The sequence below is a fragment of the Puccinia triticina genome, chromosome 2A, assembly GCF_026914185.1.
Source record: "Puccinia triticina chromosome 2A, complete sequence".
Lineage (NCBI taxonomy): Eukaryota > Fungi > Basidiomycota > Pucciniomycetes > Pucciniales > Pucciniaceae > Puccinia > Puccinia triticina.
Window position 1 is genome coordinate 3,374,970 of NC_070559.1, and position 121,896 is coordinate 3,496,865.

General features: G+C 47.9%; 19 protein-coding genes across 19 annotated transcripts; 8 read left to right on the plus strand and 11 right to left on the minus strand.

Annotated features, from left to right (window-relative positions):
- Positions 1–1,629: 1,629 nt before the first annotated feature.
- PtA15_2A332 (uncharacterized protein) lies at positions 1,630–4,880 on the minus strand (the record flags this gene model as incomplete). The annotated part of the gene is made up of 3 exons (XM_053166343.1): positions 1,630–1,723; positions 2,969–3,072; positions 4,488–4,880. 3 exons carry the CDS (start codon positions 4,878–4,880, stop codon positions 1,630–1,632), a joined length of 591 nt encoding a protein of 196 aa, XP_053017574.1.
- A 14,372-nt stretch (positions 4,881–19,252) lies between these two features.
- On the minus strand, positions 19,253–21,508 carry PtA15_2A333 (uncharacterized protein; the record flags this gene model as incomplete). Its single annotated transcript, XM_053166344.1, has 4 exons — positions 19,253–19,986; positions 20,055–20,243; positions 20,312–20,448; positions 20,511–21,508. 4 exons carry the CDS (start codon positions 21,506–21,508, stop codon positions 19,253–19,255), a joined length of 2,058 nt encoding a protein of 685 aa, XP_053017575.1.
- A 19,971-nt stretch (positions 21,509–41,479) lies between these two features.
- On the minus strand, positions 41,480–42,763 carry PtA15_2A334 (uncharacterized protein; the record flags this gene model as incomplete). The annotated part of the gene is made up of 3 exons (XM_053166345.1): positions 41,480–41,643; positions 41,765–41,960; positions 42,065–42,763. The coding sequence occupies 3 exons, from the start codon at positions 42,761–42,763 to the stop codon at positions 41,480–41,482; spliced, it is 1,059 nt and encodes a 352-aa protein (XP_053017576.1).
- Positions 42,764–43,665: 902 nt separating this feature from the next.
- PtA15_2A335 (uncharacterized protein) lies at positions 43,666–44,567 on the minus strand (the record flags this gene model as incomplete). The annotated part of the gene is made up of 2 exons (XM_053166346.1): positions 43,666–44,077; positions 44,173–44,567. 2 exons carry the CDS (start codon positions 44,565–44,567, stop codon positions 43,666–43,668), a joined length of 807 nt encoding a protein of 268 aa, XP_053017577.1.
- A 462-nt stretch (positions 44,568–45,029) lies between these two features.
- On the minus strand, positions 45,030–47,724 carry PtA15_2A336 (uncharacterized protein; the record flags this gene model as incomplete). Its single annotated transcript, XM_053166347.1, has 9 exons — positions 45,030–45,444; positions 45,524–45,729; positions 45,808–46,051; positions 46,155–46,274; positions 46,366–46,528; positions 46,609–46,661; positions 46,728–46,882; positions 46,946–47,106; positions 47,178–47,724. 9 exons carry the CDS (start codon positions 47,722–47,724, stop codon positions 45,030–45,032), a joined length of 2,064 nt encoding a protein of 687 aa, XP_053017578.1.
- Positions 47,725–48,352: 628 nt separating this feature from the next.
- On the minus strand, positions 48,353–49,480 carry PtA15_2A337 (uncharacterized protein; the record flags this gene model as incomplete). The annotated part of the gene is made up of 4 exons (XM_053166348.1): positions 48,353–48,489; positions 48,559–48,811; positions 48,886–49,032; positions 49,133–49,480. 4 exons carry the CDS (start codon positions 49,478–49,480, stop codon positions 48,353–48,355), a joined length of 885 nt encoding a protein of 294 aa, XP_053017579.1.
- Positions 49,481–56,141: 6,661 nt separating this feature from the next.
- Positions 56,142–59,189, plus strand: PtA15_2A338 (uncharacterized protein; the record flags this gene model as incomplete). The annotated part of the gene is made up of 2 exons (XM_053166349.1): positions 56,142–56,207; positions 58,938–59,189. The coding sequence occupies 2 exons, from the start codon at positions 56,142–56,144 to the stop codon at positions 59,187–59,189; spliced, it is 318 nt and encodes a 105-aa protein (XP_053017580.1).
- A 535-nt stretch (positions 59,190–59,724) lies between these two features.
- On the plus strand, positions 59,725–60,257 carry PtA15_2A339 (uncharacterized protein; the record flags this gene model as incomplete). Its single annotated transcript, XM_053166350.1, has 2 exons — positions 59,725–60,068; positions 60,155–60,257. 2 exons carry the CDS (start codon positions 59,725–59,727, stop codon positions 60,255–60,257), a joined length of 447 nt encoding a protein of 148 aa, XP_053017581.1.
- Positions 60,258–68,545: 8,288 nt separating this feature from the next.
- PtA15_2A340 (uncharacterized protein) lies at positions 68,546–69,207 on the plus strand (the record flags this gene model as incomplete). Its single annotated transcript, XM_053166352.1, has 2 exons — positions 68,546–69,169; positions 69,205–69,207. The coding sequence occupies 2 exons, from the start codon at positions 68,546–68,548 to the stop codon at positions 69,205–69,207; spliced, it is 627 nt and encodes a 208-aa protein (XP_053017582.1).
- Positions 69,208–76,395: 7,188 nt separating this feature from the next.
- Positions 76,396–79,023, minus strand: PtA15_2A341 (uncharacterized protein; the record flags this gene model as incomplete). Its single annotated transcript, XM_053166353.1, has 1 exon — positions 76,396–79,023. One exon carries the CDS (start codon positions 79,021–79,023, stop codon positions 76,396–76,398), a length of 2,628 nt encoding a protein of 875 aa, XP_053017583.1.
- Positions 79,024–81,956: 2,933 nt separating this feature from the next.
- On the minus strand, positions 81,957–82,649 carry PtA15_2A342 (uncharacterized protein; the record flags this gene model as incomplete). The annotated part of the gene is made up of 4 exons (XM_053166354.1): positions 81,957–82,024; positions 82,105–82,181; positions 82,292–82,433; positions 82,541–82,649. 4 exons carry the CDS (start codon positions 82,647–82,649, stop codon positions 81,957–81,959), a joined length of 396 nt encoding a protein of 131 aa, XP_053017584.1.
- A 7,388-nt stretch (positions 82,650–90,037) lies between these two features.
- PtA15_2A343 (uncharacterized protein) lies at positions 90,038–90,697 on the plus strand (the record flags this gene model as incomplete). Its single annotated transcript, XM_053166355.1, has 1 exon — positions 90,038–90,697. The coding sequence occupies one exon, from the start codon at positions 90,038–90,040 to the stop codon at positions 90,695–90,697; it is 660 nt and encodes a 219-aa protein (XP_053017585.1).
- Positions 90,698–91,322: 625 nt separating this feature from the next.
- On the minus strand, positions 91,323–93,133 carry PtA15_2A344 (uncharacterized protein; the record flags this gene model as incomplete). The annotated part of the gene is made up of 5 exons (XM_053166356.1): positions 91,323–91,456; positions 91,544–91,780; positions 91,852–92,180; positions 92,253–92,666; positions 92,736–93,133. 5 exons carry the CDS (start codon positions 93,131–93,133, stop codon positions 91,323–91,325), a joined length of 1,512 nt encoding a protein of 503 aa, XP_053017586.1.
- Positions 93,134–93,600: 467 nt separating this feature from the next.
- Positions 93,601–97,586, plus strand: PtA15_2A345 (uncharacterized protein; the record flags this gene model as incomplete). The annotated part of the gene is made up of 18 exons (XM_053166357.1): positions 93,601–93,729; positions 93,813–93,841; positions 93,925–94,015; positions 94,077–94,108; positions 94,171–94,411; positions 94,487–94,657; positions 94,733–94,757; positions 94,824–94,943; positions 95,020–95,120; positions 95,395–95,614; positions 95,716–95,795; positions 95,896–95,918; positions 95,989–96,139; positions 96,212–96,341; positions 96,409–96,462; positions 96,539–96,720; positions 96,793–96,844; positions 96,910–97,586. The coding sequence occupies 18 exons, from the start codon at positions 93,601–93,603 to the stop codon at positions 97,584–97,586; spliced, it is 2,508 nt and encodes an 835-aa protein (XP_053017587.1).
- Positions 97,587–98,352: 766 nt separating this feature from the next.
- Positions 98,353–99,348, plus strand: PtA15_2A346 (uncharacterized protein; the record flags this gene model as incomplete). The annotated part of the gene is made up of 3 exons (XM_053166358.1): positions 98,353–98,531; positions 98,645–98,725; positions 98,859–99,348. 3 exons carry the CDS (start codon positions 98,353–98,355, stop codon positions 99,346–99,348), a joined length of 750 nt encoding a protein of 249 aa, XP_053017588.1.
- Positions 99,349–99,899: 551 nt separating this feature from the next.
- Positions 99,900–102,396, minus strand: PtA15_2A347 (uncharacterized protein; the record flags this gene model as incomplete). Its single annotated transcript, XM_053166359.1, has 3 exons — positions 99,900–100,847; positions 100,921–102,122; positions 102,204–102,396. 3 exons carry the CDS (start codon positions 102,394–102,396, stop codon positions 99,900–99,902), a joined length of 2,343 nt encoding a protein of 780 aa, XP_053017589.1.
- Positions 102,397–102,696: 300 nt separating this feature from the next.
- On the minus strand, positions 102,697–103,811 carry PtA15_2A348 (uncharacterized protein; the record flags this gene model as incomplete). The annotated part of the gene is made up of 3 exons (XM_053166360.1): positions 102,697–103,070; positions 103,138–103,317; positions 103,379–103,811. 3 exons carry the CDS (start codon positions 103,809–103,811, stop codon positions 102,697–102,699), a joined length of 987 nt encoding a protein of 328 aa, XP_053017590.1.
- Positions 103,812–104,023: 212 nt separating this feature from the next.
- PtA15_2A349 (uncharacterized protein) lies at positions 104,024–104,894 on the plus strand (the record flags this gene model as incomplete). The annotated part of the gene is made up of 3 exons (XM_053166361.1): positions 104,024–104,206; positions 104,273–104,443; positions 104,526–104,894. The coding sequence occupies 3 exons, from the start codon at positions 104,024–104,026 to the stop codon at positions 104,892–104,894; spliced, it is 723 nt and encodes a 240-aa protein (XP_053017591.1).
- Positions 104,895–110,730: 5,836 nt separating this feature from the next.
- Positions 110,731–113,010, plus strand: PtA15_2A350 (uncharacterized protein; the record flags this gene model as incomplete). Its single annotated transcript, XM_053166363.1, has 6 exons — positions 110,731–110,734; positions 110,805–110,969; positions 111,058–111,206; positions 111,293–112,462; positions 112,553–112,790; positions 112,892–113,010. 6 exons carry the CDS (start codon positions 110,731–110,733, stop codon positions 113,008–113,010), a joined length of 1,845 nt encoding a protein of 614 aa, XP_053017592.1.
- Positions 113,011–121,896: the final 8,886 nt, after the last annotated feature.

Genomic DNA, 121,896 nt, shown 5'->3' on the forward strand with positions numbered 1-121,896 from the left:
TAGAAGCTCATCCCACCAAAGTCAATTAATTGGTATTGCCAACATGGTGGAAAATACACACAAAAAATTACAGATAAAACTAAAACATATCTAATATTCAAAAATTAAACAAGAAAAAAAACTGCAATTTTTTTTCTCAAAGAAAAAAATAGAGGTTGAGGAACAATAGTAAGAGATCTAAACCAAACAACAATGCACAAAAAACTATAAAAGATGTGATTCTTATATGTGGCATAGACAATGTGTGGAGTGAGTTCAGCATGCCTGATATCCAGGCCCTAGAGATGGTTGATTTGAATCCAGGCACCCGCGGCATTCTTTTGCCATTTCTGGACATCCACATCCAATGGCGGGTACCCAAGGGTTTGGGCGGGTGTCCACACGGGTATCAGCAGATAACTGCACCTCAAAACAGGCTCAAGACAAAAAATAACAATTTTATTACTATAGATAATGACTGTGGTGACAGCATATCACTTCACTGTCACAGCAATTCTCCTCCTCCCTATGCGGGCCCATCTGCTTCTCAATCTTGGTCACTACACCCTGGAAGCAAAAATTCAAAGGATCTCCAAATTGACTCTGGAGATCCTTTGAAGTTCCCGCCTGCAAGGCGGGTGTGTCTTGGACGGGTCAAACCAGCCTTTCAAAGGGACTCCAAAGTGGGATTCCAGAGTCCTTCAAATCCATTTTGGAGTTTCTCCAAGGTGGATATACACTTTGAGTTTTGTCAGAAGTGCACTTTGGAGAGAATACAAAACATAGTCAGAAAATCTCCCAAGTAACCTTGAATAACAATCAAAGTCTAATGACTTCAAATGTTATTTGATTGAGGATTTGCACTCCATTTGAATATTATTCAAGTGGGACCTTCTGGGCCCACTTGTTTTATCAAATGATCCTCATCCCGGCTCGCCCCCGTGCATTGGGGACCCATCCAGACCAGCTCATTTTACCAATTGTTACTTGGATTGGTACATATATATTTTTTGCATTCAATCTATTTAATCAATAATAATAAAAAACACTTTACAAAGTATTTTGGGGAAGCTTTATAATAAATGAATCATGTATCTGGTACTGTAGACTAGGGAGAGAGGAGGGGAGAGAAGACAGAAAGGATGTGAGAGATCAAGATGGAGGGAGCTGATAATGATTGACTCTTTGGATCTTGGGCCCAGGCCTCAATCAAGCTTATTTGGAACAGCAGCTATCAAGCCAAGCTTCACTGCAAGAAAAACTCTAGAAACTGCTTGCAGTTGAGATGAAGCAAGCTTGAATCAAGCCTCAGCTCAAGCTGGAGTCAAGCAACACTGCAACCGATGCGATGCGATGCATGTATCGGCCAATACAGCGCATCGCATCGGCTTGGCGATGCACGGCATCTACACAATCGTGTATCGCATCGGCCAGCCGATGCGATAGCAATGCATTGCATCGGTTGGGCCGATACATTCATCTCAAAAAGTATGCATCGCATCGGTTAGCCGATGCGATGCCGATGCAGTATCTGGGGCATCGGGGGGGCTTTTTTTTTTAACTCCGAGTTGCAGGTAAACGGACAGGGAGACGGGTTCAGGTCAAGAAATGGAGAAAAAAGTTAAATACAACTTTGTATAGGGGAAGGGACTACTTGTATTTTCCCTTTCCGGCGTTCTCAGTAGTCGCTTTGGCTGGTCTGCGTTTTTTGGCCTGCTCTTCTTCCGCAGCAAGGTTGACTACCCTCTGAGCTGAAGCAAAATCGCCGTCCGCTTCATGTCCTTGTTGTAACCACTGGTGTGAACTTACACCTCGCTCGATTGTCCTTGCAGCTAAACTGCCTCGGTCGCGTCCACAAACGTCAGCGGCTGCCGAGAAGCATCGTTCCACCGTTGCTGAGGTGGCTGAGCACGCGAGGTAGTCTTTGGCCATTGAGGCCAAGACTGGGAACTCGAGTTGATGTTCCTGATAGGTACAACGGATGTAGTTTGATCAGTAAGGGTTCTGGAGCAGGATGTTAAGATTCAAGAGAAAAACCGTACCTTCCACCACTTGAGACATTGCTCTCCTTGATCAGCTGGGAGTTTAAACTTGCCCAAAAGGTAAGTAGCCAACTCGTTGTCCGGGGGTGTCTCGACAGCCCCTGGGAAAAAATCGATGTTCCGTCCTGGTCGACGATGTTTGTCAGGTTGGGTACTGGCTTCAACCGGAGGGCTTGAAGCTGTATTTGAGCCCAATGCAGCTTCAACTGACGCCTTTCGTTCGTTGTAGTGATGTTGGAGCATCCTATGCGCGCGGGTTTCGGAAGAGGGAAACCAAATGTGGAAGATTGATAACCGATAGGCGGGGTTCAACATTGTGGCTAGGATGACTGCATCACAGTCCAAGGCTTCATTGAGATAGGTGGCCGTTTTTAATAGCATGGTGCGGATCATGCGTTCAAGTTCGGGTTCGGTGACCGATTTGAGCTGTTCTCGGAGGAAATCCTTGATACCTTTGTATTCATATATCATGAGGCCGGCCGAGGAGTGATCCCCCTCCATCTTTTTCGTTACAAAGTAGAATTCCTAAAAAAGACTGATGTAATAAATGAAAAAATAAATAAAAACAGCCATTGGGATGGACTTGAGGAAAATGAAAACTCACACCAAGTATATCATTCAATCTTTTGACTATATCCCAGTCGTCACGACTTATCTGCACCTTGTTAAAGAAATCCTTGCCGCCATGGCGCTCGATTCGGTCTTTCTCATTGTTGATCAATTGATTGATGATTGTTTGGCCCTGGTAAGCGCGGTCCCTGCTCTGCCACTTGACGTTCCAACGAATGCCATGGCCGGCAATGAGAGAGGGGCCAATATAATCAAGCTTCTTTGACCAAACGCTGAACTCTGATCGCTTCGCGGCTGAGGAAGTGATTCGGTGAATTACAAAATCGACGTTGCTCAAGACTGATGAGACTGTTGATGGTGTCTCCTCTGCCTCTGACTCTAAGTTGGCAGATCCATCATCTTCAGTGTCACTTCCACCAGCGGATTCATAGGAGAAGTTGTCGGGCAGTTCGTTGGGGAGTTCTGCTAGATCCTGGTCGTTCTTATCAGGCACCAATCCAGGAGCGTCAGTGGGATCCGCCACCTCGCAGGCCTCGGCTATCGTCCCCAGTTTGGGGACAAATCCAAGAGCGCCTCGTTTGTTCTCAGTCAAGCCATCGGTTCCCACGTCGATGGCTTTGAGGCCGGCAGTGAGGATCAAGGCAATCTTGTGGCAAAAACATCGGATGTGATTGTTGGTGAGGTCCATGTTGGTATTGGTTTCCTGCAGAACAATGTGATCTACCTCGGCAGTCATGGTTCGGTTATTTGAGCCAGAGTCGGTGGTTTGCGCTATAATGTAATTATAAATAGAACAAAAAAAAAAAGGCAAAATGAGCATCCTTTTGAAATCAAGAAGAAGAAAATGAAACTTATCTTTTGCTGAAGCAATGACTTGATGACAATATTTGAAAAGGGTAAAGCAAGGTATTTGCCCTTGTGTGTCCAAGATATATACTTAAGAGACAAGTGAGATACCCGGTAGACCCAATCCTCATTGATATAAGTCACTGCGATCCCGAGGAACGCTTGCCGGTTGCCTTTGGTTATCCACGCGTCGTGGATCAGGGTCATTTTTGATGGTACAGACTAATCCAAGATGTAAAAGGATGTCAGAAATGATCGAATAAATCAGGAATACAAATGAAGTCAGCTTACCTGTAGGGTGGCCAACACCTTGGCCTTCAAGTTTAAGTACAGCCGATGCGCCTCCTCCGCAGCCCAAGTACGAGAGTAGAGTGTGATGCCTTTGCGAGCATAGTCAAATGCGATTCCCAGAAGTCGATCTTCGATTCGCATCCAAGGGAGGGAAGAACGGATGAGCCACATGACCACAATCTGGTTCAAGGTACGGTTGTCAAACGAAGTGTTTTTTAAGAATTTGGCCATGACACTGGAATCCGTATCCTTCTCCCGATTGGCGGCTGCTTGTTCTTTTGGAGTGATTGGCAGGTTTGCGCCAGAATTGATCGCACGTTTTCTTGCAGGGCAGGCCGCTCAAGTCAAGTTTCCATCTCGGTGCAGCTTCAAGTTGTGTCGAGTATTTTCCGCCTTCTTATAGACCTTTGCGCACCATTTGCAGGTGTAGAGGTTCTTGGGCCCATCGGGCTACCAACAAAAAACGTAGACATTAAACTTCTCTAACGTAGGATAAGTATTTTAATGACGATAGAAATTAAAGTGCGATGACTTACTTTTCCATCTTCATGTTTTGGAGACTCAAAGTAATCATTCACGTCGTCGAAGCCATCCACGGCCACGCCTTGAGATTTTTTGCTGAGTTTCTTGACCTTTGAATTATCGTTGTCTGAGTCCTGGGTCATGTCCATAATGGAGATGTCGGCATCGGGCTCGGAGGAGTCGACATCCACTATCTGTTTTTTTTTTTTTTGATTTTTGCTTCGTTTGTTTGGAAACAACTTGAGATGATGAGTGCGAAGGGGCTGATTTTTTTGGAGGTCTGCGGGACTGAGAGGGGGTTTTGGACTGGGTGGCTGGGGCCTCTTCATCCTTGTCATTCTCGTCATTGTCAGACTCGGAAGTATCGTCTCGAGTTCGTTTGGCTAGTGATTGTCGACTGTCATTATCCGGCCGGATGTAATTTCCATGAGCCTTGACTGGTGTGATGATTCGGTTGCTTTGACGGGATGGTGGACGGGACGGCCGTGGAGAGGCCGATGCGCGAGATTGTGCCATTCCTGGCAGTGGAAGCCTGGGGGGTGGGGGTGCCGAGGATGGAGGACTGATATCCACACCAATATCTCCAGTAGCGGAGATAGAAATGGCAGCCTGCGGCACAGTTTTGGCCATGAAAAAGGTTTACACCCATCTAAACCCTATTCAGACATGTCTGACCGATACCAGCCAATGTATCGGTGTGTGCATCGGAATCAAACGTGCATCGCATCGGACCAGCCGATGCACCAGCCCTAAAAGATGTGCATCGCATCGGCCATACTTTTCAAAAAGCCTGCATCGCATCGGTGGGCCAAAGCAATACCGATGCAGTGTATATGCGATGCAAATCGATGCGATACAGCCCGATGCACGATACTTGCATCACATCGGTTGCAGCGTTGAGTCAAGCACCCAAATTCTGTGCTGGTGCACCTTGAGTGTATACCTTGTTCAGCATCCCAATGCTGAACATTCTGTAGTGATCATGCAGTAGGCTAAGGCAAATGTTCAAACTTGAAAATGAGCATCCCCCTGAGCACCCTTTTATTTTATTAAACACTCCATGTGCCATTGAATCCAGCTAGAATAACATAAAAAGGGTGTGTACACATGAAAGGGATATGTACATAAGAAATGAATATGTAAGCATGAAAGGGGAATGTGAGAAGGTATATTAACACATAAAAGGGATATTTACAAATTATGAAAGGGATATGTATACATGAAAGGGGTTTGTATGTATGAAAGGAGTATGTGCAGTAAGGGGTATTTGCACATGAAAGGGATATGTAAACATCAAAGGGGTATGTAAACCTGAATGATGAAAGGGGTATTGAAAGGGATGTAAAAAACTCAAAGGGGACATGTAAACATGAAATTTTCATGAACGCATGATGAAAGGGGTATGTACACATTGTGAAAGTGATACATGCACATGAAAGGGATACACGCACATGAAAGGGGTATGTGCACATAAAGGGGTATGGACACATTATGAAAGGGGTGAATGCATAAAAAGGGATATGTGCACATGAAAGGGGTATGTGCACATGAAAGGGGGTTTTGCACAGGTATCAACTCAGTATTTTGGTGCCTGTACTCAGTTTTTTGGAGCTTAGACTCACTCTTGCATAAATTATGAAATTTTCATGTAATCAACCAGTGCTTGATTCTTGCATGAGGCACAGCTTGCCTTGAGCTTGTGCATCTCAACTGCAAGCAGTTTCTAAAGTTTTTCTTGCAGTGCTGCAAAACCAGAATATTCTCTGTGTATCTATGTACATATTGCTCAGACTATTGGTAGGGCAAGGGTTGGGAGCTTCTTGCCTGATTAGCAGATTCAGATGAGTCTGGTAGTGGGGTTGCACACGCCACCCATGCTCCTCTACCAAACTGGGTACAAGGAACTTGCGTCAAGTTTGGCGTGAAGCGTCTCCAAAGGAGAGGCTTAGGACTAAAGTCAGATTCTTGGCCTGAGGCTGACGAGGGATTTTGAAGAAAATGAGCAATTTTGTACTTAAATTTATTTTATGATTAGCTCTACAGCTTTACTCCAAATCCCAGCTGACCATGTTTCAGCCCTTGATCTCAGCTATCTTCTACATATTTTTTCAAGTATTCTCAACAAAAGTTGGCTGCTCAGCAGCCATTCTTGCCAGGGCTGTTTCTGAGCAATGTGATGGACCCATTGGACCACTCGCTGGTCAAGATTGGACAGGTTCTCACGATTTTGGCTCACCAGACCTCCCAAGGCAGTTTTTTTACATCACAATTACTTCCAAGGGATGAGGATACAACTTTGATGGTATACATGGTAACATGCACAACAATGAGCTGATTCTAATGGTACTGGAGGCTGTGAAGAAATCTGAGGGGTATGTGGTGATATGTGGGTTAGAAGGATTTTTTGGCCATTTGGCTGGGCAGCCTCAGACCAAATGTTGGACATTAGGCACAAGTCCCTCCCGCAAGCGGGGGGGGGGGGGGGGGGGGGGGGGGGGGTGCTTGCGCCCCGCAAGCACAGGGAGGGACTTGTGCTAAGTTTGGTTGTCACAGGGGTAGCTGTTCTTGGTCATGTAGAAAAACTCCTTGACACTCGTAGCAAACTTCTCTTTGTGTGTTGGTTGGGTGATGGATACAAAGACCCGACCTTTGTCAGGGTTCCCAAGAAGATGCAGGTACAGCAAGCCAGCTAATTGAGCACTGCTTCATGAATTGGAAATCCGCAGGAAAGGACGTGCTACCAACGCTGAAACAAGTACGATACATGGAGCGTATCTGGTAAACATTTTTCATTGAAGATACAGACCTACAAGTCCTATTTTTTGTTTTTAGCCCTGATTATGTATAGGATGGCTGAAAACAAAGTATAGGACATGTAGGTCTCCATATTCAATGAAAAACAATTACCAGATATGCTCCATGTATTGTACTTGTTTCAGCGTTGGTGCTACCCATGCCGCTACATTTTGTGACAAAACTAAAGTGCAAAACTCGCCATATATATGATAATTTTACGGAAGCTGAATTCACAAAAAAGTGCAGATCCATCCATGGCATTGTAAAAACACAATAAATAGCTTGTGCAAGCAAAACAGATTTGTGCTGGTGACATTTCAAGTAGGGGATCAAGGCAACATTGGCAAGAAGGGAATGGGAATTCAACAGGGTGACATCAAAAGGAAAGAGAGATCCCCTGGGAAGGAAGTGGGAATAAGAAAAACAAGAAAAAAAACAATGGCCACACAGGTTCACTTCAACCACTACCAGATATCCTGAGTGGGATATCCAGTAAGAAATCCAGGATACCCTGTGTCCCAAGGCACACTCCGTAAGAGGAGTATGCCAGAGCACACTTTGTAATAGGAGTATGCCAAAGCAAACTATGTAATAGGAGTATGCCAAAGCACACTCTGTAATAGGAGTATGCCAAAGCACACCCCGTTATACGAGTGTGCCAAAGCACACCCCATTGTAGCAGTGTGCCAAAGTACATCCCGTTATAGGAGTGTGCCAAAGAACACACCGTTATAGGAGTGTGCCAAAGCACACACCGTTATAGGAGTGTGCCAAAGCACACACCGTTATAGGAGTGTGCCAAAGAACACACCGTTATAGGAGTGTTCCAAAGCACACACTGTTATAGGAGTGTGCCAAAGCCAACACCGTTATAGGTGTTGAGCTATAGAGCTGTTGTTATTTCTGTTTCATCTCTAGTTGTGTGCTACATACATGTCACTTTCATTTCTCACATTTCACTACAGTTTCACATTGTCATCTAGTTTACTGGAGGCAGCAGACGTGGAAGGATTTCCCTTTCCTCATCCTTCCACACCATCATCCACTCACCCGCATCGTGTCTGCTGTCTTCAGGTTAGTCATTCTCTTTTCTTTCTTCTCATGTTGTTTTCTTTTCTTCTCATCTTCTGATTTATGCAAATCATAATCCTTCCACACCATTATCCACTCACCCGCATCGTGTCTGCTGTCTTCAGCTCCTGTCTCGCCTATCAGGTTATGAGCACCATTTAGCGCAAAACTACCAGCAGCATCGCCAAGCACGTTAAAGACCGGCGTATCGAGTGGCTCTCATCAGTGGACTACTTAAGGATCAACCTTTCTTTCTCTCCTTCTTCTCAAGAACAATGTCGACCGACACCAAGGAGGATCTACCAACTCACACCAGCGTCAGCCTTCACTCTCAATCATCCGTCTCCACCGCAAAGATCTCAACGGCTAGGCTCCCAATACTCAAAGGCCCCGGATCGGACTCGAACTTCCTGAACTGGAAGAAAGTCGTCCTTCGAGTTCTGAAGTCAGCAAAGGTCAATCACGTCCTGACTCCCCTTGCCGCGAATCTTCGACCAGCAACCTGGGCCGAGGACAACGACCTTGTCTGTGCTGTCTTAGTTCAGATAGTCGACGAGTCCAATCTCCGTCACCTGACCGACAAAGATACCGCTGCCGAAATCTGGCAGGATCTAGCTCGTGCTCACCAGGACTCTTCGACCGGCGGTCGAGTCTACTGGATTTGCAAACTTGTCAACGCCCGGATGGACAGAAATGACATTCATACACACATAGAATCGTTGGCGAATTCGTACGAACGACTCAATTCTCTCATCACGCCGGAAAAACCTCTCACCGCAGAAGACGTACACAACGCCGCTCTGCTCAGTTCGATCCCACCAGACTGGCTTCATTGCGTTTCCGCACTTATGAATCAGGAAGGAGTAAAAACGGCAACGATCGTCTCCGCTCTGAAAAATGAAGCTGTCTGTCGCAAGTCTCAAGGCAACATAATCGCCGTCTCATCCACCAAGGCAAACTCGTCGAAGGCTGCTGTCTCCTCAAACCCTCCCAAAGGCACCCGCAACGATTCCACCAAGAAACCCCGTCGGTGTCCCCTTTGCAACAGTGATTCACACGATTTGAACTCCTGTAACAACACAAGGAAGCTCATCGCCGATCACAAAGCAGCTCAGAAGGCACGTTGGGAAGCTTCTCAACAAGAAAAACCCGCCTTGTCCTCCAAGCCGGCGGCCTGAGCAGGTAGAACCTCAGCCGCCACGTTGGGACAATCATCCCACAAATACGACGAAGACAACAACTCAGACTACTCCGGGTCTGAAGTAGACGTGGTAGCCGGAAACGCGGTGGTCTCGCTTTCCATCTCTTCAGACTTGCCGCGAGGAGGGGACGCCAACATCGACTCGGGCTGTTTGATGTCCATGACACCGGATGTCGATGCGATAAGCTCCGCGAAATCCGATCGAACTCCTGTCCGACTGGCCGATCATTCCGTCGTTGAAGCCTCCCACAAGGGTATCCAAAATCTCCCTCTCGCTGGCGGAAAGACAGTCAAAACGCTCGTGGTCCCAGCACTCCATGAACCCCTTCTTTTGGTGGCCGCTATGTGCGATGAAGACTTAACAATTGTCTTTACGAAGAGCTCATGTGATTTCTTCGCCACCCCATCAACTCAAATCACCGGCGACCTCGTGGGGCGAGGCTACAGAAGAGGAAACCTCTATTATCTACCCTCCGAGCCTGTGAGCTTGTTTTCCTCTACTCCTGTATTCCCCCCTCCAACCAACAACTCTCTTTTGGGTCTCCACTACCGCTACTCACACATTGGGCTGAAACCCCTAAAAACTCTCCTTAAACTCAACGGCATAACCCCCACAGTTATGAACAAGGTCAAAGTTCAACGATGTCGAGTCTGCATCCAGTTGAAAATGCCTTGCAACGCCTTCAAGTCTCGAGCCTCCTACCGCTCATCTTCGCCGGGCCAACTGATCCACTCGGATGTCGGATCCTATGAGGTCGTGTCGCGGGAAGGTTATAAGTACTTTATCACCTTCATCAACGATTGTTCAAAATATCTTCATGTTTTCCCTATGAAATGCAAAAGCGATTCTTTCGCGTGTTTCAAACTTTTTCGAGCCTCCTTTGAAAAATCCGGTTCCTATAAGATCCTCTCTCTCCGTACGGATAACGGCGGAGAGTATATTTCGAAGGAATTTGAATCCTACCTGGCATCCTCGGGGATAAAGCATGATCCAGGACCACCTCACTCTCCGGAACTCAACGGTGTGGCGGAACGAACCAACAGAACAATCAACAATCTGGTTCAAGTTGCACTTCTTCAGGCAAATCTTCCTAAGTCGTTCTGGACGGACGCTCTCCGGCATTTTCTCTTCCCATTCAATTCCTTTCCATGTCACACCCCAATGGGCTTTAAATCTCCCATCTCAATCTTACAACAACACCCGACTGACCTAAATCTGATTCACCCCTTTGGGTGCTTAGTGTGGTACAAGACCCCCGAGGCCAACCGCAAGAAGTTAGACCACAAAGGACGGGCCTCGATACTTCTCTCGTATCTATTGGACGGAAACGGATACCGCCTCTGGGATCTGCAAAAACGTTTGGTGGTAAAATCCCGTGACGTGATCTTTGAGGACTTCACCTTTCCCTATGGGGCTGAACTTTGGTCTCCTCCAAAACCAATCCACGTCGAGATACCCTGGCCGGAATCCTCCCCAATTGCATCAACCCCCCCCCCCCTCAATGTCCCCTCAAATGACAAAGCCCCGCTAACACCGTGTCTCCCCCCTCCTCCTATTCCCCCTACTCCTCTCCCAGCTCCCCAGCGTCCATCTACACCGGATCTCTCTATGCTCAACGTCCCACTAGCCCCCCGCTTTGATCGACGACTCACGGCATCTATCCACGCACCGGGCAACGCACCTCGAGATCCAGTGAACATCTCCTCCGACACAGACTCCTCCCGTAACACCCCCGCCCAATCTCCATCGGCACTGTCACCGTCTCATGTGTCTCTGGAGGACATTTCCATAATCTCTCTGCCGCCGCTACGGGCCCCATCCCCATCTCCTTCCCCTTCTGTCTCCCCTCCTCTCCCTCCATCTCCAGCTCCCCCGGCTTCCCCTCCTATGATAAATTTGCCTCCTCCGCCGCCTCGTCCACGATCTTCCGAGCCGCAAAATTCGCCTCCCAGGCGCCGCTCAGGGCGTGAAAGGAGACCACCTGACCGCTACGGCCACTGGTCGAAGAACGCCACTGCGGAAACGGACGTGGATACTCCGAAAACCTGGAGCCAGCTTCTCAAGTCTCCCAACAAACACCGCTGGCTCAAGGCAGCAGATGACGAGTTTGCTTCGTTACTAGGAATGCAAACGTGGAAGCTGGTCCCGCGACCGCAAAAGAGGCGCATCATAAAGTCTAAGTGGGTTTTTAAAGTCAAACGCCGACCTGACCATTCCATTCAAAAGCTTAAAGCCCGCCTCATAGCTATGGGCTACTCCCAAGTCCAAGGTCTCGATTATGATGAAGTTTTCTCTCCAACTCTCCGTCTGGAGACACTTCGACTGATCTTCTCCCTACTGGCAAGTCGTGGGTGGAAAGGAAGGCAAGTCGACTTCAAGACCGCCTTCCTCAACGGTCATCTGGATAAACCTATCTACATGGAACAGCCGCCCGGATTCGAGGATCCTCAACACCCGGACTGGGTATGTGAAGTCAGTAGGTCTCTCTACGGCCTGAAACAATCGCTGCGGCAGTGGAACATTGAACTGCACAAAGCTCTCGTTAACCTTGGTCTTACCAATTCCAAGTATGACCCTACGTTGTACTTCAAAATATCGTCAGGGAAGCTCGTTGGCGCTTTGACAACACATGTGGATGATCTAGCCATAGTCGGAGAACCAGTGTTTGTTGACTCCCTCATTTCTTCCATTGGCAAACAATTCAAAATCGGCGCCGATGAAGAGCTAAACCACTTCCTATCACTCAAAATCACGCTATGGCGCTTCTACCTGTGCGCGGTAGACAGCGGGCTGAGGGGATGGTGCAGAAAAAGCTGCCCTCGTGGTTGATCCGGATGTGAGTCGTAGAATCAGAAAGATAGCGCTGGGAGGTAGGGATTTTGAGAGGACGAGGGGAATGGAATACCCCTCGGCGGTTTGAGGTTTGTTAGGAAAAAAAGAAAGGGGGTGAGGGAGTTCTTCTTGTGAACGTATGCGGGAAAGGATTTGGAAGTATGCGCCGAAGTGCGTCGGCAAAAGAAACTCAGACAGGTGCGATAAACTCAAGAGTATCAGGATCTCAAACTCAGACAGAAAAATAAGCTCCAGAATTGTGATGATACTTTTTCTTGGATCAGAAAGAGGTACCATGCCGACCCCTCCTCTAAGTTCGGCTGAACTTAAGCTCAGGGTCGGCGACAGTCCTTGCGACAGGCTGCGCGACAGGCCCTCGTGCCCGCCGCGCGCGCTACAACCTAGGAAAAAGAGAAACGGAGACCACAACAATAGAAGGGAACCCCACCACACACAAAATACAGAAAAACCGACAACCAACAAACAAAAGCTAAAACCAAAAAGAAAAAAAAACCAACCCGCCTCCTGCACTCCCATCCAACGCGCGCAAAAATGAGAAACAAAAAGAGAAAAGAGAACAAAGAAGAAAAAGAAACAAAAAAAAAAACAAAGGAACAAAAGAGAATAAGACCGGAAAAACTGAAGACTGGAAAAGAAAATTGAGGAGAGAAACAGAAAAGACAAAAGGGATAGAAGGGGGGGACCAAGAGAGCCGGACGGAGTCTGGATCCTGAAACGCCGGGGCTTGATGAGACCGTGCCTCTGAGTTAATCTTTCGACTGTTGTGGGTCTCCACCGAATTGTCCACCACAACGCGCGACTTAGCCACCCACTCCCTATTCCTAAATCAATCTCACTACATTTCCAACCTCTGTGACCGGTTCCTTGATTCAAAACACGTCTCGGCTCCCACCCCCACCGATTCGAATTTCAAGAATGTTTCCCACCGGCGCCCAGGCAATCCAAAGTCTCCTGGCCCCTTTCCTCAACTCATAGGGGCGCTTCTCTGGGTATCACAATGCACGCGCCCAGATATTGCGTTCGCGGTCAACAGGCTCTCACAAAATCTGCGCGACCCCTCGGAGGCTCACTGGCATGCAGCTGTAAGGGTTCTTAATTACCTAGTATCCACCAAAGAACTCAAGTTGCGCCTGGGCGGTGACCTTTCATGCTTGGGCTTCTCCGACTCCGACTGGGCCAAAGACCGCGACGACCGCCGTTCAACCTCAGCATACACCTATCGGATTGGTGATGGCGCGATCTCGTGGAAATCCAGAAAACAAGCAACCGTTTCTCTCTCTAGTACGGAAGCCGAATATAAAGCTTTGTCTGACTCCTGCAAAGAAGCTTTATGGCTCCGGCACCTTTTAACCGAACTTCATCTTCGCCCGGATACTGCGATTCCCATCCATGTTGACAACGAAGGGGCGGAGGCTCTAGCTAAAAATCCCGAACACCACGCGCGGACGAAACACATCCACGCCCGGTACCACTTCATTAGGGAGTGCGTACAAGACAAAGACGTCAAACTCCTACATGTCTCAACTAAGGATATGTTAGCTGACATGCTCACGAAACCGCTTCCCCGTGTGGCTCTGGAAAAACATCGACTCATGTTTGGCATAATTCCCTAGTTCCTGTTCCAATAATCACTTTTCTTTCCTTCCCTCCCTTCCCCCATCCATCTTCTTTCCCATTTTTCTTTCCCACCATTCCTTTCCTTCCTCTTAATGCTCCTCTATCTCACTCTATTTTTTTTCCTTTCTTTTATTTTCCTTTTTTTTTTTTTTCTTCTTCTGTTTCATGTCTGCAGCAAGGGGGGGTGTTGAGCTATAGAGCTGTTGTTATTTCTGTTTCATCTCTAGTTGTGTGCTACATACATGTCACTTTCATTTCTCACATTTCACTACAGTTTCACATTGTCATCTAGTGTACTGGAGGCAGCAGACGTGGAAGGATTTCCCTTTCCTCATCCTTCCACACCATCATCCACTCACCCGCATCGTGTCTGCTGTTTTCAGGTTAGTCATTCTCTTTTCTTTCTTCTCATGTTGTTTTCTTTTCTTCTCATCTTCTGATTTATGCAAATCATAATCCTTCCACACCATCATCCACTCACCCGCATCGTGTCTGCTGTCTTCAGCTCCTGTCTCGCCTATCAATAGGAGTGTGCCAAAGCACACACCGTTATAGGAGTGTGCCAAAGCACACTCCCTTATAGGAGTGTCCCAAAGCACACTCCCTTATAGGAGTGTGCCAAAGCACACTCCCTTATAGGAGTGTGCCAAAGCACACTCCCTTATAGGAGTGTGCCAAAGCACACTCCCTTATAGGAGTGTGCCAAAGCACACTCCCTTATAGGAGTGTGCCAAAGCACACTCCGTCATAGGAGTGTGCCAAAGCACACTCCGTCATAGGAGTGTGCCAAAGCACACTCCGTCATAGGAGTGTGCCAAAGCACACTCCGTCATAGGAGTGTGCCAAAGCACACTCTGTCATAGGAGTGTGCCAAAGCACACTCCGTCATAGGAGTGTGCCAAAGCACACTCCGTCATAGGAGTGTGCCAAAGCACACTCTGTCATAGGAGTGTGCCAAAGCACACTCCGTCATAGGAGTGTGCCAAAGCACACTCCGTCATAGGAGTGTGCCAAAGCACACTCCGTCATAGGAGTGTGCCAAAGCACACCCGTCATAGGAGTGTGACAAAGCACAATCCATTCCTAGGAGTGTGACACTCCGTTCCTAGGAGTGTGACACTCCGTTCCTAGGAGTGTGACACTCCGTTCCTAGGAGTGTGACACTCCGTTCCTAGGAGTGTGACACTCCGTTCCTAGGAGTGTGACACTCCGTTCCTAGGAGTGTGACACTCCGTTCCTAGGAGTGTGACACTCCGTTCCTAGGAGTGTGACACTCCTGTGACACTCCCTTCCTAGGAGTGTGACACTCTGTTCCTAGGAGTGTGACACTCTGTTCCTAGGAGTGTGACACTCTGTTCCTAGGAGTGTGACACTCCCTTCCTAGGAGTGTGACACTCCCTTCCTAGGAGTGTGACACTCCCTTCCTAGGAGTGTGACACTCCCTTCCTAGGAGTGTGACAATGCGTTCCTAGGAGTGTGCCAAAGCTCCCTCCGTAATAGGAGTATGCCAAAGCACACTCCATAATAGGTCCACTGTTGGCCTCCAGACAAAATTGTAGGAAGACTTCAACTTACCCTGGAACTCACGGTCCCAGCGGGCTTGGCCAATCAGGGCTGTGATCTGACAGGGAGGGATGTGAGCCTGAGTCTCTATAGTGACTACAGGACACAAGAAAGAAGGGGGGAAATAGTTGGATTTCTTTGGATAAAGAAAATACAACCATGAGAGAGATAGAGAAAGAGAAAAGACAAACAGGACAGGATCAGGATAAGGAGATATACTAGGTTATTCTAGTGGGAATGCACGTCCACTGGCAATGCTACTCTTCAGAAGAGTGCTGCTAAGCTTTGCTAGAAAGTGCTACAGCCTCCTCTCACTAAAGAAATGTGGAGGGTCTCTGGATTAGATAAGTTTAATCCAGCCACAATTTTTTAGCTTCCTTCTGGATAGTCAAGGTTCTTGAAGGGAAACCTGAGGGACAGCCCTGTAACCTAGATTTGAGGCAAAGGCCAGCAGATAAGAAGGGACAGCCCTGTGATCAAGAATGAGGCAAAGGCCAGCAGATATGGAGGGACAGCCCTGTGATCAAAAGAAGGAAAAGGCCAGCAGAAAAGAGCAGATCAAGCAAGACACAGAGTTGTACCTCTGAGATAAAAAAGGTTCAGTGAAAGAGGTTACTTACTGTCAATATCCTAGGCGCCTGTGACGGTAGGTATACTGGGAGTGTTGTAAACTCTTTGGTGGTGATCCTGGGGTTATCTGGGGTGTGTTTTCTGGTGTGCTGAAGTCTCTAGATTTGCCTCAGGCAAGGGGGATCTTGACTACGAAAATTTTCACAGTTTGCTTATGTAATTTACATATGTACATGTGGTTTGGCGCGCCTGGTAGCGCTGACACGTCACAACTGCGCATGCGCGCCACAACTCAATAACTCAAGGAAGGAGTATAGTTACAAGGAATTGATAAGTTGTAACTAGGGTTAAAATTGCATGAGGAAACAGAATATGAAGTCAAAACAAGGTTATCTCTTAAGATGAAAAAGATATAAAGTAATTCATGTGTAACAAAGGTAGAACAGGCAGCTTTTAGGTCAGCTGTGATGACTCTAAGGCTGACAAGGGAGGAGTATATCAGCAAGGAACGGGTGGGATTAAGAAGTGTTTGGAGTCTGTTTCCAATTGAAGTTTGACAAAAAAACACAGCTTTTGCGTACTGCGGCCCACTGCACTGCACTGCAAAAATAACTTGGTCAACTGCTTGTGCAGGATACTCAAGCCAAGCTGCCATTGTAACTCCACATGAATGAAGAAGTGCCTTTGTTGGAACAGTCACTGTGCAAGGTGCACAGTGACTGTGCATTGAAGCTTGGGTTGAGTCAAACCTTGAGTAAGGCTGGTGTAACACCACAAGCTTCCTCAGAGTTGCCGCATGTCAACTGCTCACAGTTGACACAGTTTTTTTTGCAGTGCTCTACATTGCAAAATATTGGGACCAGCAAATTCAATGGGTCAGCTTTGAATGGTTTTCAAAAAATCATCTGAATGGAATGTCCTTGGGTGGAAAACCCAGAGGATGACCATTGAATATCCTCTCAATGCCCTTTGAAAGACATTCGGCGGAGCTGGTCTCTCCACCAAATAGAGATGGCACTTTTGCACCCGGGTACCCGCACGGGTGCGGGTACCCGCTGGTCTGTTTGGCGAATTCCCAACATCCGCATCCACACTCGTTGGCGGGTACCTGCCTGCCTGGGCGGGTACCCGTGCGGATATCCGCGGGTACCCGCCCCTGCCTCGGCGACCGGAAGCGATCCCTTCCGGTCAAAGAGGCCATATGGCTAATTTGGCGACCAGAAGGAAACCCTTCTGGTTGCAATATGACCTCTGCAACCAGGAGAATTTCCTTCTGGTCGCAGAGGTTGTGTAACTTCTGTTGCCAAGGTTGTATAACCTCTTGGACCAGAAGGACTTCCTTCTGGTCGCCAAGGTTGTATAACCTCTCGGACCAGAAGGACTTCCTTCTGGTCGCCGAGGTTGTATAACCTGTTGGACCAGGAGGATTTTCTCTTGCTCGCCAAGGCTGTATAACCTCCGCGACCAGGAGGATTTCCTTCTGGTTGCCAAGATACAGCCCCGGCCACCGGAAGGAATCCTCCCTGGTCAAAGAGGTTGTATGACCTCGGCGACTGGGAGGAGCTTTCTGGCTGCCAAGGTTGTACAACCTTGGCAACTGGAAGGGATCCGGCGGGTGTCTGCGGGTGTGCATTTAATTACCCGGGTACCCAACGGCTTTTTCCCGGAATCTCAGATACCCGCACCCGCACCTGCATCCGTTGGCGGGTACCCGCCAGCGGATAGCAGGTACCCGCAACGGGTGCAAAGTTGCCATCTCTATCACCAAAGGCCTTTCAAAGGGAATTCAGAGTTGAACTCTGAGGATTTGATCCTGCCAAACCGGCTTGTCCAGCAGAGTTTTGCCAGAAAGAGTCATACATCTGAGATACTTTTGAAGCTTTTCCCAAATATTTGGGCTCTAGATCACTTCTGGGAGGCCCACAGATCTTGACAGGAAGTCATCCACTTCAAAGGTCACCCAAAGGAAAACCTTAAAAGTCCGTCCGGTTTGTACGCTCTGCAGGGAGAGGCTGGAGGATATGTGTTGGAGGAACAGCGGATGGGCCCACAGCAAGCCAGGGCGCAGGACCAGCGGCAACCCAGGTGTCAGAGATTGTGTGTTGCACAGCTGAGGCTCACAAAGTCCCTAGGATGAGCACCTGGGTATCCACTGGATGTTCCCAAGACCTCAGAAATTTGCATCTGCTGGCATTGGCGGGTACCTGTCAGCGGATACCTGCAGCCAGCGGGTTCAAAGCTACCATCTCTAACCTAATCCCTAGCCAGCTTCTCAGAATCTTTGTTACTGTTCAAACCAAGGGCAGAGAATTAGAGAGCACCAACAAGAAAGGCAAAAAATGAAGATTGTTGAAAGCATTGTCGACGATTTTTAGTGGACCAAATCGTCCAAATTGGTGGTGATTTGGACCAGTGTCTGATAAGACGGGTGGACACCCCATCCCCCGAGAAATCATCAACACTGGATTCAAATTTTTGTCGTCCCTTTTACATCCCGTGCTGGGCACTCCATTTTCCCTCCTTGGTTAGAACAGCACCAATCGTTCCAAGAACTTAGCAAGAAATTCAACCATTTCCCACACTTTCCACGATTTTCATTTTTCCATGTCCCATTGTCCGACCCCTTCCGTCACCCACATTCCCACCCCTCACATGTCGCAGCCAAGCCCAGTGCGCAGGCCGTCAGCGCGAAAAATGAGTGCCACAAACGGTAGACAAAAAGTGTCCACCTCTCATCGCACAAGAAAAAAAATAGCGCGGTCTCGAAAAAACCGCAGATCTTCCGCTGACAGGTCGGAGAGGACAAGAGTGAGTCGACCACGGCTCATCGGTGCAACCAGAGACACAGACGCCCAGCTGTCTCCACCCACCGCCTCCACCCGCCCACACGGCCCGTCCCGGGCGTCCAGGACAGCCGAGTCTCCTGCGGGCCGGGTCCCGGAAGCTGGGGAGTTGTTGCACGAGTGGGGGGGGCACGAGGAAGGGCCGGACGGGGGCAGATACGACACGGATAAGACACGGATACGACACGGATAGACACGGGGATAGACAGGCGATAAACATTTGATAGACATTTGATAGACAGGCAATAGATGATAGACAGGCGATAGATGATGGATATTCGAGAGATGATGGATAGACAGCTGGTGGACTTCCCCCTCCAGGCCGACGCGGCCGACCTCACCAACGAGAAAGAGCAGACCCTATACACACAAACACACACACATATATATGGAAAAGAGACGAAAGCGGGGCGCCGCGGGAGTCGTCGGCCGCACGTCCCAGAGCCGCGAGAAGGAGAGAGCACAGAAGCGCGGATGGGAGGGGCAGCTAAGCAAGCGCCTGCTGAGCGTCCGGAGGGGCGCCAGCCTCGGTCCGAGCCCTCACCGACAGCCGTCCGCCGGGGTGAGGCGGGTTGTCGGGGAGGACGGCGGAGGGGTCGATGATGACGGCGCCGGTAGACGAGGGCGCGTTGTCGGAGGCGGCGACGGAGGGCGCGGGGCTGCCGGTATTGGTCCTGTCTCTCGCATCCCCACACATCAGTAAGCTCCAGAGCGAGAGAGGGGGGAGAGAGACGCACGAGATGGGCGGGCCGGGGGGCCGGCTTGGGGGCGGCTCTTTGGGCACCGGGTCTTCGGCTTCGGCTCCGAGATGGGTGGGGGAGGAGGAGGAGGGCAGGAGGGCGGTGGGGAGCAGCGGGAGGGGCGCGGGCAGGGCGGCCTTGGCCGGCTTGCGGGCCGGGCCGGTGCCGACGACGGCGACGGTGGAGGCGGGCGGGCGCGGCCTGGCGGGCAGGTCTGGCCCTTCGCCGTCCGAGGAGCCGCCGTGGTCGTCCGAGCGGGGACGGTCGACCGACGAGCCCACCGAGCCGCTCAGCGGCTGCGGGCGCCCCGCCGGAGCAGCCCCCGTCGGGACAGCCCCCGCCGGAGCAGCGCCCGGCGGAGACGACAGGTGGGCGCGGTACGTCGCCGCCATCTCGGCGGACATGACCATCGTGTGGGCCCGGTCGATGGCCGGCGGAGGGGCGGGGAGGACGACGGTGTGGTCGGGGTTGTCGGCCGCGGCTGCAACAAAGCCAGAGAGAGCGTCAGCATCCCCCCGAAACCAAGAGAGAGAGAGAGAGGGGACGGACAGTCGTCTGGGGGCGACGAGGCCACCTCGTCTGTCTCCACGTCCGCCTCCAGGTCCGCAAACGTCCGGCACAGCGGACAGCTGAAGCCCGGGTGATGCATCTGGAGCAGCGGGCGGATGCATTTGTAGTGGTAGGTGTGCGAGCAGGGCGCGATGAAGAGGGCCTGGCAGACGTTGACGCCGAAGAGACCTGTGTGGGCCCCCTTTGGTCAGCTTTCCTTGTGTGTGTGGGTGTGGAAGGGAGAAGGGAAGACGGACAGATGCAGCAGTCAGAGACCGGCTTCGGAAGGCCCTCGGCGCCCGCCTTGGTGCTCACGTCCTTGGCCGGCTGCCCGGAGGCCGGGGCGGAGGAGCCTTTGGCGCCGAGAGTGCGCAGCTGAGCCAATGCCTGCTGACTGTAGAGCCGAGGATGATCAGCAGGGTAGTGAAGAAGGGGGAGGGAGGTGGGGGGACGTACTTGAAGACGTTTGCCGAGCGCTGCCAGCCGCGGTTAAGCTCGACGCGCATCTTGACGCAGCGGTAGATCTCCTCGGTGCCGCCCTGGTAGTCGACGCCGAGCTGGAGGACGTCGCCGTCTCTGAGCGGGAACGCCCTGGACTCGGAGCCGGGGGGGGAGAGGCGGATGTGGTTGAGGAAGGTGCCGGAGGAGCTCTTGGTGTCTTTGATGAAGAAGGCGCCGGCGGGGTCGGCGAAGATGTCGGCGTGGCCGCGGGAGACCACCTTGGACTTGAAGGCGATCCGGGTATCGGTGGAGGCCGGGGCAAGCGGGCTGCCCCGGTCGGTGAACCGGCCGAGCTTGAGGACCAGCGAGGGCGTCAGCTTGCGCTCGATGGGCTCGAAGTGCAGCGAGCGGGTGGCGTCGAGATGGGGGACGAGGCGGAGCGAGAAGGCTTGTTCGGCCGGTGGTTCGGCCGGTGGATGCATGTGCTCGGCCGTCTGGCTGGGCTGCTGGCTGGGTGGTGCGTGGATGGCTGGTGCTGCTGCTGCTGCTGCTGGGGCCGGTGTTTCTGGGGCGGTGTTAGGCTGGGTGGTCCTGAGCCTGTCGGTGGCCGATCGGAGTACCCTGGGGATCGGCGGGGGCTGGCTGTTCGATCGGCTCGGGGGCTCTCCTGGGGCGTCTTGGGGGTGGGTGGATGAGCTGGCGGAGGGGGAGAGGATGGCGCTGAGCAGGGTGTTTTCTTTCTTCCTGGACTGGATCCTTCGCAGGCCAGGGAAGTATGGTTTTGGGATTGCTGCGGAGGAGGATCGTGGTGGATGCTGTTGTTCTTGTTGTTCTTGTTGACCGGATCGTTCTTGTTGACCGGATCGTTCTTGTTGGCCTGTTCGTTCTTGTTGACCTGTTCGTTCTTGTTGACCGCTTCGATCGGTTCGTTCTGTTCGTTCGGTTCGTGCTTGTTGGGTTCGTGGGTGTGGCTGGGGTGATGTGGGTGGGCTTGGTCCGAGTGAGAACTGCATCAAGTTCTCGAGTGGGCTGGGGTGTGTGGTTGTGGCCGTGGCAGTGGCAGTGGGTTGCTGGGTGTTGATGTTGAGTGGCTGTTTCTTGCGTGTTCGGCTGATGAGGTTGTTGAAGGAGAGGGTGAATCGTGAGTTGTTGGTGTTGTTGTAGGGGTTGTTGTTGTTGTTGTTGTTGTTGTTGTTGTTGTTGTTTTGGGTTTGGGGTTGGTTGTTTTGTTGGTTCTGGTTGGATTCGCTTGAGGATGCTGATGAGTCTGCGCTGACCAGTGCGAGTGTCGATCGGTTGTGGAAGAGCGAGGAGAGGGTCATCTTCACCCAGCACAGCAGCGTGCTCCTGCTCGGCTATAAAATAGTGTCTGAGCGGACACCCAGGGCGGGGAAGAAGGGGGAGAAGGCCTTTAAGCCATCCCCACTCTCCCACACACGACAAACAGCCACCCCACACTCTATTTACAGTACAAATCAACACATACAGCCCAACACGCCACCTCGCCGGAGGAGCAGAATACACCAGAAACACCCCCTCGAAGCCAGGAACACCAAAGAACGGATCCGGGCTCACGTGTCTCGTCGGATACGACAGAGACCACGAGTCACTGGGCAAGCCAATCATTGGGGAAGCTTGGACGAACTCCCATTCCGCCATGCCCACTGATTACAGTCCACCCATTTACACTGTGCAGTGCATCCTACCCTACTGTTGATTTCATCCATTCCCCAAAATACATTGTCTTGCTGTTGACAGTTCACAAAGAGAGCTTGCTGGAAATCTTTACCAAACTTTCATAATCCTTCACAATCCAAATGTTGTATGTTTCCCGCAGAATACAGTCAACAGCTGCACTACAAGAGAAACTCCAGAAACTGCCAGCAGTGGACGTGTGGCATACTCCCATGTAACTGCCATTGTAACCCCACACAATTATGTACATCATGCTCTTCCATGCATTCAACCTTGGCTGGAATAACCTTTGAGAAAGGCTCAAGGATTAGAGATGGTACTTTGCACCTGGTTACTCAAGGCGGGTACCTGCCCAAAATTTCCAGAAATTCAGACACCCACACCCAGCACCTGCTGGCGGGTACCTGCCACGCCAGAAAGGCACCCGCCAACTGGTACCCAGTGCCATCCCTACCCTGTAGAGACAGCACTTTGCAACCAGGTTATATACCTGCCTGGAATTTCACTGATATTGGACACCTGCACCTGCACCCGTTTCTGGGTACCTTCTTTTGAAAACAGGTATAGAGATGGCAACTTTGCACCCTTCGCGGGTACCTGCTATCCGCTGGCGGGTAACCCCCAACGGATGCGGGTCTCTGAGATTCCGTGAAAAAGCCGACGGGTCCCCGGGTAATTAAATGCACACCCGCAGACACCCGCCCACTTCTTTGACCGGCAGGCCGGATCCCTTCCGGCTGCCAAGGTTGTACAGCCTTGGCAGCCAGAAAACTCCTCCCTGTCGCCGAGGCTATATAACCTCTTCAACCAGGGGGGATTCCTTCTGGTTGCCGGGGCTTTATCTTGGCGACCAGAAGGAAATCCTCCTGGTTGCAGAGGTTATACAGCCTTGGCGAGCAAGAGAAAATCCTCCTGGTCCGAGAGGTTATATAGCCTTGGTGACCAGAAGGAAAGCCTTCTGGTTGCAGATTTTATACATCCTCGGAGACCAAGAGGGAATTCTCCTGGTCACAGAGGCTATACAACATTGGTGACCAGAATTAAATTCCTGGTTGCAGAGGCTACACAACCTCTGCAACCAGACGGCAATATCCTGGTCACAGAGGCTATAAAACCTCTACAACCAGGCGGCAATAGTGAATCACCAACATCCCTTTAGCCAGTGTTACAAGAGATGGCGGAGGGGTTGGAGGATTGATGCATGTTAGATTTGGAGCAAGCAGTTGAGGGTGTCAATAGTGATGAGTATGTTGGGGCCTAAATGGAGAGTGTGCCAAAGCACACTCTGTTATAGGAGTCTGCCAAAGCACACTCTGTTATAGGAGTGAACCAAAGCACACTCTGTTATAGGAGTGTGCCAAAGCACACTCCGTTTTGGCACACTCCGCTATAGGAGTGTGCTTTGGCACACTCCATTATAGGAGTGTGCTTTGGCACACTCCGTTATGGGAGTGTGCCAAAGCACACTCCATTATAGGAGTGTGCTTTGGCACACTCCGTTATGGGAGTGTGCCAAAGCACACTCCGTTATAGGAGTGTGCCAAAGCACACTCTGTTATAGGAGTGTGCCAAAGCACACTTGATTATAGGAGTGTGCCAAAGCACACTCTGTTATAGGAGTGTGCCAAAGCAAACTCTGTTATAGGAGTGTGCCAAAGCACACTCCGTTATAGGAATGTGCCGAAGCACACTCTGTAATAGGAGTGTGCTTTGGCACACTCCGTTATAGGAGTGTGCTTTGGCACACTCCGTTATAGGAGTGTGCTTTGGCACACTCCGTTATAGGAGTGTGCTTTGGCACACTCCGTTATAGGAGTGTGCTTTGGCACACTCCGTTATAGGAGTGTGCTTTGGCACACTCCGTTATAGGAGTGTGCTTTGGCACACTCCGTTATAGGAGTGTGCTTTGGCACACTCCGTTATAGGAGTGTGCTTTGGCACACTCCGTTATAGGAGTGTGCTTTGGCACACTCCGTTATAGGAGTGTGCTTTGGCACACTCCGTTATAGGAGTGTGCTTTGGCACACTCCGTTATAGGAGTGTGCTTTGGCACACTCCGTTATAGGAGTGTGCTTTGGCACACTCCGTTATAGGAGTGTGCTTTGGCACACTCCGTTATAGGAGTGTGCTTTGGCACACTCCGTTATAGGAGTGTGCTTTGGCACACTCCGTTATAGGAGTGTGCTTTGGCACACTCCGTTATAGGAGTGTGCTTTGGCACACTCCGTTATAGGAGTGTGCTTTGGCACACTCCGTTATAGGAGTGTGCTTTGGCACACTCCGTTATAGGAGTGTGCTTTGGCACACTCCGTTATAGGAGTGTGCTTTGGCACACTCCGTTATAGGAGTGTGCTTTGGCACACTCCGTTATAGGAGTGTGCTTTGGCACACTCCGTTATAGGAGTGTGCTTTGGCACACTCCGTTATGGGAGTGTGCTTTGGCACACTCCGTTATAGGAGTGTGCTTTGGCACACTCCGTTATAGGAGTGTGCTTTGGCACACTCCGTTATAGGAGTGTGCTTTGGCACACTCCGTTATAGGAGTGTGCTTTGGCACACTCCGTTATAGGAGTGTGCTTTGGCACACTCCGTTATAGGAGTGTGCTTTGGCACACTCCGTTGCAGGAGTGTGCTTTGGCCCACTCTGTTATAGGAGTGTGCTTTGGCACACTCCGTTGTAGGAGTGTGCTTTGGCACACTCCGTTGTAGGAGTGTGCTTTGGCACACTCCGTTGTAGGAGTGTGCTTTGGCACACTCCGTTGTAGGAGTGTGCTTTGGCACACTCCGTTGTAGGAGTGTGCTTTGGCACACTCCGTTGTAGGAGTGTGCTTTGGCACACTCCGTTATAGGAGTGTGCTTTGGCACACTCCGTTATAGGAGTGTGCTTTGGCACACTCCGTTATAGGAGTGTGCTTTGGCACACTCCGTTATAGGAGTGTGCTTTGGCACACTCCGTTATAGGAGTTTGCTTTGGCACACTCCGTTATAGGAGTGTGCTTTGGCACACTCCGTTATAGGAGTTTGCTTTGGCACACTCCGTTATAGGAGTGTGCTTTGGCACACTCCGTTATAGGAGTTTGCTTTGGCACACTCCGTTATAGGAGTGTGCTTTGGCACACTCCGTTATAGGAGTTTGCTTTGGCACACTCCGTTATAGGAGTGTGCTTTGGCACACTCCGTTATAGGAGTGTGCTTTGGCACACTCCGTTATGGGAGTGGCCAAAGCACACTCCGTTATAGGAATGTGCCAAAGCACACTCCGTTATAGGAGTGTGCCAAAGCACACTCCGTTACGGAGTGTGCTTTGGCACACTCCTATAACAGAGTGTGCTTTGGTTCACTCCGTTACAGGAGTGTGCCAAAGCACACTCCGTTACAGGAGTGTGCCAAAGCACACTCCGTTATAGGAGTGTGCCAAAGCACACTCCGTTATAGGAGTGTGCCAAAGCACACTCCGTTATAGGAGTGTGCCAAAGCACACTCCGTTATAGGAGTGTGCCAAAGCACACTCCGTTATAGGAGTGTGCCAAAGCACACTCCGTTATAGGAGTGTGCCAAAGCACACTCCGTTATAGGAGTGTGCCAAAGCACACTCCGTTATAGGAGTGTGCCAAAGCACACTCCGTTACGGAGTGTGCTTTGGCACACTCCTATAACAGAGTGTGCTTTGGTTCACTCCTATAACAGAGTGTGCTTTGGCAGACTCCTATAACAGAGTGTGCTTTGGCACACTCTCCATTTAGGCCCCAACATACTCATCACTATTGACACCCTCAACTGCTTGCTCCAAATCTAACATGCATCAATCCTCCAACCCCTCCGCCATCTCTTGTAACACTGGCTAAAGGGATGTTGGTGATTCACCTAATCCCATCTTGCTGAGAGGACTTCATCAAGACACAACAGAGGAAGACATAGCTGAAGTGATCCAGAAAATTGAATCAGTCCTGCGAAATTCTCTGAAGAAAGTAATTCCAATCAGAGACAAGAAGACCAAAAACAGTTGGGGATTTGCATTCCTGTCTTTTAAACCCAAGGAGGTATTCATTTTACTTTGAATGAAAACACAGTGTGGCATTACTGTTTCACTTATTTGCTTTTCTTGCCTTCTATCTGCCAGTCGGCCCCGGCATTCTTTCTGCTCTTTCTGACCAGAAGGCCTCCCCTGAAGGGGTCAGGATGCGGAAGCAAAACATCAGAATCACTGGATCCAATAAAAACTCTTTCAATGCTGGGCGGAACAGTTGGGCGATCCAAATATCAGCTAACCAAAGTGCTTTCTATTGGGACAAAGATGGTTATGCTTTGGCCTATGACGTACCTGAGAAAACGTCAGAAAAACAACAATGTGAATGTTATGACCATGTATGTCTCACTTGACCCCAAAATATACTGAATTTGGTTGCTGACATCTTGATACAAATACCAAAGACGCATGGCCACAGGCCTGATTGGTGTACGTGCTGTCCTCAAATTGAAGTTGTTGAAGCAGCTACTTCATTGATTCCTCAAAGTATGTCTTATCCTGCCATGTTGGGATTGGCAATATTTTCAATCCAAAAGGAAAAAAAAAAAAGAAAAATTACAAAGTATTTCAAATGGAAAGCTGACATTTTTCCCTCTGGCTCCTCATAATAAACCACCCACCATTGAAATTAGAACGGAAGGAGGCAGAAGTAAATGTTGACAAGCCAAAACCTCCTGAATCACTGCTCCTTTTTGACATGCGCCTGCAACAGTGTTTTTTATGTAAGAGGCAGTTTGATAATCTCAACAAGCTCCGTGCTCATGTTGATAAATTCAACTTACATCATGTGAGTAGCACTAGTATTTCATTTTACAGAAAACACCAAGACTAATGTTGATTTACTTTTCAATTTGATGTATACAAGGATAATCTGAAGGCTGCTGATAAGGTCAAAGCTGCCCTTCAAAGACACATTGCCTTGATGCAACTTTGCAAATCCCCAAACCCATCAGAAACTTTAGCCCGGCTCCCAAGAAGCATCTCCGTTCTCAAAAATGTTGAAACGACTCAGCCCCCCAAGAATAAAATCTGCCTAAGGACGGATGCCAGCACAAGCCAAAGCCACCAATTGGTCCGACACCTTCCAGATTTTATCCAAGAATATGTTGCACGGGTCCAAGATTTCAACTCTGATGGTCACTGCGGGTTCAGGGCTGCGGCTTACTGCTTGGGAGATAAAAACATAGGATTCTCTCAGATACAAGAAGATCTTGTCCATGAAATACAAAAACAGAAGACATTTTACATCAAGATAGGCCACTTTTACGATTCTGACAATGTAAATCAATGTCTAGCTAGAATAGATACCCCTGAAGTGGGTATGGTGAAGGAGAATAACTGGATGTCTATGCCCTTCACTGGCACACTTCTTGCCAACACCTACAACCGTCCTGTATTTTACTTCTCTACACAAGGTTCTTCTAGCTTCTTGCCACATTTTTCTCCTCCAAACAATTCTCCACCAATATTTATTGGTTTTATTCCAGATCAGCAACACTTTGTGGCTCTTGATCTAAAAGATCCCATGAACTTCCCCTTCCCACGCTCCACAGATATAAGGGGTTGGAAAAAAAATGCAGATCCTAAAGCTTACGGTTGAGTAGAAAAATATAATACTTGTATTCAAAAAGATCCAGAAAATAATTGTAAAGACTAGTATGTTGTGATTTTACTTTTCCTTTCAATATCTGCCTAAAGTTTTCCCTCTCTCCTGCTCCAGTTTGGTGTCTCTTAAACTTAGCTAGTGTTTGGTTTGAATCAAAACCGGTATGAATAATAGCTCATTGGTGAACACTACATACCTTATCATTACTTTTACTACATGTGTGACCCATACTTAATGCAATTTTTCTTGAGGCATTCCAGAATTGAGTCCTGGGTACTGCCAATGCTGGGCCAGCTACACCAACATTAATGCTAGCTTAGCGTGGTGTTAGCCTTCTCAAGCTGCGCTATGGCAGCGCTAGGGTTAGCAGCCTGATTTGCCCACTAACACTAGTAAGATAGAAATAAGCACAAGTTGTCCTCATGCAGCTGCAGGGATGAAACTGGGCAGAAATAACAACCCAGTTTTTTCCTAAAGTCAAGCAAACATGGGAAAAAAAACTGGAATGTTGTTTTGGCCCAGTTTCTCCATCCATATAGTGTAGCAGGAAAACCTTTCTGCTATGCTTTGGGGGGAGCAAAAATCCATGACTCCCCATCCTGCTACACTAACCATTAGCGTAGGAGGGGACACCAACACTAAAAAAAGTGTTAGCATGGGAGAAACATTTATGCCACAGCTTGGTTTCAGTGGTGTAAAGGCCCAATAACACTACAGGAAAACATGGCCCCTGGTCGCACTGCTATGCTAAGTTTAAGTGGCCCACCATTGGGGTTGCAATGGGTAGATGTTGTAGTGAGCAAGCACTTTATGGTTGTTGCACCTATGGGGGGGGGGGGGGGGGTGCAGCCCAAAAAGCACACCGGTGTTGCACCTATGGGGGGGTGTGCAGCCCAAAAGGCACACTGGTGTTGCACCTATGGGGGGGGGGGTGCAGCCCAAAAGGCTGATGAATTTAATGCCTCCAGTTTAGATTACTAACTTTTCACCAAATTCAACACCTTCAAAGCCATCACTGGCTGTATGACGTCAATTGGTGAACAAGCCCCCATCTTTGACCTCTGATTTCTCTTCTATCTCAACTCAAGCCCCAGCCCTGATCATTAGATCATATCCTCCTGGTGGACCAAATTTGTGGCAGTGGAGCTCAAGAAATTCATCAGATTACAAGCTTCTTTGTCAAGGTCGGTGGCACTCTCCAATGATTGAGGCCTAAATCAGTCAACATAAGAAATTTTCTAACTGAAAACATAAGAAATCTTCAGGCCCAGAAACACATTCAGCTGAGACAAGAGTAAAAAAAATGAAAACAGACCAACATTAAAATTTCATTGCATACTCAACGGTCAGCAATACACATGTCCAAGTCCTTGTTTTCATGATGATCATTGCCTTCATTGTTGTCATTGTCATTGTCTTGATGTGCACCCTTGCAAGTATCTGAGTCTGGTTTGCTCATGTAGATGGTCACATTGCCTTCCTCATCAGAAGCATCTGATAACTCACTTCCTTCAAGCATTGTCTGTCATCCAGATCCATCCATATCAGCATTTTTTTCATCAAAATAATTGTATTCCTTCAATGTATTGGGTGAATTATACTGGTTTCCGGGATATAAGTTGACCAAAAGGTCAGGCTGGTTGTTGAGTGAATGGGCACTCATAAGTGCATACCAGCCTGTGAGAAGAGCAGACTGCATGCAGCTCCAAATGTCACCTGACGCAATGGTGAAAGGCTTTGGCTACGCGTAGCGCAGCGCGGTGCTTTTTGGCCCGGCTTCGCTGCGCTATTTTGTAGCTCATATTGGCTGCCCTTGCGCCTTGTTGGCACGAGTGTATAGCTTTTCAAATTTTTAGCGGCTATTCTTAGCCATATTATAGCGCAAAAGCACTGCGCTAAGCTATAAAAAGCGCGCTACACTATTTTGTAGCACTTATTTTGTGGGTGGGGGAGAAAGTAGCTTTTTTTTATCTATTTTTGGTGCTAAGTGGAAAAATAAAAGAAAAAAAAGACTTTTTTTTTCTTTGACATTTTTTATTTGAAGAAAGAGTAGAGAGCATCAGTAGTAATGAAATGAAATTATAACTTTTTTAACTTAGCAGCTGCGTTATTGTTCTTCTTTTGTGCAACATTGGATTTTGGGTTCTCATGAGCCGCATCAATGATCTTCTGACAGTTTAAAAAATCCCCTTCCATCCTAACCTCGCCACGCAGCCACATATTCCGCCAGCCGCCGGAGATGGTGGGTGTGGATGAGCGGCTGTGGGTGAGCAAGGGGTATGTATATATAGGGCCTGTACCATGGGCCTCAATTTTGAAAAATTTCAACTTTTTTTGTTCTGAACACCAAAATTGAAAACTAGCAGAGGGTTCCAATGTTTCAATTATTCACATTTGGGCTCAAGCCTATATTTCAGCCAGGCTCAGTTTTTGTCCCAAGAAATTTTGAAGCAAATAAATTTGGAAAATTTCAATTTTCAAGCCCTATGATACAGGCCCATAATCTGAATGTCCATCATCCATACATACAAGGAAGGCCACATGTAGCCCCTGCCTCTGGGAGAAACCTCTACCGCAGTGGGGCTGCTGCGGGCCTATGCCTTTGTAGCGTAAAAGCGCATGTAGCACTCAGATAGCGCAAATAAAGCGCGTTGGCACTGCGCTGCACTATATTGTAGCCAAAGCGCGGCTTTTTGCGCTGTGCTTGCGCTTTTTCCCCTGGAGAAAAAGCACCAGTGAGGTAAATTTAGCTGTAGCACAGCGTTTTATGGCTGCGCTACAGCTTTTTGGGAGGGGCATGTAGTGGGTACTGGCTGCGCTGCGCTAAAAGGGGAGCTTTAGGCTGACATCAAGTGATGGCTTATTTGGCCTGGTAGTATATACTCTGCATTCACTTGAAAGATATTGATGTGTACAAAGGGAGGATGGAGTCTGAACTAGTATAAAGAATGATCAAGGAGAAATATTTGATTGCACATTTCTAGCATTGTTAAGAAAACTTGAGAACTTTTCTTCCCAGAGCAAAGTATAACTTTTGGGATTTATTTTGCACAGGATACAAGGTTGAGTCCAGGTATTGGGATATCTGGTGGTTCCTTCATCTCAATTGTGACAAAATGTTTCAGGTGCGGTATTAAGGCAAAGCATATAGGGTCATTGTTGTTGGGGGTAGAGAAATGAGGGAAGAAGTGATAAGATTGAATAGTTGAGAAGAAGAAGACTGGGGTTTCAAATGCATTGGCTGTTAAATAGCTCCTATCACGGAGTGTGCTTTGGCAGAGTGTACTTTGGCACACTCCTATAACAGAGTGTGCTTTGGCACACTCCTATTATGGAGTGTGCTTTGGCACACTTCTATTACGGAGTGTGCTTTGGCACACTCCTATTATGGAGTGTGCTTTGGCACACTTCTATTACGGAGTATGCACTCCTATTACGGAGTGTGCTTTGGCACACTCCTATTACGGAGTATGCACTCCTATTACGGAGTGTGCTTTGGCACACTCCTATTACGGAGTGTGCTTTGGCACACTCCTATTACGGAGTATGCACTCCTATTACGGAGTGTGCTTTGGCACACTCCTATTACAGAGTGTGCTTTGGCACACTCCTATTACAGAGTGTGCTTTGGCACACTCCTATTACAGAGTGTGCTTTGGCACACTCCTATTACAGAGTGTGCTTTGGCACACTCCTATTACAGAGTGTGCTTTGGCACACTCCTATTACAGAGTGTGCTTTGGCACACTCCTATTACAGAGTGTGCTTTGGCACACTCCTATTACAGAGTGTGCTTTGGCACACTCCTATTACAGAGTGTGCTTTGGCACACTCCTATTACAGAGTGTGCTTTGGCACACTCCTATTACAGAGTGTGCTTTGGCACACTCCTATTACAGAGTGTGCTTTGGCACAATCCTATTACAGATTGTTCTTTGGCACACTCCTATTACAGAGTGTGCTTTGGCACAATCCTATTACAGATTGTTCTTTGGCACAATCCTATTACAGATTGTGCTTCGGCACAATCCTATTACGGATTGTTCCTTGTCACAATCCTATTACGGATTGCTCTTTGGCCTGGCCAGCCAATTGGCCAATCCAATTGTTCTGCTGCCTGTAGGCGGTTGGCCAGCCAATTTCCTGACTGACTGTTCTGCCACCTGTAGGCGGCTAGAAAGCCCCTCACCTAATCCAACTGTTCGTCTGGATAGCCCGTTGCCTAATCCGACTGTTCTGCAGCCTAAATACATCTCCTGTCTTCCAGTCTGGGAAAATTCAGGACTCCAGCCCTGAAACCCCCGTACAGACCCTAGAAATATCAACAAGAAGCAATTCAATATCCTTGCCTTTGCACACTCAAATTTAGAGAATCTGCCGTTGGACCAGCAGCAAGTACCCAGCACCCGCCCCGCACCCCCGCGCGGGTGCCGGGTGCGGGTACAGGTGCCTGTTTTTTGGGTAAAACGGGTGCGGCACCCGGGCATCTGCCCAGGTACCGCCCCAGCTCCCCCAGATGCGGCGGAGTTTGGGTCGTCCAGAAAAAGAGGCTACAGCATAGCCTTGTTGTCTGGGAGGAATCCCTTCCAGGAGACGGGGCTGTTGTAGCCTTGTCGTCCGGGAGACAAGGCTGTTGTAGCCTTGTCGTCCGGGAGACAAGGCTGTTGTAGCCTTGCCGTCCGGGAGAAAAGGCTGTTGTAGCCTTGTCGTCCGGGAGACAAGGCTGTTGTAGCCTTGTCGTCTGGGAGGAATCCCTTCTGGGAGACGAGGCTGTTGTAGCCTTGTTGTCCGGGAGGAATCCCTTCTGGGAGACAAGGCTGTTGTAGCCTTGTCGTCCGGGAGGGATCCCTTCAGTGAGACAAGGCTGTTGTTGCCTCGTCGTCTGGATCCCTTGCGGAGGACAAGGCTACAACAGCCTCGTCTCCCGCAAGGGATCCCTTGCGGACGAGGAGGCTGTATCTTGTCGTCCGCAAGGGATCACTTGCGGACAACAAGTTGTAGCCTTGTTGTCTGCAAGTGAACCCTTGCGGACAACAAGATACAGCCTCGTCGTCCGCAAGTGAACACTTGCGGACGACAAGATACAGCCTCTCCGTCTGCAAGGGATCACTTGCAAGCGACAAGGCCGTTGTAGCCTTGTCGTCCGCGGATCCCTTGCGAGCGACAAGGCCGTTGTAGCCTTGTTGTCCGCGGATCCCTTGCGGATGACAATACTAAAACAGCCTCGTCTCCCGGAAGGGATCCTTTCCGGCGGCACCCGCCGGTACACCCGCGGCACCCGCCGGCAGGTGCCGGGTACGGGTGCGGGTGCCTATTTTTCAGGTAAAACGGGTGCGGCACCCGGGTCCAACAGCAGCTTCTCTACTCAAATTTCAAGCCACTGGGCCCCTGCCAGTAATTAGGATACTTAGAAGGACGTGATTGTCCTGGCCACTGACAGCTCTGTTTATGAAGCTTAGGGCAAAAAACCCGTCAAAATAAGGGTTTTGGGCCCTAGCACTATAACTGTGCTGATGTAAACACTGGTAATTTAAATTACCCAACTTGTTACGTGGCAAAAATGGCCACTACAAGGTCTCAAACACTCTGTAACAGAGGAGGATTGATTATGTAATTAATAATATATAATTATTGTAGAGACTGTAAAATGAAGATGTGTCTGGTGAGAGTCAAACTCACGACCTCAGCTATGCTGAGACACATACTAGAGTGCTGCCTTTACCAACTAGGCTACAGACGCTTGTGGCTGCCAGCTGGGTGGTTGGTTGGTAGTGCTCATGGGTCGATCCGACAGCCCTCCATACTGTGGTGATACATCATGGTAGCAGACTAACAGACAACTCAACAATTATTAATTACAGGGAATTAATTTAGCGTAAAAAGTAGGTGGTAAGCGCTTAAACTAACCACGGCAAAGCTGACGCAAAGTATTGCTTTGTTGATCACAGAAGCAAAACCAGCCAGAACCTTATTGGTCATAGAACACAGACAAGCTCAAGCTCAGCCCAGAACCCTGTATGTCCCAAGAGAAAGAAAAAAGCATACTTAACCTTAAAGCTGACTTTATCGTGTTCATTCATAGAACTCTTGCGGAATGAATTGGACTCAGAACACAGACAGACCTGCTATCAAGACTATTGTTGGAAGTCTTAGCTACTAGTAAGCACAGAAAGCAGACCATAGAGCACAAGCATAAAGAACAGACAACTGATGATTGGTAAATAATTTCTAAACAAACAGACCAAGAACAAGCAGACCCGTACAGACAGGATAAGGCAAAGTTACTAAGGTAACTTGGCTTACGCCCGTGAGTAGGAGAATACCAGAAAAGCAGAAATAATAAGAAAAGAGACTGGCACCGGGCATACGGCCGTCTAGAGTGTAGGATTACCAGAGGAGCATCTCATGACAGACAAAGGCGGAGCAAGCGCAAAACCCATCCCTTCCACTTCTAACCAGACACAGCACCGGGCATAACCTGCCCTGCTTTTAGTTGCTTGCCCACAAAAACTTCTCCACTCAGCTCTTTTCTATTTTACAGATAAAATTGTAAATACAAATCTAATGAAGTAATAAACCTTTCAGTTGCTTCAATTCTTTTAGAAATAACAATAAAGACAGACTTTAGGTCAGCTACACTGACTCTAAGGCTGACACGGGATTTGAGGCACTAGGATCCAGCGTGGATTTTCAACTATTCAAAATGTGGTACTTATTTCAGTCAAGTTGAACAACTGATATCCTTGATATTTCCATCAGATACAAATTATTTTGGCTATCTTCAGTGCCATAATAGCAATATTGCATCCTTGAACACTATAGAGTGTGATATTAATTTAGTTGTTCTGAAGATTTACAAATTTTTCCAATCTAACAAGGGTATCAGTTTTTAACCTTACCTGACATTAAAGAAATTAAGCATCACGTGTCAGCCTTAGAGTCAGCACAGCTGACCTAAAGTCTGCCTTTTCTACTTTTTACATATGAATTACTTCATATCTTTTTCACCTTCAGAGATATCCTTGTTTTGACTTCATATTCTGTTTCCTCATGCAATTTTAACCTTAGTTACAACTTACCAGTTCTTTGTAACTATACTCCTTCCCTGAGCTCTTGAGTTGTGGTGCGCATGCACAGTTGTGACGTGTCAGCGCTACCAGGCACGCCAAACCACATGTACATATGTAATTACATAAGCAAACTGTGAAAATCTTCGAAGTCAGGATCCCCCTTGCCTGAGTAGGATACATAGACTTCAGCAGACCAGAACCACACCCCAGATAACCCAGGATCACCACCAAAGAGAACACCACACTCCCAGTATACCTACCGTCACAGGCACCTAGGATATTGACAGTAAGTAAACTCTTTCACTGAACCTTGCTTATCCAGAGTGAAACTCTGTTGCTCTTGATTGTTTCTTCATTTCTTCAACTCTTTCAATCATAAAAGATCAAAAGGTTATCTCTGGTTAAGACCTATAAAACCAGAGCAGAGTAGTAACCCTACTTCTGAATCCCACCAACGTTTCCTTGTTGTGAGTGGAGGCTTTTGCACTCTTTTTGGCCTGGCACAGCTGGCATCCAACTTTTCCAGGTTGAGAATAGCCCAGATCAATTCATAAAGACTTAAAGTCTAGGCCTGATCTTCTCTTTTCTCTCCCTTTCTCTTCCTCTCTCTCAGTTTTTATTTCTTTATCCCAAGAAATCCAAACCATTCCCCCCTCCTTTTCTTGTGTCCTGCTGTCACATAAGAGACACAGGCTCACATCACGTTTCTAATGGTCTGTTTTGTACTTAATGATTTATGTAATGTAACACTTACAGTTATAATGTGTCCAAACAAGGCATTATTAGTGAAGTTTATGGTAGGGTTTTTACTGTTGAGCTTGTAGAAGAATAACATTGGTCTTAGTAGCAACAAGAAAATTGGACAAGGTAGGAGCACTATTGAACAGGTTTCTGAACTCTAGAGCTGAAGCAAATTTGGAGTGGTGTACTAATGTCAGATCAATACTTTGGGGAAAAAAGAAGGAAGAGGAAACTTACTCTTTGAATGTTGAAGAAACGACCTTTTTCCCATCCTTTTATGGGAAGGTTGGATCTGTAAGATCAACTGATCCCTTTGCCTAGAGATTCCTTGGTTTAGGGGACTGATCTCTTTACAGGGTTTTGCAAGTATGGCTCTTAGGGCTCTCTCTTTTCACCTGCCACTTCACTTGCACTTGCACTTGCACTAGTTGGGCTGGGAAATTTTTGCTTTCTGAAGCAAAGCACAGCACTTCACCCTTGATACTCATGTGTAATAGTATTGAATGATTTATAAAAACAATCAAACAAAATTTGCACCCTGACATTGAACTGACTTTGGACCAGTTGAATGATAAAATTACCACACTTTCTCCCCTGGTGTAAATGGCTCCCCAGCAAAAAAATCACAGGGAAGGGAATGAAGGTAGTTAAAAGGTGGATGGGTTGGACTGGCAAGGGCTCGGAGTTTCTGTGAATTAAAAAAAGGGGGTTTGTCGTGGAGAATCAATCCTGTGTGTGTCTTTTGTGTCTAGACCTTGTCGCGATCAGTGGCTCTCAACGACCAACCAACACTGGGGGACTAACATCAGTTTCTTCCATTGCCAGTGCCTAGAGATCAATTCCCATTATCATCAGGTTTCCAGCTCTTGATCGGCCCATGAAAAGATATGCCATCCAACTCACATGTTTTCGACACAAATAGAAACACCACCCCGGATCAAGGTCGATCTAAACTCCAGTTGGGCTGAATTCCGTCGCCAAAAAAGGAGAGACTTGTGTGCACAAACCGATAGGTGGGATCCCTCTTATCCGTATTTCAGGGAGTGTGGACATGCCCCCCATGCGACTGGAAGTTTCTTGGAATGGTCCAGCATCGCCATGTTATGGTCGCACTCAGGCATCATGAGCAACCAATTCCAATTTATCTTGGATGAGCTCCGAAAGTTTTTCTTGATTTGTTGAATCAGGGTGGTTTCAAGTCCACTGGCCAAAGTCTGTATATATGATATCACGTCTGTGTGGATGGAGGCTGGAGCGGAATAATTGGCCAGTTTTGTAGGATGAGCATCATCGACCTTGTTCAGAATACGGATGGACATTGCTTTAACTTGTATGCCCACAACGGAAAGTCTGTCTGTGGACATTCTTGATCATTGCTCTGACAACCTCTTCGAAATTTCAACCTGAGGCTTCACCGGATAAAAAGTGCTACACCGAGATTCTGTTTTTTATACTTACAGGCTGTAGGCAACTACTGCTTATCTCACAGCTTCTTTTCCAACTCGCTGAGAATAGTAAGACCAACACGAAAGTACTGGAAGCATACTACCACGGGTGCAGAGGTTGGAGTTGATGTGCATAAAAGGAGGATGGGTCATGGCAATTTCCCTCTTGACCAGATTCATCTACAACATAGAACCAAAATAATACTTTTATTGATCTCCTAAAGGTATCCGTACAACGTACAATATCAGCATGATTTGTATCCGACAAACTTTGTTTGGAATCATGTTTCTCCATTTTAAACTGATCACCACAAATAACAATGGGATATTTTCAGCTACCAATCATGACATTGACTCAGATATATTTGGAAACCTCGGAGAAATAACCGACTGCAATTTGCCATTGCATTCACAAATACAAATCTCCGACGAAAACGTTTTTGATAACATGGACAGCCCTGTGCCGAGTGGTGGGCTCTTCGTTAATTGTTGACATGGAAGTTATGGGAGTTGATTGATGGGTATTACTTCATTTTCTAGAATCCTTTCACAGCTGTTTATCCGAGTTTTCCAGTTATTTCAATAGCCCCAGATCAGAGACAACCTCCCTCTTGAGCGCCAGCGGTGTGGTTGGTGAGAAGGGTCAGTTCAAACTCTGCTTATCAAATTATAGGGGAAATTGTTTTCCGTACCCTCATGATCCCATTCTATTTCAAATGTGTATAGTTCCTCTGGGTGCAAAAAATGCCTATCAAACCTCAAATCCCTTTCGCAAAGAAGATGAATTACACAAAGGGTTGGGAGTGGATCAACAAGCCATGCATCAACTCCTCCCTATAGTCAAATCTCAAACCAAGCCAACTGCCCGAAGTAAGAGAGATAATTTCCAAAAATAATCAATCATCCTGGAGATGTTTTGCTGTAAAAATATGAGCTGCTTACAAACTGATCAGATTGGTTTGGCTCACAATCATCTAGAAAAACGCTTCAGGAAGTGGAAATTATGTGACAATGCTATGAAAGCTCGTCAAAAAATGAACAGAATATGGCTACCTACAAACAATGATATACTTGAGAGTGCCATCCACACAAAAAACACAACCAGAAAACAAAAAAAGTAACAAATCTTTGCAAGTCAAAGCTGGGCCAATTTTCAGAGAACTGCAAAAGGCCAAAGAAGACTTTGACCTCCAATTTCAAGCTGTGATAGCCCAAAAATCACTTCAGTCCCAGAATACCAAGGATAAAGAAGCAGCTGAAGTTCTCCAAAAGAATATTGAAAGTAAAAGAGAAGAACTAGAGAAAGTATATCAGGTCCGAACAAACCAAGGAGACCAAGCTGAATTAGTGCTTTTCTTGCAGCAAAATGATCCAGAACTTGAAGCACCAGGAAAAAAAAATAGTCACTTTATGGCAAGTGACATGATGCAGCTTTGGTTTCTGCTCCAGAGCTACTCCAGCGCTGCTCCAAGTCTGCTCCACCAGCACTTGTAGAGCTTGCAGGACTGCACCAGAGCACTCAATGTGGCACAGTCAGCTGATCCAAATTTTTTCCCAGGAACAGCTGATGCTCATCATAAGCTGAGCAGTAGGCATTGACTGAGCCTGGGCCAAAGCTGAGCATTGGCTGAGCCTGGGCCACAGCTGAGCATTGGATATTCCAAGCCTGAAACAAATTCAAGTGTCAGCTGGACCAAGAATATTCCAAATCTGAGCATCAGCTTAGCCAACAATGGTCCAAAGCTGAGCATCATCTTGGAAAAGGCTTGTGCAGAGCTTAGGATCAGCTGGGACAATACTGTTCCAACGATTAACACCAGCTGGGCCAAAATATTTCAAAAGCTGAGCATCAGCTGAGCCAAGGCTGGTCCACAGCTGAGCATCAGCTGAGCCAAGGCTGGTCCACAGCTGAGCATCAGCTGAGCTAAGGCTGGTCCACAGCTGAGCATCAGCTGAGCCAAGGCTGGTCCACAGCTGAGCATCAGCTGAGCCAAGGCTGGTCCACAGCTGAGCATCAGCTGAGCCAAGGCTGGTCCACAGCTGAGCATCAGCTGAGCCAAGGCTGGTCCACAGCTGAGCATCAGCTGAGCCAAGGCTGGTCCACAGCTGAGCATCAGCTGAGCCAAGGCTGGTCCACAGCTGAGCATCAGCTGAGCCAAGGCTGGTCCACAGCTAAGCATCAGCTGAGCCAAGGCTGGTCCACAGCTGAGCATCAGCTGAGCCAAGGCTGGTCCACAGCTGAGCATCAGCTGAGCCAAGGCTGGTCCACAGCTGAGCATTGTCTTAGCCAAGGTTGGTCCACAGCTGAGCATCAGCTGAGCCAAGGCTGGTCCACAGATGAGCATAAGCTGTTACAGGAGTGGTCAGACTCAGAATCTGAGCATTGGCTGGGCCAAGATTTATCCAAAGCTGAAAATCAGCTGAGCCAATACTGGTCCAAAGCTGAGCATTGGCTGGGCCAATGATAGTCCTAATCTGAGTCTAAGCTGAGCCATGACTGGAATAAAGCTGAAAATAAGCTGGGCCAGGGCTGGTTCTGATCTGGGCAACAAAGCTGAGCATGAGCTGGGCACCAAAGCTGAGCATAAGCTGGGAGCTAAAGCTGATTATCAGCTGACCAGAAATGGGGATCAGTGGTGCCCAGCAAAAACTGAGGATCTCCTGTGGAAATTCTTAAACTGGTTAGATGGTGGGTAGATGGTGGGTAGATGATGGGTAGATGGTGGGTAGATGGTGGGTAGCCCGCTGGAGCTGGCATGATGTCACTTGTCATCAAGTGACTATTTTTTTTTCCTGGTGAAGATAAATATATTGCTATTTATTTTCCTGCTTTAAGTCCCCAACTCAAGTTACCAGTTGATCAGAGGGAAATGACTCAAAATGCATATTTTAAGTTGCCCTTGCCATCTGAACAAAAGGTGGCAAAAAGTAAGGCAACCCGGGTGGTGAACAGAACCAAAATGATTGGAAAGTATTTAGATCATCTTGACCACTATTTGTCTCATGTTGAGCAGGATGCACAGATACAGGGCAAGATTGGAGATGAAGATCACCAAAATCTGCTTCAATGGTTTGAAAACTTGCTATTTAAGGACACTGAAGATCATCCACCTCTCCTGGGTTGGGCTGAAATGCCCATTCCAATAAATAAAGGAAACCACAAGAAATTTAATCCAGCTCAGATCTTGATGTATAAAGCTCTCACACAGAGAGGTTTTTTAACCATCTCCGAAGCTGTTCATGTTGCAATTAAGTTGCGCAAGATTTGGTTAAAATTAAAAATACCAACATACACTGAAAAAAACTCTTTCATGGAAGAACTAGCATCAATTATAATTCACACATCTTAAAATCGTTTTTCAACTTCAAAGTGGAAAGCCCTATGGTTTCTAATCAGATACTATAAAAAAGATGTAGCAGAGGCAAAATTCTTTGTCCTGGAAACCAGGCACCAAGGAGACTTTACCTCTTCACTCTCACTGATTTCAGGTGAAGGACATTGATGTGAATCAGTTAATTCCAAATCATATTAATAATGGGGATATTCAAGATGTTTCTTGAAAGATGATTGGATTTAAATGCAGATTTCTATACTTCTTTCAAACAGAAATTAGGTCCTGATGATTGTCTTTAAATTAAATTCCAATTGGCTCATCATGTAAACATTTCCTGCAAGGCAAAGGAGAGCGGATATAAATTGGAGAAGAGGCAAAACTCAGTAGTGAGATTTAGACCTTGCCACAGAGGTGGGAATAACTAACTTGACAAAAGCATGACCCGTCAAGTTTTTTTATTACCTTTTTAAGGAAATGAGAGCTAAAAGCTATGGGTTGCATCAACGGAGAATGAGAGTTCAAAAAGGATATCTTTGGAGCGCAGAAAATGGACAAGCCTGAAAGTTCAAAAGTGTGGGTTAGAGAAACCAATTATAATGATATATCAAATAATATGTGTAAAAACTCTGCAATTTATTATTGAAAACAAAACCAGAGCTGTACAGTATTGTGTGAGAAGATATGAAAGTGCAATTTAAGAATAACAGCACAGAGACTCAGAGCATCTCTACTGCAATCCCTATATAATTCGAATAGGGCCCCAAAAAAAGATGTAGGGCCCGCGCAGATTCTCTTTCTCCACCGCGCAGGCCGTATTGACCAGTGAAAGTTGGCCAATTGGGGTTGTGGTGTGCGTGAGCATTACAAAGTCTGACTCCAATTAACCTGATTTCCACATGGAAAATGTGCAGATTGTAGAAGTTTTCGCGATTCAGGTGGTATATATTTCTATCATGTCCCAAGTTACAGCTCACATGAATAGATTGATAGATTTGTGAGACAAGAAATAGTACAGCAAGTAAGAAGATAAATTATAATGAAGGGGGTTACTAAGCTGATCTAATTCTATATTAACCCAAAGCTTCGAATGATCGAGCGCTGTGAGCTGTTGACATAGTTGATGAATTCAAATGTGTTGCCAGTGTGGGTGGCCAAGGCTTCAGAAGCGTCGAGAAGCTTGTCAATTTCGCCGGAGGAGGGTTGCAGATTGGTTCCAATAGACATCAATTCTGAGATAAAAGGATGCATGTAAGCGACTCAGAATTTGTTTGACTTGCTCTGAAGATGGTCAAGGGATGAAGGCTCAGAAGGCAAAGAAAACGAGCGTTTCCCCAAGGGAAATTGACGAACCTATGGCGCTGTAAACCCCTGCTAGTCTAATCCGGCGGAGCATCCATTCTCTGGACTTTGAGTAATCCTGCAGACCGGCTAAAGCGTCCGTGGCAACGTTGAGCGCATGAGATCCGTACGGTAAGATGTGTGGCAGTTCGACGGGCAACCGAACCCCAAAGAATGGGTCCTTGGGTGTCACAGCAAGCACTAGTGCCTGTGTTCCAGTGGAAGATAATGATTTTAGCTTCCTGGGGCGTAAGTATTGGAGAGGGGAGGCCGAGACTAAGAAAAAGGTGGTGGTGGATGAAAACGGCTGACCTTGAGCAAGTATTCTTTAGGAATCGTGCGATTGTAGGCCAGTCGGACCTCGAACGCACGTCTCACGCCACCAAGCCGATCTCTTTTGAAGACCAAGTTTTCGCTGGTGACCGTTGCTTTCATTTGTGAATTTCCTTCTTCGATCCAGCGTTCCGCCAAGGCTTTCGACGGGCCGATCGGCTCGCTGCCATGGCTCGTGCGATCGATCACAGTCGAAGTAGTGGTGCTTGGGAACAGTCCGGATAGCGTCCAATGACTGATAGCGAGCCTCTGGAGCTCCGGCTGACTGTCCACCCCAGCCAAGATCGCTGCAGATGAGAAGCCATGGGTGGGAACAAAAGGGAGGGCGGCCGTAAGCAGTTGGTCAGGAAGAAGACCCTCGTCGGTATCCTCTAGCCTTGATGGATTTGCGCGAGTGGAGGCCTTGCTCAAACTACGCCTGAAAACGACTGGGACATCCTGGGAACAAGCCGAGGCGAACGGAGGACCGGGAGACAGGAGAGCAGGCGAGGGTCGGGCCTTACGAGAAACGATTCTGATAGTTCGACAACTGCTCAACATCCTCCTCTGCTGAATTTGGGTTGGGTTGCCGGTGGTGTGTGCTCCTGAACCTCTCTTGCATTGATGACTCAAAGATCCGGGACGGTGGTTCGGATAACCAACATCGGTAGTCGGATCTTTCTCCTGAACAAATATCATCCAACAGGTAACCACCAGGCACCACCAGGCTCAAGAAGTCTAATTGATTCTAATTTTCCTCGGTGGCATATGCAATCTGGTTATAACTCGTCAAGATCCTCTTATTGCACTCTAGGCCAATGACAATGAGGTATGCTCTGTGTTTTTACAACCCTGTCAAAGTCTCATAAGAAAGTTTAAACAACCAGAAATGATATGAAAGACTGAACCAGAGCCTTGAGAAGGTCACAGCCAAGCAGCCACGGACAAAATTTTGTCTACATGGAAGATAAGGATCAAGTAAATGTGTTCACTTCCTGCTTGGGATTTGCGCTGTTTCTACTGGCAAGATGCAACAGGCGTAGCAGGCGCGGCCAAGGAAAGGGCGCCGAGTCTGCATGAAAAGCGGCCACTTCAGTGGGAGTACTACACCTAAGGTCATTCAGCCCTACCGAGCCAGCTCGAATGACATCCCACTACCAATACAGCTCCGGCGAACTAGGATAGCTGCGTATGCACGGATTGACGTGAAGATTGACGCGCTAACAAGTAGGAGCTCTGCTTTTCAAGGCCGCAACCATGGGACTCGTTTCCCGATTCTCCAGCGATACATCATGGACATTTTTCACCCACCCTCCCTCTTCTTCCCCAATTCCTCACCTTTCCAAGATGAAGCACCGTATTTCGGCCGTCCATTTTCTTTGCGAACGATCTGAGATGAGTCCATCACGTAAAAAGAACGGGGGTATATGCAGCGATGGCGCAAATAAGCGAAGCGGAGCTTTTTAGGGGAAAAACATAAAGTACAGTGATATGGTCTACACAGTCGTCGTCGGGATGGATGTAGATCATGCGATTGTATTCCATCTGATCGCGACTGTTTCGTGCGCGATGTCGACCAAGGCCCGGGCGCAGATGGAGTGTTACTGTTGCTGGGCGAAGCGTTCTTCCTTCATTTCGCGGTAGCGTTTGACGGCTTTATCGCGCTCGATTTCCAAGCAGCGTTTCTGGGCGGAAGAGATAGGCAGAGGGGTGCGGTTGGTAGCGAGGTTCTTCTTCATCGATTTGGTGAGCGAAAGCGTCGGCGGCTCCATGGCCACATCGGTGATGGGGAACTTGGACGGCCGAGGCGCGAAGTCTTTCACCGCTCTCGTCGTCACTCTCGGGCCCTCTCGCGCGACCGTCTCGGCATCCCCTTCAGCTTCTTTCTCTCCTTGAGCTGGCTTGGAGGTCGAAGAAGCGGGTCCGGCGGAATCAGCTTTCTTGAGCGCCATTTTGTTTTTTGCTGATTTCATTAGGGCGGTTACTTTCGGCCGCAAAGCGGCTTCGACTCGTCTGAACATGCACGAATATACATTTTTTTTTGTCAGCAGAAAGCCTCTTTCGAAAACCCTCACATGAGCATGGCGGACCATCGAATAAAGACGTACCGATTGAAGCTGCCGAGTCCTTCGCCAGGAAGAATTTTAAGCTCGTCTTGTGCTTTGGACAGCTGTGTTGTAGATTTGTTGCGTCGTTTAGATGTCGACGCTGTGTCGTTCGTTCCTCCCGTGGATTGCGGCTTTGAGCGTTGATTTGGAGTAGAGGAGGGATCACTATCTTGGGATTTCCTGATTTTGTATTCGGCTCGAATTTTTTCGGCGTTGAGAATCCTGAACATGTTTTTGGGAATGTCCTCACCGATCTGATATGTTTTTACTCGGCTAGAATCGTGCTTCTCTTTTCTCTTCTTCTTCTTGTTGACATTTTGATTGGGCGGCAAGTCGAATCCTTTCCGTTGACTTTCGGCTTTCCTAATGCTAGCCTTGGCTCGCTTGTGTGGCATCGTCTTGGTTTTGTGTGGTCGTTTGAAGTGTCTTAGTCCCTAAAGACTTTTTTCTTTTTGGCCCCCGATTGGCCCCCCCGTCCCGACTATTCGAGTGTGACACTCACCCACCGGGCGGGGGATGGTTAATCGGGCGGCCCGGCACCATCAAGAAAAGGGATTTGTGCCATTTTTTGAACAAGCCTTCAATCTGTAAACTGGTCTGGCTTCCCAGAGGCTGTCTCTCCCGGTTCATGTTTTAAAGCCTAATTGGCGCAAGCAGAGCCCGCAGGTGGCCCACAGGAAAGCGCGCCCAGCCCACCACCAGTTACACCTTCATGACGACCAGCTTTCCATCGCGCACAATCAGGATTTAGATCAAGAAAACAAAGACTTATTAAGTGTCTGTGATGGGCGTAATCTGCAGCGGGTATATTAAAAGAAGTACAAGCACTGATAACCCAAGAAACAAGCAAAAAAGAATTATTCGAGTTCGAGTTGAAACCAGAACTGAGTGTCGGTCATTAGTTTATCGAGCTCTTTGGCCAAGTCATCGCCCATCAAGAAGGTGCCATCGAGACGATATTCGCCCACACAGCCGTGTTCGAGCTCGTTGGGCCCGAGTTGGCAGCCCTTCGCCTGGAGCGTAGTCCCGATCTGGTAGGTCTGGTCGAGCAGCCCGAGACTGTCGGTGGCCAGATGATCTGCTCTAAATTTTTGCAACATCAGAATCTCGTAGATACTGAAGATGGACTTCTCGATGACTTCGATGTATTCGCAGCTGAACTTGAACTTGATGTTATGCAGCCTGACGAACAGCTCCAGATAGCGCTCCAAGTTCACGCATCCTGGGATGATCAAGCTGACCCACAAGAGATAGCCGGTGACCAGGCCAAGGCTTGGAGAAAGCGGCAGATCCGAGAATCGAAATTGCGTGTCAGCAACCCAGCGGCGGTAGATGGCAGGGGGGCGCTCACGTTGCTTTGTGGTACTCGATGTTAAGGGGTAAGTTGTCTGGACAGAATTCTGCATCGTATTCCTCGTTTGCATCGAGCTCGTCTTTCAGGTCAAGCACCGCTTGCAAGATATTCTCGGCGTGTTGGCAGCCCTGGAGAGCCCATTGGTAACGGCGTTGGTTAGTGATAATCATCCTTCCATCCTGGCATGGCCATATTGCAGCATGCTGGGGAATAATTCAGACATTGGATTAGCACTTGCAAAAAGCACTACATGTATGATTGATGACCCCAGACTATCTGACCATGACATATAGTTCGACATACTGTCGAGCGTTCTGCAGAAACCTGCGTGGGCCCATCGACTTGGTGGTGAAGAGTTCTGGACAACGTTGCCTCCAATCCGTGGCCCAGCACTCCAATTGGTGCATGACAAGGGGTACTTCCGGCAAGACATTGCCCTCTTTCCTCCCACTCAACGACCCCGGATAATTGCGACTGTCCAGTTTGTTTTGGGCGAACGCTAAGACCAATACTAGGTTTACATGGCTAAGGGTCGTCGAACAAAATCGGGGAAAAACCCAATAAACGTGTAATTTATTAAGCTCAGCTCAACGATTCAAGATCCCCCGCAAAGAAACAGGAGGCTTACGCATTAATCAAAGGATCGCAAGATTGTCGAAATTTCGATGTCTCCAAGGTTGTTGCGTGGTTGCGGATCATTTGAGAGGGTGAGCCAATCAAGTAAAGCTTCCTGCTGAAGATACACAAACTGTTGATCGACAGTGTGTCTACTTGATCAAACCAACAGTTCATATGACACACTGTTTATGACTGATCAAAAGTTTTAAAAAAAAGCTCACAAGTGGCTATAGACGACTACAAGCAACCAGGTCCGGCCCATTTCTACCAGCTCAGCTTCGTTGGCCTCGCCGCGCAGAACGGGGTCAGTGAGCTTGACAAAAACCTTGTGTAGCTTTATCGTCAAGCAAAGAGACACAAAGTGGGAGCAAACACAGTGAAGGCCTATTTGGAGGGAAAATCAAATGAGCAACGTGTGGATATGGATCATTTGAACTCGGCACCACTCCCGCCTTGCTGCTTACCATGATAGATGGCCAGTACCATGATGCCCTTGAGATCCTGAATATTATAGTCTCTATTGAGGGAAACACTGTTTGATAAAAAAAAGCAAGTGGGAACACAAGAAGAAAATATATCTCACTTTTCTGGAAATACTGTTGCTCGGCTCATATTCAACGCATTGTCGTAGCAGTCAGAGAGCATTTTCGATTTGGTCGACTTTGGATCGGATGCACTAATGATTGCACGAAGCAGAAGATCCGATTTCTTTTGGAGAGTTGCTGGGCTGGTTCTCTCCTACGATATCCAGTCGATGACCTCTTAGCTTCAAGCCAAGCGCATGGAAGTTGTGAACTCAACTTCGGGAGACCAAGTTAACCGGTTCGAGTAGCGCTTGAAGAACGCTTGGTAATCCGGCATGACCAAGTCCGGGTCCAGTGGCGGGATCTGCATGGCTGCTGCGCTGCCTGGGATCGAGACGGTGGAAAATGAGTGGGCCGCGGTTTGTCGGGTTGACTCGTCTGAACAACCCCAAACGAGTTGAATCAGCAGCTATGTAGATGAGTTGTTGAGAGCTGTAGAGGTGGCCCACCAGGGCTGGGATGGTCTGCGTCCTGAGAGTTCACTGAGCCGGCAGAGGGCGGCTCGAGATCTTGCTTGTTTTCCTTCGCAGGGTTCATGGCAGGATTGAGGATAAATGAGATCCGATGGGCGGAGTCGCCCCTCCGAGGCCAATCCATTATTTGAGCGGATGAGAGGTTCAGGCCGACGGGGGCCGTTGCCTTTGCGACATTGGGGTCGCGGTCGGGAGCAAGCTTGTGGAGCGGATTGCCCTTGACGGCTTCAGGAAGCTTCGGCCGAATCTTGGGCGTAATCGGAGGTATTTCACAGCGAATTCTTTTGTTGAACTGGGGGGCCATCAAGGTGGTCACAGAAGCTGATGATGGATGCTCTTGGTCTGCATCGAAGAAGGTCGCTTGGGTCAACATCTGTAGTTGGGGCTCCAGGCGGTCAAGCGATCGTTCGAGTTCTCGTGCTTGAGAGCAGTTCAGGTCCACGCGCTCTCTGAGCCGCTCGCCACGGATGTCCAGCTCATCCAAAGTCGCCGTCGTACTCGGGCGGGTATCTTGCTGTTGCATGGCGCCAAGTTCCCGCTTGCGATGGCGGGAGTTCGAGATGCTGTCTTGCGCCAGTGGTAACTCGAGATGTGGTCAAACCCCCCGGATTGGCCCCGGAGGAGCCGTGAGTGATCACGTCAATCTACCGCCTTCGATTCAGATCAGTGTTTTAAGCTGGACTAGGCTGGACTGCGTTGGAGGTACAGAGCCCGAGCAACAACACCAAGCAGGAAACATGCTTGCGAGCACATGTCGGCCTCCGGGAGGCAAGAAGTTGTCAGGATGGGTTTCGTGAGTTGGTTGGTCCACTCCAGAGGGTTGGAAATTGTTTTTCATAAAACGAAGACGAAACGGTGAAGGATGGGAACGATGGAAATTTAAGTGCACTGCATATCTGAACAACACGGGCAACACAGAGGGAAACAGACACGCGATGTCGAAGAGAAACTGAGACGAAAACAAGATCGGATGGGCGGTTGGTGTTCACCATGTGGAACACATCTATCTATTTACCCATCGTGAAGGAAAAAGAGATCTATATGTAAACGATGACCTAGTAACAATGCATATGTGTGTTTTACAAGTGGAGATGGGCGGGGAGTCGAAACGGGACGAAGGGCGGTGGGCCGGGATGTGCAGACAGACGGCCTTAGTTCTCGGTGCGGGTGCGGGAGGGGGCGGCGAAGGTGCAGAGGACGGGCCGGGTCCAGCGGCGTTTGCGGACGAACGAGGTGTGCGTGGGCCGGCACGAGAAAGCAGACCACGTGTGATCGGCGTACGTCCAGCCTGGGTGTTCGGAGTCAGATACGGAGGCGTCTCAGAGGAGCGAGTGTGGGAAGGAAGAGGGGGACGTACCGTCGGGATCGACGGGCCAAGGGTGGTCGGAGGACGGGTCGCTCGGGCCACCAGGCGCAGGGAAGGACGGACGGGGGCCGCGGACGACGGCCCAGTGCGGTGCGTCCCAGGCCCACGACGGATGGCTGGCACCGGCGGAGACGGATGGAGAGGGGAGCGTGAACGCCGCCGGCCCGGACACTTCGCCGCCCTGCCCGTCCGTCCATCGCCCTCCGACCAGCTTCGTGTCTTCCGCCGTGATCTCCCCCGTCCACTACACCACGCCCAGAAAAACAACCACAGGATCAGCGGGTGTCGGGGCGGCTTGCGGGGCTTCGCCGGACTCACGCCGACCTCCTCTTTCCACCGTTGGTGCTCGACTATCGTTATCTCTATCCGGATGATCATCCCCTTCTCGGCCCCCTCACTCCGTCTGTCGGATTCATGCTCGTCGGTCGGGCGCCTGGACTGCAGACTCGTCTTCCCTCCATCTCTCTGCAATAGAAAAGCGATCAAGAAAAGGAAACAGTCTGATCAACCTAGTAATTTCCTTTCCTTTCACAAAAAAAAAAGGGAACGAAGGTTAGGAACGGACCTTTGAGGTGAGGAGATATGCGAGGAGCGTTCTGAGCCAGCCGAGGGGAGGGGCGAGCCAGACGAGCAGGAGAAGAGGGCGGGCGGCGGGCGGGAGGGCGTGGAGAGCGAGGGCGAGTGCGAGGACGAGCAGGCCGGCTGAGCGGGGGAAGGCGGCGCGGAAGGGGCGGACGGCGGCGAGCACGGCGCGGGCGTGGCGGTGGAAGCCGAGGACGAGCGGGAGCAGGTGGCTGTGGGGCGGCGGGTGGCGGGCGAGCCGGGCAAGCAGGACGGCGTAGAGCAGGACGAAGGCCGCCGGGTGCACCAGCAGCACCACGAGCAGGCTGGACCCCAGCAGACTCTCGAGCATCGCGTTCCCCGCTGGTTTCGATCCAACCTCGACCTCCCCCTTCAACACCCCTCATCCAAACCTGCACAAACACTCCCAAAAAAACACCCCACACATGCACTGCTTCCCTGTTCCTCACCCCGAACCGTGTCCTGCCCCGGGCCCGCGTGCAGCGGCTGCCTCGGGCCGGCCCACGGGCGGCCCGAGCCCGCCTGAGTTAGTCACCGGTCTCCGCAGGGCTCCGGGCCCGATGCCACGCCGAACCCCCCCCTTGTTGTGAGATGGCAGGGATGTGTCGTGGCTGCTGAACGAGCCGCCCCACCAGCTACGACCTTGCGATCTTTTCGTCCCTTCTCCCAACAACGTCGTCGCGAATCATCCGGCGGGCTTCGGCCCGAACTCAACACAAGTCCCTCCCTCACGCCTACGCTCGGGGGGGCCTGAAGGGCCCGCCTCCCGGAGGGAGGGACTTGCACCTAAAGTCGGCTTACAAGGGGGAGAGCTACCAGCCAAATGGCTGGGAGGTGATCTCATTCCCATATATTCTGCACAAGCTCTTGGATAAACATCTGGCCCTTGGCACCATTAGAAGCGCAAGGCTTTGCGCATACTTCACATCACTTGAAAACTCTGAATAGCTCCATCCCCTCACAAGAATCATCCTGTAAAGAAAATACATTCGTAAACAATCCAACCTTTTCAGGACCAGATATCCCAGCAGATATGCCTGGTGCAAGTACATACGTACCTTGCACCTGAATAACAATTCAGAAAACAGAGACTATCAATTTAACAATGACCTATCTGGCCCCATGAGTCACTGAACCGTGAGAGGGTGTGTGAACCAATGATCCAAACGGTTTGCCAGCTGTCAATCTCTACCAGGCAAAATGCTGAGACATGGCTGACTAGCAATCATAGGCCACTGTTTATTTCAAGCCAAACCACCCCCAAAAAATATGAAACAATGCCTGAGAAGCAAGGCTACAAGTCGTTCTCCTCAGAACTTCATGAAAGGCAGTTGTTTTTGTTTAACAAGATGTTTATTCCAAAAAAGAAGAAATTCATGTAAATTTCTCAAAGTGCTCAGGCCATGCAGCCAACTTCTGGTGTAAGCCTCTCCTTATACAGAGAGTCCCTTTGGGACCCCTGTTCAAGAGGCTTTGTTAAGCTTGGCTTTGGCCCAGCCTGCGCTTTTGGCGCTGGCTCAGAGGTCAGTTTTGTGGGATTTCAGCAACCACAGCCTTGTCCTTCTCCCGCATCAACCAGCCCAGTCAAGCTTGCAGTACCTGTCCAAAGGGAGCAGGGCTACCCGTCTTCCATCTCTGACCCTTCTCCTGCCCCGTCTCCTTTTTCTCCTTGTGCAGGCTCAGTGGGCCCTTTTGTTTGGCAGCTTGGCCGAAGCATGGAGGCCAAGGAGGGCCGGAGCCAGCGGCCGGTTTGGCAGGTGGTGGCGCTGGTAAAGCAGGCTTCCGTGCCGTGTTCTCCTCTTCTTTAATCCTGGGAGGTCTTGCCAAGCCAGGAAAAGAACAAGCTTAGCAAAGCCTCCCAGTGAGCGCCCCACAGGGTCTCTGTCTCACAGAGAGGCTTACCTGCAAAAACCTGTATTTGGCCTGAGAGCTCCAGGAATCTCAGCCTGTATCTTTTCTTCTGTTTTCCTGCTTTCAAGACAATTTTTGAATGGTTTGGGAAGCCCACCGGGATGAGGGAAGTTCTTGTCAGTGCACTTCTCCTCATAGTTTGTTGGCCTTCTAGCAACAGTGAAACGGTACGGTACATGTATTGGTATTTATTTTGAGTCCACTACAATGTATTGGTGTTGGATCAAGTCACCAAACCAATACAATCCATGGTATTGTATTGCCAATACATTCTGATACAATACAATACAAGTGTATTGCTGGGAGGGGCCATTGGATTGAGTGCCAATTGCCCAGAAAAGGTGTTGTTTTTTAGATACAATACCACTGTATCAAAAAAATACTATGTGTAGTATTGGCCAATACCAATCCTGTATTGCATTGTTTCACCGTTGCTTCTGGCTCCAGATTGAAGACCTGATTCTGTGGTGTGAAGCTCTCCAAAGCAGAGGAAAGGGAAGCATACAGAGAGATATGGCATTCAATCAAGCCATATCTATTTCTATTCAAACATGCCACTCCATTCATGCTTACAGGAGAAGGTTAGTCAAAACAGGACCCTGGAAACCCCCTATAAATCTGAGTAATGTAAAAACCCAAATTTTGGCTAAATTCATACATTGGGGGGCACCGGGGGATTGGCCTTTTTGGGGCTAATTCATACATTTACATGCGTATAATTGAGGCCAAATCCCCCCCAGGGAACCCCAAAACCCAGACATAAATACGGATTCTGCGGGGAGTAGCAGATGCAACTAAATTTTAGCAGAAATTTCATTCGTTTCTGCCATGTTTGACTCCTAAGTGCTTTGGTTTCCAGGCCCATTCATGCCAAATTCATGCCTACCATTTTGTAAAAAAAAATGCATTTACCCCTGTTGAAACATTGGAATTTTGGTTAAATACAGAAAGTGCTTTTGTGGAAATATTGAGCTTTGGCCCGGCCTGTTAAAGTTGCTAAACGGCGCGGGTTGGCGCAGGCTGCTTGTTGGGCGCCCATGGGCTTTGCCTTGCTCATCTGGTGCGGCCAGAAGCTCAGATGATAAGTGTGCCATCCCGGAATCCAAGACCCGGTCACAGGACCTGTGAGAAAATCTCCCTTTTCTGCATTTACTGAGTTGAACAAGGTTAAAAAAATCCATAGGGAACCCTGTGAAAATCTAATCTTCATGAACTATGTTCCCTTCACCTTGGCAACTTGGTGTACAGACAGCAGCCAATCCAACGCACCGGGTGCCAAATTAGACCTCTACCTTGAGGAGAGGAATGTTGGCATAACCAGTGATGAAAAATTTGATCTCCTCAGCTGGTGGAAGATCAATGCCTCCCGCTTTCCAATCCTTTCAAAGCTCGCCAAGGTAATCTTGATGGCCCCGGCAACCTCTGTGGCATCAGAATTGGCCTTTTCCACTGGGGGGTGTGTCTTGGACAACTACCAAAGCCGCCTGAGCAATGAGACCACCAAAGCACTCTTATGCACTCAAGACTGGATTAAGAAGTAGCCTCTTTTCTTCTTTCTTGACTGCTTTATTTTACATTCTTTTCTATAAATTTTTGATTGTAGCTGCCCTAGTTGCATAGTACATGTCTTCAAATTGCAAAAATACATGTCTCCTCCTCCAAAACTACATTTTTTGAGGGTCCTTCTACCTGGCCCGTGGGCCCCCAGGGGGCTGCCCGCGGGCTGCCTGCCATGGCCCGCTGGCCATTTGGCCCAAAGGGGCGCCGCTGGACAGCCCGTGTCGGTCTCATTGCGGACATGGGTTAGGGCCGGACAGCAAAATCTGAGGTTTTGGCCCGGCCTGGCCTGTCCAATTAAGTCGCGGGCTGAGGCGGGCTCGCCCGTGGGCAGCCTGAACCCGCCCAATTGTCAACCCTAATGCTTGTTTCCAAATCAAAAAGAGGAGAAGTAGGCCATTCAATGGTGCAGGGGGCTAGAACCATTTCCTGTGGGAAGTGGGGGTTTTGGGAGCATAAAGTTGGCCACCTGCAAAAAACTGAAACTGTGTGTGGGGCTCAGCCTCTCACAACAGAAAGCAGGGATTGCATGCAAGTCCCTCTCTGACAGGATGTTGTGCCATGCCCCCAGGAAAGCAAGGTACTTGTAATAAGTTTGGGACAAGAAATTGTCAAGGGTATCTGCAATTCTTGATTTTCCTGTACATAGCCAATGTTTTTATTACGACTGTGTGGAAGAGATCTCCTTGGCCTGCAAGCTTAGGGTTTCTTGGCTGGGAAAATTTTACCCTCACATTTGCCCCACCAATGGTGAAACAGATGTGATACAATGTGATATTGCACGTTTATTGGTATCACATTGTTGTGGCAATGCACCATATTGCTAATCCGCTGTATCACATGGCATTGGCATTGCATTTCTTGATCAATGCAGCGGGTGAGAAAACCTCACCTCACATTGTAGAGAAAATGCAATGCAATGCAACCAATATATGCACAGATAGACCAATAAATATTGGTATTGCATCTATTGGCATCACATTGGTCAAACCAATGCACATCCAACAAAAAGCCTGTATTGCAAAGCTCAAGCAATGCGCTTTGAACAATGCATATTGCATTGGCCTTCCAAGACAATGCAATTTGATGCACAGTATTGGGCGGTATTGTTGATGCAATATGGCCTGATATCAATGCATGCATCATATCTGTTTCACCATTGGCCCCAAATTCTTGAAGGAAACCCCGCATAGCTTAACTAAGTCTCTCAAATCAAGGGTCTGGGGGACCCTGTGTGGAGGCATCTCTGCAGGAGAGGGTTGTGATTAATGTCTGCAGGCTTGCAGACAAAGGAATGATTTTCAATCCCAAACACACTGGTTAAAAATCAACAGCTAAAACCTGCTACCTGCACCAGCACCCATCACTTACTGCTGCACGCAGCCACTTAAAAGTCTAACAATCATCAATGCCTTTTGGGACTTCACAGGGTGTACATCACATATCACTAGCCCCCTGCACCATATATTACAGCTATCTCAGTAGGGATTTATCGCAATAAGATTTCAATTCTTTATAATACATCCAATGTACCATCCTTCTCACCTCACAGTGCACACCTTGCCTTTTGAAATCCAGATAACATTTTCACTTTGATTTTTTGCCTCACTGGCCTTGGCCTCACTACCTCCCTCCTGTCAATTTCCACATTCCAGCCTCTTTCCAGAACTTTCCATCCCCATAGCACTTACAGCCCTCATCTTTTTCTCCCTTCCCAATCCAGCATAACAACCCCCTTTTGGAATTGTCCACACATGTAATAACCATGGAGATCCCATCTTGGTTACCCCTTGTCCCTTTTGGTTTCAGCCATTCCCTTTTCAGCCTCTCATATGATATTTAATCTCTTTATTCTGATGTTTCATTGTCTCTCCACACTCCAGCCTCTTTCCAGAACTTTCCATCCCCATAGCATTTTCAGCCTTTCCAAATTATTACTCCAATTTTAATAACTACACTTTGTATTGGTATTGGATTGGCAAGATCCAACTCAAAAATATATTGAGAAAAAATTCCAATCCATTTTATATGCCATATGATACTTGGATTAGACGTTTTGCAGCATTGGTAGCAACGGTGGGCCGCTACGCTAAACTATCCGTAGCGTGCGCTATCCGCTAGTTTAGCGTTGCGTAGTTCCTGACACATTGCCGTTAGTTGTAGCGCCCGCTACGGGACGCTACGCTATGCTAACGGGCGCTAACAGCGCTATCAGCTTTTTTAGCGGTTGAATAGCACTGCTAGCGCTGATAGCGGCGATAGAGGCCCTGTAGTTTCAAGGGGTGCCTGTTAGCGGTAGCGGGCAATCACTGCCCGCTAACGGAAAACCCTGTCATTTGTAGTTTAGATCCGCTACGCTGCGCTGAACTACGGACTAAATGTAGCGTAGCGGCCCACCGTTGTTGGTAGGAGGCACACCCGTGACCCTTCAGGGGCAAAGCCACCTTTGCCTCTATTTTTTTAAAGATAAATCTTGAAATTTATCCAACTAGAGGCCAAGGCAGCTTTGCCGCTGCAAATTCAGGGTTAGGCCTCTACAAACTAATTACACAGCTCACCGTTATCCCTCTTTGCATTGGTAAATTCAACACCAGTTTCCTAAGGGTGTTCAAAGTTGACTTTCATGAAATCAAATTTAAGCTGAAAAAATAGGTTCCAACCAAAAACTTAAAACAGAGCAAAGTTCTAGAATGTTACATAAAAAAATTTCACTCAAAAGTGTCATTATTTTATGATTTTGTGATTCAAAAGTTTTATAATTTCAACTCTCACTGATTTGTATGATCAAATGTTTATAAAACAACTTGGGTATTCAGAATCCTTCCCTTCCAACCATTCTTTTTGTGATAATCATCAGTAAAGTGTTGTTGAGTTTACCAATGTGAAATGAGCTGTTAGCGTTATGATAGCTGATGCACAATTTCATCCTCCAAACAAAATCTAAATTTACACTTTGAGTGGTAGATCACTAAAGCAGACCAGCATCAACAAACATAAAGAGATGCATTTTTCACAAACACATGTGGGTAGTCATCAACACAAGTTATATGCAAAATTAGGTAGTCAAAACATGATATTATACATGGTATATTTGCTGGTCAAACTTGCCACATATACACAGGGAGGTTCCTCCTTCAACAATTCTGAACAAGCAGCATGTGAAATAAATTCAACACATTATCTGTGCAAAAAGACCTACCAATGACAAAAACTATCAAAATTATTGAATATATGGACTTCATACTTTGCAATATCATCATGCTGGAAAGAGCAAAAAAGGGGTATTCCAATGGATTTTGCATTGAGATTTCCACAAAAATAACTGTAAGGGATCAATTAAGTTCCTAATAGAAACACAGGCTGTGAAGGAGCCAACAAGATTAAGAATGCAAAATGGCTAGGAAAGCAAAGATACAAACAGTAATGATGGGCTCACTGCTGGTGCTATGGAGGATGTAGCATCCCATGCCATAATTTTCCTTATATTTGCGGACAGAGAAGTACTGGATGCCAAAAAACAACGCATGCTGGTCACTGATGATTACAGACACCAGCAGCCTGGGGGTGGCGATGTGGCTCACAGGCACCCGGTGAGCCAGCCAAGGTGCTACAAGCACAACAAGATGTTTGGAGAAATAGGGAGCAGTTGGGTAGCATCAAGAACAAGAACAAAAAGTTGATTGACAGGTGTCTGCGGTCAGCAGCAGTGCGGTGGAGGAGGAACAAGAATGGGGATGCAGTTATATTTGGGGTCAGGTGTTTTTGACAAGCTTGGAGAAGAAGGGGTAGCTGTTAGTGGCTGCGAAGAGGGACAACTCCCAGAGCTTGTTCTTGTTGATCTTTATGCGCGCCTGCTCTGCCAGCATCGCGTATCTGTCCCTCAGAGAACCTTCCGACGCCAACGACGTCTGCAACCCCGCTCTTGTCCCTCCCCCACGACTACTGCTATTGGCGCTGCTGGTGAACGTAGAAAACTGGTCGTTAGGGTCCCAATCAAGATTGCTGCCCTGGATCTTGCAAATTCTTTTGGTTGGCAAGGGCACGAACAAAAGGTGTGTGTTGGTTTGCAAGGGCTCCCCGGCGGCGCCTACGGATTCAGGGACCGGAGATGGTGAATGCGAGCGAGGAGAGCTGGCGCGACTGGTGGATCTGATCCTGCTGGTGGCCGCATGAGTGCCCGCTCGGGATTGTAGCTGAAGGCCTGTCTGTGGAGCTTCAGGTTGGGATGGAGTGAGTGCGTTCAAGATTTCCTGCAAAGGTTGGAGAAGGGTAGTGAAGCAGTAAAAATTGAGAAGCATTGACAGGGGAAAGGAATGTGAGGCAAAGGAATGGCAGATGTGATGTACAAGTCTGATTCAGGTTGCGCCACGGTGGGTTGTTAGTGCACGGCAATGATAGGGTGGGGTGGCGGTGGGTTGCAGATAGCAAAGGTGGATATGTACAATTTCATGGCTAGGGTAACGGTGAATTTGATTCAGAGAGAGTCAAGAGAAGGGCTGCAGTGAGTCTAGCAACTCTGAGAAGGAAAAACTGCTTAAAAGAGAGGCGGCATCCAAGTTTATCAATAACCCAGGGCAATTGAAGACCCTGCACTTCCAGCTATCCATCACCCTCAACCTCTGCTGTTGTACATGCGCAGTCTGAGGGGCAAAGAGTGGACCCCCCACGGGTCCGTAGCCTTAGCTGCTGGCCGGGGGCCTTCATGTCCATCCCTTTTGACCCACCCGCTAGACGCGGGCTGGGGGGCAAGCCTGAGTACACAGCTCTGCTGTTGTTGGGGTGCTAGGTTGAGATTTATTTTTTGAATGATTATTGTATGGATATTTGTGCAGCCATTTTTTTTGAAGTTTTAAATAAGGGCAAACCCTTGAATTTTTTTTCTCTGTTGTTATTTTATAGGGGGAACCATTGATCTTGATTTTTACAATTCAGATAAAAATGTGTCTTTATTAATTAAACTTGGATGCAGTTGGAATAAAATGATTCACATCAACAAAATGAGAGTGTAGTGGCAAAGCCTCTTTGAAATCTAGTTTCCAAAATGAGAGGTTGATTCAAAAAATCTTTGTTCTATTAATTGACTGAAAAACATTAATTCTTTTACTTCTAAAAAATTATTTTAATTTGTGTTCATTAGAATTGATTCCAGTTCTTTCATCACAGAGGGTGGTGTAATGTATGTTGGAAATTTGGATGTTAACCTTATTTTTCGCAACTCAATTGCAACATAAACAGCTTCAGGAATGCTGAAAAAACCTTGCTGTGTGACAGCTTTATAGATCAGCATCTGAGCTGGATTGAATTTCTTGTGGTTTCCTTTTTTTAGTTTATAAGGGAGCTCAGCCCAACCCATGAGAGGTGGATGATCTTGAGTGTCCTTAAACAATAATATAAGAAACCATTCAAGAAGATTTTGGTGATCATCAACTCCCAATTTTCCCTCTAGTTGTGCATCCGGTCTGACATGAGAAAAGTAGTGGTCAAGATAGTCTAAATACTTGCCAATCATTTTAGTCCTGTTCACCACGCGATTTGCTTTATCTTTGGCTACTTTTTGTTCAGATGGTAATGGAATCTTTAGATAGGAGTTGTGATTTAACTCCTTCCCATCATATGGTAACTTGAGTCTGTGACTTAAAGTTGGGCGATAAATAGCAATATATCCAAGTTTATTAAACCCTCTGAATCACAAAACAAAACTTCAAGGGTTTCCCCTACAAATCTTCAAAAATCACAAAAACAAAATCAAGGGTTTCCCCTTTACAACCTCCAGGAAAAAAAAATGAAGGGTTTTCCCCCTACAAATCCCAAAATCAACAAAAAAACCACAATATTACAACAACCAAAAACAGAGCAATAATCTGCACCCAGCCACCTAACATCAGCAAGCTGATTCACCATGGCCCACCATCCATCCCTGTCTAGCAGGGTTAAAAAATGGTGAGAGGATGACCCCCAGCGCGCCGCATTGAAGGCATTATGCAAAGGGGGGCCACCGAGTAGAGCCCCTCAAACTGTGCAAGTGCAACAGCGGAGGGGGTTGAGGGAGAACCGCACGCTGGAAGTACAGCGGCAGAGGACGCCCTGGGAGGGGCACACACAAGCAGGAGAGATCCCTATTTTATAGATAATCGGGCACGACTGCCCTCACAATCCACCAGTGCGCTCAACTACAACATTCATCATACCTTGACAACTACGCCACCGCCACACCGCCGTACCTCTGACCTCCGCGGCGCCTTGGCAATAATGCCACCGCCACGCTCCTGCCGCCATCCCTTGAATTTCTGACCGGTTACACTCTTGGTTGTTCGCATCAGTCAAACATATCAATAGAGTTCTTTGTGAGCTACATCGTTGCCATTGGCCACGCTTTATTTTCAGACCCCGACCGGCTAGCGAAAGGCAGGAAGGACAAAGAGCGTGCTCGTGGACATCCGGGGCCTCGGCCGACGTCCCTGGTTTTCTGTCCCCTGGATGCTGTTGGTTTCCGCGGTCCCAAGGCGAGGGACGCTGTGAAGCAACTCATCATCTCCGAGCCCTCGTCATCGTTCCATCGCTCGTCCATCTAACTCAACCCCCGCAAACCTCGATCTGGATCCTGAAGAAAAACGTTGAATTGAGCGTCAGGAAAAGCAGGCGAAATCACGCGCGAAACTTTTTGGTGAACCGGTCTCAGCTCACAAAAAACCCGCACCTTCCCGCCCTTCCGCCAATGCCCCTCAGCGCAACCAATCTGCCTCTAAGGGTAAAGCAGAGGGAACCCTTCTTGCAACAGCTCCAACAGAGCATCAGGAACTCCTACAGCCATCCCCGCTCGTCAACGGATAGAGCAAACCTTCAACCCAAGTGAAAAAAAAGCCTTTGAGTCTAACAAATAGGGACCGACGGACCATTGAAGAAATTGAACAAGATATGAAACGGAAGAAAGTCGAAGCAAGGACTCAGGGCACCAGAGATTCGCAATCATCCTAAATTGATTCATACTTTACCAAAAAACGAATTCCCATACCCTTCAAATCCGCTGCGAGCAGTTCAACACTGAGGGTCGCTGACAAGAATCCCCGAGCTGGATCTGAAGTCGTCTTGGCTGGCAAGAAGAAGGCAATGAACGGCTTGCCTACTCCGTCGTCCAAACGTACTCAACTATCAATAAGTCTTCCTAAGGATACCAAACCAAACGGCCCACGAACTGTTCCTAAAGCAAGAGCAGGCTCACACAGCAGCAGTCGTAGACAGGACGCAACTGTCTCAGATGATGAAGATGATTATTCTGATGAAACCGATGGCATTTCTGATCATGGCGCAGTTGTGGCCCCCTCGGTAAGGGATGAGATTTGGAAGATCATGGGTAAAGATCGGAGGCAGTATACCGCGAAACCGATCTTCAGCGATGAAGAAGATGATATGGAGGCTGATGTGGATGATGTCCTTGAAGAAGAAGGCCGAGCGTCAGTAATCTTTATTTTCAGCTTTCTCATCTTGTCTTAATCGCAATGAAATTGACACTGTCTATATTTATTTTTCTCACCCACAGAGCTCGATTGGCAAAACTTGAGGATCAGCGAGAGGAGGAACGTCTGAGACAACACGAGCTGGAAAAGAAAAAGCGGCTCATGCAATGTCGTCTTTCGAAGTAAACTACTTTCTATTTCTTAGCTGTTAGTTTTTTTTTCTTCAATTTGTCCCTCAAGATTGTGTTTAGTGTCGTCTTCTTCATCGTTCATAGAATTTCTTGCCTTCCTCATTCTTTCTACTGTACATCTGTTCATACATTTTTTCGTTAATCTTTGTTCGCATCAACCGGCACACATGTATGTATGATCACCCCCGCCCCTCCCTCTAAATCTGTAGACAAGTGAAAGTGTCACTGTTCTTAATGTCCTTCAAATATTTCTTGCTTGGGATCAGTTAAGCATTTGTGATTCTGCTGGAATGAGCAAGGGCTGCTGCTTAGGATGTGAAAATGACTGTGGTAAATCAATGGTGGGTAGTTACTTTACTTTACAATATCTGAGTTTTTTTTGTCAATTAGCTACTCACTGTTACTTTTGGGGTCATTATTGTTAGCAGTAACACACAAATAGTGCCATCATGTGTAATGTAATAGGGAGGCTCACATTATAATTTTTAAAAAAAACTTTGGAGCCCATTTTAGGGCCTTTATGAACAACTTTTTGAAAAGTGCTAAGCTATCCACCAGAAGACGTCCTGCTGGGTTACACTTCCGCTCACTAGAACCTATAGCATGTAGCTCTGAGGTGGGTGTTTCTCATGCTGAATACAATCATCATTCCAAACCACAACAATATTCCCTGTTCAGTCTACCAGGGACCCTGCTTATGTCTAATCTCCAACCACATTATCTTCTTGCTTATGTCGCCCCTCATTTGCTTACCTCTTTTCCCCTTTGTGATTTTGTATTTTTATCCTTAGGGGGCCATGCTCAACCATAATCCACAAGAGGAAAAATTAGATAGATCTTTCTTTTTTCTTGTATTCAAGAAGATAACATGTCATTGGTCTGTAAGTGCAAGTGTATCATTAATAATAATCTTATGTGACAAAGACAAGAGTGAGAGAAAGAGAGAGAAAAAGGGGGATTTTGTAAATGTGGAGACAAAGACTAAGAGCATCTTCAATGACAAGCAAACTTCACAGAGTCCCTTGCGGCTATAGGTCATTCCTCCCCCAGCAAGAAACAGAGAGCAATGGAAAAACTGCCAGCCAAGGCTTTGTGTTGTTGGCATGGCAAGCATTGAGGGTTCTGAGGTGGTTTGGTGGGGCTTGCAAAGAATTTGTTCCAATTGTGAGCTAGCAGAGGTTGAGTGGCTTTAGGCCCTGCAGCGGCGAAGCCGCCTTGGCCTCTAGTTTATCTTCAAGTTCTGGATCATTTTGCTGTAAATAAAGCCCTAATTCAGCTTTGTTTCCTTGGTAAGTTCGGACCTTATATATTTTCTCTAATTCTTCTCTTTTATTTTCAATCTTCTCTTGGAGATCTGCGGCTGCTTCTCTGTCCTTGGAATTTTGAGAGGACATCAAATTTTGGGCCATCACAGCTTGAAAATGGAGGTCAGAGTCTTCTTTGGCTTTCAGTATTTCCCTGAAATTTGGCCCAGTTATTGATTCCAATTTCTTTTTGTTTTTTTGTTGCCCAGTTTGATTTTTTGTGTGTATGGAACCCTCAAGCTTATCATTTTTTTTAGGCAGCTGCATTTTTTCCAATTTTTGACCCTCTTTTTTAGATTTGGAAATTAATTTCCACTTCCTAAAGCGTGCTTCTAGATTATTGTGAGCCAAACAAGTTTTATCAGTTTGTAAGCAGTTTTTTTTTACACCAAACATCTCCAAGATGATTGATTAGTTTTGAAGATAATCTCTCTTACGTCGGGCAGTAGGCTTGGTTTTAGATTTTACTGTAGGAAGTGATTGATGTAAGGATTGTTGATTCTCCCCCAACCATGCGTGAAAATTAAATTTGTCTTCTTTGAGTAATGGATTGGGGTTTTGATGGACATTGTACACATCTTGAAGATCTGTATACATGTTTGAAACCAAATGGGTTCATCAGGGTATGCCCATTCACCATTAGCAAAAAATATTTCCTGAAAGGTGATAACCAGAATTTGAACTGACTGTTTTCTACATCTACACTTCCTGTGCTCAAGCTGGATGTTGGCTCCAATCCAAAACTGTTAATCAGATAGTTGTAAAAATTGGGAAAACTGTTGTGGAAGGATTCTAAAAAATGGAGAACACATCAAAAATCTCCCATAAATCCCATGACAAAAGGGAATGAAGAGCCCACCACTTGGCACAGGGTTGTATAAATCAAAGTCCATATTATAAAAATTGTTTTCTTCTGATATTTTCATTGGTGAATGTGATGGTGAATTGCAGTTGGTGATTTCTCCAAGGCTTCCAAATATCTCTGAATCCATGTCGTGATTGATAGTTGGAAACATTCCATCATTAGTTGTGTTGACCATTCTAGAATGGAAAAGAGAAAATCCCAACAAGATTCTTTGAATGAAAATCATGTGAATGGATTCCTTCAGGAGATTAAAAGTATTATCTTGTTTCTGATCTATGCTGTTGATTAATTTGGTCAGGGGTGAAAATTCCATGTCCCATTGTCCTTTTATGTTCCTCAATTGAAACCACATTTTGTGCTCCCTACTTGTGTGTTGCTCATACTATTCTCACCGAGTTAGAAAGGGGGCTGTAAGATAAGCTGTAGTTGCATAAATATTAGGTGTAGGTATAAAAAATCAAATCTTGCTGCAGCACTTTTGAAGTGTCAGATAGAATCTCGCTCCAGCACTTTTGATTAAGTGTCAGATTGAGAGATTGTTGGAGCAATGATCAAGAATGTATACAGATTTTCTGGTGGACTTGGCCTAAAGGTTGAAGCAATAAAAATCCATGTTCTGAACATGGTTGGTGAAGTGCATCCAACAAAATTGCCCATTATTAAACTCTGAACACACAGAAGTGATACCTAATTGGTATGCTTGCTTTGGCAAGTGGAATTAAAACCACTCCTTTTCAAAAATCATGAAAATATATTGGAGCTGTGATTGAAAAAGTGGCACTTCACCATTTTATTCCAACATTTCATCAACTTCTAGTACCAGACCAATGATTTTTCTTAGATGGAATTCCATCCCAAAACATTAACCCATTTTTCCTCAAGTTTAACATGACTGTCATGAGCTGGGTGGGCTGGCTATCCATGTTTGTAGCCTATAATTACTGAGAGCTGCATTTTCACCATCCAGCTTCACAGCAGGATTCAGTTTTTGCTCATTTTTCTTTTCAGCTTGGCTGTGGGTTAGAGCATTCAAAATAGGGTTCCACTCCAAACCCAGTCATTTCAAAGCTACCCACCGGATATTAGGAATCAGGATTGTATGGGTTTCAGGACGCCGCAGCTCCAATCCAAGCTCCAACTAGGTTCCAGTACATAATATAGCAGGGAGAATCAAAAGATTGAGACTTGCTAAGGGTTATAAATAAGTGTGAAGGAAGTTGAGAAAAAAAAAAACAAGCAGGCATTTTGTGTTGGTGTGATTTCCAGAAAGCCAATCTTTCTCCTCACATTCTGCTTCCAAGTAGGAGTTTATCTCCTTGTCAGGAAAGTTCAGTCTACACTTCTTTTGCTTGAATAGAAATGATCAGAGGTTGTTTGGGTTGGCTTGCAAGTCTCTCTCTTCTTCACAATTCAATTCCTTTTTGTGATTGACTGTCAAACTTTCTGCTTTGCCTCTGACCAGCTGGAAAATTTGTTCCTCTGATTTCCAAATCAGCAAACAAGCAACTTGGCAAGTTGGCTGGCCTCAACATTCATGAAAATTTGAAATGCCCAGTTGGTACTGTTCTCACCTCAATTACCCTACCTGTCCCAACTCAATCCAAGTCTCCTTGGGTTGGGTCTTGGGAAAGCCTTGAGCCAAGCCCAAGGCTTCAGATCAGAACCCTAATTCAAATTTGCAGTTTCAATTTCAAGGTTAGGGTGAATTAACCCAAACAAGCCTGATTGGGCATCCAGATTGGTGCCAGGCACCATTGGGTTGGCAAACAATAAGTTTTATTTCAGGTTAGCAATCACTAAACTTAACAGCTGCTAACCAGAAATCAAACCTCTGGTGGTCCAATAGCCCTCTTGGATTTATGAATGTGGAAAAATGTGTTTTTTGCTTACAGGTTAGCCTGGAATTCCAACCTGGGTTTGCTAACCTAAGATCTAACCCAACCAATTTGAATGGTCTTAGGCTTTGGCATCTACAAAAAAAATTCTTTTGTTTTTATGAGAGCAACAGTGGGCTGATAAACTAACTGTATTTTCAGTGTAGTGTATTGTTAGTTTTTTTCACTGCACTACACAAATAATACTGTTATACTTGATTTTCTGTCAATAACCATGCATCTTTTTGATATTATTCTTTTTGGCTGTGATTGCATTTTTAGTTGTGAGCCCTTGTCTCTAAAGTGAAAAAAGGACACAAGGAAAATGGGCGGGCAATTTAGGGTTGGGCTTCTGGGATAAGAAATACAAACTGAAGTAGAGGGAAAAAGAGAGAGAGAAAAAGAGAGAGAGAAAGAGAGAGAGAGAAAGAGAGAGAGAGAGAGAGAGAGAGAGAAAGAGAGAGAGAAAAAGAGAGAGAGAGAAAGAGAGAGAGAGAAAGAGAGAGAGAGAAAGAGAGAGAGAGAAAGAGAGAGAGAAAGAGAGAGAGAGAAAGATATGATCTGGAGGTGTTCTATCTACTCAACAAGTGAGGATCCTCAAAGTAAACTTGAACAACCTGGAAAAAAATTAAGGAAAGATTCGCCAGACCAAACAGGGCAAGAACCTCTGCGTGCACCTAGGAAACGGTGTGGGGGCACAAAATAGTAAACTGATATGCTCTAATTTTTAGACTAAGCCTAGGTTTAACAGAGGAAGCTTTGATCTTGGTTAGGTTTGGGAAAAGAGAAGGGAAAAGAATCAATCAAGAGACACAAATTTTCACTCTGAGATAAGCAAGGTTCATTGAAAGAATATACTTACTGTCAATATACTAGGTGCCTGTGACCAACAGTGGGCTGATACTAGCTTTTTTCACAGCACTACACAAATAGGGACAGGCTAAATTCACACCAAAGATTTACTTCATGCACACCAAAAATGGAGTGAACAGTAGTTCACTCCAAAATTTTTGGTGTGCACATGTGTCCACTCCAAAATTTTTGGAGTGGATGATGGTATACTCCAAAAATCCCCAAAAATTGGAGTTCCCAACCATGCACTCCAAAATTTTTGGAGTGAACACTGGGGCACTCCAAAACCAGCACTCCTCCCATCATGAATGGCCGGTCTGGACTCTGCACCGCCCACAGTGTGAGAACTCCTTTGAGACAGGTGGCATACCTGCAAGGGGGAAATACCAATTAAAATATTTCAAAGATGTAAGAAGCTATTACAACTGTTACAGGTGGTTTGAAAGACCTGTCCCTCTATGATACTACACAAGAGCTTTCACAACAAATTTATTTATTGTTGTGGCAAACTAAGGATAGAGAAAACTATGTGCAGCAGTCTCTTATGAGACCTAGATCAAACTTGAATTCAGCGGAAAGGGGATTTTGTATGGGAAATGGAGTTGGAGTGGTTTACAGAAGCCTTGAGTCAGATAATGGAAATGAGTCTTAACGTAAGATATGTTTTATATGGTTTTATACGTTTGTGATATGAAAGTGGAGATAAACTGATACAAAACTTCTGAGAGAACTGATGTTATATATGAACTATTCAAAGTGTCTTTGCCCTCTTCCTTAACCTTCAGTTGAGAGCAAAATTGGTTAAGATCACTTTGACTTGTTAAGAGCACAAGTGGGTGATGCTTGCTACTTGACTACTTAGAACTACTCTGAGGCATGGAAGATGTTGATGGGCAACTTGATTGAGATCACACTACTGGATTTTATGTGGATGTGACTTGTAACTCTGAGTGAGATGTGTGTTCTGGTTAGGATTGCCTGAGTGGCATGCTGAAACTGAGGAGGGGAAACATCCTCCTTTTATAGTAAAATGTGAGGGATTTTTGCTGGTGGGGATCCTTGTGAGGTATTTTTGCTGGTGTGACCACCATACAGGTGCCCATGTGGTGATGGTACCCACGTGGTTGTGGTGGTGGTGCCCATATGGTGTCCAGGTGGTTGTGGTGGTGGTGTCCATGTGGTGTCCATGGAGCCTACACAATTATGGAGGTGTCCACAGATAGAACCATGCCGTGGTGCATGGGTGGAGCCAAACAAAAACCCTGGAGGTGTCCACAGGTGGAACCATGCCTTGGTACATGGGCAGGGCCCAAACCACGCCACCTTTATACTATAAATATGTACTTGAGTCTAATTCTATACTACGTACTATCAAAATATCTCTACAGTATGTAATTCTACTTATGAAAACAGTATAATCCTGGTAACTTTTGACTGTGTACAGCTAGCCTAGTGGTTCCAGTGAGTGACTAGGGGTTAAATGACCTGTAGAATTCAATTATGAAATAATACATCTAGAAATATTTCTCCTTCTCAATAGTAAACTGTGACTTTATGTGATTTGATACTTGAAACACATTTGGCACACCACAACGGAGGGCAGTACATATCCCTCTTGATTACCGGCACAGACCGGTCATCAAGAGGGCTGTGTCTGTCCTCTTGATGAACGGGACGTACCGGCCATCAAGAGGACACACCCCTCTCAATGACCGGCACAGACCGGCCATCAAGAGGACACACCCCTCTCAATGACCGGCACAGACGGGCCATTGAGAGGAAACACCCCTCTCAATGACTGGGAGAGACCGGCCATCAAGAGGACACACCCCTCTCAATGACCGGGAGAGACCGGCCATCAAGAGGACACACCCCTCTCAATGACCGGGACAGACCAGCCATTGAGTGAGAGGACACAACCCCTCTCAATGACCGGAACCAACCGGTCATCAAGAGGACACACCCCTCTTGATGACCGCGACCAGCTGGTCATCAAGAGGACACACCCCTCTTGATGACCGGGACGGACCTGCCATTGAGAGGACCACCCCTCTTGATGACTGGGATGGACTGGCCATTGAGCAAGAGGAAACAAACCCTCTTGCAATGACCGGGACTGACTGGTCATTGAGAGGACAGACACAGCCCTCTCAATGACTGGTAAAGACCAGGGACACACCAACCAACCGGTCATCAATAGGACACACCCCTCTTGATGACCGCGACCAGCTGGTCATCAAGAGGACACACCCCTCTTGATGACCGGGACGGACCTGCCATTGAGAGGACCACCCCTCTTGATGACTGGGACGGACTGGCCATTGAGCAAGAGGAAACAAACCCTCTCGCAATGACCGGGACTGACTGGTCATTGAGAGGACAGACACAGCCCTCTCAATGACTGGTAAAGACCAGGGACACACCCCTCTTGATTCCTGGGACCAACTGGCCATCAAGATAGGTGTGTCCTCTTGATGACCGGGACCAACCGGCCATTGAGAGGGGTGTGTCCACTTGATGGCCGGTCTTTCCCGGTCATTGAGAGGGTTGTGTCTGTCCTCTCAATGAACGGTCTGTGCCTGTCATTGAGAGGGATATGTACTGCCCTCCGTGGGCGGCGCAGAGTACAGACCAGCCATTAATGATGGGAGGATTGCTTTTTTTGGAGTGCCCCGGTGTTCACTCCAAAAATTTTGGAGTGCATGGTTGGGAACTCCAATTTTTGGGGATTTTTGTAGTATACCATTATCCACTCCAAAAATTTTGGAGTGGACACATGTGCACACCACAAATTTTGGAGTGAACTACTGTTCACTCCATTTTTGGTGTGCATGAAGTAAATCTTTGGTGTGCATTTAGCCTGCCCCACACAAATAATATCATTATCCTTGATTTTCTGTCAATAACAATACACCTTTTGATATTATTCTTTTTGGGTCAGCCTAAATGCACTCCACATATTTACTTCATGCACTCCAAATATGAGTGCCTAGAATTTGCACTCACAACAAAACTGGCGTGGGGTCCAGTGCACTCCAAAAGACTATGAGTGATGACATCACCACTCCAAAAAAGGAGGAGTGCGCAACCAGACACTCCAAAGGCCCCCAAAAACAATGAGTGCACAATTAATTCACTCCCTTAGTTTTGAGTGCAAAAACACCGCACTCCCTTTTAGATTTATTGTCCCCCTGAAAAGGGAGTGCATTACTGTGAACTCCAGTTATATATGGAGTTCACAGTTCTGCACTCCCTTTTTGGTGCATTTAGATTGACTCACAAGTCCACGTGTCCCACTCAGCAAGACTCACACTCCTCCCTCAAGACAACCAGAAACATCTTACCCCACCAAGCAGTCTTGACGATCTCGACAAACCCCAAAGTCAACATGTCTAACCAACAAGTTAACCCAACCAAACAAACAACATTGAACGGCGGTACTCAAACAACATCAAATGGCGGTACTCAAACAACATTGAACGGCAGTACTCAGACAACATCGAACGGCGGTACTCAAACAACATCAAACGGCGGTACTCCATCGACCACAAGCGCGATAGCTAAAAACTCTGGAATTGGCACTCCAATGACCGACGGAATGACCGCCGGCGTGACTGTTACTCCAGAGGTTTGGGCACAAATGCAAAGCCTCCTTGCTTTGTTTCCAATTCAACAAGTCCAACCAAACACAATCAACAGTTGTCCGGAAGCTCTTTCAATAGGATCTGCAGCTCCAACCAATCTTGTGATGGCTTCCAATTCCACATTTTTGATACCATCTTTGGACCATTCTTTGTCAAACTCTGGCTTGGACCACGGTGGCTCTAAAGACAAAGAAGTCAAATCAGATTCCAACTGCGGCAAACAACTCTCCACCGATTCCGAAGCCAATCAAGCAGCCAAGGAAACCGTCTCTGATTCCAAAGCTAATCAAGCAGCCAAGGAAACCATCTACGAAGCTAATCATTTCGGCGCCTGTCCTGACACTGAAGTCCTCAAACCTGTTACTCAAGTCCTTAACAAAACGCTTGATTTTTTGAAAAAAAGTGACTTTGATAAGTATGATTTCAAAGCTGGAGGTAATATCTTACTTGTTTTAGACTGCTTTTCTCTGCCGATCTGATATTTTACTAATTTTTTTGCTATGTAGGGCCATTGGACCCTCCCCCGTCCGCTTGCTTTGCCTCAATGGATGATGTTGTTTGCTTCTGTCAATCGTGGGCGAAAATGCACGGATATGCTGTTTCCAAGTCGAACTCTCACCCCGGCAAAAACGTTTACATCAAATGCAACCGTTCAGGTCATTTTTGTGGCTCGATAATAAACAAATCCGGCCGGAAAACATCCTCAACCAAGATCAACTGCCCTTTTCACCTTAAAGCCTCAATCCCAACCAGCAAAAAAATCACCAACAAAGTATGGACTCTGGAAGTCTTGAATGGAACCCACAACCATGGCCCATCCAATGTACCTGCCAGTCACTCTGCTCACAAACGGCTTATACCAGAGCAGGTAGAGGAGATCAGAAAGCTTTCACAAGCAAATCTGAAGCCCGCCCAGATCTTATTACAACTTTGTACTTCTGACAACAAAACATTTGCAACTAACAAAACTATTAGTAACGCTCTCCAGAAGATTTGTCAAGAAGAACTCAACGGTAGGGACCCAATACAAGCCTTATTGGCCGTCCTGAGGGAATTGAACTGGGCCTACGACGTAAAGGTGAACTTGAGTGGTGCGGTTGTCAATCTTTTCTTTGCTCATCCGGGGGCAATTCACCTTGCAAGCATAAACCATCATGTTGCTCTCTTGGATTCAACGTACAAGACAAACCGCTACAACCTTCCGCTCCTACACGTAATTGGTCAAACAGCGACAAACCGATCCTTTTTGATTGCATTCTGCTTTCTGACTTTTGAGGACAATGATAACTATCTCTGGGCTGTGAATACCCTGAAAAAGCTCGTCTGGCGACCTCAACGCATACCAAAGGTCTTTATTACTGATTGGGACTCTGCCTTACGGAAAGCTTTGGCCGCCGTCTTCCCGGAATCACAAGCAAACCTGTGCACATGGCACATCAACAATAATATTACCTCAAACTGCAAGAAGTATTTTCCTGCGAACCCCAAGAGTGCTGCTAAAAAATCAGATGAACCCGCTCAAATCCCAAACAATCAGACCAAAAGTCCTGAAGATTGATCTAGTCAAAAATCTCGGGATAAGAAGCCCAAAGCTCCCTGGGATGTCTTCATGCAACTTTGGCAGCAAGTCACCAGCGCAAAAACAGAAGATCTATACAACAAGCACTTTGATACTTTGAAATCCTTCCTCGCGACTTGGCCTGTGGTGCTCCATTACCTTGAAAAAAATATCATCCCACTTAAACATCTCTTTGTCGTTGCCTGGGCATGTCAGTATCCGCACCTTTGAAATCTCAACACCTCAAGAGTGGAATCTGGCCATGCTTACGTTAAAAACTTCATAAAAAACTCGACTGGCGACTTGCTCACTGTCTTCCATTCCCTGTCCCACGCATTTGACACCCAACTCAACCATGTTCACAAAGCAATTGGACGAGATACTGTCAAGACTCTTGTCAATGTCCCCAAACCGTTTGTTCCTCTCCTTGACAAGATATCTATGTTTGCATTGAATGAATGTGTGGACCAATACAAGAGGCTTGCCGATCTCGATCCAACCAAGCCGTGCTCTCAAACTCTTACCGTCGGAATTGGTATTCCGTGTGCCCACAAGCTATTTGATATACTCGAAAACGGTGATGTGTTGTCTCCGTCGGATTTTCACTCCCAGTGGAGTCTCAAATATAACCCAGAGATAACTGTAGGAGATCGTTTTTTCAACATTATATAGTTTTTTACAGTTGCTAATATTATGAAGTGGTCCTCTTTCAAAACAACAACAGCATACCGATGACACTGAGATTGATTTGGATGAAGAATTAAAGAAGATAAGTCTTGTACTCTCTCAAGAAGATCCCAGCACCCTCGCAAGGATTCTTGAGCAATTTGATCAAATTATTGCCGGAACTCACATAGCGGTTCCAATTCAAGCTCCCTGCGTGAAAAAACAAACAAAAGGGAGGCCATCATTGAAGAAAGCGCGATCAACATTGACTAAAAGAAATCCTTTGACCTTTGAACTAGTCGAAGCAAAGTTAAAAAAGCAGCAATCGGCGGCCAGAAAGCGCGCCTTGAAGGCTCTGGAGCGAAAGTCCAAGCAAATTAAAAAAGGTACCAACAGTTATAAAGCCGCCTCCAAATCAGAAGCGGCCTCCAAATCAGAGGAATCTGCCAATGAAGTAAGCAATAAAGAGAGTGAAGAAGAAAGTGGAGAAGAAAGCAACGAAGTTTCTGACCAAGAAAGTGGAGAGGAAGGCAAAAACCGTGCTTCTGAGAATGAACGCAGCGGATTGGCTAATGAATCCGGGCAAGATGGTGGAGTTACTTCGTCTCCCAAAGTGATTTTTTTTCCTCTGCTTTGCCTTTTTATGCAATAATTGCCTGACAATGTACTGATTTTCGCGTTTTTTTAGCCTTATTATGCTTCTCAGATCCCGTCACATCTTCAACAGTATGTCAAATCAATTTTTGATCCTTCAGCCGACGGCAATTGTGGATTTAGATTCATTGCCAAAGCGCTTGGGTACAATCACGACGATGGTTGGTTCCGCGTCAGGAATGATATCTTGGACGAGGTCAAAACAAACAAGACACTTTACTCTAAGCTACAGGGCGGCGAGACGGAGATGGAGAGGATCATTGCGGGCCTCAAGGTGGAAAGCTTGGAAGCCGAGATCGACCGCAGTCAATGGCTCGACAAACTTTTGCATGGACAGATGCTTGCAAATGCATATGTCCGACCGATAATCTTTCTTTCTTTAGAGTCCTGCAGCACCTATCTTCCGCTGCGACTTGGTCCTGTCTCTGGAGCTTCGGAGCCCATCTACCTGCTTCACGTAAATGGCAATCATTGGGTCCTCCCTAATGTCAAGGGGGAAGATGGGGTACAACCAATTCCCCCTATCATGGAGGCCACGAGAAATACTACTAAGAAAGCAAAGATCTGGTACAATTTCATCCAGAAGGGCCTGGATCTCTTTGTGGCCGGGCAACTTGAAATGTAGTTTTTTTCTATTGTTTCTTGATTTTCAAATCTTATTGCTTGGTTTCCTTCCCTTTTTTCTTTCTTTCAGATGCTTGTGTCCGGATGATGACTGGTCCCATTTGAAACTTATCCTCCCCAGCCAATATGGCTTGCTTCACTTGCAATTGCACCAGTTTCAGTTTCTTGGAGTGCACTCCAAGGTTCCTTCTAAATATTGGAGTGCACTGAAATGCACTCCATCTAGCATAGTGCTAGCTGGAATGCACTCCAATTCACCTTTGTGGGAAATTGGAGTGCATGCCCCAGCACTCCAATGTTATTGGAGTGCTTTGACCCTCACTCCAAAATAAATGGCTTTTTGGAGTGGCCATGCCGGTACTCCAATAAATATGGAGTGCCAAGGCAGGCACTCCTACATTTGGGAGCGCGATAACCCAGTACTCCAGAATTTTTGGAGTACCATGTCAAATTAGCCAAAAACATGGAGTGCATGAAGTAAAAAAGTGGAGTGCATTTAGGCCAACCCTTCTTTTTGGCTGCTATTGTATTGTTAGTTTAGCTGAAAGATGTCAGGTTAACAATAACCAATCCTATTTTTATAATTGTTATCTGTTTTTATTCCTGATAAAAAATATGATAACTGTTAGTTTATCTCAGAAATTACTGATAAAATTACTGTCAGTATATTGATATTTCTGGTGATAAAGTTGGTTTTGAGTTGCAAAAGATTAAATCTAGGACATAAGGTTTTGAGAGTCATTTTCTAGAGGCCAAAAAACATGAAATAACAGATACTGTAGTGTAGGAAATTGTTATCCTAAACCTGATACACTACCTTTTGGTGAACTCTTGGTTATCCAAAAAAATACACTACCTGTTAGTGTATCTTGAGTGTATCCTGGATAAAAATACACAACATCTTCAATGAGATAATTTGGATACACTAACCATTATTGTATTGGGCTATAATTGGGGATAAAAAATACCTCATTTGTCTTGCCAAATAACCATGGATACACTAACAGATATTGGCCTATAGCATAGCTTAGTGGCCCATTGTTGCTGTGACAGTAGGTGTACTGGGAGTGTGATATCCTGGGTTATCTGCAAGTGTGGTTCTGGTTGTCTGAATTCTGTGTATCCTCCAGCTGCATGGGGGATCCTGACTTTGAAAATTTTCAAGGTTAGCTGATGTAATCACACATGTACATGTGGTTGGAGCGCTCTGTTGCGCCTAAAAGGTGCTGCTGCGCATGCGCGTCACAAACAATTAACTCTATGAAGGAGTTGAGCTATTGGAAAGTGGAAAGTGGACACTAGGGTTGAACTTGCATGAGAAAACAGAATCTGGAGTCAAAACAAGGTTAAACCTTAAACATAATAAGATATCAGAGAGTTGAGGTAGAAATCATGATAAAGGCAGACTTTAGGTCAGCTGCACTGACTCTAAGACTGACATTCCCTACCAACAAAATTGGTTTGATTTCACAAATTAAACCAAAAACTTCTGGGTTATTTCACTCAGATTGGGTTCAAGATTAATTTGGATAAGTAGCTATTTCTAGATCAAAATCAATCAGGGGATCTGAAGTACCATCCTGCTGCATAGCATTCATCCAGTGGGTGTTTCCTTATTTAATCTCACTCAGCTTAATATTCTTTTTCAGGGATCCATTGATTTCATATCCTGTTTTACATGTTGAATCATAATGAGGATTGATTTAAACATTGATTTTCATGTTTCTTTCCTCAGGAAAGTCTCTGTAGAGGTTACTAACTTGCTTGAACAACTGGCAGTTGGAATTTTTCTTTATCAATTGGTTGCACAGGAATAGTTTTTTTCTCTTCAGAATTGTCAACAGGATTATCAGCAATGTCATTCATAGTGGTTTTTCTTTCTAAGGATGATTTAGTTGAAATTGTCTCTCCTGTCTTTCTCATTTTTTGTTTCTTATTTCAAATGAAGCAAGGGATTGTCATCAGCAGGAAATGAGATGAGGATCAAAGTGTAATAGCGTTGGGGGTGGATATTTGAGAGACAACGGTGATGGGATACCATCAGCAGTGGTTGGTTTGTTGAGGATCAGATAATGATATGGGATCAGGATCAGGGATAAAGGATCAGGATAATGCTGGGGATACTGCCAGCTGATCAGAAAAGGGTTGATGAAATTTCTCTTGGATCAGAGCAAGTCCCATGCCGTCCCATCCTCCCAAGTTCAAACTTGAACTTGGACTCTGGGGAGTGACATGTCATCACATCCCTAACTACAAAACAACATCACAAGGAGAGAAAAGAAAACACAACACAACAACAACCAACAGAAGAGAAGAAATAAAACAAACAAGTTGAAAGAAACCCACATGACTCATGTGTTAGGACCAAGAAAGGAAAAGAGACTGGAGGGATGAGGATAAAAATGAGAAGGAATAGTAAATGAACAAATAAATAACAAACTGATGAAAAGATGTATGAATCAAATCAATGAGTATCTTGATGAAATTGGAAAGGATCTTGATGTCTTTGATCTTGAGGATACTTCAAGTTGAGGATCTTGAGGCTGAAAGTTCTTGCTGGTGAGGGGGCTGATCTTGCTGACTTGAAGATTTTGATGATCTTGAGGCCCTGTACCCATCTGGCCACCACAACGCTAAAGAAAAGCATAAGCCAAATGGTACTTTCTGCTGCCCTATGAAATTGGGCTCAATATGCAAGTCAGGGCCAGCTTTGCTATCAGCCATAGCAAGCTTGCTACCAGGGGGACTTGTGTCAAGTTAGGCTCAACAGTGTTCAGACTTAACCAAGTCCCCTGCTGCTGCGGGTGTGTGTCTTGCAGAGCAAGACTCCGACAGACGGCTTGTGCAAGCATGCCAAGGCTAACTTAACTAAGTCTCACCCTCCTACAGGTGGAGTGGTAAAACACTGGTCGCATTGCGCCGACCAGAGGGAGGGACTTACGCACTAAACGGACTTACAGGCTGACAGCATTTGGTTTTTTGGTGGGGACTTTTTTAAAACTGCTCTCACCCATCCATTTCCTGTCCAATTTCATTATTGTTTGGATTTCCATGATGACCAAAGTCTTCTTTATCCATGTACTATACCCACCTATCCCCAACCTGTCTTCTTGATGTGCAATGTCCCTTGTAACATCATGAGTTTTGAATTCTGTACAGTGTGAACTTTGTAATATAGGATGAAGCAAACCACAGATAGTCACAAGAAATAGATCTGAGGGATTCTGAAGGCCTCAAAAAATTCAGAAAAATTTGGAGAGATTCTCCTTGATCTTGGGAATCTTTTGTTCCCCCAAACCTTTGCTGCCCAATGGGAAAGGGTGAAGCCAGAAACATTTGAAAAACAACATGATTCTGATTCTGTCAGCCCAAACTTGGACATTGGGTGTAAGTCCCTCCTTCGGAGGGTCCCTGCGGGACAGCGTCCCCCCTCAAATAGAGGGACTTTGTTAAGTTGGATGCCAAGGCCAATCCAGCGGGCACCAAATGGCCCACATAGATCAAAAAGAGGATGACCATTTTATTCTCACCGCTCCTGGGACCCGTACACCTATCCACATGCGGTTATTCAACTAGTGGAGCTCTGACCATCCCAAGAGGCCCAAGAAAATCAATATTGATATTGGCCATCGACATATCCGAAGCAAGTGAACACAAAACAAGGTAAACAACACCGCCCAATCAGGCAGACAATTACCTCTCTCTAGTGGGATCGGGTATTTTCACCACCACCCAGCGACAAGAAAAACAGCCAAGGTTTTTTCTTTCTTGGTGCGTGGAATGAAGTAGTGGTATTTTTGGGTGAAGAAAGAGCGGACAAAAAAGGGCCGAATGGAAGGGATACATATGCATATATTTTTGGAGCATGTTGTTTTGGATGATGATGATGATGATGATGATGACGATGAAAGCGCGGCAAGAAAGCGTCGGCCGGGTTCCGGGAATGATAGTGGTGTGATGGCTGGATAGGAGAGAGCTCGAAGAGAAACGGGGTATCCGAACAAGAGGACCAAAAAGCGAAGCTGAGAGCAGAGGAGTTATGAAGAGAGCGCAATTCCGGGGGAAGGAAAGTGAAGTTCCTGTTGAGAGTGCTCAAGCGGCGTCCGTTGGCCCAGAAGGACTGACCCTAAGCCTGACATTGACGGCGTTAGCATGGCCATCGAGGCCCTCGACGGTAGCAAGGGTGACGACAGTCGGGCCGATGTTCCTCAATCCTTGCTCGGAAAGAGTCTGGGCGGTGATGTGTTTCATGAAGCTGAGAGTAGACACGCCGGAGTATTGCTTTGCGAAGCCCACCGTCGGCAACGAGCTACAAACCCTCAACTCGATTAGTTTAATGTGAGGGAAAGGGAAGGAGGGAGTGGGAAGGGAAAAGACTGACTGGTTGGTGCCTGAGGCATAGTCGCCACAGCTCTCGGGCGAGAACGGGCCCACGAAAACGCTCCCCGCATTCCGGACCAACGGGACGACGTCGGCGGGATTGGTGACGTGGAGGATGAGGTGTTCGGGGGCGTACTGGTTGCTGATGTCGAGGGCTTTCGGGAGAGTGGGGACTTTGAGGATGAAGCTCTTCCTGATAGACTGTCTGATGATCTCGAGCCGGGACAGGGTCTGTGCTTGGAGCACGATCTGCTGCTCGATCTCGGCCAGGAGGGGGGCAGGGAGGCCGACAGCTAAGAGGACGACCTGGGAGTCCGGGCCGTGTTCGGCCTGTGAGAGGAGGTCGGCGGCGACGAAGCTGGGGACACAGGAGGAGTCAGCTATGACGAGGACCTCGGAGGGCCCGGCGGGCATGTCGATTGCCGTGGCCGCCTGGAGGTCTCCCGCGACCATCATCTTCGCCGCGGTGACGAACTGGTTGCCCGGGCCGAAGATCTTGTCCACCTTGGCCACCGTCGGGGTCCCATAGGCCATCGCCGCGATCCCATGCGCCCCGCCCGCCTTCACGATCTCTGACACCCCGCACTTCGTAGCTATGTGCACGATCTCCGCGCTGATCGTCCCATCGGCTCTTGCCGGCGTCGCCAGACTTATCCACGGGCACCCGGCCACCTGGGCGGGGACCGCAAGCATCAAGGCTGTCGAGGGAAGGATCGCCGTCCCGCCGGGCACATATAAGCCTACCCGGTCGATCGGCCGTGCGAACCGGGAACACAGCACGCCGGGCATCGTCTCCACCACCATCGGCTCTTTCTCCTTCTCCAACTGCTTCGCATGGAACATGAAGATGTTCTCGTACGCCACGTCGATCGCCTGCTTAGTTTCCGCAGACAGCTCGCCACTGCGGTCCGCAAACGGCGCCCGGAGGGTCAGCTCCGAGGCGCATGCAAACCCGCACCGGTCGTACTTCGAGACCGCGTCCAAAAGCCCAGCATCCCCCCGCGTCTTCACCATCTCCACGATCGGCCTCACTAGTCCGGTCATCGTGCGCCCATCGGTCATCGGACGTTTGAGCAAAGCGGCCCGGTCGGCCTCTGGGACGTCCGCCAGATCGATTACTTGACAGCAAAGCTCGCCGGGCTGCCCGGCTGGTGGGGCCTGCGGAGGGGGAGGAGAAGGGGCCCCGGCGATCTTGGCGGCCCAGTGGGGCTTGGCATCCCCCTTTCTGCGAGAGACCTTGAGTGCGCGTCGGTCGAGAGTGGCCTCAATGTCCCGGAGCGAGACGCCTTTGGCGACGCAACGAGCGAGGGCGAAGTATACCAGGTCGGCCATCTCGTCCGCCACGTCTTGGGCACTCTCGGCATGGCAAAGCTCGTCGGCCTCTTCCATAATCTTAGCCTTGAGCAGCTTCTCGTCGTTGAACAGACGGTGGGTGTAGCTCCCCTGAGGGGCGTTTTGGCGACGTTGGAGGAGCGTGGACTGGAGCTGGGAAAGGCCTCCGAGCGGGCCGAAGCAGGAGATTTCAGCGGTGTGACAGAACCCGGTCCCGGGGCTCTGGACGACCGTGACCTCCAAGGCGTCGCCATCGCAGTCCGTCCGGATCCGCACACATTGTTGGGTGGCGCCGCTGGTCGCGCCTTTCACCCACAGCTCGTTGCGTGAGCGACTGAAGTAGGTTGCCTGCCCCGTCCGCACCATCACCTCGATCGACTCGCGCGAGGAGTACACTTGGCCGAGCAGAGTGGAGCTAGGGGCGAGGCTGACGACGGAAGTGGCGAACAGGCCGTCGGCCCGGTCGGTCTTGAGCCCGTCTAGAAACAGTCCGACCAGAGCGTGTGGGCCGAGCTTGATGAGGTCGGCGGCGCGGATGAGGGGCACCTGGTTGTGCATGGCGACTATTTCGGATAAGTTGACTGTGTCCGGCTGAGGAGGGCCTAAGAGGAAGACCGGATGGTCTCTTGTTTTCTGGGTGTGCTCGATCGGCGGGAAGGCTTCGAGCATGCATGGCGTGGATGGAAGAGGGTCGGAGGCGGCGAGACGGGGCACGATGCGGGAGACGGGGACGCCCATGCTGATGAGCTGGGCCTGCCGATGCGTGAACACCTTGCCTGCGCCCCGGTCGAGCAGCCCGACCAGCTGTTCCTCAGCCTGGCCGTCGGCAAGGTCGTCGAAGATGTAGGTCTCCACATGGCTCGGCAGCAGCGGCGTGATCTTCTCAGATATGGATGCGGCGACCAGGACGGGCACGATCGTCGCTAGTTGGCGGAGAGTGTCTTCGTCCGGAAGCGGCGCGGGTACGTCGAGGAAGGGCAGGAAGGGGATGTGTGCGAAGATCGCCATCGTGGTCTCGCCGGTCTTTTTGGTCAACAGCTGATGTGTGAAGGCTTGCGGATTTCCGCCCTTTTTTTTCCTCCCATATTTTTTTTGTTCCCCCCGAAAGCCTTTTTCCCCCGGCACAAAAGCCCTGGACACCCCGATCCGGGCCTTTTCACTCACAAAGTAACAACGATTTCAACATGGAAAACGGTATGTATTTTTATTCTTTTTACCTTATTACCTTTGATCTGTTCCATTCACTATTTTTTTTCCTTTAAAGTATTCCTGTCTTATAGAGCAAAGTGGATCGCTAGACAAAATTGATGAGTGGTTGTTTGGCCTCAAAAGTCCAAAACCTCCGTCCCCAGCCGCTGATCCCTCCAGCACTTGAAAATACCCTTGAGTAACAATTTTCAGAAAGGCATCAAGGCAATTGCATGAACCAAATTTGAAGTATCAACCAGAAAGTGATGAAGAGGTGAGATATTGCTCAATTATCAACTCTACATTCCCAAACCAAAGGCTGCAACATCTGGTCAAACAACAAAAAACCAAAAGGTCTCAGCCAAGGATCCCAAGGAGAAGTTTATGAAAGTTATTCCTCAAAATAATACTTCTCTTGGCAGGAATCCAACAACAATCTTGCAGCTTTCAAACAATGTACTATTCATACAATTAATACTCACATTGCACAACAAAAAACAGTTTGGATTGCATCAATGAAGGAGAAATTACTTGGTACACAATTGTTCTGCATGGTGGGAAATTCCAACAGAAGAACAAGACATCCTTGGATGGCACCAAAGTCCTAGCCAAATTTTTTGAGGTAGCCATTAATACCATGAAGTTTAAGGACAAAATTACCATATCATTGGTTCAAAATGATCCAAAGGTGGCTGCTGAGTACTTTAAACATGATCCAACTTAAATCTCTTCACATACTAATTGTAAAATTTATGATTGTTTGTTTCATTATCAGAGAAACAAAGCTTTAAGACAACTATTCCAGCATGATTGGGGTAACAAACAATCATGGGATCCCAAGCCTTTGGCAGGTACAGCTCATGCTCAAGATATTTTGAAAATCATGCTCCAGAGCAAGGCAACCCATGTTCCATGCAATCAATCAACTGTTCATAGTGCATGATGTTGAGGGACCCCTGTCTGTGCTAGGTGGTAGCAGTCATGTGGGTTTGCTGTTTAGGCTGCCCTCAGGGTGAAGTTCCTGAAAGGTGAGTGTGGTTGAGATTGAAGATAGCTGTTGTGGGGTTGGATGGTTTTGAGAAGTTTGCCAGGGTGTTGGATCCTTGGTGGTTGTTGTTTTGTTTTGGTGATTAGGAAGGTTATAGGGGGATGTGAATCCTTGATAAGGACACGGATTGGAAAAGATCTTGCAAGGGGATCTGGATGCTCTGAACTCTGAAACTCTGATCAATAAGATTTGAAAATGGGCTGTACTCTGGGGATCAGAATGCCATGCCTCTCACTTGCTCCAAGTTTGGCAAACTTGGACTCTGGGAAATGACCTGTCACATAGATTTCATCACATCCTCCTGCGCGCACACACACAACAGAGACAGAGAAGAACAAGACCAAACAGCAACACCAGAAGAAAAGAAAAATGAGAAAGCACCTGGCCAAGAGATGAGAGAGAAGAACAGGACACAAAGAGATGGTAAGATCACAGAGCAGAAACACAAGCCATAACAACAAAAGAAAACTAGAAGAGAGAAAGACAGAAATAAGAGAATAGGAGAAACAAGGGAGAAAAAGCAGCAACAAGCCCACAGCAGGTGCTGTGTTAGGACCAATAAAGATGAAAGACATGAGTAAGAAGGGAGGGGAAGGGGAAGGAGTTTGGAAGAGATGAGTTGAAGATGAAGGGGGATGGGAGAGGATGAATTCTTGAGGTCTTGAGGATGAAATCTTGAGGATCTTGAGAGGTGAGTGTTGATCTTGAATCTTGCTGAAAATACTGCTGATCTTGCTGACAGCGGCGGTGATGCTCCTGACTAGCTGAATACCAAAAGGGCCACCACAACAGGGTGGGTGAGGACACTTGCCTTGCCCTTGTCTGCATAGGATGGCCAATTGACAGCTATCTCTGCGCTGAGGCCGTGGCACTGGGCCAGATGCCAACTTGCCTAAAATTTATCAGTTCCCCATCCACCCCAGGGCCACATCCCCTCTGAAGAGTTGAGTCTGCTTTATGCTGCCACAGTGGCCTGATAATCCTGGAATACAAGCTCAAATTCAGCCCAGCCCGCTTGCCTGACAATCTCCATGCCCAGGTCTCTAAAAGGATCTCCAAGTGCTGTGTGCACAATGGTGGGCCTTACATCAAGCTGGGCCAGTCCATTGCCATCTTCCCACCTGTGTACAAACATGCATTTGAGACCATTTTTGAAGCCGCTAAGCCAATGCCCTTCAACCATGTCCTCCAGGTCTGCAACCAGGAGTTGCCCTTCCCCAAGGGTATCAACCATTATTTTGAGCAGTTTTACAAGGAGCTAGTTGCCTGCGGCTCCATTGCTCTACACTCAAAGGCTCCTCCAAGCTTGTTGATGTCAGGCTCTAACACCCCAACATTCCCATCCAGATTGAGCAGTCAGTCCCACCCCACTTAACCCCAAAACATGTACCAGAAATTCTTTCCCCTGCTTGCAGACTTCATTGCCCATTGTGAGCACCCATTGGCTGCTTGTTTTGAGTCTGTGCTGATATGTGTCCGCTTGCTCCTCTCTGGATGTCTCCAACCAGATCCGCAAAGAGACTTCCTTCACCCACAAGGCTTCCCGTAGATGTCACTGGAAATATTTGAGTTCAAATAAAAATGCAAGGAAATATTTACAAAGGGGCTTCGAAAATGTTTTTCCCAAAGTTCCTTATAATATTTCCAAAAACCAGTCGATTATTTTCGGACCGCATCGGAAAACATTCAGTGCACCGGTGGTGTATTACTGTCGCCTCATTCCAGGGCCACTGGACCTTCCCCCTCCAGATGGACCACCACGTCCCCGCCGAGCTAAATACAAGACAAAAGACGAGGGAGACAGTTGAGTACGCCACATATTTGGAGCGATCTAATCGCGGAAACACGCGAACCTTGGGCCCGCTGGATTGTAGCCCGTCCTCGTGCCGTTCCGATCCCGCGTCCTTTGACCCCCGTACCTCGTTTGAACCTACAGCACCGCCAGAAAAACAAAAGTCGAGTTGAATGAGACCTGTCCCATGACAAAGCTTGACGGAAGGACAGCTCGATTACGAAAAAAAAAAAGTTAACGACGCTTACATAGGAGCATTCTGCAACATATCCGGAACCACGTAAAGACGAATCATTGGGCCGCGAATGTAAACTTGATCGAGCTGGGTGACTCTTCCGTCTCGATGAGTGACCGTAATGTCCTTCAAGGAGATGTTCAAATTGTCTTCGGCTACACAATAACAAGAAAACCGGCATCAGCATTCAAGGCTCCGACCTCTAGTGTGTACTCGGGTAATCGAGTCTGTCAAGTATTGGAAGGCATCGACTGTGGAATACCATCGTGAAGTTTCCCTCGATAGACCTGTCCTGTCTTGAGTTCGACTGTGATGACGTGCCCGAGCGCTTCGTGGAGTAGTTTTGTTGGTACGCCGATATTCGAAGTCATGGTCCTAGTGGCGGTGGTGTCGTGTTGGGGTGCAGTGGCTGGAGTCTGGCACGGGTGCGCCAGACCGATCGATGACAGGCCGCTGACATCTCCCCCAGCCGCAGGGTTAGGTTTCTAATCCTCGTGCCTTTTACATACATGGTCACCGGCTCACACGGGGGCCCCGGACCGGGGGAAGGAGCCATCGCCCCCGTCACTTGTTGTAACCCAGTGAGGTTACATTGAGATTTCTCACCTAGACCCTCTTTTGCTTATGTAATTTCATGTACATAAATAGTTCCCTCATTTTATATACATGAAATTATTCATCCTACCGCGAACCACATTCTGGGTTCCTTTAGGTTATGAGCCCTCAAAATCTCGTCTAGGAAATACTAACCTTTTTTCATCTTCAAACCTTTCGACTATCATCGTTCTCTCTATATATCCTTTTTTTCTCTCCAATCTCTACTTTTGTCTCTGTCTCTCTCCGCGGAATTCGCTCGATCGTCATCAAAAAAATCACAGTTTCCCTACTATCTTATCCAAACTCTCTGAACTCTGAAGTCCTCTGTTCTCATTTCTCCAAATAAGCTACATAAGGACTCGCTATCCGAGTGTATATCTTGACTCAGGACGCTGAGCTCAAGGGCTGAAAAGAGTTTTCACAAATATTGACATGTGGCCAACGCTTTGCTGGATTTTTTCTTGTCTTCATCGCCCGACATCATCAATCTTCTTTCCCCCCTAATCTCACTCCAATACTCAGTCGATCCAAATCTTCCTCACTTTCACCAAATCATTTCCGAAGTACACTTTTTTCTTTTTCCCTCCCCATTCACTTCCGTTTCTTGCTCAACTCATAATAATCATAGTATTAAGTAATAATAAAAAAATATCAAAAAAAAAAAAACCTTCTTGTCTCCCCTCTCCAAATTTTCCTTCCACCAATAACCCTCCAACCTTTCCTTTTTTTCTTACCTTTTTTCTTTTCCTCCCAACCACCTTTCCCTCCCCTGCTCGTCTTCGATCGCCATGAACCGCAACAATGTGGCTGCGGACGACCCAGATGCTGTGGATGCTGAGGACCTCCCTGCCCCTCCCCCAAGACTTCCTGCACAAGTGAATATCGCTGACAACAGGAGTGCGGCTGGCATCATATCAGCCATCACAGGCCAAATCAGAGATGAAGACCGACTTCTTGCTGACGGCAGCAACTTCGGTGCATGGGGTGATTTCATTGAAGAGAGATTGCGGGATGCGATCAATGATCCGGACTACCTGATGTATGCGTCCACAGGTCCCCTCCACGAACGGATTGCGCGGTCTATTCTACTGTCATCTGTCAACCGCTCTCTCCGCCGCTCTCTCAGCCGCTTCCCAACTGCGTACGGGATGTTTGAAGAAATCCGGCTCCGCTTCAATGTGATCAGCCGCGGTGGACAAATAGCGGCATTTCAACGCCTGCTGCGCTTCAACATTCGGGACCATCCTACGACTGGCACAATCAGCAATGCTATTAACGACGAGCTGGATGAATTGTGTCGAATGAACATCAGCTTGACGCGGGACCAGATTGTGGGATTGATACTTCAAAATGGACTTGGGTCGGATCCGGAGCTGATGGACGAGGTGGACCGGCGCGTGGAGCAGTCAATGACCAGATCAAGGAGCAAGACCGTGGACAATTTTGACACCATTGTCCGTACAATCGGACAGGTACGGTCAAACATGCGTAACCAGGCCGAAGCACGAGGTGCGGATCAGGCAGTGGGGCAAGCGCCTCCCTTGGCGATGAGGATGGAGGCGACGGCACCGGCGACTCGTGGAGGACCTGTCGCTGTGATCCCGGATGCTCAAATGAATGGGGACAACATGCCGAATGCAGCCGATTTTCAGGCCATGCAAGCAGGAGTGTGTTTCCTGTTCTGATCCCCAGACCATCAATTACGCCACTGTCCGCTCCGGCAACATGGACAACAACCGCACGGCTTCAACAGAAGTCCTCCAGTTCCCCGCCCCTACAACAGGTATCCTGTCGGACAACAATCCGGCTTTCAACCGTTCTATCCAATTGTGGCACTGGCAGGATTGGTTGGGACATACCCGTCTGTAACGCCTCCGGCTAGGCCCTACCAGCATGTCCCAGCTCAGCTACCTGTTCCCCGGCAAGGGGGGATTGATCGCCAACGAGGTGACTCTTACCAACCCCAGTACCGACTTCAGAGAGTCGATCAACCTCAACAAAGCCAGGGTTTGGGTGGCCGTCCGTCTCCCGCAAGTGCACGAATGGCGGATGTGGAGGCTCCCATCACCGACTCCAGCGGAGGGGCCAGCATTGTGGAGTTGGGGGATCTAGCGGATGATCTGGCGGATCTGCATTTCGGCCAAATAGATGTGGAAATGGCGGATGGAGCCCTGATAGTTGATTCTGGTGCGTCCCACCACCTTTGTGGTGACCGCAATTTCTTTTTTAACTTCCGCTCATTCCCGGTTCCTATTCCCCTTAAAGTAGCGACGGAGGGCAATGCTGCCTATATCACAGGCCAGGGCGACCTCCAGTTTAATGGTGCTGACAACCAGAGAGTCACTATCCATGGCGTGCTATATTGTAAGCTGGCAAGAACAACGTTGATCTCTCTAGCTGCAATCAGGAAGGCTAACTGTTACTTCACGTATGACGTAGAACGTGACATGTATGACATTTTCGGCAATGACAGAAGGCATCTTTTCTCCTGCCCTTTCGTGAAGCATCAGAACAAATGGGTGTTCCCCCGTCCCATTCCAAACCCAGCCGCAATTCCTAATCCTCCTCCTGTTATTCCCTTAAAGACCAGACCTCCTTTTTCTTTTTGTCCTATCTCTACCCTGGATCGTCTGCAAATGAAACCACCGTTTATGATTCCCGTTGATATCCCTGAAACAGTGAGCTTTGATGGCAAAGAGCTGACAGCCAATAAGAGAACTTTGGTCTATTGACACCGCGTTTTCGGCCATGCGAGCCTGAGAACAATAAGGCACATGTGTAAATTAGGCCAGGTTGCTGGACTGCCGCGTAACCTTCCCACAGGAAGTATCAAATGCGCAACTTGCGCGATCAGCAAAAGCTTACTGACTAATCGGCTGGGGAGTACTGACAGAGTTATCGACAGGCTATCTATCATTTCTTGTGACATTATAGGCCCTTTCCAGGTACCTACATTCAACGGCGGGTCTTTCGTCCTCACGGTGCGGGATCTTGGCACAGGCTACTCAGAGGCGAAGATCATGAAGACAAAAGATCAGTCGTGCGGTTTGCTGATCACCACCATCAAACGGTGGGAAGTGGTCACGGGCGACAAGGTGAAAGTGATCCGCAGCAACAACGGAGGGGAGTTCAATAGTAAAGTTTTTTTTAGATTTCTTGTCTGATAGGGGCATATCTGCTGAACAAGCACTTCCATACCACCATTATCAGAATGGGGCGATTGAGAGATACAATAGGACCTTAAACAATATGGGACGAACATTGCTGATTGACAGCAAATTGGATAAATCCTTTTGGGGATTTAGCTATATCTGGGCCAGCGATACACTGAACAGGATCCCTAACAAGTCAAGTGGGTCACGGTCGCCTTGGGAGGCTTTCTTCAGTAGGAAACCAGGTTTCAACACGACCAGGATCTTTGGTGAAACAGGCTTCATTCATATCCCTGCGGAACAGCGGAAGAAATTGGATGATAGGGCGCTCAAAGGCCGGGTGGTGGCGAATTGTGATGACAGCAAGGGTTGGATTTTCTGGGTACCAGCAACAAATAAGCTGGTGGCCTCGGTGGTGGTGAAGTGGCGCGACGCAAGACCGCCGGAGTATAAAGTGCTGATTGATCTCATTACCAAACCAATGAAGACCCCTTTAACAGTGACTCCTCCGTGTAACACTCCTGTGCCGTCGCCGAGAGAGAAAAGCAAACTGAGTTTCATTATGAACAGGCTGACCCTGGGGGACTTCAGCGCCAATATACAAGTACAGGAACAGGAACTCGTGGTCGACAAACTCCTACAAGAGTGTTCTTTTTTTGCAGCCACGGTTCCTAGGATGTACAAGCAAGCGACAAAGTCACCGGCATGGGATAAATGGAAAGACACCATCAAGGAAGAGCTGGGAAATCTGATGCGGATGAAGGTTTGGTCGGCGCTCCCTTGCCCAGCTAATCGGAAACCACTGGACAGCCAATGGGTGTTCGCAGAGAAGACAAACGACCAGTCTGAAGTGGTGCGCTGGAAGGCGCGTTACATGGCGAAGGGTTTTACTCAGATAGAGGGATACGATTTCAACAAAACCTTTGCACCAACGGCGACTTTTGTCTCAATGCGGCTACTCTTCACGCTAGCCGCGAAGTTCAACTGGCCAGTCCGCTCTTTTGATTTCGTGGCAGCATACCTGAACTCGCCAATCAACGAGGAAGTGTGGGTAAAAGCTCCAGAGGGCCTGGACCTTCCGCCTGGGTATGCTATGAAGCTGCATAAAGCTTTATATGGCACGAAGCAGGCTGCGCGCTGCTGGTGGCTCCACTTGAAGGGTATACTGACAGGGTTGGGTTATAAGGCCAGCCAATATGATAATAGTCTATATACTTTGCAGCATACAGCGGAAACGGGTATAATTTGGATTCATGTCAACGATGGGATCATCACGGGCTCTTCGGACGCCCTGCTACGTCGTTTGGAAGTGGGATTGAAAGGTGTTTTAGAAATCAAGTGGACTGATGGCATCAAGTCCATCGTTGGACTGCAGGTACAAAGGTCTGGTAAGGGTTTTCATCTGCGCCAGCCAAAGCTGATAGACCAGATTCTACGTGATCATTGGGACAATGCTCTGGTGACAAGAATGCCTCTACCCCCTTCTCTGGAGCTGACGAATGACCCCAACGGATCTGAGCAAGACTCGACACTTTACCGCTCTATCTTAGGAGCTTTCAGCTTCCTGGCAGTAGGTACGAGACCTGACATCGCCTTTGCGGTCAACCTTCTAGCGCGCTTTTTGGCGAAACCTGGCGTGAACCACTGGAAGGGGGTGAAACACCTGGTGGGTTATTTAGCAGGTTCCTGGGACCTCCAACTGGACCTTGTCCCGGACAACGGCTTGAAAGCTTTGAAATGTTTCTGCAATGCGTCGTGGGGAGGTGAGCTCAGACGGTCGACTTACGGTATTCTCATCAGCTTCTATGGCTGCCCTGTTCTTTGGGCATCAAGGCGCTTCGCGACAATTGCCGCGGCAACGTGCCAAGCAGAGTATATGGCTTTGGGAATTGGGACCAGGCACGTGCTGTGGGTGAAACACCTGCTTACTGACATTCTGAAGAAGGACTTCACGGGACATCTATTCTGCAACAATGAGGCCGCTATCCGGGTGAGCACTGATGATTACGCAAACAAGCGCGTGCGTCACGTAGACCGCGAGTTCTATCTCACTAACCAAGCGCTCTTTGAGAAAAAGACCCAATTGGCTTGGGTGCCAACGGAGGATCAGTTAGCTGACGTCTTCACCAAGGCATTAGGGAAGGAGCCTTTTGAGAGATTCCGGGGGAGAATTATGTCCGGAGTCTAGGTGAGGGGGGAGTGTTGTAACCCAGTGAGGTTACATTGAGATTTCTCACCTAGACCCTCTTTTGCTTATGTAATTTCATGTACATAAATAGTTCCCTCATTTTATATACATGAAATTATTCATCCTACCGCGAACCACATTCTGGGTTCCTTTATCACTGATGTCACATCCCGACATCGATTGCACAAAATGGAGGACTTCCCGTCAATCTGGGAACTCAGATTTTTCCAGATTTTGCGGGGAAATCTGGGCTCGATCATCCCAAATCCTAGATCTGCCTAGATTTCCCTGCAAAATCTGGGAAAATCTGGGTTTCCAGATCGGCAGGAAGTCCTCCAATCATCAGAAAGTCTCTCCAGATCGAATCATTCTTCATCACCTGGCTTCCGTGCAAGTAAAGCTGTGCCCGGCTCAAGGCAAGTAAACATTGGAAGCTAATGCTTACTACATGGTTCCCCGCAGTCGCATCATCCGATTGATATCAGCCCGCAACACTCTTCCATTGTTGGAAAGATTTTTTTGCTTCACATTGAATCCCACTCTTTGTCACCAGGCTCCTGTTCGGTTGAGTGTACATATCTTCAGCCCCGTTTGGCAGGGCCCAGCGTCATATGTGGGAATAAACCGCAGCGTAATAATCCAAATAAGCTTTACTAAACCTTATTTGTATTATTACTGGGCTTACGCAATTATAGAGGGCCGTTTGGGACGGCCATCGTAATATAGCGACAGCAGTCCTGTCCGTTTGGTGCGCCACTCAAAAACAAGTCCGGCCTGCGCTTCTCTCCTCCTCAAATCCGATGCCACGATGCCCCCACCGGGCTCCGCAACCCTCGACAACATCCGCCTCTTGCCTCGCTTCCAAGACGAACGCCAGCAGAAAATCATCAAGCTGGTCATCTTGATGGTGATTGTAGCCTCGCTTCGTTTGGGTCAGGAAGCGGAGGCGGGATTGAAGCCTCGGTTGATTGGGGGGGAGGTTTCGAGGATGGAGGTCTCTTGCGTTGGGGTGGCATTGAGTCGCACGGATTTGAGGCTGAAGGGAGCGATTATGACCGCAAATTTTGGGGTCAGGGTGAAATATCCCAAATGGCGGGGGGAATAATGGAGCGTGAACTCCTGTCGTCAACTTTATGACGCTCGGTGGGCTGCCAAACAGGGACAGGGGATAGCGTAATATCCCCTGTCCCCCCGCAAATAATCTGCAAGGTTTTTTATTACGCTCCCACATTTTTGTGGACAGCCAAACGGAGCCTTCTATCCAAGTCAAGTATGATAACCGGAAAGCTTATCATGACTGTTAATTTGCTCAGCAGTTGCATTATCCGACTTCTATCAAGCTACACAGCATGAACAAATTTTCCCAAATCAACACGCAGAGCTTGATCCGACCGACATCGTATGCGGGGTTTGAAAGATTCGTCGAGCAGCCCACTTCATTCCTGTAGAACTGTGTATCCTAAAAATAGAATGAGATGAAAAACTCCCCCAAGGGAAAACTATATTTCGAGAGAGAGAGCGAGTATTTATATGGTTTGTAAATACATAGTTTGGTTGATGAGAAACTAAAAACATAACAAGCTATGTATATAGAAAATATGTAAACAAAGTGACATGAGAAAATGTAAAAATATAAAGATAGAAATAAACACATATTTTGATATAACAATTCCTAGTCCCCTTCTTGAACAGCGTCTTGCAGGCAAAAAAAGTCTCCATCACGTCGATTGAAACCGTCTCGCATCACGTCATCCGTGCGGGTTCAAATCCCGATTTTTTGGGTACAATCGACAAACAAGCGTTGCTTGCTGACCAAGAACCGATGTCGACCAATCTGACTTCGGACCCGCTCATTAGCTGCTACGACTTGGTTGCAGTGACTGAAGAGGACACCAATGTGACAATCGGACTTCAGCTGGCCGATAAACCGTTCAAGTTTCATAGACTGGCCGAGTTATCGGGTCATCGTCTGATCTGTGACCGCGATCTGTGGGGGCCGCTGCGACGGCGCCAAACTGACCAATTCACGCATCTTTCGGTGGGCTCCAAAACGCCCTCCCCCGTCTACATGATTACGATATGCGGCTTCAAATGGACCGAGGCGCCCGAACGGATCCCCGCCTGCCTTGAAAGCAGCTGGCTCTTGTGGACGTCGCAGTGTTGGGCGGCTGGCTTGACTGCTGGCAAGGACGCGGAAGGCGGGGAGCGGCACCCGATACCAATCGGCGGCCCGACGGTCTCCTGCTGCTCGATCTCGCTCCCCGCCTTTCGGAGCGTGCCGGGCAACGAGGTCTCCAGCGACTTGGAAAAATTCCTCTGGATCCTGGCCAACACCGGCCCGAAGGCCGCTTTGCAACCGCTGCCCGACTGGATCCAAACTGACTCGACGGCCAAGCAGTGCGTCGATCTCCTCCTGGACGAGAACATCGCTGTCGTGGACGAAAAAGTCGGCCTTCACAAACCTTTATCTCCACATGCATAGAGGCCATCTCTTCCTGAGTTTTATTATTTGTATCAAAAAGGGCTTTCCTCTTGCGGTTCTTCATTCCCCATAAAATTTTCTGATAACCCCTTCTCACCGCTCATGCCCTCTCAGCTTATATTTTTGTCGTTCTTAGCTACAGTACCTACCACATTCTCCAAAGAATTACCATCCGGAATAACATTAACAGATTGCATTTTCTCACAGCAATCCATGTATTCCTTGAGCTGGTCTTTGACGGCTAGTTAATTTTTGCGCCCAATCCTAGTTCAGAACCTTTATCTGAACACACTCTATGTCGTCGTCTCATCCAAACAATCGTGTTTCACAAACAACTCAAAACTGACACCAAACAATTAAAACAAGTCGCCAGGAGTTTGTATGATAAAGTATTTATGTATGTAGATGAAATTACGGCGAGCCTCACTGAGTCACACCAGGGGACTGGTGTGAAGTTACGCGAGACATCACGCAAGTCGCTCCGAGTTGCCAGTGCAGCACCTTCAGTCTGATTTAAATATCCATCTTTTCTTCGAGACACACCACTCAAAAAATGAAATAATATCCATCTCCGCGAAAAGCAACAGCAAATAGATTAGCAGTACAACATCCAGAAAGACACAAGTCAAGAAATGTTCATAAGTTGGTTAAAACAGCCACTTTCGGGAGTTGAGAAGTGCAGATAAGGTTGGAGGGGAGACAGTTTGAGTCCACAACGAAAACAAAAATGAGTCTGACATTTAGTACATATCATATGGTCTGTAGTATATCGCCAAAAAAAAGGATGGTGTCTGTCAATTTGATGGGGAAAGGTAGAGACATAATCAGGACAGGAAAAGACTCAACTGCACCCCTCGATTTTCTCGACAGGAATGAAACAAGTGACGCAAGCGGTTGTATGGCTGGCCTTCCATTCTTGGTTGGCACGCTCCTCGAGATGCTCGTCGACGAGCTTCTGTAGCTTGGCCTGTCCTCCGACCCGCCGCTCGATTTCGAGCCGCTTGGCTGGCGAGCTTTCGCCGAGATATTCCTCGATGATCCGGGCCAGATAGGGGACCGAGCATTTGTTCGTCGGTCCATGCCCTTCAACCCAACGATTAATCATCATCCCCCCGAAGATATGTGAGAAGAGGGGGAAATGAACGAGGACTGACAAGTTTTCTTGCAGACGAAACAGAACGAGTAGCCGCACCGATGGCAGACCCGAAGATGTTCAGACCGAGTGCCGTCGAAGGCCAGGTCGGGCGAGACCAAAGCTTGGCACTCTTCCATGGGACAGAGCCCGAGGGCGGGGTCTGCTTCGATGGCGAGTTTCTGGACCAGCAGCTCGTATCTCGTCCGAAGATCCCGGCCGACGACGTTCTCCAGTTCCTCAGCCCCGATCCTTGTGCCCTTGCATCCCTCCTTACAGCATACCACTTTCCGCACCTCGCCTTCTTTGATCAGCAGGCTGAAGAACGCTTGGAGACACGCTCGGCAGAAGCTGTAAAGGGTTCAATTCACTGCATCAACACATAAGCACCACATACTTGAGATCACAATGCGAATGACGTACATATGGCCGCAGTTTTGGAGCTGGATACATTGTCTGCCCTTCCGGGTCTCCAAGCAGATCGGACAAACGAAGTCGCGATTGAGGAACTCGTGGTGCCGGAGCTGGAGATCGTGGTCGCGGAAGCGGGACCAATCGGGCGGCGGCAGATGGTTTCTGAAGCGGAGGGGGAGGGGCAGGAGCCAGTCGTGCTCGAGCCAGTCCACACAGACCGCCAGACACTCTTGGCCGCCGCCGTCCGGCGTCGCCCACGCCTCCCATATCTGCCCGACCTCCGTCTCGCCCCGGGAGATGTCCTCCGGCCGGGCCCACCCGCTCACGATCGTCAGTCCTGGGGGCTCGTCGAGAGGGTATCCCGTCGGCAGCCGCGCCACCAATTCGAAGGGGGGCAGGAAACGTAGCTCGGCCGACCTTTCACTGGAAATCATCGTTTCGCGATCAGTTGCAGGTCTGGACCAGATCTTGTGTAGAGCATCTCGTACCTACCTCGACAAGCAGCTCTCCTCGGCCCCCCCGACATCACAGGTTACCGGGACAGACTTGAAGAGGTCGATTTGGATCGAGATCGAGATGGTCGTTGAGCTTGTGGTGCCGGACCTCGGCAGTGTTCGGACGGCTGTGCTCGAGTAGATCGAGCGGAGGGTGTCCAGTTCGGTCGCTTGCAGCTCGAGACATCGTCCTCGGCGTGCGTTCTCGGGTGAATCTTGGCCTCCCATTGCTTCGTTTCGGTTGCTTGTAGGGGTTCTCGTGCGTGCAGAAGTCGCTCTTACTAATTGGCGGCGGTCGGACCTTGGCTGGCTCCTGCCCCAAACCCCTCCCTCTTGCTGCTTTCCCTTCCCACCTCTTTCAAACAATCGTAACTCATCCACCCAAAAAACCAACATTGCCTTGCACAAGTCTTTTGGAAATCGGCAGAGCTCGACATAACTAATCAACCCCGAAACTTTTCTTTAAAAACCTTCTAATGTGTCCAAACAAAACATTCCAGTCTACGTACAATGGTCAACTCAGATACTTTATTTACTTGCATTGGACCACAGACTTTTTGGATTCTTACGCTCTCTTACGAGGTCGTATTTACCCAGCGAAGTTAGAAAATTGGCAATCTCTTTGCCACAAACCCTCACAAACCCCGAGTGTCAAATTAAATGTTTATGTAATGAAAGTGAACCGTGGCAGATTGTGGCAGATTGAGATTGTGGACACGGTATGGACTTATGGGGGCTGATGTGGCGCATACATCTATGGCGATGAAATTTGAGATCACAGCACGCCCGGAGCAGACCAAAGTGGCAACGAGGAACAACCAACCAACCTTCCCCGGTATCAGAAGAACAGAAACCAACGAAAGATGTCGAAGCGGTCGAGGAACCACGATCTTCTGCTGCTGCTCATCGTCATCACCATCCTTCTGGTCTTCCTAGTCGATCAGTCCGTCGCTTTCGGAGCCGGGAATATACCCTCGTACGCTTACCTCGAAGTAAGACCGCAGTCGAATCGATCATGATCACGTTATTTTCAAAGCTTCATCACAAAAACTAATGGTTTTGGTGTGGTCTCTAGGACAAAGCATTCAGGCATGGTGATATCGAGTCGGTGGTCCTTGCTCTCTCACTTATCTGGGAGAAGTCATCTCACTGATCAATTTTTTCCGCTGTTCTATCCTTTTCATCAGGGATGTCTTGTCTGAAATAGCTAAAAAGGCTGGCGGTGGTATCCTTGGAGGCATGGGGGCCAAAAAGTTTGGTGGACTGGACATCAAAAGAGTAAGCACATTCCATCGATCATTCCACTTATTTGACCGACTTATTTTGTTATACAATGCAGGTTTACTTTGGGAATTGGCTTCGAGACTATTCGTTGGTAGTCATTTCCTTCCTCTTTCCAAGCCGAAGCTGACCGAAAGCTTTAACCCTTACAGACAAGCCATGGATGTTGCCGGTCTTTCGAAGCTAGCAAGACAAACGATCATCAATTTGGTTATGGCACTAGGTTTTCTAGCCCACGGCTACGCAACCGACGAGTTTGAAGTGACCGAGGAGAGATTGGGCGTATACTTACCGGTCGAACATATTGATAATCCCAAGGGTTACAATGACGGTCAAGATGCCAGAACAGTCCATCCTGGATTGAGGGGTCCTGTTGACCCTCAAGAACTACAGGTTGGACATAGATCTATTGGCCTTTATACCGTCCCCCGAAAAGCAAACATCGTCTAATCTGAGCTGTTTGATCAGATTGATCCTCGCACGGGCATGAAAAACTATATCGCCAACGAAAATGGAACTTGGGATACCAGCGCGGCTTGTATCAGGAGGACATTGTTGAAATGCATCGAGGTTGGCAGGAGGGCGAAGGGTGGTAGCGACGCCGATTCTTATGAAGCTTATCGACTTCTCGGAACCGCTGTACGCTACAACCAAAATGACAGACCGTTTGGGCTACATAGCTAACTGACGAACTTGATTGACATTGGCCCTCAGTTACACACGCTAGAAGATCTAACCGGTTAGAAAACTTCTGAAGAATGCACTTGCTTCAATCGAATACAACTAATCACCCGATCCTTTTTAGCTCATTCAAATTGGTGCGAGCTCTCCTTGAGGAGATTAGGCCACGGTCAAGTATTCTGCCATGTTGGCGATTCATGCCAGATTGACACTCCGTCCGGACGTGCTCCACCACTGGTCACAGGTATTGTTACGATTTTTTCTTTCTTTTATTGTGCTCCTCGCTGGGAGGCTGCTGATTTTATCTGATGATCGAGTAGGTGTCTTTGGTGCTGCCGATTTTCTTCATTCTTTGCTTGGAGAGGCATCAGATCACATCAGTGAGGCCAGTGTCAGTGATTTGACCAAGGCAATGACCACGGTGAGTCGGTCTGAATCAGTCAGAACCCCTGCTCATTTCAAAGGTGATCATTCGAATCAAGCACTATTTCTGCTATGTCTTCCAACTGTGTTTCTGGCTTTTACCTTGATCAGCGGCGTGGGTGCACAAAATTGCAAGTTTGATCGACACTTTAATGTATACCAGAGCCGAACTTGAAGAAAGAGAAATAGTGCTTGATTCAAATGGCTAAATGCAAGTTAGCAGATTGATGATGTCTGACCATGTGAGTTGGGTCTTCTGATTTTTCTTCTAGGCACGTAGCGGACCTGGCTCCGATCCCAGTGGCGACGCCCTACGCTCATTATTCTTCCAAATGCCCAGTGGTGGAGGAAATGGTTTGTCACAAGAATTTGACAACTTGTCTGAAATCCGGAGTCGGACTGCACCCAACTCCGGATTCGATCCCGCACAGATGAGTCCTCAGGAACTGCACTCGACCCTTTGGAAGGTCCTCAAATTTAGAGACAATGTTTGTAAGTCCTCCTTAGTCCTGTTACCATCTGCCCTCCGAGATCCTAGGAAGCATCGCTCTAACAAGAACAATCTCTGGTCTTTCGTTCCATTTGATAATCAGGTAAATCGATCGAAAGGACAATTGAAAAGATTCCGGGTCTCAGTACACTTTCCGAGAAAATAAGCAATGCGGTCAACAAAGTAAGCTCCATCGACTTGATATTTTCTCGAGCTATCCCGTAATTCTTGCCGGCGACATACTCAGTCTGGATTGTTTTTCTTCTTTTTTTTACTACCCCAGTTTGTCTTTACGACACTGGAACCGTTTTGAGTTATTTTGAATATTTGATCAAGTAGATCTCATCCCTGCTAACCAATGATTACTACCCCATAGATATTTGAAGCCTATCATGCAATCAGCAACAGGAACCCTTCACAGCGGCTCCGCTGCAGTGATCAACAAGCAAGAGCAATTTGAGGTTTTTGATCATGCTTACGCCGACGATCCTACTCATTCCTTGCTAAGTAAAGACCATTTTGCCTTGGTTCGTCAATCCCGGAAGAATATCAAACTTTTCCTCCCTTGATTTTCTCATCTTGAGGGCTTTATCTTTTAGATCTTGAACGAGCCCGCCGGTAACTTGGCCAAAATTATCGTCAAACATGCCGTTAAGGGCGTTGTGCAAGCTTGGGGCTCAACCTCTGTTGATCCTTATCACACGATCAATAAAATTTTGGAAGCTTTTCGTGGGTGCTTTGTTTTGTTTTCTCCGGATAGGTTTAATCCGACTAAGTCCTAGGCAATCATTTGTAGATCATCCGTACTTTGTTGATGGAAGCTCGGACGTCCAAAGAGAGATGGGTGAATGTGAGTAATTATTTGGTTTTGATGTTGATGTTTTCTAGTTCTGAAGGAGAGGACTTGTCGATTGATATTGCTCCAGATATGAGAGATTGGATCGGCAAGATGTCGTCTCAAGATCGGGAATACGTGCTTGGTGCGCTTACGAAAGAGAGTGTCCGCAATGGTCGAAACAAGAGACGGGGTCATGTCAACGATCAACCGCAGGGATGCTGCGGTGGTCATGGTTCTGCTACGTTTGGTCAACACATGCAAGGCATCATGGTACGTCGTATCTGCTGCTCCCCAATTCTCTGCATCCTGGCTAACAGCCTTATTTGGGATGTACATTTCCAGCCTAACACGCAATCCAATTCGTTCATGGGAAAGCTCACAACTCAGATTCCAGGTAAGCAGCAATATTTCCAACCGACCAATCTAAAAATTTTATCAATCATAGTACTTTTGCAACAGGTTACAGCCAAATGCAAGGATTTGGAGGCGGGATGGGACGTGATATGAACCCGAATGAAGTGCCGACTCAAAGCTACGGCGGCAGTGCAAATCCACATCCAATTGGGATTCCAGACGCGAATCGGGCCCCAAGGTTCCAGACTGTTGGAGGAGAGTACCCAATGAGCTCTACAGCAACCGGAGGAGGGGGGATGATCATGCCTGATGCAGAGTGTCCACTCTCCCCCGCGGGGTACGGGCCCGGGCCAGGAGGCTTTTCGATCCCGGAGCCGATGACAAATCACTCGCAAGTCGACCCCCGTTCGACCCAGTCGGTTTCGTTTCCATCGGCCGCTGACGGTGGCCCGCCGCCCATAAGACACGACTCCTATCCGGCCCCTTCTGGCCCGAACAATTACCAACAGAACAGCTATCCTAACCAGGCATTTCCTGCCCCACCCATCCATTCTAACACATGGAGTCAGAACGACTCTTGGAATCCTAACTCCCAAAATACCCCCGGCTATCCTAATTACCAACAAAGACCTCCTCCTCCCGCCGCTTGGACTTTTCCAGACAGTCAACAGCAAGACTTCCCTCCTCAAGCTTGGCCTCATCCTTCAAATCAAGCTCCCCCTCCTCCTTCCGGTGGCGGTTACCCTCCTAATCCTAATTACCCATATGGCGGAGGATACTGAAAGATCTTCCTCATCTCTTTTGTTGTGCTGCTCTGTCTAGTCCTTTTTCGATCTGTCTCTCTATTCATCATTTCTAGATAGACATGACAAACATTGATTTTTATAACATCATTATCCTTAGTTTTACCTCACCATAATCACATCAACAAAGTATATATAAAAAGTGAATAGGAAGTTTAATTGTCCAGAGGATATTTTTTTTTTGTTCTTTTCTATACATGCATTGGTTTTTACTCAAACCCACCATAAGCTGTGATCCTGTTAGCTCAGATAGTCGGGCTAAAATCCACCCAATTACATTATCTCCACAAAGTAACTTCAGCCGCGATAACAATACAATGTGAGAAATGAAAGACATGTTTGATTGGGCAGTATTGGACTCCTGACGTCTTGAGGTTTTCTTTTGTCTGAGTGTTGTCACTAGAGGAGTGTTTTGGAAAGCTAAATTCCTCTGGTGGCTGAACACAAGCTAAAGATAGCCATTTTGCACCTGTTGGTGGGCACCCACCACCTTTCAGCAGGCACCTTGTGCCCTTGCAGGTGCCCATGGCTGGTGCAGAGCTACTTCCTTGGATGTTTACTAAACTGGAACACCTCTCACCTCCGATGGGCCAAGGGCACACAGGTGCCTGCTGAAGGGTGGTGGTTGCCCACCAACAAACACAAGCTGAGTTGGAAAAAACATGATGCTGGAAATGCAAGCTTTCCCAAAGGCACTGTATAGATCCCGGGAGGACCCAGGTCATCAGCTGGCCTAGGCTCACAGATGCCGGCAGGGGTCGATGACGTGGTTCGATCAGTTCATTGGGCTGTATCCGCAGCGACTGCGCAGGCGCTCTTCTGGGTACATAAACTCGACATTCGCAGGCAGGTATTTCTCCTGCCGCCAATGAACCTGCCCATCGGCGGGAATCCGTCTGTCTCTGCAAAGCCTACTCCTACTAGGTAAGTCAACTGCTCATCCAGCAACGATAGGCCAGGTTGAGTATGTAGTCTTACTTCATTTCATTGGTCCACCAGACTCTGACTCGATCTGATCGGACCCCCATCCCTTCCAGCCGAAACAGGCCCTTCCGATCGTCCAACGCTGAGCCAGTAGCCAACAAGGGCGACGGTCTGGCGCAACAACATCAGCCCTAGTAAGTCCTCTACGCAACGAAAACGTCCAGAGAGATAGATGGGCAACGACGAGGTACGGCTCTTGACACTATCCATTGAAGTAAAAGCCTCGTCTGTTGACAAGATCGGGTCCCCTTTGGCAGCGGGTGCAAGCCAGCTCTGGAAGACCAAGTCCGACGATGTGAAGATGATGCGTGCAGTTTTGCTTGCCAAGACACCAAGCAAACCTGCCCGCATCGTCTTCGCCTTGCCCGACTCGTTCATCCACAGCCGGCTTGCACCGCGTACGTCTAGGTATCAATCCCGTCCGTTGTGGAGAGCGGGGTGTGGCTGGCCGGGCTCGCCAGGACGCCCGGAGATTCCGAAAGAGCCGAAACAACCCGCGCCTTCCTTCGACGTGGACCTTCCTTTCAAGATGGCCGGAGGAGGGATGCCTTTGGCCCAGGAGACTGCACCTCTCACTGTTAAAAAACATCCTTCCGCCAGTCATCTTGGAAGGGATGTCGATGTTGGAGGCTTCTGCGAAGTTTGCTCTTCTTCTGGAAGCTGTGGCCGGCTTCAGACCTCAGCGGAAGTAGTTGTAGGCCTGTTGGGTCTTGCCGGATCAACTTTCTTCGGGTGTTTTTTTAAATTGATTGTTTAAGCGCACTCGACACATTCCGATGATCATCGATGTAGCAGTGAACTGTCCCGCTCTTGCTCGTGTTCTCCCTTTGATACCATCTGTCCAACAAAACCCGCACATAGCCGTCCTTGTATGTAATCAAGCAAGTAATGTTATTCTTCATTATCATCATCAAGAAGTTAGAACCGGGAAAAGAACAGAAAAAACTACCAACAACTTTTTGAGGACGAACAACATAAACCGATTAAACAAAGCAGAACAAACAAGGATGGTGATGAGTGACAAAAAAAGGAGAGATTAAGACCAGTGTTCAGACTTTTTTTCTGTGGCGGAAAAGAGTGGGGGGATAGGGGGACTTCGGATGGAACGGAAGCATGATATGTGTGAGGCGATAGAGGGAGAGGAAGGAGGTAAATGAACCAAGGATTAGGAAGAGCCAGGTCGGAGGGTCGGTTGTAGATTCTCTTTTGATCATGGAAGCTTTTATTTTGTGTTGAGGAGGGGAAGCGGGATCGGCAGCAAAGCTTAGCTCTGTCTCTCTGGGCGGGTAAAAAGAGTGAGGATGGGTTTCAAGGCTTGGCCGCGGGGGCGGCGCCGAGGACTTTGTGTTTGAGGATGTGGGGGAAGAGGACCATGAGCAAGGCGAGGGCGTTCAGGTCCTGGGAGTCGAGGAGGTCGACGGCGAGCTTGGGGGCGTTTCTGACGGCGAAGGTCTTGAGGATCTTGAACAGCTTCTCGCCGATCTTCTGTTTCTGCTGGTGGACGGAGGCGAGCGCGAAGATCTTGGCGAGCCAGGCCTCGGTCTCGGCGCGTTTCTGGCACCATGCGGGCGTCCCCTGGTCGCCCAGGAGGGGCCGCGCCACGCGCGAGGGCTCGCAGAGCAGGATGTCGATGATCTCCTTCGCGGACAAGGCGCTCAGTTGGGCCAGCGTGGTGTATTCCGGCTCCTCTTGTGCTGGGGTAGCAGGAGGAGGGGCGGAGGGAGAAGCGGGGCCGGAGAGGTCGGGGACGGAGCTGCCGGGCTTGATGGACGCGGGCCCGAGCTGGGCGGCGCGAACGGGCGAGGGAGTTGCGGCGTCGGCGACGACTCGGGCGCGGGTTGGGGCGGCGGGTTGGAGGGGAATGGGCGGGCCGAGCTCGTCGGGGGTCTGGATGATCTCCAAGGCCTCGGCGACCTTGGAGGCGAGCACCTGGGGGTTGAACAGACACAGCTTGCGCTCCCGAGTGGGCAGGGCCATCAGCAGCGCGACCAGCTCCTCCAGCTCCCCCGCACTCCTCGCCGCCGGCTGCAGCCGCCCAACCGCCGCCGTCATCCGCTCCCGCTCCGTCCCAGCCGCCCCCGACGACACCACACTCGACGTCGTCGGCGACACACAGCCGGATATCGCCCCCGGAGAGCCCGGCCCACTCGTCGCAAGGCGGGAGCCGCTCGCCGTCGGGTTCATTGGCGCCTCTTGGACCCTCGGAACGGCCGTTTCGACACTCAGCGCATTCTCCTTCTCTGGCGCGCCAGGTGGCTAAAATGATGAAAATTGTTAGCACGCATAGTAGAATAAAAGAAAATGGACCGGAGTGGGCTAGGTTTCTTACCGCTTGTGGCTGCTCGACAGTGGCTTGTCCAGCCGGGACGGGTGTTGGATGATCTGGTGCGGTCTTCTCATCTGCCGTGGGGGGTTGATTGATGGCCGGGGATGACTCGGCGGCCTGCAGTTTGGCGAGGAGGGAGATCTGTTCGTGGGGCTGCTGCTGATGGTGATGATGATGATGAAGCTGTTCGGGATAATCGGTGGGCGGGGGGGATAGGGTGGGGACGAGCTTAGCCGGTCTTCCGTCCTTGACCTTCTTGAGTTCGTGGAGCCGGACGACGATGCGGTTGGCAGATTGGCCGAGGGCGACGCCGTCCATGGCTTTGAGCGCATGCGAGGTGGCCTCCTCGGTGGTGAAGCTGACGAAGCCGAACTGCTTGCTGACCCCCGTGGCCTCGTTCTTCATCACCCGGGCGGAGACGATGGTGCCGAACTGCTTGAAGGCATGGAACAGGTCGCCGGACTCGATTTCCGGGCTGAGGCCCTTGATGAACAGGTTGCATGGGTCGACCTGCTTCTGGACGGTGGTGGGCGGGTTGCCGGACGGGTCTGGGCTGGTTGGGCCGGAGGCCTGTTGAGGGGTCTGCGGGGAGGCCCATTTGGAGGTGGCGGGGGATGTGGAGCTGGAGTTCGGGTTGAGCAGGTAGGGCTGTTGGTGGGTTTGGGCGTTGGCCCATCGTGAGACGGGGGGCTGGGCGTCTGAGAAGGAGGACTGTTCGCTGGCTCGGCGGCCGGTGAAGTCCAATGGCCCGGAGGGGGTGACGGGCACGAAGGGGGCCGCCTGGGCCCACTTGGACTGGGGCGATGATGAGTTGTTGATGATCGCCATCCCGCGGCCGCTCCTGTCTCTGCGGTCGTCGTACTCCTCAACGGCGATGGTGTGTCGATCGAGCTCGCTGCAGTGCATCTCGCTCTGGGCCAGCGAGGCCTGGGACTCTGTGTAGAATTCGATCACCGCCGTCCCGGAGAAGAAGGGCACGCCGTCCGGGGTGTGGTGGTAGTTCAGTGCGACCCGGTAGATCGGCCCGAACGGGCGGAAGATGCTGAACAGTCGGCCCGGGCTCACGTCGGGCGGCAGGAACTTGATCAGGCGAACCCGGGCGGATGGCTTGGGGTCTGCCGATGGATCTGCAGCATGCGACAGTCGGAGGTAGGCGTCGTACTGCGAGAGGTAGCAGTTGTGCAGGGTGGCATAAGCTTTTTCGGCTGCGATTTGGAGTCGAGATGTGTTGATCAGTTTCAGAAAGAGGCTGTTGGTTTTTTTTTTTTTTTGGACAGCATACATACCGTTTTCGAGTTTCTCGAATTCGACTGTGCCCGTCAGTGGGGCTGCGTGGTCCTCAGTCCTGTTGATCCTCAGCCGAGCCCTCAAGCATTCGTGGAGGACGGCGATGATGTCCTGATCGGAGACTTGAGGGGAGAGGTCGTGGATGTGGAGGACGGGTTGCTTGAGGAAGACTGCTGGGTTCTGGTTGTTCATCGTTCGTTCGTTGGTGGTTGGAGTGGTTCTTGAGATGTTTTGTGTGTGGGGTGGGGGTGGGGGCGGAGTGGATGCCCTGCGCTGTCAGCTGTCAGTCTCGCCGGGGACAAGCTGAGCAGGGCAAGAGCCTAAAAATACACACAAGCCTCGTTTGCCTACACAAATAGCTTAATACATACAAGAAGAACCACGAAAATAGGGTGCTGGGTGGCTATTACAATCATGTTTTCTTCAGACATCAAACTATTTAGATCAAACTGTCCATGATTAAAGAGATGCTGTATGCAGAAGAAGGACTGCTCAAAAGATCTCGACTTCGTTTTGCAATCCGCACCCAGAACACTTCTGGATGAGCGTGCCCGAGGGGGACGGCTGCTCGACCGCCTCGAAGGAATGGACATGGACAGCTTCCTGCCTGCGATGCCAGACATTCGAGCGGGTCTTCTTGCGGAGCTCCCGGAGCTGGGCCTCGAACTTGCGGTTCTTGAGCTCCTTCTTGGCCGTCTCTCTGCGCTCGAACTCCTCATCCAGGGCCTCGGCCGAACCCCACTTGCGCTCCGAGAACGCATAGGCCTCCACCTGCTCCCGGAGGAAAAGCATCATGTTCGAGTACGTCGACTGGTGCGGGTTCGGCTTCAGCAGGTGCGGCAGTAGCTCGCTGTCCTTCAGCTCGGCTGCATACGCATTCATCAATCAGCCTCTCTCTCTCTCGGGTGCTGCTTCTGTGCTCTCATGACTCACGATCCGTCAAGAGATAGTCTTGTTTGCACTCCGTCTTCGTCAGCAGACTGAACCGCTCCGGATGCTCGTTCTTGCACTTGCGACAGACCGGCACCTTGAAGACCTGGAACAACTGGATATCCAGCTCCACCGAGCCACACACCGTGCACTTGGGATTCTGGCTCTTATCCAACGACAGATCTGCAGATAGAAAAAAAAAATGAGTATCCAGAGGCAAGCCACAGGAGGCGGATGGACTGACTGGGTGCTTGGCTGAGACGTTCGGCCTGCTTGAGCCGCTGCTTCTTGAGCTCCTCGATCTGCTGGCGTTGCTTGATCAGACGGGGGTCGTCCTGCTCGTTGTCCAGCAGGAAGCCGCCCTTGGAGTTCGTCATCGTGCTGAGGTCGTAGTCGACGAATGTCCGGACCCGTTTCGGCAGCGGCTTGAGGCTTGCAGGGTCTGCCTTCGATGGCGCCGCCGACCGCGCCCCGTCATCCGCGAGTGAGCCCCCATCTCGCGTCCGTTTTCGGCTGCTGTCCCGCGTGCTCGTGCTGCTGCTGGGAGTCGGATCCCCATCGTCTCGGAACGTGATCTGGTTGTTTCTGATCTTCGCCTTGGCTAGGAACCGGTTGTTTCGCAGCGAGCGGGGCTCTCCTGGTTGGTTGGCCGTGGATGATGATGAGGATGGTTCCATCAGGACCGAGTTGTTGGGTTGGGAGACGCAGTGTCCTGCGTTTGTTTCAACTTACATTAGGCTCAGTCCGGTGGATGATCCGATCCGCACAGGCGCGGGATCCGGGGCCAACAGCGCACCCCCGCCACAAGAGGAGGCAGAAGCCACTGCTCACGAAAACCCAGCAAGTGTCGATCGAGAGGATGAGGCTGTCGAACCCACTCAGTCGATGGATGCCATCCAGCCAGCATCACTCGCCATCAGCACTCATCAAGCGATCGGTCACCAGCAACGCCGCCGGATCGACACCGGCGGCGCTGTCGAACGACCCCCAGCATGGCCAGCCCAAGCTCTACGGCGTCACCTACGTCCCGCCGCTCAAAATCACCCGTCAACATACCAAGCGAGGAGACTACGTCTGTCCATCCCTGCCCCTCTCTCTACTCGTCTCTCACTCATCATAATCTTTAACATACATCTAGGGTCTCTACGACGGTCTGAAAGTCCGCGCAGGCGATAATGTGTCCAAATCGAAACACCGCACTAAACGCACCTGGAAACCTAACGTCCAGAAAACGAAGCTGTGGTCGGAGGTCTTGGGACAGTCGTTACAGTTGCGGGTGACCTCGGCGGCGCTGAAGACGATCGACCGGGTAAAGCCGCGCATTTCCTTAGAGACCAATACTTCGCTTGGGGGGGGGAGAGAGCTGACGATGGATGGTTTGGAGACCACAGATGGGCGGGCTGGACCGCTACGTGCTGCAGATGAGTGAACAGCGGCTGGGCGGGATGGGACTGCGGATCCGGGACCTGGTGATCGCGGCGATGCAGGAACGGGTGCGTCTGACGAAGGCCTTCAGCCGCCCGGTGCCGCCCGACCAGGCCTGGCGGATCCCCCGCTGGCAGGACGCCTGCGAACGCACCAGCCACGCCGCCGTCCGCACTATGGTCCCCTCCCTCGACACCACCCGCGTCACCGTCTTCCCTCGCCTCGCTACCCCTAATCCCGACGGCTCTATCGATCCTAATATCTTGCATGACTTCCATGTCCGTGGTAAAAAAGGCTCCCAGACTTCTAGACGCTCCACCCATCCTCGTCGTTGATCCTTCTCCCATTACCCTCTCTCTCCTACCCAATCATCTTTCAAATCCTTGTTCGCCTTTTGTGTCCGTCTCCTGCTTTATGCGGAGTCCTCAACACTGGCAATCCCTCAACCTCGACCCACTTTTTTTTCTTCCTTTTCTTTATAACCAGAAATCCATCCAGAAGAAAAGTGATATGTGTAGCCATCAAGACGAGACAAAGTACAAAAAAGAGCAGCCCTAAGATGAAGGAACTGGCCCGGCCATATTGAGATTGTTGAACACGAGGAATCCTTCCTGGTCAACGAGGCTGTGTACACCAACCAGGAGAGACTACCCCCCATCAATGAGGTCAATGAGGTTGACTCTTCTCCTCCTGGCCCAGCTAAGTGACGACTTTGTATACCCTGGCTGACCGGAAGACGCACTCATTTATTCGGAAAGGTCTGGTTTGTCTGTCCTTGAAAGTCCCCCCAACCTGTTGGGCCCGCAATGAGGCAGTGACAAAAGATAAGCTGGCCCAAGCCCAACGCGCCAGCGCTAACTTGCATAACACATCCTCCAAGGAGGTGCGCCGTGGGATTTTCCCTGTTTCGACAAGAGCAGAATCCGGAGGGTCAGCAAAGTCTATTTTCCCACACCTGCAAGCGCCCTTGCAAAAAAAGCGACTGAGCAGACTGCTTATGGCCACATTTCCCCCCCAAAAAATCCAGCAGATGCCCATGATGGCAAGCTGCAACTGTGCCTCTCCTTCGGAGAGCGTTGCTAGGACCTGGTCGCATACCAGCAAGGTACCTCTGCTGCAATAGTTTGGAGAAGAATTCAGACAAGTCATAGCTATGATGCCCATTGAGGCACTGTTCACAGGTGAGCCCAGGCACTTGCTGAGGTCTAATGGGCGAAGGAGGAGAGACCTGAAGCAGCACAGAGGCTGTGATGAGCAGGACAAACACACAGCAAACACGGGAGTGGTGGAGGCACACCTGAGACATGAAGAAAGATGATGTGAGAACATGAAAACCATCACAAGAATGAGGAGCATACCTAGAACCGGGTGAGATGGAGTTTGAATGAGTTGATTGAGTGTGGAAACAATAATGAGATGAAGTAAAACAACTGGGAACAAAAGCGGTTGAAATACTACATCTACAATTAGGGTTTACAGCCTCATCAAATAGGTTCAAACCCTGCCGCCGCCGGTCCAAGTCCGCAGCACGGCACATGAGATGCCCGGCCTATGCCTCAATACCCCCCTCTCTCATTGCCGCTGTATTTTGAGGTTGGAAATGATTTGCTGGTGCTTCAATCTTCCAAGTGCCTTTGTGCACATGTCTGCTTTTTGATGATGTGCTGAGACGTAGTTGATGTGAATGAGGCCCGTGTTGTGAACTTCTCAAAGCCAATGATAAGTGATGTCAATGTGCTTTGAGCGTTGTTGAAAAATAGGGTTGGTGGCTACAGCTATAGCACTTTGATTGTCTATGTCAACTTCATATTTGTTGGTGTAGTTGACCAAAATACTTGAGAAGAGGTATTTGAGCCAGACTGATTATTGCATGCCTTTGAATAATGCCCTGTATTCAGCTTTGGTTGTTGAGGTGGAGACCGTTTGCTCTTTTTTAGAACACCATGAGAGAAGGTTGCCGCCAAAAAGGGTCATGTAACCAGACTAGGATCAACAATTGTCAGTGCAATTGGCAAAGTCTGCATCAGTGTAAACAGAGATGTCATTTAAGTTGCCAAAGCCATCAAGAAGTATACCATGGTTCTTGGTACCCGCAAGATAGCGGAGAAGATGTTGAACAGCCTTCCAGTGAGTGACGCCCGGCTTTTCAAGATGTTGAGATAATTGAGACACCGTGAATGAAATGTCTGGTCTTGTTGAGACCAAAAGATAGTTGAGTAGCCCCAGAGCCTCACGATAATTGACTTTAAGTTGAAGAAACACCGAGTGATCTTCATCCAAGCTTTTTACTAATCACCAGTTGGGTAGCATTGGAGTGGAGGTTGTCCTACAGTCTGCCATGTTGTAGTTGTCAAGGATGGATTGAGTGTAAGACAGTTGAGGAGAATTTTGGATTTTGAAGATCGAGTGAGCTTGATTCCCAAGATACATTGGGCTTCTCCAAGATCCTCCATGGGGAACTTTGCCAATATGAGTTTTTTGAAATGGAACACATTGTGACTGATGATTATCATATCATCAACGTAAACGTGGACAAAGCACTCCCAATTTGGGATGTTGGAGGTGAACAGACACAGGTCTGCTGGAGAAGGGGAGAAATTGTAGAATCAAAGAATGTGTTCATCTCCGCGTACCAAACCCTGGGCACCTGTTTTAGGCCGTAAATAGCTTTGTGAAGCTTAAGGCAGTACCCTTTTGGAACATTGAGTCCGGGAGGCGGTCAGAGGTAGACAGACTCTTTGAGCTGTCCATTGAGGAAAGTGTTTTTGGCGTCCATTTGGTAAATGCTGTAGCCACAAGAGAGCCCAACAATTAGGGCCGCTCTGAGGCTAGTGGACCGTCCAGTGGGAGCATATGTGAACCCATAACACAATTTTTGTTGAGACCCTTGTGCGCAGAGCCTTGCTTTGAACTTGAAAATGATTCCCTTGGAGTTCTTCTTTTTACAGAAGACCCAAACCGTTCCTAGCAGAGACTTGTCGCCCAGAATAACCTTGATTGTCCAGACTTTCAAGTCTTTCATAGCTGCAAGTTCATATTCTACAGCTCAAGTCCATGACAACGCATTGCTTCCCAATGTGTGCATGGGATGTCCAATGCCAAGAGTGCCATGACAAGATTGGTGCGTTGCCTGGTGTGCAAAATATTTCAGGTGTTGATATCTGAACTGATGTTCTTTGGTGCTATATCTGATGTGAGAATGATATCATAGCCGGGTTTGGGACAGAGTGGCTGAGTCGGTGCCGGATCTGGAGCGGGAGTTGGAGGCGCTGGTCTGGGATCAACAGGGGAGGGGAGAACGGGTGGAGGTACTGCTGAGTTGTGGAAGAATGACTCGGTGTCAATGATGGCTGAGTCAAGATTGGGTTCATCTTCAGCCGATCTCCAATCAAGAACGTCTAACAGAGAGTCTGACAATGGTTTCAGTGATGGGGGTGACGTTTTGTTGATTTTGTCAAACTGAGCCAGAGTCAGAGGGTCAAAGTGGAATGAGGGATCAGCTGGCCTGGAGAGAAGGTGGAGACTCCTGGGAAGTCTGTCACAACAAAGGTGGTGTTGTGACAGCGCTCCACTTTCCCTCCTGGAAGGAGAACACACCAGTTATGCGTTCCCAGCTGATAGCCAACCAAAAGTCCCTTTCTGGCAGTGTCACCAAACTTTCTGTTGCAAAGCTGCTTTGGAATGTTGACATACGCCTGACAGCCAAAAGTTTTGAGTCAGGAAACGTTGAATGGGGACCCAAACCACCTGTTGTGAGGGGTATTCCACTTGGGTTACGCATTGGAGTGATATTCTTGAGGAGGACGGCTGTGGATACTGCTTTGTCCCAGTACTTGGACGGAAGTTTTGCTTCTTTCAGCATGCAGCAAGCTTTTTTGGATGTTGACCAATTGCCTCTCTCAACAACGGAGTGTAAGGAGCTGCTACTTGGACTGTGATTCCCTTGCTCTTGAGGAAGTTGAGGAACTCAGTCAAGCTGAATTCACTGCCACCATCAAAGACAAAAGTTTTGATGTTGGATGAGTGGTGGTTTGTTACTTCATTATAGTATTGCATAAGGTAAGAAAAAGTTTCAGATTTTTTTAAAAGGAGATACACGTGACAATATTTGGTAAAGCAGTCTGTGATCTTGAAGTAATATTCCTTTCTGCCAAACAAGCGGGGGTTAATTCTTACTCTGAGGTCCATATAGTCGTACTCAAGTGGGAGAGTTGACTTGGGGAGAGAGCCAGGAAAAGGGAATCTGTGTGGCTTTGAAAGGGAACAAGCTTCACAATTGATTCTGGAGGTGGTCATCCCAGGGAGCATATTTTTTAGAGCCTTGATGTTGGGGTGTCCTGCTGATCTGTGAAGTGTATCAATGTCAGTTGAAGAAGCTTTGTTGGCAATAGCGGTGGATGACTGACCTTGAGAACCGGAAGCAATTTTGATGTAGCAAATGCCGCCTATGACCGACTTGTTCCGGACTAGATTAAAGGTGTTTGAACCAGTGTGAGAAACGCCACAGTTAGGCCCAAAGAGTCATCCAAAGCTGATTAAGGTGCCAGCCAGACCAGGAACGTGCAAAGCCTTGAGCCTGAGTTCTGTTCCATCGTTAGCCACAAGACACGCATAGCCTTCACCAATGGACTCGAGGTGATTGCCATCAGCAAGAGCAATTTGAGTTGAACGTTGACGATAATCCGTGAAACAAGATCTGTCGCTAAACATATGGTGACTTGTGCCACTATTGAGGAAGCAAAAACCATCCAACTTGACCGCCAAGAGTGCCCTACAAATAAACAGTAGTCCACTACTAGTCGTGCTGATGAATGAAGTATCATCGTGATTGCCGCCAGCAGGTGCTACTGACTTGGTGGTTGCTGCTTTGGCAGTATGCTTATTTTTCTTTCTGAGGGCTTGACACTTTGAAGCTGAGTGTTGTGTCTCCCGGTTGTGAGTTCCAGGAGCACAGAAAGGAGGTGACGCGGCCGCAAGCGTGGATTCTTGCTTGCTCCTTGGTGCACTTACCAAAGAGGTTTGATGAGAGGCTGATAAAGAACCGTATGTTTTTTCTTGAGTTCTGTTTAAACTTTTGGTCAGTTCAATGGTGATTGGTCCCTGTTTGAAGAGACTTGCCTTGAAGTGCTTGTAGTCATCGGGAAGTTTGTTGAGGATGATTTCAGCCAGGAGTGATTCTTAAAAGAATTTGTACAACTGAAATAATTTATTGCTTGTTAGAGATGAAACTACAAATTCCTAAGAGCTAAACATTAATAGAACAAGACTAGTTGTACCTGAAAGCAGATCAAGTACTGCCTGGGCTGTGGGGCTGGTTGAGGTTGATTTTGGTTGGAAGGAAGAGACAGGCTTTGGGGGAATGAATTTCACTGCAATCCGAGTGTGTGAGATGAGCCTGCATGACCAGCACCAGTCCTCACAGATTCAGCTTCTCTTTCATTTTTCTGTTTTCTGTCTGTCTGTTCCAATTCACGGGTATAAGCCTGCTTAAATGTGACAATAGGGGGGTTCATGTTAGCCTGATTTGGAAATCAGTCTACAAACCTTGCTAAAAATTTGATGGCTGCTCATGCAGGTCAATAATGCAAGGATAGTCTGGAAAATAAATAGAGTTCTCAAGGGAATGCTTATGCAGTATTTTTTTCAAGCTTATGCAGGAAGCGTGCATGAGATTTCAAACCATCCGTGAAAAGCAGTTGAAATCAGGCTAATGTGAACCCCCATTGTTGTTGTGTTGCACAGATGCCAACATTTTTTTTTTGTTATCAATTAACTTTTTCAGTCAGTGCACAAATTTGCTTCAATTTATCCTTCATGTGAATCTCAGGATTTGGTTCAGCGGCAAAGTGAGAGCCGCGCTATGCTCCAAAGCGCGCACTCTCAACACAGCAGATGCTCTTGCGCTAGCGTGTGCTGATTTAGTGGAACCATTGCGCAGCGCTCTATCGCTACCGCTGAATGTAGCGTGGCCGCGTCTTTCCCGCAAGCCAGCAAAAGTGCAGCGCCGCGCGCAGTGGCCTGATGTGCGCTGCATGAAGTCCCCGCTCCCGGGTGCACGCCGCAGCACCCGCCTCGCTGAGCCGAAACTTTCTCCACGCTCTGGTCGCGGTGGCAGCAGATTCACACTCAACCTCTCCGAAAACCTAAACAACAAAGAAAAGGAAAACAGTCATGTGTGAGTAAACTATCAAGCCATTCTCTTCGATGAGAAAATAGAAGCTAAAAGTAGAGCACTTTGGACACAGGCGGAATTTTTGGTATCTACAACTTTTCGGGCCAGCCTAACGAGGTCCGATACAAAGCATTGTCTCTATCCAAGAAGTTGAGACATCGTGGTCCCGATTGGTCGGGATGCTTCATGGAAGGGAACTCTATCTTAGTCCACGAGAGGCTGGCAATTGTTGGCCTGGGTAAGCCTTTTTTTTCTTCTCACTCCTCACGGGCTTCCCAAATCTGTCAGAGCCTCCGTTATTGACATCGTCTCTTGACTGCTTTCAGATACTGGTGAACAGCCTTTACTTACTGAGGACCGCAAGATTGCCCTATGCGTAAATGGAGAAATATATAACCACAAAGCATTGGCCAAGAAGTTGAACAGTCCATTGAAAACGAAGCCCAAATCAGACTGTGAGATCATTCTCCATTTGGTTTGTCTTTCCCTAACAGCCCATCATGATTTTCCTCAATCCCTCCCCATCTAACTTTGGTATTTTGTTGTATTTGCTCCAAAAAGTACAGAGAGTATGGGACCGACCTCTGTAACATGTTGGACGGCATGTTCTCATTTATTCTTCTCGACACTACTCAGACACCGCCCCGTCTGATTGTTGCTCGGGATCCAATCGGAATCACGACTCTATACTATGGCACATCGAGCAGTCATCCAGAGACCATGTATATAGCCTCGGAACTGAAATCAATCCATGAAGATTGCGATTCCGTCCACGCATTCCCACCCGGACACTTCTACGACTCCAGCCTCCCCGCAGCCAGCCGTTTTACTCGCTATTACAATCCCGACTGGCTTCATGCTGACGTCGACGCGGGTCTTCTCAGCCTAACCCAGCCCGTCGATCTCACTCTCATCCGAACCACTCTCGAAGGTGCAGTTCGCAAACGACTGATGAGCGAGGTACCTTTCGGTGTCCTGCTGAGTGGAGGGCTGGACAGCAGTCTCATCGCAGCGATCGCAACGCGAGAGATCCAACGGATCAACGATGCCTATGCCGTCCAAATTGGCAAGGGCTCTCAGCCTCTCGCACTCGACAACCAAGCGATATCTTATGGGCTCAACTCGGACGGATCACTCGCTAGTAGCTTGCCGGGTGTCGAGGACGAACTGACCGTCGATTCTGAGTCTAGCCTTGCATCCTGGCCCCGATTGCACTCCTTCTCGATCGGTTTGAAAGACGCACCCGATCTGATCGCCGCTCGCCAGGCCGCCGACTTCCTACACACCCTCCATCACGAGTTCACTTTTACCGTCCAGGAGGGTCTAGATGCTATCCCCGATGTCATCTATCACTTGGAAACGTACGACGTCACCACCGTCCGAGCATCCACACCGATGTATCTCCTCTCCCGAAAGATCAAGGCTACCGGTGTCAAGATGGTCTTGTCCGGCGAAGGATCCGACGAAATCTTTGGCGGATACCTGTATTTCAGTCAAGCACCTGATCAACTCAGCTTCTACCAAGAAACCATCAAGCGGGTCAAAAACTTACACACTTCCGACTGTCTACGTGCCAATAAGTCTACTATGGCCTGGGGCTTGGAGGCTCGTGTCCCGTTCTTGGACAAGGAATTCCTTTCTCTGTGTTTGAACATCAGACCAGAAGATAAAATGTTCGGCAAAGGCGCTCAGCAAACTACAGATAAAGATGGCAAACCAATCATGGAAAAGGTAAGTCACTCCTCCTGCAAGAATCTCCGACGGGTATGTATTCGATGTTTGCTAAGTTTTTTTTGGGGGGGGGGGGCGGGGGTTGTTTAGTACATTCTACGTAAGGCATTTGACTGCTCACCCGACGGGAAACCGTACCTGCCAGACTCGATTCTCTGGAGACAAAAGGAACAGTTTTCGGATGGAGTAGGATACTCTTGGATCGATGGACTCAAAGAACATGCCGACCAATTGATTACCGATGAGCAGCTGTCGTCGGCCCATGAAAGGTGGTCCCTCGATACCCCCACCACCAAAGAAGCTTACTTCATCCGTCAAATTTTCGAAAGTAAGCTTCAGTCTCCTTTTTCTTATTTTTGAAATAGTATCGCGACTTTGGCATCCTACTGATTGCCATTCTACGTTCTAATCTTTGCTTTTTATAATCAGAACACTTCCCATCTGAATCCGCTGCCAAGACTTCGGTCCGCTGGATCCCGAGGACCGATTGGGGTTGTGACACCGATCCCAGCGGGAGAAGCGTAAAGATCCATACCTCGGCTTATTGAACAACTTGTCTCCCAATGATATTGAAAACTGTTGAGAATGCAAATAACGATCCCAGGCGGTACAATGCTCCCACAGTCCAAGAAGTAGGAATTATTATCAAGGGGGAAGAGGACCCTGGAAACCCCCGATGAATGAGTGGCATGAAAATGTATGAATTTTTGCATTTTTTTGTAAAATGGTACACATGAAAATGGTATGAATTGGAAGGGTACGCATGAAGCACCAAATAAATGTATGAATTTCCAATTAAATTCAGGTAAGTTGGCTAAAACCCGCAAATCCCCACTTAAAATTGGGGTTTTCGGGACCCCCGGTTGGATTTAAGCTCAAGTGTACGCATGAAAATGTATGAATAAGCCAAAAAAAACCATTCCCCAGTGCCCCCCAATAGGGGGTTTCAAACATGGTGCAGGTCCTGTTTCAGGAACCCCAAATTCAGGAAATTGGTGCAACTGCAAGACACCCTGCATACATGGACCCAATTTTACCCAAAAAACATGCAGAAATAATTTAAAAATTCTTTGTGCAGGAACTTCGTTTTCCTGAACTGGGACCTGCACCATGTTTGAAACCCCCTAATGTATGAATTTAGGCAAAATTCAGGAATTTACATGCCGCCCATTTATAGGGGGTTTCCAGGGTCCTGGGGGAAGGGGTTCCGAAAGCGCCATGTCAAATTGTCTTAAATCAAATGGGCAGGAAATTGCAACATATATCAGATTGTAACAGGTTTTCTCTTGTTACCGTTACCGTTAACTGTAATGGAAGTGCGTTACAATATCACACACCCAGGATGCTTGAAATTTGACATCCGTTACAATATACGCCCGCACAGAGGGGCAGATATCGGACTGAATATGATCCAGAGGGGGCCATTTGCCCCTCTTTATCTCGTTAACCGGTGGTTAACACGTTACGCTACTAGTAACGCGAGTAACACACCAAAGAAATCAGGCCTGGGGTTACAACTGGTTGTTACTATTAGCGCTAATGCCTGAGCGCAATAACGGCAAGCATTACGCTATGCAGATAACGGCGGTTATCGTAGCGTATTGTAACTACCCACCGCTGCTTGAATGGATGTTGTATTTGCTGTTTTCAAGGGAAGGGCAATTTTCACCAATCCTTGCAGGGAAATCACTCTTCCAAGAATTGATTGTGGACATGTATGCCTGTGTCAAGAGCTCAAGGTTGAATTGGTTCAAGCATAACCAGGATACATTGAAAATACAGATGTACGCTGGTTTGGTTGAAGCTCTAGGCCAAAATTCAGAACCAACAGGGCAAAAAATAGTCTTGCCGTCATCATTTATTGGAGGTCCCTGCGCGATGAACCAGCTGTATCAAGATGCGATGGCATTGGTTGCAGAGTTTGGTCCTCTGGACTACTTTATTACGGTAACGGCAAATCCTGGATGGCCAGAGATAGCAAAAATGCTAAAAACCGGTGAAGAACCATCAAATCAGGCGACAATTGTAGCTTGAGTATTTAAAATGAAACTGAAAAATATCATGAAATTATTGATCAAGAAACAGAGGCTTGGGAAGGTATTATGTTATGTTTCAACAATTGAATTCCAAAAGCAAGGCATGCCTCATATGCACCTCATGGTTACAGTCGACAATGCGGACAAGCCTACGACACCAGCAAAAATCAATAGTGTTGTTACTGCCGAAATTCCAGATGAAAAGGAAGAGCCCAACTTACATCAAATTGTTGCAAGATGCATGCTGCACAGTCCATGTGAAGGTCAAACATGCATCCAGAAGAGTAGGTGCCACTTTTGTTTTCCAAAGCCTTTTGCCCAGGAAACAACTTTAGTCTAAGGCGCATATCCCACTTACAGGCGTTGTGATGATGGTTGCACAAGAAGGGGTCAAATTTTTTCAATAATACCGCTGTTGTCCCATATAATAAATTTGTTTCTCTGCAGTTAGATTGTCACGTTAACGTAGAGGTTGCAGTTGGAATCCAAGCTGTGAAATACTTATATAAATAAATCTGTAAAGGCCACAATAGATCCTACATGGCCCTTGAAGATAATGATGAAACAGCTGCTCACTTGGATGCGCGGTATATTGGTCCTGTGGAGGGTGAGTTTTGTTGAGGTCATGATATAGGAAATTCTTACTAATAATGTATGTTTAATTCAGCGGCTTGGCGGTTATTCCAGTTTGAACTGTCTGATTGTCATCCTGCAGCTCAACGTCTTTCCCTCCATGAAGAAGATGCTCAAGCCATAGTGTTCAGGTCATCTGAAGAGGCCCGTAATCACATAGATTCAGGAAGAGCGGCACAGACAATGATGACACAATTTTTCATGCTGAATTGCGAGGAAGTCCAAGGGTTAATGAAAAATGCTAGGGATTAATTTTATCACAAAATCCCAAATAATTTCTGGTGGGACCCTAAAATCAACAATTGGAAACCACAAAAGAAAGCAATGGCAACAATCGGTTGGATCTAATTTGCTTTGGTTCATCAAGGAGAGAGGGATTATATCCAAATAATACTATTGCATAAGAAGAATATCCACTCCTTTGAACACCTCCAAACTGTTCATGGGGTTTTGTGAGACACATTTGTGAAGCTGCGGATATGATGGGACTCTTGCTCAATGATAAGCAATACAACAATGCTATGATTGAAGCAGCTTTGTTCAAGACTGGATATCAACCGTGGTTGATGTTTTGTATCATTTTAGTCCACAGTCCGCCCGCAGGACCAAATTCTGTCTGTAACAGGCATCTTATAGCTCTCAGCAATGAATTAAAATACAAGCTGAACAACAACTACAGAGTGGACGATCCAACTGAAGAGGAACTTAAGGCCTTTACTCTGTACCACTTAGAACTGACACTTACATCAATGGGATCATTGCTTGTGGCCGTGGGACTGAGAGTGAATTCAAATCAGCATCAATTTTTGTCTCAGCTACAATCCAGGGGTGTTGATATTGTAACAAGTGTTGACATGGTAGATTGTTGGCTGATCAATTTTGAACTTCTAAATCCAGCTCAGACAGTTTTTTATAATAGCGTCACAAGTTTGATTGAAGCCAGCGATGAAGGCAAATTGTTCTATCTTGATGGTGTAGTAACCCTGTTCCTGTTCATACTATCACCCTCATATCACCCAAACCCTTCATAAATACTTCATTATTACTTCATATTCAGATTCTACACCCCATTTTACCCCTAGTCACCCACTTATTTCACCTAGGATTTCCAAATGGATCAGCAGTTATTGGCATGTATAGTTTTGGCAGGTATTTTCTTCATACATATCCTTAGCATTATTACATACATCATTCATTAGTATCATGGCTACATAGGAATGCAGATTTTACATATTTTCATTACACATTTTTCCCTTCATATGAATCAGCAGTACATTCCTTCATAGCTCTTGTAGTTATTATCAAATTCTCATCATTATTTCATCTTCTACATAGTTACCTTTCATGTACACTCCTTGGTCATTGCACCTTCATCATTACTTCTCATCTTCAGATATTGTTACTATGTGCTCATCATGTATCACCCCCCTGTAGTACTTCTCACATATATAAACACCCCTCTAGATGTTGTATTCCCCATCATGCACTTTCTACTACATCCCCTCTGTAGCACCTTTTTTATCACACTTGGATAAACTTTCATTACCATAGAAATATATCCCCCATTATATATCTCATTACCCATCTCAGAGTGACTCCCAAAAGGCTTCTGCTTTTCCCTCATCTGACTTCTCCTCTCTCCCTCAGTAGGATTGATACACCTCAAACTCAAAAATTGTTAAAGTCATCTAAGTCAAAGAGAATCATCAAACAGGCCCTTTTCTTTTTCTTAGTGTAACCCTCTCTCCATCAGCATTAGTCAAGAGGGCAGCCTCACCAGCACCTGTATCCTCTTCTACATTATGAGTAGTGTAGTTGACTATTTCCCCTCACAGCTCTTTCCTGATCTTTTAGGAGTTCCACAACGGTCCTGGGGGTACTGGCAAAACGTTTGTGTTAAATACTCTCATCAACTACTTTTTGATGCAGGGCTTGGAACCTGTTGTGGTCGCAGCGACTGGAGTTGCAGCATTGTTATTAACTGGGGTCATACTGCACATTCCAGTTTTAAGATCCCTCTCAAATTCACAGAGGTCAGTATGGGTAACTGTAAGTCAAAGGATAGCATTGGCAAGAGGTTGCTGGGAGCAAAAGTTATTGTTTGGGACAAGGCCATCACAATTCACCAACAAGCAATTGAGGCTGTAGATCACTCAATTCAAGATCTTACTGGAATCCAACGGCCATTTGGTAAAATATTGGTGGTATTTGCTGGCAATTTTAGGCAAACTTTGCCCGTGGTCAAGGAGGAAGTTTTACCTAGGTCTGAATTCACAACACTCAAGTGCTCAATGTTATGGAATACAATCAAAATATTTAATGTTCATTGTTATGGAATACCATCAAAAACTTTTCATTGAAAGAAAATGTCAGGTTAGGGCTTGGGTCCGGACCGGATTCAGAAGAGAATAAAAGATTTGCCAATGAACTCCTGCGCATAGGGGAAGGATTATTGCAAAGTTCTGATTCTGCTTGAATACTTTTAACTGACCTCAAGTTAGAAAACTTTACTTCTTCCGCAGCATGTGAACGGAGGGCAATGGCATGGGTTTTTCATGAGATCAACTCAAAAGGCAGGAGTGATATTGCCACATATGCAAATTACTTTATTCTAACTCCATTGAATTTGGACTCAAATGTTCTTAATGATCAAATCCTGAAGGTGATTCCTGGGGAGGAGTTGGAATTGATCTTGATTGACAAACCAAACAATGAATAGAACGGAGTGTGCTTTGGCACACTCCTAGAACAGAGTGTGCTTTGGCACACTCCTAGAACAGAGTGTGCTTTGGCACCCTCCTAGAACGGAGTGTGCTTTGGCACCCTCCTAGAACGGAGTGTGCTTTGGCACCCTCCTAGAACGGAGTGTGCTTTGGCACACTCCTAGAACGGAGTGTGCTTTGGCACACTCCTAGAACGGAGTGTGCTTTGGCACCCTCCTAGAACGGAGTGTGCTTTGGCACCCTCCTAGAACGGAGTGTGCTTTGGCACCCTCCTAGAACGGAGTGTGCTTTGGCACACTCCTATAATGGAGTGTGCTTTGGCACACTCCTATAATGGAGTGTGCTTTGGCACACTCCTATAATGGAGTGTGCTTTGGCACACTCCTATAATGGAGTGTGCTTTGGCACACTCCTATAACGGAGTGTGCTTTGGCACACTCCTATAACGGAGTGTGCTTTGGCACACTCCTATAACGGAGTGTGCTTTGGCACACTCCTATAACGGAGTGTGCTTTGGCACACTCCTATAACGGAGTGTGCTTTGGCACACTCCTATAACGGAGTGTGCTTTGGCACACTCCTATAATGGAGTGTGCTTTGGCACACTCCTATAATGGAGTGTGCTTTGGCACACTCCTATAATGGAGTGTGCTTTGGCACACTCCTATAATGGAGTGTGCTTTGGCACACTCCTATAATGGAGTGTGCTTTGGCACACTCCTATAATGGAGTGTGCTTTGGCACACTCCTATAATGGAGTGTGCTTTGGCACACTCCTATAACGGAGTGTGCTTTGGCACACTCCTATAACGGAGTGTGCTTTGGCACACTCCTATAACGGAGTGTGCTTTGGCACACTCCTATAACAGAGTGTGCTTTGGCACACTCCTATAACAGAGTGTGCTTTGGCACACTCCTATAACAGAGTGTGCTTTGGCACACTCCTATAACAGAGTGTGCTTTGGCACACTCCTATAACAGAGTGTGCTTTGGCACACTCCTATAACAGAGTGTGCTTTGGCACACTCCTATAACAGAGTGTGCTTTGGCACACTCCTATAACAGAGTGTGCTTTGGCACACTCCTATAACAGAGTGTGCTTTGGCACACTCCTATAACAGAGTGTGCTTTGGCACACTCCTATAACAGAGTGTGCTTTGGCACACTCCTATAACAGAGTGTGCTTTGGCACACTCCTATAACAGAGTGTGCTTTGGCACACTCCTATAACAGAGTGTGCTTTGGCACACTCCTATAACAGAGTGTGCTTTGGCACACTCCTATAACAGAGTGTGCTTTGGCACACTCCTATAACAGAGTGTGCTTTGGCACACTCCTATAACAGAGTGTCCTTTGGCACACTCCTATAACGGAGTGTCCTTTGGCACACTCCTATAACGGAGTGTCCTTTGGCACACTCCTATAACGGAGTGTCCTTTGGCACACTCCTATAACAGAGTGTCCTTTGGCACACTCCTATAACGGAGTGTCCTTTGGCACACTCCTATAACGGAGTGTCCTTTGGCACCCTTTCCATTTAGGCCCCAAAATACTCATCACTATTGACACCCTCAACTGCTTGCTCCAAATCTCACATGCATCAATCCTCCAACCCCTCCGCCATCTGTCGTAACACTGGCCAAAGGGATGTTGGTGATTCACCTAATCCCATCTTGCTGAGAGGACTTCATCAAGACACAACAGAGGAAGAGATAGCTGAAGTGATCCAGAAAGTTGAATCAGTCCCGCGAAATTCTCTGAAGAAAGCAATTCTAATCAGAGACAAGAAGACCAAAACCAGTTGGGGATTTGCATTCCTGTCTTTCAAACCCAAGGAGTTATTCATTTTACTTTGAATGAAAACACGGTGTGGCATTCCTGTTTCACTTATTTGCTTTTCTTGCCTTCGATTTCCCAGTTGGCCCCTGGCATTCTTTCTGCTCTTTCTGACCAGAAGGTTTCCCCTGAAGGGGTCAGGATGCGGAAGCAAAACATCAGAATCACTGGATCCAACAAAAATTCTTTCAATGCTGGGCAGAAAAGTTGGGCAATCCAAATATCAGCTAACCAAAGTGCTTTCTATTGGGAAAAAGATGGTTATGCTTCAGCCTACGATGTGCCTGAGAAAATGTCAGAAAAACAACAATGTGAATGTTATGACCATGTATGTCTCACTTGACCCCAAAATATACTGACTTTGGTTGCTGACATCTTAATACAAATACCAAAGATGCATGGCCACAGGCCTGATTGGTGTACGTGCTGTCCTTGAATTGAAGTTGTTGAAGCAGCTACTTCATTGATTCCTCAAAGTATGTCTTATCCTGCCATGTTGGGATTGGCGATATTTTGAATCCAAAAGAAAAAAAAAAAAGAAAAATTACAAAATATTTCAAATGGAAAGCTGACATTTGTCCCTCTGGCTCCTCATAATAACCCACCCACCATTGAAATTAGAACGGAAGGAGGCAGAAGTAAATGTTGACAAGCCAAAACCTCCTGAATCACTGCTCCTTTTTGACATGCGCCTGCAACAGTGTTTTTCATGTAAGAGGCAGTTTTAGAATCTCAACAAGCTCCGCAATCATGTTGATAAATCCAACTTACATCATGTGAGTAGCACTAGTATTTCATTTTACAGAAAAAACCAAGACTAATGTTGATTTACTTTTCAATTTGATGTATACAAGGATAATCTGAAGGCTGCTGATAAGGTCAAAGCTGCCCTTCAAAGACAAATTGCCTTGATGCAACTTCGCAAATCCCCAAACCCATCAGAAACTCTAGCCCGGCTCCCAAGAAGCATCTCCGCTCGCAAAAATGTTGAAACAACTCAGCCCCCCAAGAAGAAAATCTGCCTAAGGACGGATGCCAGCACAAGCCAAAGCCACCAATTGGTCCAACACCTTCAAGATTTCATCCAAGAATATGTTGCATGGGTCCAAGATGTCAACTCTGATGGTCACTGCGGGTTCAGGGCTGCGGCTTACTGCTTGGGAGATAAAAACATAGGATTCTCTCAGATACAAGAAGATCTTGCCCATGAAATCAAAAAACGGAAGACATTTTACCTCAAGATAGGCCACTTTTACAATTCTGACAATGTAAATCAATGTCTAGCTAGAATAGATACCCCTGAAGTGGGTATGGTGAAGGAGAATCACTGGATGTCTATGCCCTTCACTGGCACACTTCTTGCCAACACCTACAACCTTCCTGTATTTTACTTCTCTACACAAGGTTCTTCTAGCTTCTTGCCACATTTTTCTCCTCCAAACGATTCTCCGCCAATATTTATTGGTTTTATTCCAGATCAGCAACACTTTGTGGCTCTTGATCTAAAAGATCCCATGAACTTCCCCTTCCCATCCTCCACAGATATAAGGGGTTGGAAAAAATATGCAGATCCTAAAGCTTATGGTTGAGTAGAAAAATATAATACTTGTATTCAAAAAGATCCAGAAAATAATTGTAAAGACTAGTATGTTGTGATTTTACTTTTCCTTTCAATATCTGCCTAAAGTGTTCCCTCTCTCCTGCTCCAGTTTGGTGTCTCTTAAACTTAGCTAGTGTTTGGTTTGAATCAAAACCGGTATGAATAATAGCTCATTGGTCAACACTACATACCTTATCATTACTTTTACTACATGTGTGACCCATATTTAATGCAATTTTTCTTGAGGCATTCCAGAATTGAGTCCTGGGTACTGCCAATGCTGGGCCAGCTACACCAACATTAATGCTAGCTTAGCGTGGTGTTAGCCTTCTCAAGCTGTGCTATGGCAGCGCTAGGGTTAGCGGCCTGATTTGCCCACTAACACTACTAAGATAGAAATAAGCACAAGTTGTCCTCATGCAACTGCAGGGATGAAACTGGGCAGAAATAACAACCCAGTTTTTTCCTAAAGTCAAGCAAACATAGGAAAAAAACTGTAATGTTGTTTTGGCCCAGTTTCTCCATCCATATAGTGTAGCAGGAAAATATTTCTGCTATGCTTTGGGGGGAGCAAAAATCCATGACTCCCCATCCTGTTACACTAAC